This window comes from Schistocerca gregaria, chromosome 2 (genome assembly GCF_023897955.1).
Source record: "Schistocerca gregaria isolate iqSchGreg1 chromosome 2, iqSchGreg1.2, whole genome shotgun sequence".
Classification (NCBI taxonomy): Eukaryota; Metazoa; Arthropoda; class Insecta; order Orthoptera; family Acrididae; genus Schistocerca; species Schistocerca gregaria.
Window position 1 is genome coordinate 657811656 of NC_064921.1, and position 141278 is coordinate 657952933.

General features: G+C 42.0%; 1 protein-coding gene across 1 annotated transcript; it reads right to left on the reverse strand.

Moving 5' to 3' along the window:
- Nucleotides 1–40574: 40574 nt before the first annotated feature.
- Nucleotides 40575–112116, reverse strand: LOC126334702 (macrophage mannose receptor 1-like). Its single transcript, XM_049997207.1, has 6 exons — nt 112099–112116; nt 85506–85664; nt 72705–72735; nt 63950–64201; nt 52636–53028; nt 40575–40914 (listed from the first exon to the last, which is right to left on the reverse strand). The coding sequence occupies exons 2-6, from the start codon at nt 85641–85643 to the stop codon at nt 40748–40750; spliced, it is 981 nt and encodes a 326-aa protein (XP_049853164.1). The 5' UTR covers nt 85644–85664; nt 112099–112116; the 3' UTR covers nt 40575–40747.
- Nucleotides 112117–141278: the final 29162 nt, after the last annotated feature.

The window sequence follows — 141278 nt, forward strand, 5'->3', positions numbered from 1 at the left end:
AAATGCTTTGCGTATAGAGGTCGTAGTTACTTTGCTTACTGCCGTGATGAAGTAAATACTGTACTGTAACATATTGTTGTGCTACAGAAACGTCTGTCTCATTGTAGCTATACCACAAAGTTACTACTAAAACATGTTTTCCTTTTCAGAAGAATTCAGAAAAACTGTGCAGATATAAAACAGATACACCGCAAAAGCACAATGTAAATTGTGTCAAACATTAGTAGCGTCGCAATATAATCGTGTAGCTATCGAATAAACCAAATGCTAAGTCATCTTTAATCTCACAGAAAGTACTTCAAATGAAGAATGTCTTTTCAAGTAAACCAAAACGTACAATTAAAATCTCATTAACAGTATGTAAGCCGTATAGTCGTTACGTAATCATGCAACTAACAAGCAATAATGTACAAGTAACAACACTGTATCCAGTTTTACAAATTTCAAAACTCCGCCATCTCTCTCCCCACATCCACCACTGCTGGCGGCTCACCTCCAACTGCTCAACGCTACGCGCCGCTAACAGCCAACTGCCCAACGCTACAATGGCGAGTATTACAACAATGCCGACCAGCCACAGACTGCACACAGCACAGCCAGTGATTTTCATACAGAGGGCTACGTGGCGTTACCAATAAAAAATCCTAAACAGCCTACTTACACAGCAACTGTCAGAAAACGTTGTGGTACTCCATGTGCCTTTATAATGCTTTTCCATTTGAGAGAAGTCCTGGTAGAAACGTTCTGCATGTTTATTACTAACGGCGCAAGGTTTGCGGAAAGAAAGCTGAAGCATCATTCAAGAAAGGTAGTTCAAATGACATCTTACATTTCATAGGATAATATGACATAAGTTATTATTGTAGAGGAGTGTTAATGTGAACTTGTGCATGAACCTGTAAATGAACTAAGTTGAAGTTTTGTGCAACAAAAACACAATTTTTTTTACCAAATACATCTGAGTGTGCAGCAGTTGCAAGTATAAATGTTTGGGGAAATAAGAGGTTTATTCATCACAGTTGTCAGTCACTTCCAACTGCCAGAACTGTAAATACTGAAATAAATGTGGCTACAAACATAACGTTTTTGGATAAATATTTCTGAACTGAGGGTCTTGTGTAGTAAATCCTGGCACTGTTCAGTTATTTTTCTACAGTTATATCTGTTAAATATATAGGTTTAGCCAAAGAAGAGTAACCAATAGGCAGTGTTTTCTATGAATGCAATAGGCAGAGGATAGCGGTATGCAAGAAAGTAGAAAAGGCAAAGAAATTAAAGTTTTTCATTAGTTTATTTAGTACATCAACAGGCTGCACTAGGCAGAAGTAGTGGTATAGCTATGCAGCAAAATACTCAACACTGTAAGTTAGTAAGAGAGAGAGAGAGAGAGAGAGAGAGAGAGAGAGAGAGAGAGAGAGAGAAAGACAGACAGAGACAGAGACAGAGATATATTCTTTATCTCTTGTTATGTGAAGCAACAAGCTCTACCTCAGACACAATAACATATTTCAGAGACTTAATAGTGTATTTAAGAGCCTGTAACAAACTGTTAATCAAACACAGTGGAACAAGGACTACTGAATGCTAGTAAAGATGCAGGCCTCATTCTGTCACAATGAAGAAAGCTCTACATCATTAAATTTTCTGGTATCTATAAATGCTGCAGGTATCCATCTTTGAATATCATCAACATTGTGTAAAGGACATCTGTTTAGAAAATTTTTGCATCAATTTGAAGTGCTTCCAGAAGACAGCATTCACAGCATCCTGTGTAATTAGTACAACAGGACGTCATTTGATTTAAAAATGTCCCTTCAATGTTTCAATGCTTATTAAACAGAGCACTTCATGGGCTGAAACCAAAGATATGTATGGTATCTTTTGACAACATAATACTTTTGCAAAAAATGTAAAAGACCGTCACAACAGACACTTCTGAGAGCCAGGGCCTGTCTGTTCAGTGCGGCCAGGATCAGTAAACTACACAACTTACAATAGTGTGGCAGAAATGTTTAGCAGCCTCAGAACAGTATATCTTAAACTTAATATACATTATGTGTCATTTTGCTCAAATAAAGTTGATTACCTCAGGCATATTATCAGTGAAGAAGGAGTAAGAGTGGATAATCTTCTCATCTCAGTCATGCATGATTTTGCAACACCACAGACAACAAAACAGTTAGATAACTAACTTTGTAAAGAGGTTCGCTGAAAATGCATGAATGTTAACTTGGTTACTTCAGAAGGAAGTTAAGTTTCAGTGGACATCATAATGTCAGGGGCCATTTCATAATTTGAAAGATTTACTTATATCTGATCCTGTATTAGTATTTCCTAATTTCGAGAAAGAATTTCATACTTTCCTGTGATGCAAGTAACAGTGTGTTAGGCTGTAACCAGAGTTGAAATTAGAGTAGAAAGGAACACCCAGTGGCATACACATCTAGAAAGTTGAACAAGGCTGAACGGAATTACTCAAGAACTGAAAAAGAGATGTTAGCATTAATTTATGGAATTTCTTATTTCGTTGTTATTTTTATCGTAAGAAATCTATAGTGGTAACAAAAGGTAGTCAAACAATATGTAACATTTCACTTTGTGACTAGATGAAAATCCGTGTGTAGTTTTGAGACAAGTACTCACCTCAAGTCGATCCCTTCATGTATTTCAGAATGTGATTTTCAGATAATTAATAGATTTTTGTCACATCTAAGCTTCCCTCACGGATCATATTAAAAAATTGCTGTACGCTGCTATTCCACTGCCACTGGATTAAGATATCTTGAGTGCCAGTTTGCCAACGAGTTACAGAGTGATGAAGGTTCTCCACATTCCAACCCTGAAGTTAATTTGAAATACTCCTAACATCCCAATCGCAACCGACCTGCACTTTGTGTCCTGTTTGCTTGCGACCTTTGTTGCTAAATGCAGCTACGTTGAGGTCTTGTGTTTCTTTCATGATGAACTGCGACTCCTAACTAGCTACAAGCAAAAGCAGAAAGAAAATTTCTAGCATCAGAAATTTTAATAATGAAAACTGAATGAAACTCATGCACATATTGGGAACAGAGTGGGAAATGCCATTGAAGGAATTTTTTAAATGTGACTATTGGAGTAATCAAAAAAAGTTTCCACAGAATGTACTTGATGGTTGAAAGGTAATATCTGTAAGGTTCTACGATACAATTGGCAGTTTTATTAAGAGGTATGACTGTTTACACGAGAGGGGTGGGAAAGATAAAATAAAAATATCGTTGCCTCAGATGCTTCGAACTGAATTACCATTATTTTTAAACGCAGAACATTGATTTTCAAGGTACTGCACCATACTTTTTATTCTAATTTATCAGTTCTCCTACTGCACGACTTAGATGAAACATTGGAAACCCATCTACAAAATGGCTGTGTGGCAGTGATATACAGGCAATGCATGTGGTGGTAACATTGTGCCTGCAACACCATCAGGTGTGTTTATAACCTATTAACTACAACAACAAACCAGGAAGTATCCTCTGAGAGAAGCCTGAAATGAACGACGGTGAGTGACAACCTTTCTGTGCCAAAGTGCAGAGTACCTGAGGGCACAACAAATGTGTTAGTGGGGATTCTACATTGCCTCTACGGCAGTCGTAGAGGAACCTTTCAACTTAAAATTCCATAAGACCGGAGACCCATTAAGAAATTAAATAAGAGAAAACGTCAAATAAACTCAGATTTCTAGAAGACCCGCGGTGGATGAAGGAATTTTATTTGTCCGACGTTACAGTTTTCGAAACGAAAGGAGTGGCATTTATAGTGATGAAGGAAGTGACTGACAATCTGTAATGATGGGCTATCACTCGCCGAGGCGTATGAGTGGTTTCTTCGAAACTCAATTTTCATGGATCCTAAGTGTCTGTAGAGGACAATTCAGGAGTTGCATATTTTCGCACAATTGTTGACACATGTCTGTTATGGTGGGGACTGTCTGCGTAGCATTATTTACCTTCAGGAGTTCCCGTTGTTTCCTAGCATTGCGCACATGTTACTGTTTTCCGCCTCAGCGCTAAATTCCTACTCACATTTTGCGATACTATACTGGAAGATTAATTGCAGTAATTTCCCAGTAACCAAATTCAGTCCGACAGCTTTTCATTTTGTCCTTTAATAAATCTTTGTATCTTTTCTGTTGTCTTACTAATTTTCTTTGACCACCCCTCAACTGGGAATACATAATTTGTTTTGGTTGATGGGATTCAGGTATGTGAACTATTTGGGCCTTGCAACGGAGCTGCTGCTTCGTGCTCATGGTTTAATGCTAGCTGTTTGCTTCTTCCAGAACACTGATGTCACTGCGCCGATCTTGCCGTTTCACCCTTAGAATCCTTCTCTTGCAGCATTGATGGAATCTTTCCAGATATGGTTTGTGCCTTCAGTAAGTAGTCCAAGCTTCACACCCATATAGCTGTAGCTTGGTATACTTAGACGTTATGCTGACGCTATCGTTATTAAAGAACCGTACCTGAAGTCTTACTAGAACATTTGAGGTAATGTATTTCAACATCAATATTTGCATTTGCTATAAGATGGCTGCCAAGGTGTGGGTGGACTTTGCCATGGGCTGTGATTCTTGGGGGTATGGCGATGGTACGTTGATACAGTATCCGCATCTTCTATAAGTTAAGGCTTAGTCCATTACTCGAATATGCTTCATTAAATTCATTTAGAATTGCTTGCACATCTTCTTCTGAGTTGGCAAGAACGATCTTATGACCTGCGTTTTGAAATTCAATGATGGTGGTAGTAGGAACATCATTCTTGGCCAGCAGCGTAGTGAAGTTGAAAAAAACCACCATCAATCCTGTATCCTATTTCTACACGCTTTGGCAGCTTCCTCCCGACAAGATGAAGTATACTTCTCGCGAATATTGAAAAAAAAGTAGGAGCTATCAGAAAACCTTGCTTTCCTCCTGTTCTGATTTCGAAATTCTCTCCAGGGCTATTGCTGGGAAGAACCATACCATTAATGTTATCGTGCAGCTGTCTATTAATGTTAATGTACTTCACAGGACAGCCTATTTTAGCTGAGATCTTCCACAAGGCGTCTCTCTTGACTGAGTCGAAGGCCTTGATAAGATCTGTGATTGCCATGTACAGAGCATGTTGTCGTTCTTTGCACCTTTTCTTGCATTTGGCCCGGACAATAATATCTTTGGTACTGTGATTAGGTCGATTTCCACACTATGTACAATATGTACTTAGGGTGAAATCATTCAAAGCACAGCCCCAAGTTACCATAGCTGTGTCTCGAAAAGAGATAAATGTAAAACTTCCTGGCAGATTAAAACTGTGTGCCCGACCGAGACTCGAACTCGGGACCTTTGCCTTTCGCGGGCAAGTGCTCTACCAACAGAGCTACCGAAGCACGACTCACGGTCGGTACACACAGCTTTACTTCTGCCACTACCTCGTCTCCTACCTTCCAAACTTTATAGAAGCTCTCCTGCGAGACATGCAGAACTAGCACTCCTGAAAGAAAGGATATTGCGGAGACATGGCTTAGCCACAGCCTGGGGGATGTTTCCAGAACGAGATTTTCACTCTGCAGCGGAGTGTGCGCTGATATGAAACTTCCTGGCAGATTAAAACTGTGTGCCCGACCGAGACTCGAACTCGGGACCTTTGCCTTTCGCGGGCGAGTTCGAGTCTCGGTCGGGCACACAGTTTTAATCTGCCAGGAAGTTTCATATCAGCGCACACTCCGCTGCAGAGTAAAAATCTCATTCTGGAGATAAATGTAGTTCGCTGAAACTGAACTGCTACAAAGTTTGAAGTTCATATGGTTCTAAGCACTATGGGACTTAACATTTGAGGCCATCAGTCCCCTAGACTTACAACTACTTAAACCTAACTAACCTAAGGTCGTCACACACATCCATGCCCGCGGCAGGATTCGAACTTGTGACCGTAGCAGCCACGTGGTTCAGGACTGAAGCGCCTGGAACCCCTTGGTTACAATGGAGTTTTCACCACTAAAGGAAATATGCTGGCGAAGTTTAAAAACATGGGAGTGCATTGTAACACTACAAACTTTCGTAATATTTTTTTGAATATTGTTTTGATTACAAACGAAAAGCAATTTATGAATGTGCTACGGTATTAATTTATTTTGTTAACCATTTTCCGGCCTATAATATTCGAAAGCAGCACTGGAAAAGATGTTATCCGGCCGAGGTGGCCGAGCGGTTCTGCGTCCTTACTAATTGCACTCTGTGCCAAGCAATTAATAGAGGTACAGGTGTGGAATGACGGTTTCTTTACCGTGGACTGCGTACGTTGTTCTAGGTGATATGGTTGTTAATCAGTTGTCGTTCATCTTTAAATTCTCGAGTATGTCACTGCACTTTGTATGTCAATTCGCTGCTCCCACTGTCGTAGTCAATGGTACCAACTACTATCAAAAAGTTATTGTATACCAGAGTTGACTTTGATTAGGACTGGTTGAGATATTTTCGGAACTTTCTTAGATTGGTCAGTCATTTAATTATTTTTCCGTATGTAGCGCACCGACCATATTTGGTAATAAAGCCGCGGAACTGGAGGTACAATGCTGCAGCGTCAACCGCAGGCACGCACGGGCGTTCTGTCTCAGAAAATACAACCCAGCCATCGCAACATTCTGAGGTGATCTGGCATAGTAGTACCTTAGCAAAAGAAGGTGGAAGCTTCTCCCCACAGGCAGCCATGGAACTGTTGGGCTTATGAGCTACAAGGCTCAGCAAAGACCTCAGCAAGCTTAGTCTGAAAGCATATAAATCCTACCTAAAGTGATCTGTTGTAGTTTTGCAACTCTACCCCCACAGATTTGCGGCGCTTGGAGGCACCATCCAGAATGATGTTTGTGGACAGTATTTCGATTCTGCGACACGACAGTCCACCTTGAAATCCATGGGAAGTGAGGCTGCCGTCACATTGGGCGTGCACCGGACATGGGAAGCAGTTTGCTGGCCATCAACCCATGCCAATGAGTCTCGGTCGTTACAGCACTTGTCCAGTGCCTGCTCGACAGCGCTGGGGGCGAGCCGTGTATTGCAGCACTCACGGGTAGCTGTTTCCCTCGAGTGCTGCAATACTCGGCTCGCTACAGCTGCCAGCCAGCGGGGCCGACGTCGTCACTGCCAGAGGCATGCGCGTCATGCGCCACCACTCAGCTGACGCCGCACTCTGGCAGCATTGCCGGATGACAGACAGGGAGCGGATCGACATCTCAGCCACGCTGCTATCGAACCATGGCAGTGAACGGTCATGAAGATCCTTGGGAGCGTCTGACTGTTTTCAAGGCATCACATGGTATCCTCTTGCTCCCCAAATCCGTCAGTCTCCTTCAACTGGTGTCAGAGGATTGACGTCGCCTTTTCAGTGGAACATCTTGATCTACAGCCTGCGGTAAGGTGAGTCAAGTATTTTAATTGTTGTTAACAATGTGACTTGATCATGAAAAAAGGCTTGACTGTCATGCTCTCTGAAAGGTGAATATAGTTATAAGTAACAAACCAGTGGATTTATTGCAAATTTAGAGGTAATGGGGGACATGGTTGTCTGTGTACCTGCCAGAAGTACTAGATAACTTTGGAGGTCATTCACTATCACGTACAGAATCAGCAGCATTACTGTGTATCATGTGCATTATGAGCATACAGCTAGACGGTATCGACAATGGAAATTGTTAATGATTAGGCATAAGAATTAAGTTAATGTACAGTCTAGATACACCCTTATAAAAATAGAAATGGTGTGAGGAATCATAATGGCGTCTAGGATGCGCTGTCTGTAGTTGGGGGCGCAACTTATTGGAGCTATGGCGACAGCAGCAGCCATCTTTAAATCCGCCATCTTCGATTTAGGTTGAGTGTATGAAAGGGGAAGGGGGTCATGTTATACATAATTTTGAACTGCCTCTTTCTTAGGATTACACATGTGAAACCTGTTTAAAGATATCTTTGTTTGCGTAGGAGTTATGATCTGTTAAAGTTTAGGACACTTGTCAGAGTTATGACTTCCATTGCACTGCACACTTAGTCGGAGTCTTTGTCTTTTGTCTTTTTTTGCCTGGCCTGCTGAACATGTCGCAAATCTGTGGGTCAATAGAGGTACACGCCTCCTCAAACGCCGCTAAAGATTAGCTACAATGTTGATTTTTACCTCACACACAGTTGATTTCAAATGCCCCACATATAAAAGTCAAGAGGTGTAAGATCAGGAGTAGTGGCCATCCGATAGGACCTCTCCTACCGGTGCAGTGAACTCCAGAATGTTCATCGAGAAACTGTCTGACTTAAGCTGCTTAGTGGAGAGATGCACCGTCTTGTTATAAGAAGGTTGGGAAATCACTCTGAGGATTCAACAGCGTTGGAAGCACACAATAACGGAGTGTGTAGAAAACCTCTCCCCATTCAAGATCCCATCGAGAGACACGGGCCCACGATTCTTGTGGCCCAAATCCCACACCAAACCATCACTTTTCTCACTACCAGCATCCTTACAGGGATGCACTCACGAAGAGTTTGCGTCTGACAAATAACGATAATTCTCTTTGTTCTTTGCTCATTGCACATAAAAATTAGCTTCGTCACTGAAACCTACTTGTCATATGAAGTATGGATTCTTGTTGCACTGATTCAGAGTCCATACTGCCAACTGCACTCGCCGATGAGGGTCATCCTCCGAGAGATGATATTGCAACTGTAACTTGTATGGGTGCTGTTGTGTGCGCCACACACAAAGAACAGGACGCTGACGGACACCCAATATTACTGATAACCGGCGCGTACTGCCACAATTGCCGTTGCGGTAGCTGTCCTTGGACGTCTACTGCTTGGCTTGTCCACAACAGAACCTGTTGAACGGAATTTGTCTAATTAACTTGGGTACTGTCATATGTGAAACGTCATTTCTCTCAGCAGCAACCACGCTGGTACTGAGTCCACCACTGATTAACACAATTTTAATCCATTCCTGCTGTGTAAGTGCCATTGTTGATCACCTGCAACAACAAAGAGAACTGATCACGTCTTTGCGATTTCAAATTTTAACGGGTCATAACTCCAACACAACTAACGATATCTTAAAACAGATTTCACATCTGTATTCCTGAGAAAGAGACAGTTCAAAATGATATGCCACATGAACCTCTTCTCAATTGAAACACGTAACCCAAATCCAAGATGAGAGATTTTAAGACAGCTGCCGCCGACGCTATAGCTCCTGTAAGTTGCGCCCCCACTTACAGACACCCGTACCATACGCCATTAAGATTCCTCACACTGTTCGACTTTTATAGAGGAGTATTGAGACTTTTTCGTCACCCCGTATTCTACTTCGTGTGTATTTTAATTGTTGGTGTTTCAAAATGGGTCTCAAGAACCTTAGGGCGAATTAAGAACACCCAGAGATAACAACCAGATGCACTTCGTTTAATATTCTAAAAATTAGCGTGTCTGACGGTGGATGATACGGTCTTGCGTAGTCTGGCAGAATCGCAGTCACCACAACGATATATAGACACGCCGAAGCAAGCTTTCTTGTTTCTATCTCTGGTTAATCAAATGAGTATGTGCCAGCTTTTGTGGAGGACCTCAGGCAAGGGGCATAAATGATTCGGTGGGCTCCCGTGGAAGTCTGGAAACTAGCAAATTTAAGAGAACTAAAATCTTATGTAGTTCATTAGGAGGCTCTCATGCAATTGAGAAAGAGGCTACTTCAATGATACGCAAAGCAAAACTGTATATTAAGGGAAAATTGGGCATGGTAATGAATAGGCAGATAAAATAGGAGAGAGTATTTGTCGTACATGCAAGCTGGGACAGAACATTATGGTGAATGAAGTAATTTTAGAGAAGGCTGAGCAGAAGGTGCTTGATGCATTTTTAAAAGGTTTGCCTTCGCTAAAGTCAAGGAGAGTATCTACAAGGGCTCCGGTCAGTTTATGCACAGCGGTTTGGCTGGCACAATTCGAGGAAAGTGATATGTCAACTGGATTTCATGCTAGACGGACAGTGCTCTCAGCCAATATAAGGTGTTATAGACGTGGACAGGCGTAGCATATGCGGAAGTAATGTCACCAACCACGAGATGGTAACGTAGAGGCAGAGTTCAACATAATGGCAACTGGAAAGAGACAGATGATTAACGCCAACGGGAACCAGAAGTACACCTACGAACATTATTAGTAAAATTAGACACTACTATGTCGGATGAAAAGGTGGATTGTGTGGTCACAGGAATAGCAGGGCACATGAATTGCAGAATATTGTTGGACGCAGGGGTGATTCTGTCGTTTACCAGTCGAGATCAGATGGAACATAAACAATGGGACCTAAAACGCTATAGATGCGTGTGTGTCGTGATTGTTTTCCGGAACGAACAAGCAGATGGATTGAAGAGAAACCTTAGCAGAAAGAGCTATTGTCTGCTGACTGTAGAAACATTTGAGACGGGAAGCCTCGAGTCATTGAAATCTGTGGGACACCGCTGAATGTGCAGCTGTTACACAAAAACTTTGTTCAAGAATATAAGGACAGACAGTGGTTCACAAGGAGCTTTTCCCCAGAGTGACTGCTAGCACGGCAATGCCGAAAGGAAGAAGAAGGAAGAGCGAGAAACTAAACTTTCTGAAGAAACTGTTAAGGAAATATTTCCCTCGTAAACCAACTTAAACATAGTCCAGGGGAACTGTACTCTTAGAGACGCCTTTTTATCGGTCGGAGCTTGCAAGAAATAGAATCCAGGCAGTCAAGGCAAGCTCCTAAGGAAATATGATTTAAAGCGAGGCTTCCTTGACGGACGCGCAGGACAAAGACAGTTCATCTGACACATCTTGTTTCCTGGCCGCCTTGCAGAGCTTCTCTGCAGTTTTTCAGCTTATGACACCAGCTCAGAAAGAACGATTCTGGCGCAACCACAGAATGAAGTCGGAGCACTTACTTCCTCAACAACTTCAATGTGGTGAGATGTGTTGGCATGATATGTGGGGAGAGGCATATCGGTTCACAACTTCAACGTCCTAGATCTTCTGTCTAGCGTTGTATCTCTTGCAAGTCGTGCAAATTCCACAACAGGTGCGGGGTGCTATCTTTCATACAGGTAATTCTACGTGTTGCCTACAGCAACTCTATCCTTTACTAACCAATTTCAAGACGGTCACTCACTAGTTACGCGAATTATTTTCAGTATTTTCAGTGGCCCTTACGTCAGATTAAGAGATCTGCATTTCCACAGGTTGCCTTATATGTAATGACGACACAGGATGCCTTTATGAAATATTATTAAGAAGTAAGCATTTTTAACATACTTATGAACGCACGCTGAGGTGACAAAATCCACGGGATAGCGATAAACACATATACAGATAGCGGGAGTATCGCGTACACAAGATATAAGTTCATTGACAGAGCTGTCATTGTAGTCGGCTGCTTTATGTGAAAAGGTGTCCGACGTGATTATGGCCGAACAACGAACAGATTATGAACGCAGAATGGTAGTTGGAGCTGGACGCATGGGACATTTCATTTCGAAGATCGTTGGGGAATTCAATATTCCGAGATCCACAGAGTCAAGAATGTGCCGAGAATACCAAATTTCGGGCATTACCTCTCACCACTGACAACACAGTGGCCGACGGCCTTCACTTAACGATCGAGAGCACGGCGTCGGCGTAAGTCTCAATGCTAACAGACAAGCAGCGCTGGGTGAAATAACAGCAGAAATCAACGTTGGACGTACGATAAACCTATTTGTTAGGAAAGTACAGCATAATTTGGCGTCAATGGGCTATGGTAGCAGACGATCGACGTGAATGCCTTGGGTAACATCGCGACGTCGCTTCCACCCCTTCTCCTGGTCTCGTAACCAAATCAGTTGGACCCCCTCTGACTGGAAAACCGTGGCCTGGTTGGATGAGTTCCGATTTCAGTTGGTGAGAGCTGATGGCAGAGTCTGAGTATGGCGCAGACCCGACGAAGCCATGGACCCAGGTTGTCGACAAGGCACCATGAAAGCTGGTGGTGGTACCGTAGTGGTGAGGGCTGTGTTTTACGTGCAATGGAAAGTATCCTCTGGTCCAACTGAAGCGGTCACTGACTGGAGTTGGTTATGTTTGGATACTTAGAGACCATTTGCAGCCTACAACGGTGGACGTTTTAGGGATGACAGTGCGCACGTCACTAGGCCACAGTGCGCTGAGCAAGAGGAGGACTTTCCAGACGACCTTTGACACTGCTGCACCCTCAGATGTTTAAACCGTCTGCAAGGTTAATGTGGGGCGGCTACACCACTGGACATGATCACGCCACTTTGCAATGCAGTGCAAACACAAGTTTTGCTGTCGTGTGCAGGCTGGAACCTATAGGGAGCGTTCAAAGCCATTTGACAAAATCTGAACGTGAACTGAAACAGCAAGAGGTCCTTATGCTTATTCTGTGTTCCTTTCACGCCCTTCTTTGGCGTGATCATCGAGGGCTGCGACACTGATAAATGGTTCAAATGGTTCTGAGCACTATGCGACTTAACCTCTGAGGTCATCAGTCGCGTAGAACTTGGAACTAATTAAACCTAACTAACCTAAGGACATCACACACATCCATGCCCGACGCAGGATTCGAACCTGTGACGGTAGCGCTCACTCGGTTCCAGACTGCAGCACCTAGAACCGCACGGCCACTCCGGCCGGCCGCGGCACTGACACATGTAGAAATAAAACAGCAAAAGGCCGTCTAAAACCCACTAGTTTATTAAAACCCTCGGTGGCACCCGCCCACATTTAGTGGGAATTTCAAAAATATACCTCTACAGCTATAACCGTTCAGTAGCTCAAGGCACCAGCAATAGCCGACAGCTTTAACACACCTCTGAGGCCAGCTGCCTCATGCAGATGTCTAGGAGGACTTGCAAGTTCTGTAAAGGTTCTTTCTGTAGAGGCACATTTTTAAAAGGTTCAGTAAGTATGGGGCGGTTGCCACTGAGGGTTTCGTCCCCGGGGGAGGTGGGGGGGTCCCTTTGCCCTCTGTGATCAAGCGACTTGTGGGTGTAAAACAGGAGCACTGAGGAAAGCATAAGAACCCTTTGCAAATTCAGATAACTTTCAAATTTCTTCGAACGGTGGTCTAGGGGTAGCGCCTTTCACCAGGAATCAAAACGTCCTGGGTCGCGATTTCGAACCTCGCCGTTGATTAATGTGGATGAAAATGGTCAGCAAAGTCACCATCGTTCTGCAAACGGTCTTGTCAATTAGGGCAGAAAGCAGACAAGGTTTCAGGGCAATCTGTAGCCCTTGTAACGGGAAACTGGCTCTAAAACGCGGAAGAATCAGTATTGATCAACGGTATGAGAACCCGAAAAGAAATGGAAACCACTACATAAAGGACACAAATTTGTATATCAATATGACGTGCAACCAGCAATTGAAAAAGTGCCATGATGAACTCGATCTCTCCGTTGGCAATAAATTCGCGAATAGTCCCCATTCCGGATCTCCAGGAAGGGACTACCAAGGGGGATGTGACCATGAGAAAAAGACTGAATATCGAACAAAGAGTAACGTTTTGCGAATCGTGGCGTCATAAGTTTGAACATCGTAGCGAAGTTATAATATACGAAAGGGAAATTCGAAGTATCAATCTAGATATAGTAGGAGTCAGTGAAGTGAAATAGTAAGAAGGCAAAGCTTTCTGGTCAGACGAGTATTGGGTAACATCAGCAGCACCAGAACATAATATAACGGGAGAAACGGGAGAAGAATTCTTTATGAGTAGGAAGGTAGGGCAGAGAGAGAGAGTACTGTGAACAGTTCAGTGATAGATTTGTTGTCATCAGAATCGACAGCATACCAACACCGGCAACGATGGTTCAGGTGTACGTGCCCACGTCACAAGCAGATGATGAAGAGACAGAGTAAGTACATGAAGATGTTGAACGTGTAATTCCGTACGTGCAGTGTAATGAAAATTTAAGAGCCTTGGGGGACTGGAATGCAGTTTTAGGGGAAGGAGTGGAAGAAACTGTTCCAGGAGAATATGGGCTTAGTATCAGGAGTGAGAGAGGAGAAAGACTAAATGAGGTCTGCAATAAATTTCACTTCTAATAGCGAATAGTATCTTCAAGAGTCACAAGAGAAGGACATATACTTGGCAAGATCGGGAGATACGGGAAGAGTACATCAGTGTCAGGCAGAGTTACCAAAATCAGATATTAGATTGTTAGGTGTATCAAGGTGCAGGCATATAATCAGAGCAGAATTTAGTAACGTGAAGAGTTTGCTGAAGTTTGACTAGTCAGGAAAAATCTGTGCTCAAAGCAATGTTATGCTGAAGAACTAAAGACTGAAGAGATACGTGGTTATAGCTACTACCATAATGAATATCTCAGTAAGCTGTTCAGTTGAAGAGAAACCGACATCTCAATAAAAGGCGATCACAGAAGTTTCAAAAATGTAGGTACAAGAAAGTTAACTGCAAAAACCATCGATAACGGAAGAAATGATTCAGTTGATCGACGAAAAAACTAAGTACAGAAACGTTCAGGAAAATTGAGTAATACAGAAATACAACTCACTTATGAAAGAAATAAATTGGAAGTGTAGGGAAGCTAAGGCGAAACGGCTTCACGATAAATGTGAAGAAATCGAAAAAGAAATGATTGTCGAAAGGACTGACTCTGAATAAGAAAAGGCCAGAACTACCTTCTTTGAAATTAAAAGCAAGGGGGATAATATAAAGAGTGGAATGAAACTTCCACTCTTAAATGCAGAGAAAGGACACATAAGTGGCCCAAAAAAAAAAAAATACCGCTTCTATGAGGGGGACGATTTGGCTGATGTAATAGATGAAACCTGAGTCAACAGGTAAGAAATACGGTATCCAGAGGAAGGAGCATAGGTGGCAAAAAAAGAAAATTGAAGGCTTGTATGAGGGGGAGGATTTGACTGATGTAATAGATGAAACATGAGTCAACGGGGAAGACATACGGTATCCAGAATTAATCAGAACTTAAAATAGCTTTTGACGGCCTGAGATTAAATAAGGCAGAAGAGATAGACAACAATAAATCGGAATTTCTAAACTCATTCAGGGGAGTGGCAACAAAATAAGAATTGAGGTTGGTATGTAGAATGCATGACACTAACGATATACCGTCAAACTTTCTGAAAAATATCACACACACAATTCCAAAGATAGCAAGAGCCAACATGGGTGATTATTATCGCACAAACAGCTTAACAGCTCATTCACCCAAGTTGCTGAGAATAATAATACTCAAAAGAATGGAAAAGAAAATTGAGAGACTGTTAGATGACCATCACTTTGGCTACAGGCATGGTAAAGGCGCACAAGAGGTACTTCTGACGTGACAATTGATAATGGAAGCAAGACGGAGAGAATATTAAGAAACGTTCATAGGATATTTCGACCCGCAAAATGTCGTTGGACAACGTAAAAATGTGGAAGATGCTCGAAATTCTGGGGAGAATAGAGGTAAGAGGAAGAGACGGGAAATATACAACATGGACAGGAACCAAGATGAAAACATCAGATTGGAAGACCAAGAGCGAAGTCCTCTGATTAGAAAGATAGTAAGACAAAGATGTAGTCAGTCGCCCATACTGTTCAATTTATACATCGAAGAAGCAATGACGGAAGCAAAAGAAAGTTTCAAGAGTGAAAATAAAATTCAAGGTGAAAGGATATCAATGATAAGATTCGCTGATGACGTTGCTTTCCTCAGTGAAAGTTAATAATAATTAGAGGATCAGCTGAATGGAATGAACAATCCAATGAGCACAGAATATGGACTGACTAAATCGAATAAAGACTGAAGTAATGAGAAGAATGGAATAAACTGTCTAATGAGTTCTGAATATGGACTGCGAGTCAATCGAAGAAAGAAGAAAGTAATGAGAAGTGGCAGAAATGAGAAGAGAGAGAAACTTAACATCGGAATTGGAAATCACATAGTAGACGAAGTCAAGGGACTCTGCTACGTGGTAGCAAAATAAGCCATGATGGAGAGAGCAAGGCGGACATAAAAAGAAAACCAGATCTGTCAAAAAGGGCATTCCTGACTAAGAGAAGTCCACTATAATGAAATATAGGCCTCATTGGAGGACGATATTCCTGAAAATGTATACGTTTGGAGCACAGCATTATATAGTAGTAAAGCACGGATTGTGGAGAAACTGGAAGAGAAGAATCGAAGCATTTGAGACGTGGTGCTAGAGGCAATTTTGAAAATTATGTGGATTGATATGTGAGGAATGAGGAGGTTCTCCGGAGAATCGGCAAGGAAAGAGATACGAGGAAACACTGTAATGGAAAAGGGACAGGATGGAAGGACGTCTGTCAAGACTTCAGGAAATAGCTCTCATAGTACAAAACGGAGCTGTAGGGAAAGACCGAGATTTAAAGACATGCAGCAAATAATTGAAGACGTAGGTTGCAATTGCTGCTCTGTGATGAAAAGGGCGGCATAGGCCTCACACGCCTCAAACTAGTCAGAAGACGGATGAATCAAAAAAAGTACTAATTACATCGAAAAGAAACTGCTAGTGAAAAATTTTACAACTCTTTTTTATCGTAAGTCTTGTGTCTCTTAATTAAAGACTATATTTCAGTAACCAACTCTATTCGTCTACAGTGGAATCAGGAAAAGGTAATGCAGATGTGTCCAGTCTGTAGATGTGTGTCTCTTGCGACGATGCCCCCAGAGACGGGCTTGCGTTTCGTCATCGTGCAACGAGGCCTGTTATCAAACCATAGCGCTGCTAGAATGAATCATATCCTTCCTTGTCGCAGGTGGACAGTCAGCAAAGACCCGTTTGTCCAAACATATTGAGCTGGTGCGTTTCTGGTGCCAGTTTCCACCGGTCGTCATTTTGGTCTTTGAGTCTTCTGCTCATGCTTGGCGGCTCGGATTTAACGGCAGCGCGTGCGCTCTGCTGGGGAGGTGTGTCGGGATCGGCGATGTGCGAGAGTCCCGTGGCACTGTGTACGTAGGCAGGACGGCAAGAGGACAAGTCGGACAACGAAGGAGCGGGGCCAGCAGCTACGGCGGGTTGAGCAGTGAGGGCAGATCCACCGCCCATGGTGATTTTCCTAGAGGTCGGAAGGACAAGTCCATTCGCGTCTGTTACAAGCTACGTCGGCCGATTGAATTGGAGTCGCCGAGTTGCTTCGGTGGGTTGCGTATGGCTTAATTGAATATGCCAGTGTACTAAAAATCCCTTGGAACTGTTTTCGTTGTTTATCACTTACTTCGGTGTCGTGACTAAGTATCTAGACGGCAGTTGAGAAAGTGTGGTTACGCCCGACCAACCGACATGAAGCGTGGTTAAAGACGTAGCTAGAAGTGCAACGAGTAGTAAGTCTTGCTCTGGCGTTTCAAGACACGCCGAGATACGTCCTCTATTCTACCTTGTAGCTCATTTGGTAGTTTGGAGTGTAAATGTGCGCCGATATAATTCTTGTCATCTTAACTTCAGGGGATGATTTAGCGAGTTTATTAATCAAAGCTTAAGGCCTGGCACTGGCCAAGTAACCCACGGAGGCTGTTTCTATTCGGTTGTATTGATCACCTGTTCTCTAGATAAGATTGTGTAGTTTTGGTCTCAGAATATTGTCTGCCGTTGATGTGTGTTGTGTTACAGTTAATTGGCAGCGATCGACAAGAGCATACTGGGAGCACAACACCACGAGGGCAGAGATATATTTAAGGCCCTGTCCTCTCCTTTACATCTTGGGTTATGTTGCCACTGTTGCGTGATTCCATCTTTCAGGTGGAGAATTATATTATCTGAAGTTCAATTTCAGGGCAAATCTGAGTACATTTCTGTGTCATTACCTGCCTCTTGGATCTCTCTTATTGATCTGAATCCTTGGTATGCTCGCGCCTATCGCTAATTAACACGCTGTATTGAAGCAACCGCATTTTAGGGGTATGGTCATATGGTCATGTTCTAGCCTAAATCATTCTAACAATATTGTTGATTAATCAACTGAGTAAGTAAATTTGAAGATTTGTTTCGTCAATTAAAGCACCTCCTTAATTATTTTGGTCATTTATATACAGTTTTGTTTAGGAAAGTTGGCTAGCCATACCTTAAAAGGTCTTTGTTCTTACCCTTAATCTGTTCCTCAGCTATTTGGAAGTAATGAGAGTTCTAATGGGAACTGTATGGGCATTTGTACTATTTAAGTAAAGCTTTACCTAAGTATATTTACGTAGTCGTATTCAAATTTCAAGTTTTATGGGTCTTGTTCCGTTTACAGAAATTTCTTTGTTGTTTGTCCAAGTGATCTGGCCTTGGAAGGCAGTCTCCTGTATTATTGTGATTGTGATTTTATAATGCTTTTGATTGTAATAAAATATGTAGCAACTACAAAGGATTACCGTTGTGATTTTGGTGTGTCACTACCATTACACATTTCACACATAGCTGTATTTGCACAACTACGAATGTCGTGTTGTGAAAGACTTCTGTGAAGAACTATCCTTCAGGACAGTCTCCTTTTGACAGTTAGTGACTGGATAGCGATTTATTTATGAATTGCTTTCACACCAACACTTTTAATATGTACGTGTCTAAGCAAAGTAAGCTCTTCAGATAGTTCTTGTAGTAAAAAAAATTCTGAGTAGTTTCATGCAGAGTATTTTATTTTTCGTCTGAGAGTTGCAGGAATGGCTGTACTTTGTGATAAGGAGTACGACACCATTGAGTACAACACCATTTCTAGCAGCAACTTAAATATCCAAATGTAGGGCATTCAGACAAAAACATATTAGTTTTTTTAGGTCTCCACATTCTCGTACGAACAAGTATCTCTAGCCTCGGAGGTAGCCGGTTCAATCCCTATGCAGAAAGAAATGTTCACCGCCGGATTTGGCCAGGAAGTGGAGGAATTGTGATCACATAAAGCTCCTGGTCACCATCACTATTAGTGATGATTCGTTGCTCATGTTTTTTGGTTAGGTTCGGCGGCCTCCGCGGTGCTATCCAGATGGAGATGGCTATGTGCTGACATCACGTAGACCCCTCTCAGTTCTTTCGTCATATAACACAGACACTACGCCATTTCGACGTACTCGCAAACACCATTATGAATGGGGTTATTTTGTGTGGAGGTGGAAAACACTTTCCAATTAAGGGAATATACCATTCAGCATATCCCAGCCAACAATGTCATATGACCATTGGCGTTTAACCCCTCCTTGATTCTGGGGCTATGGACTTTATTACAAACCGGCCTCGCAGTTCTGACAAACATTGTTTGATATCGTATAAAATCGCTGCAGTGGGAAGCAACTTTTTCATTTTATATTTATTTATTTATTTTTGAGAATTACATATTCAGCGTTTCGCTTTGTTACATTTTGTTGTTATCCATCAGGATTTTTCAGACGTTCTGATTTAGTTTCGATTTCAGATTTTTAATTTCCAGTGACAGACTAATTTCATTGGTACACGGATGAAAATATTACCCCTGAATAACTTGTTGAATACCCTGCAGTTAACTAAAGAATAATGTCATTTCAGATCGTTGAATGAAAATACTGGCATTCATATTCAAAATACTGATATATGTTATGTTTTACTGAAATAGAAGAAATTTTAAAATCTTTGCCCTCTTGGGTGCATTGCTGTGGATGCCCATGTATACAATAATTTCTTTCTTTATAAGTTGTTTCGGATGGATTGACACATTATGAATCGGTAACCCTGCGATTGTAGTTGTTTATGAGATACACAATATTTCAAAGAATACGAAAAAGTGGCAGATTGTACTTCCACATTTTATATATTGTAAACGATGCAATAAAGATTGGAATTTACCGAAAGTTTTATTGATAGTTACGAACTGCTGCGTTGTTTTCAGCTTATTTAAGGCAGCACGTTCAGCGAATTTTAGTGACAAATATTTCAGAACATGAGGTACATCTTGTCCTCTTCTACTTTCAGAACATGATAAACCTTTTGTTCACTGCCACGTTAGTTAATAAAACGCAGCACAAACGACAAAACTTCGGCATTGGATGTGGAACAATATAATGGTGGTGAAAGAATTCTGTTATCCACGGTTCAATACCTATCAAGAGAGTCATGTAATGATGACAAAATAAATTCCTAGGTGTCAAATTTGAAGAAGACATCCCACAGATCCAGTGTATGGAATAGAGTGCTAAACCGAACTGACAATATGTGCAGTACCGTGGCTACAAGCTTTGATGTCGTACAGCTATGTCAGGCTACATCTACGAATTTGATATCAACCACGGTAAAACGTCTGATAGCGACAAAGAAAAGTTCGCACTTGGTGGAAGCGTAGTGCAGAAACTGACAACCCGCCTTCACTACAATAATTATGTAGTTGTGACGGACAATTACTTTTCTTCTGTGGAGATTTTTGATTATCTAAAAACTCATGGTGTACATGCATGTGGAACTGTGCGTCCCCGTAGACTTCAGAAGAAGGAATTACATATTTCAAATGGAAAGACGTTAGGAGTTTATGTTTTTTATCTAATTTTCATAGAGTTGAAACAGTTAATATAAAACGGAAACAAAAAAATGGTACAAAAACTGATGTGACGGCCCCAGTTATAATTCACATACGGGTGGTTGATAAAGCAGATATGCACCGATCCATTTAAAGCTAAGCTAAGAATTGTAAAGCTAAGAATTGGTAGCACCGCCATCGATATAACACTTGTGAATACATACGTTAAATATTCAGATTTCAGTGGACGAATATCTATCCTTCATTTTAAGCTTATGTTAACTCAGGAACTTCTGACAAAGGTAAAACAGTTTTGAAGAAAAGAGGAAGACCAAAACAAGAAAATTCTGCCAGCTCTTTACTGAATAACACAAAGAAGAAAGGTTTTCCGCCTTCACGTGAAAGCCTGACAAAAAATTTTGGACCTCATTGGCCAAATTTCGTTGCAAATCGTAGTAGATAGCTATTCATAATATAGAATCAAGGCCTCGTTCTAAATATTGTCACTGTAAGGTATTTTTGTGTGTCAATGAAAGGAAAAACTGCTTTTATGAGTAATGTTTGTTACTCACTGTACCGTTCTGACCTGAAGGGACTCTCAAAAAATTTTAGAAAAAATTAATAAAATTTGCTTAACATTATTTGATTTGGTTTCTCTTTATTTCCTAACAACTAGAATAGCACAGAAATATTTCGAAATGTCAAAGCCAAAAAATAAAACATCAAGCCATAGCAGATTAGTGGAAACGCATGGTATTCAGGCATTTGAAGTATATACAATGAAATGTTTGCAGCATCACTGGGTGCTGCATTGCAACTTTCGGAATGTAACTTGCTATTGCTACGTTTCAGTACTCATTGGTATGAGATTACAAAGATGTAACTCTGTACTTAGTATCTATTGTGGGAGCTAAGTCCTCTTCGGGTTAGTCTGTGATGTACTGTTTAAGTTCTGGGTGAGCGGACAAAGGGTTACTGTCTGCCACGCGCAGAAGACTGGGGCGTAGGATTAACGTTGGCGCTGTTGTGTTCCACAGTGTTGAAGTTACGTTCGGTGTCGAACCCTGCGATCTGCAGACGATTGTTGGTGAGGTGGTGAGATGAAGCTACGCCGTGTGCAAGAAGCGCACACTTGCTATACGATTTTGTTAGTTATTTACGAGAAACGTGTGCTTCATTATTAACTGTTTCCTTGATTCGCATCGCAAATTTGCCATAACTTTCATGTGTTAGACCTGCGCCCCACAAGCCGACATCGGGTCTTTGTGTCTTTCGGAAGCGTTTTCGTTTCGAGTTTCAGTACGGAATCTGCCTGCTATTAATTCATCTGAATATTGGTATAGTCTGTTTATGCACTCGCCCTTTCAAGGAATCTTTGCGATCTGTATTGAACTTGATGTGTTTGATTTTTTTACATATTGGAACACTGTGTACATGCACCAGTAGTAAATTCCTTACTGTGAACTGCTTACTTTTATAACACCGTTTATGAGTTCATAATTCGATTTTCCTTAGATTCAATTTTCCTTGCCATTAATTTTTATATTTATACTGTTTAGACTGACTTTGCAGTCAGTATATGATTATACAATGCTAAACTTATAATTTGCCTACAGCAGTTGGTAGTATATGGTAGCTTCCTCACTGCAGTTTGCGAAAAATCGAACAGCAATCGCTAAGGATATTACACTCCATATTCTGGTGCATGATTTCCACCCGAACTGTAGGTCTCTATGATGATGCAGGTGTAGAGGCTGAGTGCTCTGTTCTACAGAAAGTGTGTTTGTTCGATACTTCCAGTTTGACTACCATTATAATAAATTACTTCCTAACTGTACAATGGCAGGATGTAAGATTTCTACTTGGAAAAGGACGGGAGGTAAGGGAAGATTCCAGTTAAATTACATTACGGGCATGCAGAGTTTCTAAAATCGAGTATTAGATTGTAAGGCTTACCCTGGAGCAAATATAGACTCAGAGCACAATTTAGGAATGATGAAGAGTTGGCTCAGGTTCAAGAGACTTGTCAGAAGGAATCAGTGTGCTAGGAAGCGGGATACAGCAATCCTAACGGATAAGAGAGAGAGAGAGAGATATGCTTCAAGTTTCGTGAGGGTACAGATACTGCGATAATGAATGCCTCAGTAGGCAAGTACTTTTAAGAGAAATAGGCATCTCTATAAAGGACGGTCACAAGGTTCCAAAGAAAAAACGTAGATAAAAGGAAATTAAATATGGAGAAACCATGTGTAACAGAAGAAATACTTCAGTTGATCGACGGAAGAAACAAGTACAAAAATATAAATCACTTAGGGATGAAACAAACAGCAGTTCACTGAAGCTAGGGCGAAACGCCTACATGGAAAAATATAAAGAAATCGACAAAGGAATCATTGTCGGAAGGACTGACTCAGCATGTAAAAAAGTCGAAACAACCTTCGGTGCAATTAAAACCAAGAGCGACAGTATTAAGAGTACAATGGAAATTACACTGTTAAATGCAGAGGAGAGAGAGTATATGTGAAAAGAGTGCACTGAAGGCCTTTGTGAAGGGGAGGACTTGTCTGATAACGTGATAGAGAAAGAAACAGGAGTCGACAGGGTAGAGATAGGGGATCCAGTTCTAGAGTCAGAATTTCATGTATGACCTAAGATCAGATAAGGCAGAACAAACAGATAACATTACCTCAGAAATTCTACAATCATTGGCAGAAGAGAAACAAATCAGTTATTCACGTTGGTGATTAGAATGTATGAGAATGGCGGTATACCATCAGTCTTTCGGAAAAATATCAGCCACTCAGTGCCGGAGATAGCGAGAGCCGACATGTGTGAGAATTATCGCACAATCATCTTAACAGCAGGTGCAGCCAAGTTGCTGACAACAATAATATACGGAAGAATGGAAAAGAAAATTGAGATTCTGTTAGATGATGATCAGTTTGGCCTTAGGGAAGGTAAAGCTACCAGAGAGACAGCTCTGACGTTGCGGATGATTTTGGAAGCATGACAATAACAGTAATAACCAAGTCACGTACATTGAATTTGTCTACGTGGGTAAACCGTCGGAAAATTTAAAATGAAATTGAAATTGTGAGAAAAGTAGGGATAAGCTATAGGGAAAGGCGGGTAATATATAATAAGTACTAGAGCCAAGAGGGAATTATAAGAATGGGAGACCAAGAACGAAGTGTCAGGATTAAAAGGATGTAAGACAGGGATGCAATCTTTTACCCCCTACTGATCAATCTATACATCGAAGAAGCAATGACGGAAATACAAGAAAGATTCAAGTGTGGGATGAAAGTTTATCGCAAAAGGATATTAGTGGTAACTGTAGGGCCCGGATTTTAATGACAAATTATATTTTTTCTGAACAATAGGGTGAATTGTAGAGCAATTTATACACAAATCTAGGTGTTTTAGTGTCAAAAAATGTATTTTGATTGTGCATGTAAATTCATATTTCAAGAAATTTTAGTAATAGGTCATATTGTGGATAACTTTTAATATAATAGGTCACCTTTCCGTCAACTTTTGCCAAAAATGCATATACCGTTTTTCTCGTATCTTACGGGACACACGAATAAGAAAATAAATATGTTGCTCACGAGACAATATTTAACGTGCTATTATGAAACACAAACAGATAAATTAGTACACAGCTTTGTTTCTCAAGACTGTAGCACATAATCGGTGTACCACAACAGTCGTTTCGCGAATTTAAAACATTGTTGTGCAGAGTCGACAACACGCTCTCAGAGCCAACAAAGGCGGTTTCTGCCGTAATAATCATCGCAGTCACACAGGTGTTCCCAGTAACCAGTTTGCCTTGTTCACCATCCCTAAAGCAAAGTTCTCCGACAGTGTGAAGTTTCGAGGATATGTTCGAGAAGTTGGAGAGAAGTTCTTTAGTACTGAAGGGAAAATATTATTTTGTAAACTGTGTGATTCTACAGTTAATGCAGAAAAGCGCTTTAATGTGCAACAACACTGTAATACCGCTAAACACAGCAGCTGTGTACACGAAGTGCTGAAAATAACAACAGGAAAACGCTGTTATTTGAACAGACAGGTCAATCGTCAACCGTGCAATCATTCTACAAGGATTTGTGTGAGATGATGGTGCCCTGCAACATCCCATTGGAAACGCTGAAGAATCCACACTTCAGACGGTTCTTGGAGAAGTACACAACACATCCAATTCCTGGTTAATCTACACTGAGAAAGAACTATTAATCCGTATGCTACAGTGATGTGCTCAACAAAATACGAATTACTATCGCCGAGCAAAATATCTATCTGTCGATAGATGAAACTGCGGATATTAGTGAGCGATATATTCCAAATGATGTTGTTGGTATTCTAAAAGTTCCTACTAAGGTGTGAAACTCTCCATAGAGTAAACAATTCGACGACTGCTGTTTGACAACTCTCTGAAGCTACTGTGGCCGGATGGTGTGAAAAGAAACAACGTTCTGCTGCATCTAACAGATGGTGCTTCATATATGGTAAAGCAGCCAAAGGGCTTCAGATTCTCTACCCCAGTATGGTGTACGCCACTTGTCTTGCACACAAGTTTCACAGAGTTGCCGAAGAGATGCGATAAAATTACCCTGACGTGGACAAAGTAATTTCCTGTGGCAAGAAAATCTATGTGAAGGCTCCGCTACGGGTGCAGAAATTCAAGGAACAAGCACCTTCAACGCCCCTCCCACCTAAACCTGTTCTTACACGATGGGGTTCTTGGCTTAATGATGCTGAGTATTAATGCACCAACTACACCCAAATAAAGACAGTCTTCTGTGAGCTTGATAGCGATGAATCAAGTACTATCGAAATTGTGAAAGAAGTTTTTACACATACATTGTCTCGAAACTTGGCATACATCAACGCCAATTTTTCAGTGAGATCAAAATCCATCAAAGGACTGGAAGCTGTTGGCACTGAGCTATGTGAGGCCCTGAGTACTGTGCAACATGTGCAGAGTGTGTTGGGTCGAGCTCGTGGTCATGTGGCTGACAAAGTCAAAAACAAACTGCAAAGTGTTCTCCAACGGAATCATGGATATACTACACTGTGCAAAATTAGTTACAGTCTTTCAGGGACTGCTGCAACATTTGAAGATACTGAAACAAAGCTGAACTCCAGTGACCTGGCTGCCTCCAAATACCATCCAGTGACGTCTTGTGAAGTGGAGAGGAGCTTTTCCAGGTACAAAACTATCCTCAGCGACAACCGTAGATCTTTGACAATGGAAAACCTGAAAAAGCACCTTATGATCCAGTGCAACTTTGCAGATACTGAAGATTGACATACGGTATTAAATTATGTGAAACACATTAAATACTATATAGAAATAAAAACATTGATTTACTGTTTCGATAGATTATCTTTTCACTGTACTTTGTGTTTAGAAAATAAAACATTCAGGCATTCAAAAAATAGGTGCAAATTAGCCCCAAACTCTATAGAAAGAAAGAACTATACTTACATTATTTTGAGAAGTGAGTTTTGTATTACCTTATGGCGAAAAAAAAATTAAATAAACAAACAAGAATGCTTAAATATACTTCTATTAAGTTATATTCTATTTTTTTAGCTCATATTTATGTAAGTTTTAGGTCATAAATGCTTGCATATTTCACTGTTTTTTAGGTAATTCAAATCTGAGCCCTAGTGATAAGATTTGTTGCTGACATGGCTCTCCTCAGTGAAAATGAGGAAGAATTAACAGATCCGCTGAATGAAATGAACTGTCTAATGTGTATAGAGCATGAATTGAGAAGAAATCTAAGAAAAACGAAAATCATGAGAAGTTGCAGAAATAACAATAGCGAGGAATTTAAACATCAGGACTACTGATCGAGAAGTTGGTGAAGGTAAGGAATTCTGGACCTAGGTAGCAAAATTACTCATGATGGATGGAGGAAGGAAGAGAGAAAAAGCAGACTAGCAGTGGTACGTTATTCAGTGGCGAAAATGTGGTAAATTAGAACACGTTTAGTGATATTTTGCATTTAGTGAGAGAACGTTATGTATCTGGATATGATTTCTTTATACCAAACTTAACCGACTTGGTCCCACTACAAGCCCTCAACGTCTGCAAAGTAAATTTAGTTATGTCTTGTGTAAGTCAGTACATATGGATAGCCGTCGACGAAAAGACGAAATTTTCTCGTGGTTTCAGTGGCGGTTTCGTAGCTGGCGAACTCAAAGGGGAAGAGCCGTCAAAACCAAAAGTTATTTCTGTCAAAGTGTTGAACCAACACAAATCATTTCATTGCAGTACATTTGAGAATCATTGTCTTTAGAGATTTGTTATCTGAAGAAATTAATTCATGTTTCGTGGTACTTTCAACTGTATACTAAGGTAATATAGTAGACTATGGTAGCTGATCTGAGTACATATTACTGTTTTGTGTGAAATGATCAGTAACATGTGTTCGTGACGTTACACAACATTTTCTTGAATATTTTACCTATTTTCCTTGCATAGGTATGTAAATAATTTGTATCTTCCATAAAAATCTTGGCTCTAGTTATGACAAACAAAACGACGAATGTAGGAGAACTCGCCAGTCAGAGTCCTGCTGCATTAGTATACATGTAAACGTCCTAACGTAAAATCAGTTACTTCTTGCTCATTGTTTTGTGCATTGCATGACTTGCCTTTAAGAGAAACAACATATTCTGATGCTGTTTTTTATGAGTTATTGGAGTTTATAGCACAAACAGATCAAATTTTGCCGAGATATATATTGATACTTATATTTCTCATAGAACCAAAAAATATTTGCGAGAGGCGTTCAATTCGTATTGCATCACATTTTTTCTCAGTTAATTTCGGTTAAAAAAATGCAGAATTTGTTGTGGGACATCATGGAATTTTCCCGCTTCAGTCCCTGTAGTTTCATGAAGTTCCTACAGGTGGTGAAGTAATAAGCAGCCTTCAAAACGGCCTCAGTAACTGAGGTGCGTTCCAAGAAGAGAGCTCTCTTTTGATAATACCAGATATTCATAGCGCTACAGAGACTTGGTAGTGAACAAAAACACGGTGAGTCGTTGGGTAGGCGCCTGGCAAGATCGTGCAACGTGCAAATCTGTCCTCATCCAGCCTACAGCCCGGATCTCAAACTTTCCGACTTTCATCTTCTTGGCCCATTCCTTAGGGACCAGTACGTGGATGGTGTGAAGGTTATTGATGCAGCAAGACGTTGACTTCACTGTTGACCAATATAATGGTACCCTGGGAGTATAAAGACCTCCCAGTAGGGTGGCATAAGGTCGTCGCACTGACCGGACATTATGATGAAAAACAGGATTTTATAGCCAAAAGAGTGAGAATAATATGGTGTATTGGAATGCTGAATAAAACCAACCTACTTTCAGAAAAAAAAAATATGTTGCGTTACTTACTGTACGCCGCTAGTAGTTGAACCGTGCTGCGAAGGACTAACTCTCCTTGCTCCATCAGCTGACTAATATGAAACAAACTGTACAGTTTTAGCCGCGCGGGATTAGCCGAGCGGTCTCAGGTGCTGATGTAATGAGCTGTGCGGCTGGTCCTGGCGGCGGGCATGTGTTTGTGTGTTTGTCCTTAGGATAATTTAGGTTAAGTAGTGTGTAAGCTTTGGGACTGATGACCTTATCAGTTAAATCCCATAAGATTTAACACAAATTTGAACATTTTTGTACAATTTTATGACATGTGTTATCCTAATTATCCTACAGGTTGTGCGTAAGCGAGTACACGATGTAATTACCACTCAGGTCGATTTGCAAAGTGATGTTTAAGCTTGTGGTAGTGGTTCGAAAGCACAAAATTTGGGAAATACTATCCATAACAAATTTTTAATGGCAGTAAAACATGTAATTGTTCAGATGGGTTTTCGATAGGACCAATAGAAAATAATGGAGATGGTAGAAAAACGTAAAATCTGGGAAAGAAAAACTCATTTTGCTACTACTATGCTGTTAGCACGTTTACGTTTATACGAGTGTCAGTCAAAAAGTAATGCCTCCTATTTCTTTTTCTACGTTTAATTGTCAGGAAATTTAAATGCAATTACATAGGTTGAAGACCACAACATTGAGGATCATTTTGTCATTTTTCAATGTAATCTCCGCCCATCTCTACAGTTTTGGTCCATCTTTGAACAAGGGCATGTATCCCAGCACGGTAAAAATCACAGCTCTGCTTCCTAAGCCATTGACGCACGGATGTTTTGACGGCCTCCTCATCTTCAAAATGAATCCCACGATGAGCTTCTTTTAGTGGCCCGAACAGATGGAAGTCTGATGGTGCCAGGTCAGGGCTGTATGGGGGATGAGGCAAAACTTCCCATCCAATTTTGACAATCTCGTCAGACGTGTGACGACTGGTGTGTGGTCTTGCATTGTCATGCAAAAGAAGAACATCTGCCATTGATTTTGTTGGGCGAACTCGCTGAAGACGTGCTTTAAGTTTTTTGTGGGTTGTGACGTATTGAACAGAATTTATTGTGCATCCCTGCTCCAAAAAATCAACCAGAATCACACCCTCTGTATCCCAGAAAACTGTTGCCATAACTTTCCCTGCCGATCGCACAGTTTTGAATTTTTTCCTCCTCGGCGAGCTTGTGTGACGCCACTCCATTGACTGCCTCTTTGATTCGGGTTCAAAAAAATGCACCCATGTTTCGTCCCCGGTCACAATTTTTTTCACAAACTCATCTCCCTCCAAACGGAAGCGCTGCAAGTGTTGGGAGGCTATTGTTTTCCTTGCCTCTTTATTCTGATCGGTTAACATTCTTGGAACCCACCGTGCACAAACTTTTGAGTACCCCAATTGTTTAATAATCGTGATCACACTGCCTTTACTAAGAGAAATAATGCGACACACTTCATCTGCAGTCACCCGACGTTCACCACGAATGATGTCATGAACTTGCTGAATGTTGTGTGGAGTCACTGCACTCGCCGGCCTGCCGCTCCGCTTTTCGTCAGTCAACGGTGTTTGCCCTTCAGCTTCCTTACAACGACGAACCCATCGTCTAACAGTGCTGACATCCACTGTCACAACACCAGACACCTTCTTCAGCCTTTCATGAATGCGTATGGGCGTTTCACCTTCTGCATTCAAGAATTCAATCACACAACGCTGTCTCAAACGAACATCGATGTCGGCCATCTTACAAACTTCTGCTGTGCTGCCACCTGTTGACACAGAAAGTTACTACTGCAGTGGATTGCAGAAGAAGGTTTGAGGAATGGCGCCAAATTCAAATTTTTCACTTAACTTAACTTTTTTAAGTAGAAAAAAAAATGGGAGACATTACTTTTTGACCGACCCTCGTAACACTGACCAGGCACTAAGAGTACAGTGTAGAAATTAATAGAGGAAAGGGAAGCAGACAGAATCACATGTATGGGGCAACACTTTGCTCTTTGTTTCCTACAGACATTTCTACTTGCGGGCGCCCATGATTGCGTTCATGCATATTTCAGTCGTGAAAAATGCTACACATACTCCACACATTCCATGGACAAACGATCAGACTCTGGAGTTCGTTTTGTTGGCAGTGTTTATCACTGTATGAAGCCTCTCTGAAATCTTGCATTTTGTTCATAATGAAATAGGACGAATAACCAGCAGCTAGTATCAAGGTCCATCAAGAAAATATAACGAACACGCAGATTGCAAAATTCACGAAGTAACTTGGAATAACTTATTTATTTTCCAAGGAATGAGCATGAAGTCTAAAAGACAATATGTGGAAAGCTCTAAGAAATAACAGGTAATTTAACTAAGTGCCACGACTGTTCGTAAGTGTGACGAGGAAACAGAGAAAATAGGGTTGTCGTTGGACCACATGCATCCAACTAAATACACATTACTGTCAACTACAGAACTTCGATATTGAAGGTAATTTACCAGAGTCTGTAATCAAATTCATGAGTCCTGTTACAGCGCGACTTTAGTGTAATCGTGAATGCTCTTTTGCAAAGTAACTGTGAGATAGCGATAAACATCACTACCATAGCGACTGCAACTTCGTCAAATCCGCTCATTTCCCATTGACCATGATGATTATCAAGAAAGTATCCTCTGTTGGTGTGTACCGCGAGGACTACAACCGTGGTTGACAGCATTTGTGTGTCTAAGTGAACAGTAGTTCAGTCCACATCCAAAAAATATTTTATTAGCAAAGCTATGTTGCCCTCCATGCTTCTATGGTAGTTATTGACCATGAGTTCTTCTACTGGAAATTCCGCGAGACTGGAGGCCCAGTAAGAAGATAAACTAGAAGGAAACCTCAATTAGCTGAGTGTTGAGTAAAGAAATTTTATTAACTCGTCAAGGGCTGTTGAAGAATTGTGAGGAAGCAAGCCGGCTCCAATGAAGCGGGGGAAGTATTGGTTTCTCTCCGAGTCGCTCAGCCAATCCCTGTCCAACAGAGTGCCTGACGTTTGTGTAAGCTGCTTACAAAGAGATTTCACTGTATACTTATATAAAATTAAATGTCTAAATTTTGTTTCAAAATCTGGTCATTTTATGTAAGACTGTGAAATGCTTACATATTGTGAATCCCCACATGGTTCACTAATTGTTCACTTCAAAAATCCACTTTCTGTAAAACTCTAAGAGGCGCGCAAATTAAGTCTAGAAAGCTCTACTTTTTGAATTAGATGCAGTTTGCCATAAAGGTTGCAGGAAACTACCTCTTTTACTTTTTAAATTGTTCCATTTTTCGAAATATTTGCATTGCATAATATTAAAGTTAGTTTCTGTTTACCATAAAAACATGTAGTAGAAGTTTCCATGAATACCTCATCTTCTTTTTGCATTATTAAACAAATTTCATACCTAAATTTCGTTAAACGAGTTGGATTCACTAGTGTTTTTTATTATTAAGGGGCGTTGGAAAGCCCTAACCCGACAATGTTAATGACATGGCTTCCCTGTATTTGCGGAACCACTGTGGCCATTGACATGATAGTTTTACAGGACATTAAACTGTATGTTCTGAGTCTACTGATCTACAATAATTGCATTTTAGCCACTCCTTTCGGGAATACAATTTTTTAATTACATGGTTAAGATTTTGTATACTATTTTTGCGCATTATCCTAAATGATTTAAAATATGCGTAAAATTATGTTCTTCTAGTTCAGTAGACGCAGGATATGTATTTTATCACTCCCCGAAAATTTGAATACCCTACTCGAAGTGCTTTTTGAGATTTAGGGAAAAATGCAATAGAAAATGCAAATTTTCAGGAACGGCTTCTAAAGTTTCAAAAGACTGTAACTCAATATAGGCTTTATTTTTAGTCCCTCAGAAACACCCGGCACCATACTGTATATCTTCATCTTGATCTTTTTCCATGTTTTTTCTTCTTTTGTTCTTTCTGGACTCCGTAGTGGCCAACTGAGCTGCATACTTCAACCAGTGTAGATGATATTTAAAAAGGAAAAGAAAATACTTACCACGTGAATTTATACGTGAAATATATATCATGTTATCCGGAAAATTGCAAATTTTATAATGAGATAAAAATCCGAAAATTTAAAAAAAAAATCGGTTCCAACTCCCCTTAAGCTGCAAAGACAAGATAACAGCACTATGTTCATTACTTGTAATAATCCGCCTAGAAGGTAAATGTTTACCAATAAAAGACCAGACCTTAGTACAACTTGAGATACAAGCACCACGAAATGATACTATCAGTGTGATAAACCTCGAAATTACAAAGAAAAAAAAAGCTACAATGACAACGAACTACTTCAATTCATTGCTCACAACAAACCACTCCTCAATGACAATCAAAGGAAATTTACGGTATCTCGGACGGGATCGACAAGAACACTAGCGGAATTATTTAATTGAACGCACCAAGCGGCACCTAGAAAACGTATCTACTATTGCTGCCGCAAATATGTGCTAAACAACAAAACACACATGCACTGGGATAACCCGGCACTGTAGCCACACTTATGGAAAGAGGACGAACTGCCCATTCAGCCGTAAAACTACCATTCAATATAGCCAAAGACCAATTCGCGGTATGTAAAACCTCAAGAGCATCTGGGCGGGTTGAATTTGTAAAGCAAGCTAAAATTACTTCTGGGACCAATGCGCTACGAACTTTAAAAATCAGTCGAAACCATGGACAGAACATTACAAAACTTTGCAGGAAGTGATGGGAGGAGTCCTACTCATACTGTCTAGAGATTTTCGACAAACATTTCCAGTTATCCCCAAGTCAACACCAGCAGACGAGATTAATCTATGCTTTAAAAAATCACATCTCTGGCCACACGCAAAAATACTGCGACTAATAAAATATGTTAGGGTTGAACTACCGTAAGACGAAACATTTACAAACAGGCGAAGGCACTTTTCCTACTGACTGGATCACCGTCCTCATTAAACTCAAAAGTGATTTCTGCCACTGCTGAAAACGAACTCATCGACCAAATTTATCCAAACATCGCTCACAACTGTAGCAATCCCGATTGGCTACTTGAAAGGGCAATTTTAGCAACTAAAGATAATATAGTCGACTGTATCACCTTTAATGCTCTAAATAAAATTCCCGTTGTATGGAGAACATATAAATCGATCAGCACGGTGGTAAATTTTGAAGAGAGTGCGAACCTCCCTATACAGTTTCTAAACTCATTGCAAGTACTAGGCATGCCATTACACTGCCCTAGACTTAAAATTGGGTCTCCAATCATACTACTCAGAAGTCTAAACCCGCCAAAACTATGTAATGGAGCAAGGATGATCGTCAAACAGCTATCGGATAACAACATCGAAGCTGAACTGATAATTGGAAAGTACAAACACACACCCTATTTACAACCTGAATACCACTGATCTCTACTGAACTTTCATTTCAATTTAAAACACTGCAATTTCCAATTAGAGTAGCCTACAATTAACAAAGCGCAAGGACAAACTTTAAAGTATTGCGGCATCAATCTCAGACAATCTCCGTTCTCTCAGGGTCACTATACTTAACTTGCTCTCAAATAGGAAATTATATATATATATGATAACAAAACTAAAAACCTTGTTTATAAACAATAATTGTAAATAGTTAGATTATGTTTAAAAAAAATTACCTTTTATACACTAACAAGTATAGTAAGTAGGTGGATTATGTTTTCGGTTAAGATTTTTTACTTCTTACGCTTCAAAATTTATCCTTTTATTCCAGCAATCTCATACTAACGCACAGAGCGATATACACTCCTGGAAATTGAAATAAGAACACCGTGAATTCATTGTCCCAGGAAGGGGAAACTTTATTGACACATTCCTGGGGTCAGATACATCACATGATCACACTGACAGAACCACAGGCACATAGACACAGGCAACAGAGCATGCACAATGTCGGCACTAGTACAGTGTATATCACCTTTCGCAGCAATGCAGGCTGCTATTCTCCCATGGAGACGATCGTAGAGATGCTGGATGTAGTCCTGTGGAACGGCTTGCCATGCCATTTCCACCTGGCGCCTCAGTTGGACCAGCGTTCGTGCTGGACGTGCAGACCGCGTGAGACGACGCTTCATCCAGTCCCAAACATGCTCAATGGGGGACAGATCCGGAGATCTTGCTGGCCACAGTAGTTGACTTACACCTTCTAGAGCACGTTGGGTGGCACGGGATACATGCGGACGTGCATTGTCCTGTTGGAACAGCAGGTTCCCTTGCCGGTCTAGGAATGGTAGAACGATGGGTTCAATGACGGTTTGGATGTACCGTGCACTATTCAGTGTCCCCTCGACGATCACCACAGGTGTACGGCCAGTGTAGGAGATCGCTCCCCACACCATGATGCCAGGTGTTGGCCCTGTGTGCCTCGGTCGTATGCAGTCCTGATTGTGGCGCTCACCTGCACGGCGCCAAACACGCATACGACCATCATTGGCACCAAGGCAGAAGCGACTCTCATCGCTGAAGACGACACGTCTCCATTCGTCCCTCCATTCACGCCTGTCGCGACACCACTGGAGGCGGGCTGCACGATGTTGGGGCGTGAGCGGAAGACGGCCTAACGGTGTGCGCGACCGTAGCCCAGCTTCATGGAGACGGTTGCGAATGGTCCTCGCCGATACCCCAGGAGCAAGAGTGTCCCTAATTTGCTGGGAAGTGGCGGTGCGGTCCCCTACGGAACTGCGTAGGATCCTACGCTCTTTGCGTGCATCCGTGCGTCGCTGCGGTCCGGTCCCAGGTCGACGGGCAGGTGCACCTTCCGCCGACCACTGGCGACAACATCGATGTACTGTGGAGACCTCACGCCCCACATGTTGAGCAATTCGGCGGTACGTCCACCCGTCCTCCCGCATGCCCACTATACGCCCTCGCTCAAAGTCCGTCAACTGCACATACGGTTCACGTCCACGCTGTCGCGGCATGCTACCAGTGTTAAAGACTGTGATGGAGCACCGTATGCCACGGCAAACTGGCTGACACTGACGGCGGCGGTGCACCAATGCTGCGCAGCTAGCGCCATTCGACGGCCAACACCGCGGTTCCTGGTGTGTCCGCTGTGCCGTGCGTGTGATCATTGCTTGTACAGCCCTCTCGCAGTGTCCGGAGCAAGTATGGTGTGTCTGACACACCGGTGTCAATGTGTTCTTTTTTCCATTTCCAGGAGTATATATATATATATATATATATATATATGTGTGTGTGTGTGTGTGTGTGTGCGCGCGCGCGCGCAAAAAAACAGGCACCCCGTATACACAAGTAAGACAAAGACGGCCAATGATCTATTTAGCGCGGATGCAAACCAGGCTCGAATCGGTGAAACGCCGCGACTAATGAGGATAATGCACAAGGGTCACAACATTAGTAGTATATGGATAAGTTGAGAATTTGTGTGTGGCGGGAGGTGTGCTTGGGAAGTTCGTGCAGTTGTAATGACCACCGTGCCCGGATGTTCAAATGTGTGTGTGAAATCCTATGGAACTGAAGTGCTAAGGTCATCAGTCCCTAAACGTAGACACTACATAACCTAAATTATCCTAAGGACAAACAACACACACACCCATGTCCGAGGGAGGGCTCGAACTTCCCCAGGGACCAACCTCACAGACCATGACTGCAGTGCCTTAGACCTCTCGGCTAATCCCGTGCGGCTGTGCCCGGATGGGTTAGTGGTCAGTGCATCTGCCTAGTAAGCAGAAGACCTGAGTTCGAATCGTGGTCCGGCACAAATATTTAACTTTCCCCATCCATTTAAATCAACGCCCACTCACAGCCATTGTCTGTCGTTTCTTTATGTTTTAAATCAAAATCGGCACAGACGGTAATTATGTCAGATGAAAATTTGATATGTGAATACATTCAGAAATCAATCTGTAGTACATGCTCCAGTCACGTTAGTGAGACCACCGCCTACGATCGACCTGACCATGGTGTAAATTCTCACAGACGGCCCGTGGCAGCACTACCACTGGAGGGTACAATCGTATAAAACGTGTCAGACAACACGGAAAATATTGCAGGCGTTGACGTAATGCACAAACTGAGAAATTTATCTGACGTCCAAAAGGGCACGGCCAAGGGAGGAAGCATTTCTGATATGGATAAGTTTGTAAACCGTTCGAGCGCTGCAGTGGCTGAAGAATACCGTACGTAGGAAAATGGCGCTATCAAAAAGTGGCGCTTCGTCAAATATTGTTGCACCGCGAGCACAGTGCCAGGGATGAACCACGGGTGCGGAGATGTGTACGGGCGAAGAGACGTTCAACTGACCGCCAAGATGAACCAACGGGCTATCAAGAGTGTCTACTCAACTATCGTTCAGCGAAAGTTGCTGTGTATGAACTTCATACAGCAAGCGCCTGATTTCTGCGCTAGTGCTCACTGTTGTTCATTAGTGAAGAAGAGTCGAATTCGCACGTCAGTACCGCAACTGGACGTCCATCGAGTTACCACGGCGGCCTTTTCAGATTAACCACGCTTTATGTTCGAACGGAGTGAAACTCTTGGAAGAAACATGCAACAATCGCCTGAAGAGTCCAGGAGAACAGTGGTCAGCACACTGAACTCGCATTCGGGAGGACGACTGTTCAATCCTGATTTAGGTTTTCGTGATTTCACTAAATCGCTCCAGATAAATGCCGGGATGGTTTCTCTGAAAGGGGACGGCCGAAATCCTTCCCCGTCCTTTCCTAATTCGACAAGACCGATGACCTCGCAGTTTGGCCTCTTCCCACAAACAACCCAACCCAATCCATGTTCAGGAGAAGGAGAGAGGGTTGTGGTCTAGTGGATGATTCTGTGGCAACCTCAGTGTGAGCTCGTCACCCAGAAAGGCACAATGGATCAACACAAATAGGGCCCATCTAAACTTGGGGATCTCGTCCACTGCCCCCACGTGCAGACTGTTATTGCTCAGCACGATGACGTCTACCAGCAAAATGTCACACAGCTCGCAGAGTACTTGCGGGTTCTAAGAGCACCACGGTCAGTTTAATGTGCTCCGCTGGCGACCAGACTGCCCGGATTCACACACAGTCGATAATCTACGCGACTACCTAGACGGGCTGTTCGCGCAATGGATCCTCTGCAAACAAACCTAGAGCTTGTGGCCACGTCATTGGAGCCCGCGTGGCTGCACAAACCTATTGGCACCGCTGCAAAAGCTGCCTGTTCAGGCTTTTGACAGGTAGTCACACTAACGTGACTGGACGGTGTATTATGTACAAGGTATCTATAATGCAGCCACCCTGGCCGCTCTTTCCGACGAGTAGTGTAGCCACGTTTTCCGATCGGACGCCATTTCGGCGTTAACGGTTCACAGATGCAACTATCAGGCTGAAAGAAACAACAACGAACGTCTTTTGAAATCCCTAATATGTGGTTTAAACACTGATATTGTAGAAAGTTATTACTCTGCGTTTCCATGAGGTAGTATGAGTAACGCATATGACTTTTGATAAGGACACACAACAGATTTCGTGGCCTAAGACATCATCAGGTGCAACAATGTTAGAAGGCCATATGTGTATCCATCGCTCCTGATCGAGTTACATTATTCAGTGAATATTGCCTATCTTATATTGGCGAACGAAGGATGGGATCAGTCTTAATCTCTTGTGCGGGCCGTTTCTGTGCTCCACATCACCAGGTTCTTCGTGAAGTTTCTCCGATGCAGGCTAATTTTAAAACAAGGGTCTGAACTCCATGATCCACCCACGAGCATCTCTTACGAAATTAATGTACCATGTCTTCGTCAGCCTTTGTTCGTCAGTATAAAATAGATAATATTGACTGAATTAATGACGAGGTGCGATTGGTACACCTGCGATCTTTTAACATTGGAGCACCTGATGATGCAGCTTGAGGCCGCGAAATCTTCTGTATCAATAAAACTAAAATTTTACCAGCTGTCTGCGGAATTCTTCTTAACACAAAGCCTTTCAACCCATGTGGATGACCAGAATATAAAATACTCTGTGGCACGTGACTTACCTTCCATCAACCAACTGAAAATCAGCAGAGCTTTTACTAAAAGATACGGAGAGCAAGCTTACCTGTCAGACTCACTCACGACAATGATGTGTATGTTAGAACTAATCTGTCCACTTCTCGGCATGCAGTAGCACCGCCCAAGACAAAAAAGTTGAATTGTCATTTTTTCCGACCTAGCCACTTTATCGCACATTCCGCTACTTATCGAGGCTGAAATACTATAGATAATACACGGAAGGAGAAAATATACATATATATGTACAAGTGACCAGGAGACTGATAATTTCCACCCTACCTGTTCTTTACTTTGGACTGACAGAATCGTGGAAACTAACGTTGTCCACTATACTACGTTTTTCAGCCATGTTTGTATTGTGACATTTCCTTCTGGCAGCACTGAGATGGTTTTTTTGTATTCTTTGGTTATGTGATTGTTACATTTAGACTTCTCTAGTGAAAAACAACGGTTCGCTTCAAAAATCTATATTTTTTATCGAATCGTTTGTTGTACTGGAGTAGCCTGTTAATGCGGTCATTTACGGAATCGCTAGCTATAGCTTATAACGCGCAGGCCTCAGCTGTGGCATTGGCAACAGAGCACGCGCCACAATTGTTGTCCCCTCTTCTGTTCCGCTTTCTAGCAGTAGAGTGGGGTGCTGAGGAAGCGGGAGATTGGAGAGCGGTATAGTACTGGGGTCCCACTGGTGATCTGAAACTTTTCTGGTCAAAGTCAGAAACAAAAACTTTGATGTAAAGAAGGAATAACAGTTACTGTTACCTAAATCATAAACAGCGTAGAAGTAGAAGCTGAGAAAAATTGAGTGAATAACAAAGTAACTAAATATTTCATTCTTTTAACATGATTACTCCAGTATTTATGAAGATAGGTTATACACGTTGTTTAATGCCGAATTGGAAGTTATTATTCCTATTAGAATTGAAGTTTTACAGATTTTGTGCAATTTCAGGGAACACCGGAAAGCACTTCGTACGAAAATTTCACAGCAACTAAAGATATCGGGTCCCTGGAGCTGAAGTGTCTGTGCTGAATGGGGAGATACCTGCGATTTGATAGCTCGGTAAAGGTCTCTTGAAGTCTATTCGAGTCAATCGGTATTGTCCTTGTTGTATTGTTTCTTTGTGTTATAGACTGTGGTTTTCCTGGTTGTTAGGAAGGTTGTGTAATTGGTCGTATTCTAATTACAGTTCCTTGCTTGCCTCTTCTTTGAAGTCACCTTGTAACCTGCTGTTGTCCACCTTAAATGTTCGTTCTTCCTACTCTCGGAGAAAGTCGTTGTTCTCGAATCTGTCACAGCCTTCTGTAGTTGAGGATAATACTTTTCGCCGCTGTTACCTGGTGGAACTGCTATCCTGTAGTCGAGCTGGACTGGAAAAATTCGAACTGAGCAGGATAATATCCAAAAGACTTTCTTGACTGGTGAAATCCTTTATCTTAGGTGCCGAGAACTGGTTGTATAGAAATTGAGTAATAAGGATTGGAGAAGTGAATGTCTTCCCACAAGCGTCTTCTGATTTGTTTTTAATTATATACATCGATGGTTCCAAGAAACGGTTACCATATCTTTTGTCAATGTTAAGTGCCGTTGCCGGCTACGAGTTAAGATTTGTAGACTTCCCCTATAAAGAATTTATGTTTTTCAGGTAAATATTTTCCTTTTTGTCACTTTTTAGACATTATCAAAAATCGATGTAGTGCATAAATAAATTTTCAGATTCCCTTATGGTAAACTCAGCTCACCAAAATAATTAAAATCGACTGAAATAACTAAATAATGGAAATGAGTACTGCAACACATGCCTTTATAGGAACAATAAATACACTCTCAGGAATTAATAGTTTGGTAGCACGCCGCACTTTTTCATTATGAAAAAAAAAAAAGATAAGAGAAAGCGTCGAGGACTCGTCACATTAACTCAACTACAATCGGCACTGCTGAACAGCGACAAGTGTGACTCTTAAATGGCTTCTCTAAATGTCTAAGTAAGTATTTCATCTAACGCTCAAGCACTTTTAATTGGCACACAACACAACTGTTAAACAGCAACGAACAATCGGTTTGGATATAGTCCGGCAAAAAAGAGAGAGTAATTTTATGAGATGCGATTAGTAGATCTTCAGACACGATTAAGAGAAGGCTATGATAATTTACGTATCTCCACCTAGTAAATATTAACATCATTGACAGAAATATGCTTAACATAACATCGGTGGTGACATGCAAGTTTTATAAGAAGGAAACTTAATAATGAAAAGGAAGCTGAAAGTGAATTTATTTAGTAGCCATTGTTTGTGGTAAATAGAGACTTTTATATATATTATAGCTGATATGAGTCAGAAAAGTCTGGATAATAGAACGTAGGTTGCATCTGACAGTTTACAATTCCATTTATTCTACGAATTTGTTAAAAAAGAAGAAAGCAAACAGGAATTAATAACGAGGTTCCATTGCTCATTCAATGGAAAACACTGGGGACCAACATCTTGTCAGATGGAATAAATAAAGGTCAGAAACACTAGGTTAAGAGGAAAATGATAACTACTGCTGTTTACAGTGAAATCTTTATTCAAATGTCACATACACGAGTACCTCTGTGTACCAACCCGTTTAGTTATATCTGAGATTAGGTCCGTGCCTTCCGAGTAACTTTCCTTTATTCGTTGTATGGAGGGAGAGCGGCGCTTTCGCCCTCAGACCTGTGTTCTGGGAACCTGAGTTCGTCATATGGGCACTATCTCGCAGATGAAGGGCAGTTCCGAATCACAGCGCACGTCATTTAATGCGCCTATACCTTGCAGAGACAGGCAGTTCTCGGGCCTCCCTTGGTCGTTGTTGTCCGGCTGGTTAACTCCCCACGGGTGGAATTCCATGTCTTTTATGTGCCTGCCTGTAAAAAGTAAACACTACATCACTCTCAGTAGAAACTACATACATCTAAGTGCCTCATGAACATCTTCTGAATGAAACGAGAAAGAGAAAGAGAGAGAGGAAAAGAGAATGGGCCTCTAGAGATATGACAGGATACGTGCCTTCTCACAGCACAAACAATTCTTAACGCATTATTAAATTAAACACGGGGTAACAACCAAGGGGGATGTAATATGTAACGTAAGAATAGAAAACTTATTTGTAGTTGTAGTTAACTCCGTTTTGACGTAACGTAAGAATAGAAAACATTTTTTTAGTTGTAGTTAACTCCGTTTTGACTTGTATGCGCTACGATGTTCTGTGGCAATAATGCGAGCTCTTCACTGGTGCTCTTACAACTGACACTCTTCATAATGATATCTGCAATAGTGGCAGTCTAGTGTCAACAATGCATGTACTATGGTAGTGGCTGGAAATGATCAAAAGTGTGATTAAGGAGACTTGGAACGTAAAAATATGAACTCGCAGCCGTGATTATGCTTGAAAGTGGTCGTAAAGCTAATTTTCTCCGATACGAAAAGAACATATAGAAGAAGTTATCCCATTACCAAAGTTAGCTTAAGTCACTGAAGCTTTTTTTATTATTCTATCTCAGTTCATACCCCTAAATCGATTTATGTGTAACAGCAGTTTCCTTGCCAACATGGCACCAGATTTCATTGTAGGTGGTAAGTGATGGTATAGAACCTGTGAAGTATTGTGACCAAGTACTTTTGGGAAAGTTTGTATGCGTAGGTACAAATGCATCCGCTACAAACATTAGGAATATATATATGTGTTCATAGATGAGTTTATATTTGCCTCGTACTTCCACGGATAGTAAAATCTTAAATCCGTCACTATGTAATGACGTAGTTGTTACCTTAAGCGTATTTACGAAACAGAAAACACTGGAGCAAGTAAGAAACAATATTACGGCCACGGTCGAATTTAAAAGGTAAAAGCAACGGCGCCGCAAGACAATTTCGATGTTCGTCGAAATTACATACATATTTAAGGTAAACGATACACTTCAACCTGAAGTACATCCTCACGTGTCCATCTTTGGCTGTATTCTAAGCAAGGACATAGTTGTTACACGAAGTTGCAACGAAAGTCTTTTACGAGAATTAATTCGGCTTTGTTCCAGTATAGACAAAATAAAAATTTGAATGTGTGTCTTAAGATGTAGAGGGTATAAATTCAGCATGTGGCGATTTTCCAAGAGAGAAACAATGTGTTGCGATTAAGTGTGTCTAACACACTACCACCTAAAACAGGGTATGACTCGAAATACGACTCTGCAAAATGCAGACATTGGATCACACCTGACAAATGGATGTCAAGAGTTGTCACTAAGACAGATGAGGAATCTACCCCCTCAAGAATTCTGGTTACTCCAGAATGGGAATCTGATGACCCCAACACAGCAACATCTAGCCTCGTAATGCAAAACAAACTACGGGTCCACAAACATAGCAGCTAACCCTAACAGGGTCCACTATAGACCATGGAAAATGAAAAGAAGACCAGAAACTATACAAAATAGAAAACAAGGACGGATTCCCGACTGTTTAGAAGCTAGCGATTAACACATCCACAAGGTGATAAAATTTGTTGCCTCACAACTGATCCAGCAGAATGTTATTATGAGCAATATATCTACATCACAGAACTATGTGCCCTAATGGGGAACACATATAAGGGTCGCTCGGAGGAAACAGAACTCGACAAAGTGTATGAAGATCTTCTAAGCGCACTTGAAAGTTCATTTCAGCCATACCAAGACAACGCCTCACTGCGATGTCTTTAGAAAATGACAGTGATGAAAAAGTGCACTTTATAAAAGTCTTAAGAAGTAGGCTAATAAGCGTAGAATTAACGAAAGTAGCGGGGGAACTCAAGTGTGGACGTAATTTCTCTCCAAGAAACGTAGGCTTACTCCAGAGATGTTCGACTCACATGGCTTCCTCCAAGAACAATATCCGTCAGCGGTGACCAAAACCAAGTGACTGCCGTAATAGGTATGGTCTAAAAACTTTGTAGTAAGTAAAATGAGGCAACACGGTACCAAGCAAATAGTAACAAAATCAAATAGTAACAATGGAACTTTATGGGGACTTACATTTGAGTCATAGCATTATATGTAGAAACGCGGGCACATTACATTAGGAAAGTTTGCACAATCTGCGAGGCACAGAAGCTTTTAGTGTGTGCATACATTAATGCAAAAAACGGTGTAATGGCTCTCTCAACACAACCGACGATAGAGGAAAAATAGTAAACGGTACACTACCTGAACAGAATCTACATACCCTGAAGAATCTACATACTCTGAACAGGGAGGGACGGACAGCCACTAACTTTTCAAGGGAACGCTTGACGGCGAAGTAATAGATATCTCTGTCGTAAATAATGAAGCCCTGACACGAATAGGAGATTTAGACATCTTACAAAGTTTGCACACTAAGTGACCACAATGGGGTCACAATAAAATCACAGACAGGCAACATAGTAGATGATGTATGCAACAAGAGACTCGTACTCCACAGACCGAGATAGCGAGAAATCGTATCAAATTATCGTCTGCAAAACGTAACAGAAAACGTGGACTACACAATCCGTAAACTGACCGAAATGATACAGCCAGCACAAAAGACAGCAATACCACGAACAATAAATCACAACTCTAAAAAATCCCATGGTCACACGAACACTCAAACCTAAGAAAAACAAGAAAAGCTGAAAAATACTACCAAAGAGCAAACAATTCCAGAGAATAAGAAGGCAGACTGGATGAAGACAGAGAAATATATATATATATATAAACAAGTGGAGATGCACTATAGAATATTTACTGCAAAAACACCTGATGACGATGAATAAATAGACCATCAGATACATTTCAACCTAAGACCAGTACACTATAGCTTGACTAGTGAATTGAAACAGTCACTTGCGCATTTACGTGAGAGGAGGTCGCGCAAGCTATACCAAGACTAAAGAGATACCGATGGCAACCACGTCGAATTCCTGCAGCAAATACAATAAAGTCACGGATTAAGAACCAGACGACCCAAAATCATACCGGCGAATTTTCTTACTGAATACCCTTCAGAAAGTCAGGGAACCCTTTATTTACGACCGACCATAGTCATCCGTGAGCTAATAGGGCTTAGCCCGCATCAGAATCAGTTTAGGAAGAAAAACAAATCCATTGATGGCGCAACAGATAAAACTCCGCCTAATGGAAAACAATGATCATTGAGGTGATCCACATGAGTTCCAAAAGTAATCCGTTGGAATTCGGTTACTCGATAAATAGTACAATTCTCAAGGCTGTCAATTCAACTAAGTACCTGGGTGTTAAAACTATGAATAACTTCAGTTGGAAAGACCACATAGATAATATTGTGGGGAAGTCGAGCCAAATGTTGCGTTTCATTGGCAGGACACTTAGAAGATGCAACAAGTCCACTAAAGAGACAGCTTACACTAGACTCGTTCGTCAGCTGTTAGAATATTGCTGCGCGGTGTGGCATCCTTACCAGGTGGGATTGACGGAGGACATCGCAAGGGTGCAAAAAATGGGAGCTCTTTTTGTATTATCACGTAATAGGGGAGAGAGTGTGGCAGATATGATACGCGAATTGTGATGGAAGTCATTACAGCACAGACGCTTTTCGTCGCGGCGAGATCTTTTTACGAAATTTCAGTCACCAACTTTCTTTTCCGCATGCGAAAATATTTTGTTGAGCCCAACCTACATAGGTAGGAATGATCATCAAAATAAAATACGAGAAATCAGAGCTCGAACAGAAATGTTTAGGCGTTCGTATTTCCCGCGCTCTGTTAGGGAGTGGAATGGTAGAGAGATAGTATGATTGTGGTTCGATGAACCCTCTGCCAAGCACTTAAATGTGAATTGCAGAGTAGTCATGTAAATGTAAATGAAATATGTAACTTATAACGACAAACATTGCAGCAGCATTGGACAACCCATGACGGCTTCAGAAATTTGCGCTTCTTAGGGAGCTGCTGATAGCGGCCACACTGTACCACAGCCCCCGGGATTACTGTAGGGACGACACTGTTGAGTGGCCAGAAGAGAAACGGAATGGGGTCAAAAGAATTACAAGGGCACACCCACATCTCAAGCCCATCTTCTGGGGTCTAGCAACGGCACCTCCAGTACATCTCGTGGGGAGCATTGACAGCGGTGACGGAATCCTGACATATGCCGACCACCTGCTGGCGGAAGTGTTGGCCAACTTCGAAGTACAACTTATGAAGAAAGCCAGTGACGTACTTCAATACAAATTAAACTGACGACCGTCCCGGACAAAACACTTCACACGTTACTTAAAGCTAAAACTTTTGACACGATTCCAGAGAATTGCGATCAACAAAGGTCTTTCCTTCGAGACCCACATACCAACAGTAGAAGACCACGCTGAAAAAATGCTACAGAAACTGGCAACTGCAGGTTACATACTTCCACTAACACACCACAAGAATATACCTCTATGCAACTTCTGATTCCTTTATATGCTTTGCGGTAAGAAAATTGACGCAGGAATTGCCGCTGGCGACAATCATGACTGCGGTGAGGTGCAGGCATAGAGGTGTGCTTCTGCAGCTATGAGGAGCCATTGTAACTATCTCTCTTTAGTCCTGTGCGTAGTTTTTGGCGCCTTTCCATTCAACATCGCCATATTGAACGGTGATGCGATTCAGAAACAAAATAAGAGCGCTCGCAGAAGAAAGTATCATCGATAAACCATTTCTTAAAATAGGGCGGTTGAATATATAGCAAAGGTGTGACATATACGAAAAGCGCCGGATAGTGTAGGATTTCGATCCGAACACAAGGAAAAGATAAGGAATAAAACAAGCCACCAGAAGCCGTAGAATGATACATTTCTTAACCGCACATGGAAAACATCCGACGCACTTAGATCGGATGAAAAACCGCCTGAACTTCGAACCTGCTTGTACGGAAACTGGCTCCCCGATGATGTAGGAGTACACAGCACTGCGCATACAAATGCCAGACGACAAAGTATGATACACGACAACTTGTACAGCTCTCTCATGAATCCAGACCAATGGGCAGACCTAGTCAGAACAATTGACACTATTTCAGTGATAATACAAGAAGAATACTCAAGAGATAGGATGTATAGACTTGCACCCAGACCGAACGTAACGATAACACTAAGTGGCAGCTTGATAATAGAGAAAATCGAAATAATACAGTATGAATATTAAATCGACGCCCTAGCTACAAACAGGCTTTGATATACATAATATATATAGTTAAAATATGGCTACCCGGCCACTGACCTTTTTGTGCGAACGCACACGCTATGCCCAACTGGTACGGGACTTGGTAGATTAATCTGCCACGACTAATGAGTGTGATGGGCAAACATCTATTAGGAGCACTACGAATGTAGTGGTATGGACATGCTGAGAAAGTGGGTCTCACGGGGAGCGTGCAAGAGAAAAGTCCCTGCAGGCGCACTATCCTCTGTGCACTCGGTGGCTCAGATTTGCAGCGTCGTGGCGCAGCGGTAAGCGCTCGGGTTCGTAACCCGAAGGTTCACCGATCGAATTTCGCGCCATGCCAGTTTTTTCGATCAGAGGGTTAGTGGCCCTCTGTAATAAAAAACTGAGTTAATCGATCAATAACGAACTTAAACGGATGTCTTACGACGTCCGCCCCGAGCAGATGCAACGAACAAAAGCGAACAAAATGAAATAAATAAAAAAAAAAAGAGATGGATAGAGTGTCTGCCCTGTAAGGAGGAGATCCCGGGTTCGAGCCCCGGTAGGGGCATACGTTTTCAACATGTCCCAAATGATGTATATCAACGCCTGTTTGCAGCTGGGTGTCGATTTAATTATCATTTCATACATAATATAGTAATACAAAAAGTAAAGATAAACCAAGTATGCGCACTAAGACAAGTTGATACACAACAAAAACGTAGCTAAGAAGCTATATAAACACATAAAATAATATTAGAGATTGAAATACATAGAAAAACAACTACAAAGACACTTGAAAATCAGGAAAATTCCGGTCAGAAACGAATAACTCCATGGCCCCTTGCCATAATCTCCTTTGCTGACGTGCTCCACGGTGTACTGACTAATAATTTCCATAATAAACTGCTAAAATAACAGTCTCTGAAGTGTATTTGACGCAGTGACCGGCTACTGTTGCATGTGGAAAAATGTAATTGTAAGAGAGAAACAAAAACATGATAATCCACTGTCCAAGATATAAAGGAATCGAAAAAGGGTCACTTTTTTCATCTTTAATCCAAGCTTCAACATCTGAAAGAATCTGTGTTGAGTTATTTGTGGATACACATTTATGCGCTCACACTTTTGAAACATCTACATCTACTCTTAAATCGATACTGCGCAAACCACCCTACTGTTCGTAGCGGACGGCACACCGTACCAGTACCAGTCATTTCCTTTCCTGTTCCACTAGCATATAAAACGAGGGAAAAAGTCTCTATACCTTCTGATGAAATGGAAATGAGCGTTTGGCGTCATTGGGCAGGAGGCATATTGCGGGGCAGGTCCGGCCGCCTTGGTGCAGGTCTTGTTACATTCAACGCCACATTGGGCGACCTGCGCGACGAATGGGGATGAAATGATGACGAAGACAGCACAACATCCAGTCTCTGACCAAGCCTGGAACCGAACCCGGGCAAACCGTCAAGCCGACCACTCAACTATAGGGGCAGACTATGCCTTCGAGTGAGCTCTAAATACTCGTATCTTACCTTCTTGGTCGTTATGTGCAGTGTATGTTGGAGACAGCAGAATCGTTCTGCTGTCAGCTTCGAATGTCGTTTCTCTAAATCTTCTCAGCAGAATCCCTCAAAAAGAATATCTCCTTTTCTCTAGGGATTCCCATTTGAGTTCACGAAGCCTAACCGTAACACTTGCTTGATGTTAGAACTTACCAGTAACAAATATATCAGACCATGTCTGAGCTGCTTCGAAGTCTTCCTTTCATACAACTTAGTACGCATCCCAAACACTTGATCAGTACTTAAGATAGGCTCGCACTGGCGTCCTACGTGCGCTCTCCTTTACAGATAAACCACTCCTTCCCAAAATTCTTCCTGCAGAACGAAGTCGACCATTCGACTTGTCTACCACAATCCTTACATGCTCGTTCCATTCCATATCGCTTTGCAACGTTACGCCGAGATATTGCAACGAAGTGACTGCATCAAGCAAGACACTAATAATGCCGTATCCGAAAATTACGGGTTTCTTTTTCCTACTCACCCGCATTGACTTACTTTCTTTTAGATTTAGGGTTAGCTGTCACGCATCACACCAACGAGAAACTGCGACACAGCATTATCAGCAAACAGCAACAGATTGCTGCCCACGCTGTCCTCCACATTATTTATGTATGTAGAGAGTAACAGCGGTCCGTGTAGCACTTCTCTAGGACACTCCTCACGATACCCTTGTCTGTGATGAACACTCACCATCGAGACCAACGTACTTGGTTCTATTATTTAAGAAATCTTTGAGCCTCTTACTTATCTGCGAAGCTACTCCATAAGCTCGTGCCTTCTTTAACAGCCTGCAATGGGGCACCGAGTCAAACGATTTCCAAAAATCTAGAAATATGGAATCTGTCTGTTGCATTTCAACGACAGTTCGCAGTATATCATGTGAGAAAAGAGCAAGCTGAGTTTCGGCTTTGTAAAACCATGCTCATTCATCCTCATAAACTTCTCTGTCTCACTAAATTTATTCTATTCGAATTGAAAATATGTCCTACTATTCTGCAGCAAACTGATGTTAGAGATGTTGGTCTGTAATTTTGCGGCTCAATTCTTTTGCTCTTCTTATACACAAGAGTCATCTGCTTCCTTTTCTAGTCGTTAGGGACATTGCGCTGGGCGAGAGATTCGCGATAAATGCAAGCTAAGTAAAGAGTCAATGCCGTAGTGTACTCTTTGAAAATTGATTTGGGATTTCATCCGTATCTGGTTACTTATTTGTTTTCAGCTCCTACAGTTGTTTCTCTACGCCAGGAACGCTTATTACAATGTCGTCCATGGCTGAGTCTGTTCGATGGTCGAACGACGGTATGTTTGTACGATTCTTCCGCATGAACTATTGACTGAATATGAAATTTAAAACTTTGGTTTTCGTTTTGCTATTTCAACTGCCACACCAGACTAATCAACCAGTCACAGTCACACTTAACGATTTTGCAAAGGACCAGAATTTTCTCGGGTTTTCTGTCACGTCGTTTGCTATAGTATGACGGTGATAGTAGAGGTATGCTTTGCGCATAGATCTGTTCACAAACACACGAATTTCTACTAACTTTTTCTTGTCGTATTCTGCGCGTTCTCTTTTGAACCAAGAGTGGAACAGCCTGTGATTCCTCAGTATTTTCCGAATCCCATTATTATACCATGGTGGAACTTTTCTGTCCTTAATCCACGCCGGCAGTGGTGGCTTTGCGGTTCTAGGCGCTATAGTCTGGAACTGCGCGACCGCTACGATCGCAGGTTCGAATCCTGCCTCGGGCCTTACACTTGTACTCCGCTCAGTATGAAAAATCTGATGATAGTTTCACCAAGGTTCACCGCCTGTCCCGTTTTACCAGTTTCAAATGTTCAAATGTGTGTGAAATCTTATGGGACTTAACTGCTAAGGTCATCAGTCCCTAAGCTTACACACTACTTAACCTAAATTATCCTAATGACAAACACACACACCCATGCTCGAGGGAGGACTCGAACCTCCTCCGGGATTTTACCAGTTCGTTCAGCCTACGACGTCCAACATCTGAAATGAGGGGTGGCTGCAAGACTCGACGACGTCTGGACGTGATTTCACATTGGTTTCGCCACGTGTTGAAAACACTCACAACAGCACTCCTTGAACACCCGATTAGTGGTGCAGTTTCCGGACCATCGCAGTCTGCCTTCCGTCAAATTCAGATCACGCGCCTTCCCGATTCTACAGCACTCTCACTGATACTATGTGCACCTTTCCACGTCTCGCTGCTACATCTACATTTACATCTACATGATTACTCTGCAAATTCACATTTAAGTTCTTGGCAGAGGGTTCATCGAACCACAATCATACTATCTCTCTACCATTCCACTCCCGCACAGCGCGTGGGAAAAAAGAACACCTAAACCTTTCTGTTCGAGCTCTGATTTCTCTTATTTTACTTTGATGATCATTCCTACCTATGTAGGTTGAGCTCAACAAAACACTTTCACATTCGGAAGAGCAAGTTGGTGACTGAAATTTCGTAAATAGATCCTGCTGCGACGAAAAACGTCTTTGCTTTAATGACTTCCATCCCCGCTCGCGTATCATATCTGCCACACTCTCTCCCTTATTACGTGATAATACAAAACGAGCTTCCCTTTTTTCACCCTTTCGATGTCCTCCGTCAATCGCACGTGGTAAGGATCCCACACCGCGCATTAATATTCTAACAGCTGACGAACGAGTGTAGTGTAAGCTGTCTCTTTAGTGGACTTGTTGCATCTTCTAAGTGTCCTGCCAATGAAACGCAACCTTTGGCTCGCCTTCCCCACAAAATTATCTATGTGGTCTCTCCAACTGAAGTTGTTCGTAATTTTAACACCCAGGTACTTAGTTGAATTGACAGCCTTGAGAATTGTACTATTTATCGAGTAATCGAATTCCAACGGATTTCTTTTCGAACTCATGTGGATCACCTCACACTTTTCGTTATTTAGCGTCAACTGCCACCTGCCACACCATACAGCAATCCTTTCTAAGTCACTTTGCAACTGATACTGGTCTTCGGACGACCTTACTAGACGGTAAATTACAGCATCATCTGCGAACATCCTAAGAGAACTGCTCAGATTGTCACCCTGGTTATTTATGTAGATCAGGAACAGCAGAGGTCCCAGGACGCTTCCCAGGGGGAACACCCGATATCACTACAGTTTTACTCGATGATTTGCCGTCTATTACTACGAACTGTGACCTTCCTGACAGGAAATCACGAATCCAGTCGCAGAACTGTGACGATACCCCATAGGCCCACAGAAGTCGCTTGTAAGGAACGGTGTCAAAAGCTTTCCGGAAATCTAGAAATACGGAATCAACTTGAGATCCCCTGTCGATAGCGGCCATTACTACGTGCGAATAAAGAGCTAGCTGCGTTGCACAAGAGCAATGTTTTCTGAAACCATGCTGATTACGTATCAATAGATCGTTCTCTTCGAGGTGATTCATAATGTTTGAATACAGTATATGCTCCAAAACCCTACTGCAAACCGACATCAATGATATATGTCTGTAGTTCGATGGATTACTCCTACTACCATTCTTACTGGTGCGATCTGCGCAATTTTCCAATCTGTAGGTACAGATCTATCGGTGAGCGAGCGGTTGTATATGAGTGCTGCGTAGGGAGCTATTGTATCAGCGTAATCTGAAAGGAAGCTAATCGGTATACAATGTGGACCTGATGGCTTGCCCGTATCAAGCGATTTGAGTTGCTTCGCAACCCCTAAGGTATCTACTTCTAAGAAACTCATGCTAACAGCTGTTCGTGTTTCAAATTCTGGAATATTCCATTCGTCTTTCGGAAAACTGCGTTCAATAACTCCGCTTTAGCGGCACAGTCGTCGGTAACAATGCCATCGGCACTGCGCAGCGAAGGTATTGACTGCGTCTTGCCGCTTGTGTACTTTACATACGTCCAGAATTTCTTCTGATTTTCTACCAGATTTCGAGACAATGTTTCGTTGTGGAACCTATTAAAGGCATCTCGCATTGAAGTCCGTGCCAAATTTCGCGCGTCTGTAAATTTTAGCCAATCTTCTGGATTTCGCGTTCCTCTGATCTTCGCTTGCTTTTTCCGTTGCCTCTGCAACAGCATTCGGACCTGTTTTGTGTACCATGGGGGGGGGGGGGGGGGTCAGTTCCATCTCTTACCAGTTTATGAGGTATGAATTTCTCAATTGCTGTTGCTACTATATCTTTGAATATGAGCCACATGTCATCTACATGTGCATAGTCAGTTCGGAAGGAATGGAGTTTGTTCAGTCTACGACGTCCAACATCTGTAATGAGGGGTGGCTGCAAAACTGGACGATTTCTGGACGTGGTTTCACATTGGTTTCGCCACGTGTTGAAAACACTCGCCACAGCCCTCCTCGAACACCCGATGAGTGGTGCAGGTTCCGGACCATCACAGTCTGCCTTCCGTCAAATTCAGATTCTACAGCACTCTCATTGATACTATGTGTACCGTGCGTGTTTCTGACTGGCAGTAACACCTTTCCACGTGACGCTGCTATCTCCTAGACAGGTTTATATCGATAGCGGATCGGTAGTCATAAATGTTCTGACTGGTTTCGTATTCTTGCTACTAATTGCAGCTGGTTGTTAATCATGCAGTTTGAGGACAACCACAGAAGATAATCCTAATATTTCATTCTCGAGACCCAAGAACAAAGGTAGTAGTGAGTTTTCTACTTCTCAGTGCAATGTCTAAAGTTTTCGAGTGCAAGAAATAACTAGTGCATTATTTATGTAGTATTTACTCTGATCCGACAGTATTACGCCCATTGTGAATGTTATGTTTTGCGGAGTAGTCAGGAGAAATACAAAAAAAAAACAAAGAATCGTTACCAACCTGTTTCAGTAACGAAGTCGCCTTCAACAGCCTCATCCTTGAAGCCCAAGAAGTAGCCATTGTAGGTCGGCTCCAAGAGACGCAACACAGTCAGACCTCGGCTCCAAGTGTCAGGTACAGCCAGCGTCGCGTTCTCGGAACGGCAAACTTGGGCGGCCGCCGCATACACTTTTTTCTCCTCGTGGACCTTGTAGAAGCGCCCTGCTTCCTCGGACCATGTGTAGGAATTGGGTACGCCCACCGTAAGACGGCGCTCGCAGAGGAATGGCTCCACACCGCCGCATTTACCGTCGTTCAGCAGTCCGTCATTGCGGACGTCCACGCAGTCCTCGCCATCGCCATTTCCGTTGCTAGGTTCATTAGGCATCCAAGGCAGGTACGACACTGGGTGACCTGGTGCAGAATAAGTGGGTCAATAAGAAACGGGATTTGGTTAACTATATACTTACGTCACGCTCGGAGTCCTGCGGCAGGTATTACAGCGGAACAAGACAAAAAAAATGGTTCAAAGGGCTCTGAGCACTATGGGACTCAACTGCTGTGGTCATTAGTCCCCTAGAACTCAGAACTACTTAAACATAACTAACCTAAGGACATCACACACATCCATGCCCGAGGCAGGATTCGAACCTGCGACCGTAGCAGTCGCACGGTTCCAGACTGCGCGCCTAGAACCGCGAGACCACCGCGGCCAGCGGAACAAGACAAAAGAAACTTCTCAACTGACTGGTCGTGGTCTGTTTCGTACAAAGCCGCGTGCACAAAAGTTTTCCATGGACCATGGCATTACATAACGGAAGACGAACCAGCAACTAAATCATACAGTTGTGGAAGTCTTCATTTTATGATAGACAAAGAAGAAAGTACAGTAGAGCATAAATAGTCTCAATACTTTTGAAAATAAATAATTTGTTGTGTACATATTTCCGCGTTGTCAGCGCGTACACAACTTTCCCAATAGAGCGCGCCCCGCTAAGCACAACAGCTCAGGCGCAGCGCTCGTCCGTCTCCGCACTACGAGATGGTGCTGTCTTAGAGACGGACCAAATTCTGCTTCCGCCGATCCGCGTATTAATATGTAACGCAGCCAATGAGATTGCTCCTAACGTAGAACCTTTTCTCCTCGCGGATCATACTCGCGCAGTGATACCTGAAGGCTCGAGATATTATAACGAGTGTACAGACCTCCGATTAGTCAATCTGCATTAGTCTGCACCAGTATATAGTCAAATTTCAGTCATCCCCTAATACGATTATCATATTCCCGTACATAGCCATGAAGATAAATGATTAGACACTTTGTCAAGTATCAGAGACATGTGAGAATAAGATTAACGTACCAAGACCAAAGGAACTTCAGATTCTCAATTGTAAACGGCATCCAGAATCAAGTTACGTAATGTCTATTATTTTTATTATTTTAATAAATGTGTGTGAAAATTAATCATGTTCTGTTTAAAATTGGTCATCGCCAATCAGTTACTCTAAGCGTGCAAGTGGCATTTCTATCGTCTGACCTAACAGCAGAAGATGAACACGCCACGATAAGACCACGACACATATTGCTGACACTCGCCTACTTCGTTAGAGCGACAAGTCAAATAATCTGATGGTGTGTGTACCGAAGGTCTTACAGTACGCACACCACATATTTTTTTGACCGATTACTTTCTTGTCGTCATGTTCAGATTTATAGGAGTCCATGCATAAGCTCTGCTGGCGATGAGCAGTTATGTGTATTCTGCGTTGACGTCTGAACCTATGTTTCTGGCCGGTAATGCTGTTTTTTGTGCAGTTAGCAATGGTAACGAAAACTGAACTCTTCGTTCTTAGTTTTTCCTGTAAACTTAAAGTAGTGGGCCAGGTAACCAATTGTTAGTGGATCAAGTTAACTCAGAATACGGAGTTGGAAATGTATCAAATTCAGACATGAAAAACAACATTGACCCCATTACCAAATTTGTGAGTCTAGTTGACAATGAAGGTGGAAGTTTGCACATGAAAGCAATGGAAATGTCAAGAAATCGTATTTAAGATACCACAGTTAACACAAGGTTAATACAGGCATATACTCAAGGACAAGAAATAAATCGATAATTTCTCACAATCGTCAGCGCATGGATTGAAGGGAACCAAATTACGCATCGCTGCTAAGCTATGGGGAAACGTTATTGGAACACACAGGCCACATTTGCGCATCAGAGAAGCTTACATATTCCCCCTGCAATAATGGAATAAAAATATTGCTTGTCACAGATAAAAACTAAAAGAATTCGTGGATGGAGACAAGAATTTCTATAGAATGGTAGGCACTGTACCTGTCCACGAACTAAAAAAGTATCATCTTGCAATCTCGAAATCATTCAAGACAGTCTGGAAGAAGGTGATGACTTGCAATCAAGTATTTACGGACATTGAAATAATTCCTTGTCGTCGGCTACCAAGACCAGTGCGAACGTCTGTGATAAAAAGGGATCATCCTGCGAGAAACCACTTCACAGCCACGAGAAAACTACGAAGTGCTCATAACAAAATGAGTAATAAGACTCACGCTGTCTTTGAAACGTTTTTCGACATTTAGCGCAAAAAGCGAATAATCTCAACTTTGAAACAAAAACATAATTTCGAATTATTTTCTTAAATTTTACCATAACAGCAGTATTGAACTTTTCAAGCTATGTTGTGCATTCAGATGTGTTAATAATAAAATGTGACACTCAATGTGTATTTATACACTCCTGGAAATGGAAAAAAGAACACATTGACACCGGTGTGTCAGACCCACCATTCTTGCTCCGGACACTGCGAGAGGGCTGTACAAGCAATGATCACACGCACGGCACAGCGGACACACCAGGAACCGCGGTGTTGGCCGTCGAATGGCGCTAGCTGCGCAGCATTTGTGCACCGCCGCCGTCAGTGTCAGCCAGTTTACTGTGGCATACGGAGCTCCATCGCAGTCTTTAAAACTGGTAGCATGACGCGACAGCGTGGACGTGAACCGTATGTGCAGTTGACGGACTTTGAGCAAGGGCGTATAGTGGGCATGCGGAAGGCCGGGTGGACGTACCGACGAATTGCTCAACACGTGGGGCATGAGGTCTCCACAGTACATCGATGTGGTCGCCAGTGGTCGGTGGAAGGTGCACGTGCCCGTCGACCTGGGACCGGACCGCAGCTACGCACGGATGCACGCCAAGACCGTAGGATCCTACGCAGTGCCGTAGGGGACCGCACCTCCACTTCCCAGCAAATTAGGGACACTGTTGCTCCTGAGGTATCGGCGAGGACCAATCGCAACCGTCTCCATGAAGCTGGCTACGGTCCCACACACCGTTAGGCCGTCTTCCGCTCACACCCCAACATCGTGCAGCCCGCCTCCAGTGGTGTCGCGACAGGCGTGAATGGAGGGACGAATGGAGACGTGTCGTCTTCAGCGATGAGAGTCGCTTCTGCCTTGGTGCCAATGATGAACGTATACGTGTTTGGCGCCGTGCAGGTGAGCGCCACAATCAGGACTGCATACGACCGAGGCACACAGGGCCAACACCCGGCATCATGGTGTGGGGAGCGATCACCTACACTGGCCATACACTTTAGGTGATCGTCGAGGGGACACTGAATAGTGCACGGTACATCCAAACCGTCATCGAACCCATCGTTCTACCATTCCTAGACCGGCAAGAGAACTTGCTGTTCCAACAGGACAATGCACGTCTGCATGTATCCCGTGCCACCCAACGTGCTCTAGAAGGTGTAATACAACTACCCTGGCCAGCAAGATCTCCGGATCTGTCCCCCATTGAGCATGTTTGGGAGTGGATGAAGCGTCGTCTCACGCGGTCTGCACGTCCAGCACGAACGCTGGTCCATCTGAGGCGCCAGGTGGAAATGGCATGGCAAGCCGTTCCACAGGACTACATCCAGCATCTCTACTATCGTCTCCATGGGAGAATAGCAGCCTGCATTGCTGCGAAAGGTGGATATACACTGTACTAGTGCCGACATTGTGCATGCTCTGTTGCCTGTGTCTATATGCCTATGGTTCTGTCAGTGTGATCACGTGATGTATCTGACCCCAGGAATGTGTCAATAAAGTTTCCCCTTCCTGGGACAATGAATTCACGGTGTTCTTATTTCAATTTCCAGGAGTGTACTTTTGTGTTTAACGTAGTATATCTGTTTCGTATCATTGGTACATGTTTCAGTAAACGATCGGTTATCCAAAATATCAGTTATCCGATAACCCGTGTCCAAAACTGTTTCTGATAACAGATGCTCTACTGTAACAAAAGGAAACTGGATACACACGAAAATAGTTCAGTAAATGAGTTACATACATATAATATTTCATGATGTTTATTTAACAATTAAAAATACTGTGACCAATGTACCGACCCATGCGTCTGGTGAAAATCTAAAAACCAACTTGAAAAGAACTTGACATCCTGTGATCGTAACAAAAGGAAAACAGCGTGTCCGACGTCATTGTTAGTGCTATAATGGTGTCCAGATAAATTTTACTTGAAGTTGGAAATACGTCAGTGAAACCGAATTTATTTTCACGTTTTCTTTCTTGGTGGGATTTGTCCAACAGCTACAAAATTTGCAACAGAATAAAATCACGTAGCGGCAATCTAAGATAGAAGCTCAAGCTTAGTACACAGTCTCAGCAATGCTCGTAATACTAACATCTGAGGAAGACTCTTTGTAGAACTGCCAGCTATGAGTAACTGCACAGCCTGACAAACCGAAGCAGTCAAAAGGGGAGCAGGAAATGAAACGAAACTTTGCAGGTTGAGATGATATGTGATCACAACGTCGAGTCAAATTTATAAAAGACTTGGCAGTATGATCTCACTTATCAATATGACGTTGCAATCAGTCTAGTGCATGCACTGATTCGGTTGGACCAAGCTGTTCTGGTTGTTGTTGTTGTGGTTGTTGTGGTCCTCAGTCCTTAGACTGGTTTGATGCAGCTCTCCATGCTACTCTATCCTGTGCAAGCTTCTTCATCTCCCAGTACTTACTGCAACCTACATCCTCCTGAATCTGCTTAGTGTATTAATCTCTTGGTCTCCCTCTACGATTTTTACCCTCAACGCTGCCCTCCAATGATAAATATGTGATCCCTTGATGCCCCAGAACATGTCCTACTAACAGGTCCCTTCTTCTTGTCAAGTTGTGCCACAAACTCCTCTTCTCCCCAATACCGATAGCGACAATGGACATAATAGATATACTGTGACACGTGTTAATCCCGGCACCAAGCTATTCCACCAATATTTTAAATTGTCTTTGGCATCCTTCATTCTCCCACTGGCACGGAGTTGATGTCCAAGCTGGCTCCACACACGTTCTATCGAGGAGACATTTGCGGATCTTCCTGGCCAAAGGAGTACCCCAACATCAAGACAGCTCGTAGAGGCGCGTGCTATGTGCGTGGAAAATGTCAAAAGACACGCTGTCGCATGTCAGGCAACACAAGGACCTCTACGTTATTTGACAGCATACTCGCTGACGAGTGTCGTTCAGGATGGTTAGAACCGAGCTTCGTCACTGAACGCAATGTGAGAGCATATACTAGCAGTCAGTATTCCCAGGTCACGACCACTCCCCTACTCCCGTTTGTTTGGTGGTGTTAACCCTAGGCTACGCATGGGACTGTATTTTTTTTTTTCTTTTATAGCCCAGATGTTGCTAGTCTCCAACCAATGCTGCGGTATGACGCAGAATTTTGCGTTTTCTTGGTTCGTAGGCGCAAATGTCATGGTGCACAATACGGCGATACTGCCTTACGTTGGTGAAACACGATCGACCAGAATCTTGATGGAGAGTATGGCTGCCGTCACGTTTCGATGCAGTTCCACATCAAATCACTCACACACATCAAGCTCCTACAAATCCGGATACTGCGCTTTTCGACTGGCGGGCCAAACAGAGATCCACGAGGACGCTCCCTTCAGCCTGCCTTCCGGTGCTGATAATGCTGACTCACACGCCTATGTGGAATCTCAGTGGTATTAGAAGTGATCGCTGAACATCTTTAGCTGTTCATACTCCTCATATACCCTGTCAGCGTGATAACAACATTAAAGAGGAACAACATTAATTCACTCAGGTAGCTGCACACCTTTCAGAGAGACTTGCAAATCTACTTATTCACACACTCGCTGATGGTGAGTACGTGGACGAAGTTACACTGGTCATATCTCCTAGATGCTTCACGTTTTTTTTCAGGTAGACTTGTTAAGCTCAGTACGTCAGACTTAAGACTACTGCAGAACACGAGACGTGGCCCACGTAACGACGCAGTCTGCAGAGAAGTACCGCCAATGTTTATTTCTCCACGTCGTCGGATTGGGAGGCCGCTATTAGTGAAGCGGTGAAGTACTGAGTGAGTCAGAAAGTTCACACGCCGTAGCTCCTTTATCAGTCTACTTATGTGTGGATTTAAGTGAACTTTGTAGAGTCTTAACGAAATTATATTCCATCGATATTCTCAAACCAGTGGGAAGAACGTTCCTAACAGACAAGCCATGCTACGCACTCTCTGAAGAATTTCTTGGAAGGTACCAAGAGTGTGGCTGCGTTTGTAAACAATTCGATGCATATGAGTAAGATGTTAGGAGTGCATAATTTTCAACTGCTGTTGGGAAAGGAATATCCTACGCTTAACAAAGCACCTTTGTCAGCCACATTTTCAGAGCTGACGTTTCTGCTACGGACAGATTTGCGAATTCAAAAATAAATTCGTTGGCCTATGTTCCGTCAGTTTTTGAGAATAATACGTACATGGAGAATGATTTCACAATATTCATTCAGTGGTAGGAGTTATTTGTATTGTTGGTTCTACAGCGTGTTCAATAGACTCTACAGAAAGCTTAACAATGGTGCCGGGATTAACACGTGTCACAGTATATCTATTATGTCCATTGTCTTTATCAGTACCCCTCGTATTTCAAAAGGGAATCTGGAGCGATAGATTATTAGTTGTTATCGCTAGTCACCTACGGTTTCGACAGAGCTATTATTTATTATACATACGCAGTGAGCAGTAGTTGTGTCTGGCTCTTCGAAAAGGGCGCTAGGCGGAGTGCTTTCCCTTTGTGTCTAGTGTTTGCGGTGGCGCTTTCGGTTTGACGCGTTTTGGATCGCTACCGCCATCTGGCGGGAGGTGGATCAAGTGTACGGTTGCGTGACGATTTAGGCAGTGTGTACTGGGTGGTGATCGAGAGAGGTGGCGGTGCGATCGGGGCCCTGTTGTTGGTCGTCAACTGCTCGCCATGTGATTCGCCGACCTCTTGGCTGTCAGGGGCTACGTCTGCCTTACCCGCATGTACGTGGCTTGTGAAGCTTAGAAGCCGTGGTGCAGGAGATCAGCGCGTGCGACCTTATGTCTTCTTATCGGCCGTTGAAACCACTGGCAGCGGTTGGCTCTGACGAGCATTTGGAAGTGCAACGTGTTCCCTGTGCTGGAGTGTGACAAGTTAAGTTCTATTGTTATGTAACAGAGTGAGAGAAGGTTTTCAAGTTCTACTGAAGTGTACGAGTTTCTTCACCAGTGATTTTGTTGGGGTCGTCCCACCACAGTTTACGTTTGCCTGTCCGCGAGAATGTGGGAATTGCTTCTTGGTCGGGCCGTTTCATTCACACCTAGATTGGGTAATTTAGGGTCGGTGTCGCGTGTCTCTGTGGTTCAGAGTCTGTGCAGGCACCGCCCTTGCTACAACTTCTGGTTTTGGGTAACTCCGTGAGCGTTGGCTTGTAATGGAAGTTTTGAGACTGATCTGCTGTGGCCCTGTAGATCACCAATAAATATTCTGCCTATTATGATTTTGGCCCTTTTACACGTGTCACTCCCTCACCGAGCAAAGGAATTTTTTTTGTTTGGAAACTGTCTTTAATGTGAAGGTTTGTGTGCTGGCTTATTCACATTTATCATATAACAACTGATAGGTGTAACATAAGTTATGTAACTGGCGAGAGACAACTATTTAAGCTATAGTACAAACTAGCTACTTAAAGGTGCTTCTTTGAAGGAATTGCTCTCTCATAGATACAACAAGTTTAAAATCTTATTATTGGGAATTTGTTAACGTCATGCAATATCCTTTACATAGGGAAAATTTGCCAGCTACTTAAAAGAGCTTTTTTTAGCTATTATAAAATGGTTTTCAAATGGTTTCTTTTAATGCCAGACTTAAAAATTTATTACTGAGAAAGCCTTTTAAAATAAAAAGATAATCTTAGCAGTGTATGTTATTTCACCAGCACCTCCTGGCCCGTACTTCCACGATAACGTTTTTGGAATAACATGTGTACTTGAGTTGTTTGTGAATCGCCCTAATTGACGGTTCATCCAGGTCAGAAATTCAGCCATGTCTATTTCATTGGTATCAGCCCAGCATTTCTCTCGAATGATTACTAGAAAGACTAGAGCCTACATCTGGGAAGTCTTACTAGAATCTGAACGCAACTCCTCCCAAATGCGAAATTTTCAAATGTGTGCAAATTCCTAAGGGACAAACTGCTGAGGCCATCGGTCCCTAGATCTACACACTACTTTAACTTATGCTAAGAACAACATACACACCCGTGCCCGAGGGAGGGCGCGAACCTCTGGCAGGAGGGACCGTGCAGTCCATGACATGGCGCCTCAAACCGCGCTTCCAAATACGAGTCCAGTGTATTAACCACAAGACCGCCCACACACGCAAGGAGAAGATGAAAGGGATGTGCCTATTAAAAAGAAAACATTGGCTACTGCCGGAAGCCGTGATAATCGAGCCATGATATTATGGCATGCAAAACGTGTGCGTCTAATACCCCAGAGTAACAATTTGGAAACGCTATCTGACTCGTTACTTTAAACAGAAACAGAGTCTCTCTCTCTCTCTCTCTCTCTCTCTCTCTCTCACACACACACACACACACACACACACTCAAATTCAACGTGGAGGAAGAAACTGGTCTGCTTATCTAGTACTTTCACACTGCACAGATTATATTGGTTAGTGAAGGCAATGGACTGGATTGAACAAGCGTCGGCGTTGTTTTTACAGCGTCCATCGGCGGCGAGGTGGCGGGGGTCTACTAAAACTTGCAATCCTAGGTCTGTTATAGAAAACTGGTTGAATCATTCGGGTGTGTATTTAAATCCTAACTGACATTCAACATTATACGTATCACCGCAATACTAACAGAGGTTACGTAGGATAGTGTTTGGCAAAAAGCATTCAGCTTAACAGCATGCGTTCTCGTAGCTGTATTAACATTTCAAAATTAATGGCAAAGAAACAGCACTCGTTATCACTGACTTATTGGAGTTCATTAACTGATTCTGGGTGACTCTGCACTGTGAAAAGAGATGGAGCCTAGCACACGCAAGCGGCTCAATACTAATAATGGTGACATAATTTCTAATAACTCTGACAGACTTAGGATAAGCAATTATACTGTAACAATATAAGGAAACGACATTTCAACCTCGTAGGGTCACTCAAACCAGCAGGTACATGATTTAGGTACACAACAATCATAAGTAACATGATATTCCCATCCCAAAGTTCTTGAGTAGCGGAAAACTATTTTGTACTTAAGGAGAGGAAAGTATCTTTGATTTTACTGTATGATGAAATTAAAAAGCTTCATACCAAACTATAACCAGCTTCAATTCAATTAAGTATTTGAAACCTATGAACTCCCATTTTATCTCACGGAAGCACACAATTTGATTCCCACATGCGGAGTGACTACGACTTAGCAGTACTAATCTAACCTTGGTACTGAGTAACTATAGAGGTAAAAATGAATGCTGCGTATTTATTTCTTGTCAATACTGGACATAACAGGAAGGAAAACTGGTTTTTCAGTCAAGTACAGTCATAAGAAAACGAAAATGGAGAAGATAAACACATTCCCACTTGTTAAACACACACAAAAGGAATAAAACCTTACAAAAGATTCCACTGCAAAAGTCTGTAGGATATCGTCTCATTCGTCCGCAGCATCCTTTAAAAGGCCCTGCAAGGTCTTGGGTTGTACAAGATGACTGCAAACCGTTTATTTTAGCATGACCCATGCATTCTCAGTGAAGTTAAGATCTGGAGCATACGGAGGCCACTCCATCAGAATGATTTTGTGCTCCATTACGAGGCTGTTCACAAGATTGTGCCGATGGGGGCGCGCATTGGCGTCAATTAGGGTGAACCACTCTATAATATATATTCATCAAATGGCGCCACAATGCGTCCAAGGTGTTCGCCCGATACTTCACGCCAATCATCATCTCGTGTATTGGCACAAGGGGTGTCCTGTGGCCGTGCATGATTCCACCGAAAACGTATCTGAACTATCTTGATAAGGCTGGGTTTCTGCGACACAGTTAGAGTGTAAATGTTGTCCTTGTTGCCTCCACACACGAACATCAGTATTTTCAAGGTGGAGACTTATACGGGTCTCATCAGCAAAGAGAGTTCTATACCACTGTTGCCAATTCTACAATCAGTGATTTCGTGCCTATGCGACACGAGCTTGTCTCCAAGCCAGTTGTAGAGGGGGAGCCTTGAGAAATGTTCCGGCATTCAATTCTTGCTCGTAGAGCCTATTTCGCATCGTTTGTGTTGACACACTCCTGTAGCTCTTTGGAACTGCTGCCGTTAACGTGTAGGATTGTGTCGTGGGGGTTTCTGCTTGCTCTTATACACAGACATCTGTCCAGTTTGCCTGTTCCTTTGGCTTCCGCGGTCACTGTACATGCCTATAGGTAGGTAAATTTATTGTAGAATCTGCATCGCAATGCAATTTTCCCTCCAAACACGACTCCACCTAACAAGTATCCAACCGATCCAGAACAACACAGAAGCGAATGAGGACACCAACACCCTGTAAGTCACCTTATGTTCTGAGATGCAGGGTAATTCGTGTACCACATTCACTCTCTTTCAATGAAGGAAGACCAATGGGCAAAAAATCGCAAATGATTTCCGTTGGTCGAAAGTCAACTGACTAACGAAGGACGTAAAACTGCTTCAGTGAGTGAGTGAAAACAGCAGATCCCCGCGAAAGATGCCAAAGATCTGCTACTTAATCGAAATGAAAATGTTGAGTTAACAACCATCATTCAGAATGTGGGATATTATTTTTATTTGTGTCGTTAAGGACTAATAAGAATAATTTAAGGGTTCAATTTCAGATATGTATGCATACAAATAATCAGAAATCTGCACGCTTCTTTCCACATTTGATGTAAATAGCGTTTGTAAACTCCACAGAAACAAAAATATACCGACTAAGATCGTAGGCATGTTACCATCCAGCCCAACGAATACTCCTTCGCTGGCTTGATCGGTGATTCCGAGGAAGGCGTACCATATGCCCTTCTCTTTGGGGAAGATCTGCTTCAGGCCGTCATAGGCGTAGCGGTCCGGTGGCACTGCCAGCTGAGCTCCCTCGTCCTCGCAGGTCTTCTTGGCTTCCAGCCACTTCTTGTACGTGCGGTGAAGTTTGATTAGAGCGTAGCCTGGTACATAATGGTAGCCTCGTGGTATGTCCGGCACCTCGGCTGCAACAACACAGGTCAAAAACACAGTGGATCTTATGTATCACAGTGAAAAGACGTTAAAAGATAAGCCGAATTATTGTTCTGCTGCATAGACAAACGCGTGGTTCCTGAGAACGTGCATTTAAGGTGTGGACGATTCAGCAAGTCCACCTTCCCTCTCGGTTTCCTTCTCATCTGCTACAAAGGACTTCACAAACTCAACATATGCTCTGTAATCTTGTTCTGAGACTGAGTGGGCTTCTATTAAGAATTGTAAATTTTAAATGTGACTTTGTTATTGAAGCTCCTAGCTTATTTTTTTTAAAAGAGGGTCACAGAGATACTGCTTTACGCCTTGTGCAAAATGCGTTTATCGTTAGACTCAACGTTCAGATGGATAAACTATATTAAACATTTATTAATTGTGCAAGCTGACCCTTCTGCACAAAGTTGTAAAAAACCAGCAAATAATGTTCAGGAACTCAAAGGCCAGAAAATTTGCAGACACTATTTTTATGTGCCATGTGTCAACTAAGAACTTACCCTACTACCCTACTGGAAGGAAAAATATCACTATTTCACATTCACGGTGGCATCAAGGTCATCAGAGCCGGATATTAAAATCTCTCTAACAGTAATGAGGACACCAACACTCCGTAAGTCACCTTATGGTCTGAGATGCAGGTTACTTTGTGTACCACTTTCACTGCCCTCCTTTCCTTTTGCAGTCGCGTATAGTCTGCGGAAAGAAGAACGGATGATGAGCCACCCTGTGGGCTGTTATCTCTCTAATTATATATTCTCGGTCTTTTTGCTACGTATACGCAGAAGGAAGCAACATATTGGATGACTTCTAGGAACTTACGCTGTGGGAATTTTAACAGCACAGCATATTGTGATGCAGAATGACTCTTTTGCAAAGCTTGCCATTGCAGTTGACAGCATGTCTATGATATTGCGCTTCCTAAGTGAACCCTTAACAAAACGTGCTACTCTTCTTTGGATCTTTTCTACTCCCTCTGTCTGTCCTATCTAGGAAGGATCCCTAACCGTATGCAATCGTTATAGTTTATATTCTCTTTTTGGTAAGAGTGAATTGCTACTCCCTGCACCAAGCATCGACCCTTTGGAGGTCCTCTTTCATTTCGCTACAAATTTCTAGCGTTGCGATTTCTCTATATGCAGGATCATCAGCGAGAAGCTTCATGGAACTACAACGTTATTGATAAGGTCTTTCATATAACGGTAAAAGTGATGGTCTTATAACACTTATTTACATCTAAAGAGTTTTCTCCGTTGAGAATGACACACTGTTTTGGTCTTATGTTCCGTACGCTCGATTTTATTCATCAGGTGACAGTGAGGAACTATATGGGACATCTTCTGGAAGCCAAGCTTGGTGCCCGTATCTTCTACTTTCGGAGTGTCGTGGACGTAGAGAGCGCGCTGGGTTTCACACAATCTGTTACGAATATCATTCGCAGTAGACATATTCACTAGAACACTTCTGAATTGTTCCGACAGAGCAGCGGCGAAGCCGGTTATGGGCAAGAAGCCATGTCTCAATGTTTGACAATGACAACAACCAGAGCCGGACTTGTGGTGCCATGTGACAAACAGATTTACAGACAAGGCTACGTAACAGCCCGCCAGCGAGCAAAATCTTGGGGGATCCAGGGACGAAGTTTCTAGATGGAGTCTAATATAATAATGAAAACGTACTGCATACGTGACTTGCCCCAGTTAGTCGGTCACATATTGTTCTATTAACATCCCTGTGGTGGTCCACGAGCCATATAAATAAAGGCACTTCAGTGTACAGGACAAAGCAGGGAACAGCAGTATCTAGACGACATTTATCTGTGTCACACGTCGCCGGATGTCGAACTATGGCCGATTTGCTAAGCTCGACACCCACGGTCGCTACAGAGGTACACACAGAGCAGTAGATGAAAAACTGATGGGAAGTCAGGCTTAGTGGTAGTGTCGGAGGATCCTTTCATGTTGGTTAACAGGGTACTTAGATTTTCTACCCAGCTTCCTTTAACTATCCTCACCGTGTTCCATACTCTGCACCACTTGAAGCTTGTTTCCAGCAGCCCCCCCCCCCCCCCCCCCCCCGGGTTCTAAATGGGGCGAAATCTTATGGGACTTAACTGCTAAGGTAATCAGTCCCTAAGCCTACACACTACTTAACCTAAATTATCCTAAACACAAACAAGGCCTCGCACAGTCCATTCTAATGGTGTGCTGGGACAATTATTGTCTTTGCTTCTCCTATAAAGGGACTGGGAGACGTTAATGCACGAATCCACTCTGCGACTGAAGTACTGAACGCGCAACCGTCTTAGTTAAACATTTTCATCATTCCTACATTACCGCTTAACTCTCTCAAGTTGGAGATCACAAATCTCGAACATATTTTGTAAAGTGTTGCACAGTATGGCACTCTAATTTGGTTTCTCAGCAATATGTGGAACACCGACACACACAATATATTCTCTAACTTTGAAACAACCCAGTGCCGAAACAGTGTTTCTCCGGACGTGGATTTCGTCCATGTTATCCTGCTGCACAAAGTAGTAACCATTCCGCTGGCGATTCTGTGCATCAACTTTACTCTGATGGCTGATACACTGCGAGACTGATAAGAACACCGAATAAAATCGGAATAAGATTTGTCGCCACAGTTCTCAAACTTCGACGCCCAGAGCGATGAGACTATTAATTCCCGAACATAGGGCTTTTCAGGGAAAACTATGTTGCATTAGTTATTCAACGACTCTCTTGTGTCCTTCATACGGGAGGTCTGTGCCTCTGTCATACAACAATGTGTTTCTACATTCCTTCTGCTTAAGTGATTTCTTAAACGCGAAATATAAAACTTCAACTCCCTTTTTATCGGCTTCTGTTGCCATACCAGATGGTCAGCGGTGGCTGGATAGAAACTTTCGACTCGCTTAGTGATTTTACGTAGAAACAGAATTTTCTCCGTTTCCCAGAAAAGATCTTTTCTTACGATATGCAGGTGGAAGTATCAATCTGCAGTAGACATCCGAATTTGTAACTTTCTCGTGTCATTGGTGCGTTTTTATTTTTTTTACTTTTAATTTTTTATCGGTAATGCAACAATTTCTGCTTCCTCAGCTTTTCTCGAAGTTAGCTAATCCACTTTCTCGGCACATACACTGTGCCTGCACGCTCAATTGCCGCAGGCAGGGCCTCCTCCACATCTCTGCTGAGGCTTCCCAGCAGACATGCCGAATGCTCTGGACGCTATTCCCCTGAGGCACACCAGAATGCCCCAATGATTGGAGCAGCCGGTAACTAGTAAACACGTTATCCCTGAGTGCTTGGTCGGACCACGCTAGGGAGTGTCCACCTGTCCACTCTCTTGGTGAACAGGTGAGACCAGACAGCCAGCTTCCGCATTGAGTCTCCACCTCCAGCCACGCGTTACCACCCTGCGGAGAGGGCTGATCCCCGCTTCGGTTACGCTAGAAAGTGTCACGACAGCAGAACCCGTGGCTGACACAAGCGACACCTAAAGTATCCCATGCGACGCGCCGGACTTTCCTCTAACGTTACACTTCGTGGCGGCAGCCTGCAGACAGCTGACCGCGTCTGCAGCTTTTCTCGAACTGAGGCCAGATCCTCCAGTTTCCGCACAGAGCATACACACGCCCTTCCCATCCTATTACTGCTAACTCGAGGCGGGCGCCTTACGGAGGCACCTGCGGATTACAGTCCATGTGTACGAAATTTTGGATGTAAAGATGAAAATTATATTTAAGGGCTCAAGAGTTCCTAGTTTACTGAAAATTACTGGGGATGAAACATTTAGATTCGTGTCCTTGTCCTACACTGTCGTTAAGCACGAGGTCTCTCTTGGAGTAAAGTTCCGAGAGTTTCGACGTACAGTGCAGTTTTCCTCCTGCCACTGCGTAAAAACTCAGTATTTCTAGAGATGGTGTTAGTAACAGGAAGCTTCATGTGTAATCATATCAGCACTCTGATGTCCCAGTGCTTAAGTACGCTGTAAATTACGTAAAACAACGTCCCTTAAGAAATAAGGGCATTAAAATGGAAAATAAAGCCGTACATTAGAAATGCAATGTTCTTAAACAACACTCATGATACATGCACATTCGCGTTACATTATGTTTGTCGATAATTTGTAGCAATTATGTTCTCCTTGCTATTATTAAAATTACCTGATAGCATATTTTAAGACAAAATGTCTTAGACAGTGCTGAGAAGGGCTAAGAAAAATACTGCATGTGATCACTCACATTAATATTGCAGTGCCCCGAAAATGATGCGGTATATAGTAGCTGTAGTCGTGGGTCTCTACATCTACATCTACATGACTACTCTGCAATTCACATTTAAGTGCTTGGCAGAGGGTTCATCGAACCACAATCATACTATCTCTCTACTATTCCACTCCCGAACAGCGAGCGGGAAAAACGAACACCTAAACCTTTCTGTTCGAGCTCTGATTTCTCTTATTTTATTTTGATGATCATTCCTACCTATGTAGGTTGGGCTCAACAAAATATTTTCGCATTCGGAAGAGAAAGTTGGTGACTGAAATTTCGTAAAAAGGTCTCGCCGCGACGAAAAATGTCTATGCTGTAATGACTTCCATCCCAACTCGTGTATCATATCTGCCACACTCTCTCCCCTATAACGCGATAATACAAAACGAGCTGCCCTTCTTTGCACCCTCTCGATGTCCTCCGTCAATCCCACCTGGTAAGGATCCCACAACGCGCAGCAATATTCTAACAGAGGACGAACGAGTGTAGTGTAAGCTGTCTCTTTAGTGGACTTGTTGCATCTTCTAAGTGTCCTGCCAATGAAACGCAACCTTTGGCTCGCCTTCCCGACAATATTATCTATGTGGTCCTTCCAACTGAAGTTGTTTGTAATTTTAACACCCAGGTACTTAGTTGAATTGACAGCCTTGAGAATTGTACTATTTATCGAGTAATCGAATTCCAACGGATTTCTTTTGGAACTCATGTGGATCATCTCACACTTTTCGTTATTTAGCGTCAACTGCCACCTGACACACCATACAGCAATCTTTTCTAAATCGCTTTGCAGCTGATACTGGTCTTCGGATGACCTTACTAGACGGTAAATTACAGCATCATCTGCGAACAACCTAAGAGAACTGCTCAGATTGTCACCCAGGTCATTTATATAGATCAGGAACAGTAGAGGTCCCAGGACGCTTCCCTGGGGAACACCTGATATCACTTCAGTTTTACTCGATGATTTGCCGTCTATTACTACGAACTGCGACCTTCCTGACAGGAAATCACGAATCCAGTCGCACAACTGAGACGATACCCCATAGCTCCGCAGCTTGATTAGAAGTCGCTTGTGAGGAACGGTGTCAAAAGCTTTCCGGAAATCTAGAAATACGGAATCAACTTGAGATCCCCTGTCGATAGCGGCCATTACTTCGTGCGAATAAAGAGCTAGCTGCGTTGCACAAGAGCGATGTTTTCTGAAGCCATGCTGATTACGTGTCAATAGATCGTTCCCTTCGAGGTGATTCATAATGTTTGAATACAGTATATGCTCCAAAACCCTACTGCAAACCGACGTCAATGATATAGGTCTGTAGTTAAATGGATTACTCCTACTACCCCTCTTGAACACTGGTGCGACCTGCGCAATTTTCCAATCTGTAGGTACAGATCTATCGGTGAGCGAGCGGTTGTATATGAGTGCTAAGTAGGGAGCTATAGTATCAGCGTAATCTGAAAGGAACCTAATCGGTATACAATCTGGACCTGAAGACTTGCCCGTATCAAGCGATTTGAGTTGCTTCGCAACCCCTAAGGTATCTACTTCTAAGAAACTCATGCTAGCAGATGTTCGTGTTTCAAATTCTGGAATATTCCATTCGTCTTCCCTGGTGAAGGAATTTCGGAAAACTGCGTTCAATAACTCCGCTTTAGCGGCGCAGTCGTCGATAACAGTACCATCGGCACTGCGCAGCGAAGGTATTGACTGCGTCTTGCCGCTTGTGTACTTTACATACGACCAGAATTTCTTCGGATTTTCTACCAAATTTCGAGACAATGTTTCGTTGTGGAACCTATTAAAGGCATCTCGCATCGAAGTACGTGCCAAATTTCGCGCGTCTGTAAATTTTAGCCCATCTTCAGGATTTCGCGTTCTTCTGAACTTCGCATGCTTTTTCCGTTGCCTCTGCAACAGCGTTCGGACCTTTTTTGTGTACCACGGGGGATCCGTTCCATCTCTTACCAATTTATGAGGTATGAATATCTCAATTGCTGTTGCTACTATATCTTTGAATTTGAGCCACATCTCGTCTACATTCGCATAGTCAGTTCGGAAGGAATGGAAATTGTCTTTTAGGAAGGCTTCTAGTGGTACTTTATCCGCTTTTTTAAATAAAATTATTTTGCGTTTGTTTCTGATGGATTTGGAAGATATGGTATTGAGCCTAGCTACAATGACCTTGTGATCACTAATCCCTGTATCAGTCATGATGCTCTCTATCAGCTCTGGATTGTTTGTGGCCAAGAGGTCAAGTGTGTTTTCGCAACCATTTACAATTCGCGTGGGTTCGTGGACTAACTGCTCTAAATAATTTTCGGAGAATGCATTTAGGACAATCTCGGAAGACGTTTTGTGCCTACCACCGGTTTTGAACAAGTATTTTTGCCAACATACCGAGGGTAGGTTGAAGTCCCCACCAACTATAACCGTATGAGCGGGGTATTTATTTGTTACGAGACTCAAACTTTCTCTGAACTGTTCCGCAACTGTATCATCGGAGTCTGGGGGTCGGTAGAAGGAGCCAATTATTAACTTAATTCGGCTGTTAAGTATAACCTCCACCCACACCAATTCGCACAGAGTATCTACTTCGACTTCACTACAAGATAAACCACTACTGACAGACACCAACACTCCACCACCAATTCTGCCTGATCTATCTTTCCTGAACACCGTCTGAGACTTCGTAAAAATTTCTGCAGAACTTATTTCAGGCTTTAGCCAGCTTTCTGTACCTATAACGATATCCGCTTCTGTGCTTTCTATTAGCGCTTGAAGCTCAGGGACTTTTCCAGCGCAACTACAACAGTTTACAACTATAGTTCCGACTGTTCCTTGATCCAAGCACGTCCTGTAATTGCCAAGCACCCTTTGACATTGCAGCCCATCCCGCACTTTCCCGAGGCCTTCTAACCTAAAAAACCGCCCAGTCCACGCCACACAGCCTCCGCTACCCGTGTAGCCGCCAGCTGAGTGTAGTGAACTCCTGACCTATTCAGCGGAACCCGAAACCCCACCACCCTATGGCGCAAGTCAAGGAATCTGCAGCCAATACGGTCGCAAAACCGTCTGAGCCTCTGATTCAGACCCTCCACCCGGCTCTGCACCAAAGGTCCGCAGTCGGTTCTGTCAACGATGCTGCAGATGGTGAGCTCTGCCTTCATCTCATAAGCAAGACCGGCAGCCTTCACCAAATCAGATAGCCGCTGGAATCCAGAGAGAATTTCCTCAGATCCAAAGCGACACACGTCATTAGTGCCGACATGTGCCACCACCTGCAGCTGGCTGCACCCTGTGCTCTTCATGGCATCCGGAAGGACCCTTTCCACATCAGGAATGACTCCTCCCGGAATGCACACGGAGTGCACACTGGATTTCTTCCCCTCCTTAGCCGCCATATCCCTAAGGGGCCCCATTACGCGCCTAACATTGGAGCTCCCAACTACCAGTAAGCCCAACCTCTGCGATTGCCCGGACCTTGAAGGCTGAGAATGATCCTCTGAAACAGGGCAGGCAGCTGCATCTGGCTCAGCCAGAGACAGTGCCTGAAACCGGTTTGTCAGACGCACCGGGGAGGCTTTCTGATCAGCCTCCGGGGACGCCTTTCGCTGCCTGCCACGCCTTGGAACGACCTCCCAATCAACCACAGGCGAGGGCTCAGCTCCACTGCGGGCAGCAACCGGGGCAACCACAGCGGCAGACCGATCTGGGGACAGACGGGATGAGGTTGACATCCCCGTGATACCCGAGTCCGGCTCCCCACAGTGGTGCCCATTGGCAACAGCCTCAAGCTGCGCGACCGAAGTCAGCGCCGATTGCAGCTGTGAGCGAAGGGATGCCAAGTCAGCCCTCATCCGAACACAGCAATCGCAGTCCCTGTCCATTCTAATCGATGTTTAACAACAGTTACTGAAACACGAGTCGGTGCCTAGATAACGCAAGCGGAACACGCAAAGAATGTATCAACTAACCTGTACAAATGCCTAACGACTGCGCTACAATCTGCTGAATTTACGATTACAGTAACTAAAACTCGAAACTGCACCTCCTATACGAAACTCACACGCAATTTAAATAAGAATCTACGAAGTAAACACTAAAGCGCGATGCTACAACTGTCAAATACTATAATACGCCCGAAATACACGAATTAAACAATGCAAGTACCCAACACTTATTGGTTCTATGAAGTACTCACCTTTCTCGCAAGAAATCCCACCGCTACCATCCTGCAATATTACAAATAGACATTAGTGATACAGTTCATTTGAAAGTAAATGGGTTTACATAGCTCAGTGCAGCAAAAGACATTGGATGTTTAAAATTTATATCATACTACATTACTATCTATGGATCAAAATAAACTGAAGAACATGAAGAAAATTTCTCACAATAACATAACCACGAAAGCCGATAAAAGTAATACTTTGTTTATTATGGGCAAAAGTGATTAGGCTGAGGAAGTGAAACAACTCATCACACTCAATTTCTGCTATATCCTCACCAAAGATCCCACCAAACCTTTAACGGAGAAAGTATAAAATTAACCAAGACCTAATTCTAAGTAGGTCTCTCTGATCAACATTAACCCAACAGCTCCTAAACTGTGTGGGATCCCTAAACTGCACAAGAAAGGCCAATGTTTACGACCTCTTGTGCCGACTTACACCTCATCAAACCACGAAAATACGAAATAATTACATTTCCATATCAAAATCAACATAAAATTTCAGACTAAGTTTGGAATTGTAAATTTAGTGGACCTTGTTAAGAAAATTAAATACAATTTCGAAAAAAATTAACCTACTACATAATGAAGTTCTCAGTGATCTGGAATACTAGGTGAAAAATCCGTCAACTTCTTAAACCTCAACATAAATGTCACTACGAACACAAAGTCTCAGAATTTACAAAACATCCACCACAACAGACACAGTAACACTCTCATGTTTACAACAGATGTTTGCAATTGTTGGACACTTGGCAAAACTTCCGTTCTCTCCTATAATTAATGGAAGTTTGTGATTCGTCTGCCGCAAGACCAAACTAAAATTTTATTCTACTTTTCAAAAAGGTATCTGGGTATAACTTGTATGGCAAAAAAGTGCGGTTTATTCAAGTGAAGAAATTAAGGTTCAACGATGAAGTTGTCATATGTAGGAGGAGGGAAATGGATTCGGCTGCATCTTTTCAAACAGGAACGAACATGAGATCTGCCTTAAGCGATTCAGGGTAAACACGGGAAACCTAAACGTTGATGGTTACGGGAATTTTAACGCCTTTCGTCTAGAATGCGAGAGCAGTGACAACAGTCATGCCATCAGACTCCTTGGATAGAAGTGGTTTTGTACAATGGAATAAAGTAAAAATATGATAGTCATTCACTTCACATACGATGGTGTATGAAGTAGCTTCAGCATATTAAATGAATTAAATGTAATCTCATCATTCTTAAGTGTGAATTTACAACATCTGAGGAAATTCTGAATCCTTCAGGGGCACTAGATATAACAGCAGAAGAAATCGGTCTGATGAGAGATGCTGGAAGACATAATGCAGAGGTGTTTTGAAACGAGAATAAAGGTTGGCTGAATCAAAGATTGAAACATGTAATAGGTACATCGCTTACGATTTTGTGAAAATCTGGTATAACTGCTTGTAATATTATAGTCATGGTACTAACAGATTCATAAAAATTCTCTAGTCTAATTTTACAATCTCCAGTGGATATAGATCTTTCCACTTAATCTGTTCATAACACACAGGGTGTTTGAAAAAGAACTCCCTAGTTTTAAGCATAAATGTATGGGAGAAATTAATGAAAAATTACATCAGTGAGTACATATTATGAAAGAATTTCCTTCAAGTTTTGTTTAATGTTAGTAGACATCAACGTAGGATCTATTTGTTGCCCTATACATGTCCAGACGATATTCCACTTTTCGCCACATATTCACCAACATATCAGGTGTAACTGTCCCAACCACTGCGACGATTCTTTCCCGTAAATGGTTTATGTCCCTGAGCTTTCCATTGTACACAACATTTTTTATGTGGCCCCAAAAGAGAAATGCCAATGTGGTTAAGTCTGGGCTTCGTGGTGGCCAGGGTACTGGGCCTGCCCTGCCTATCCACCTTCCTGGAAAGCCAGAGTCAAGAGCCACACGCGCGTAGTTACTGTAATGAGGTGGAAAAACACAAGCCCCTTTTTCCGCCTCAATATCGTCCATTTGAGGAAAGACGTACTCTGTCAACATGTTACAGTAAACTTCCCCGTTTATTGTTTTTCCTACAAAAATGAAAGGACCAATCACGCGATCTTCCATCAAATTGTACGAGACATTATCCTTGGAAAAGTCACGTTGATACTGAAAACTTCACGTGGGTGCTTTGCCCTCCAATTAACTATTCCACTGACATGAAATGTAGCCTTATCAGAAAAGAGAATCTTTTTAAAAAATTGACATCATCATCAATTCTGTGTAGAAAGTCAACAGCAAACTCATGCCTTTCGATTTTATCAGTAGGTTTTATTACATTTAACAGTTGCCGTTCGTAGGCACTCCTAAATGTAGACTACGTCTAGCAGTGACTTATTCGGGCTCCGCATATACGAAACACGAATCTGTCCAACAGTATCTTCAGAAGTTCTCGGTCTACCTGGTGATTTTGCTTTTAAAACGCCACCAGTTTCCTAGAAAGATTTTAGCCAATAACGGATAGTTTTTGCTGTACATGGTTCAGCACCATACTACTACTACTACTACTAAACTCCGTCTGAACAGGTCCTGGAAGGCCCAACGGTACCGACCGGCCGCCGTGTCATCCTCAACACACAGGAGTCACTGGATGCGGATATGGAGGGACATGTGGTCAGCACACCGCTCTCCTGGCCATTTGTCAGTTTACGAGACTGTCACCACCATACTGGCGTCTAAAATTACGTTGCACTGTTATAACTGACTTAGTTTTCACAAGCCAAGTAAACACTGCGCTTTCTGTTGCGGAGTACACATTGTTGGTGAGCTGCTCTGCACTGTACTGCACTGCACGCACGCCTGGACTGAACTGAGGGAACAGAGGAAAAAACCAGTACTGCTGCCGTTCCAAGGTGAAGCACACCTGTCAACTGCACGGGACCCAGACTTGGTGAGTTGATGAATCAAACACCACAAACTAGAATATTTAATGTCAGTTTGTACAGATTTTAGGACACATTACAACTAGGGTCTTCTTTGCCAAACACACTGTATTTTGGTGGATAACTTCGGTAGGCACATCATAAGGACTATGTTGAAGAAATATATTATCTGTTCAATAAGATTTTGCCGATTATCGAACATTTTCATCATTCTAGGCTTACAACCAAATTTACAAACAGGCTGTTACCCAGAAAAGATCAATTATGAAACAGACTAAAAAAACATATTACATACAGCCATCAACAAAGGAGGTGGATTACAAAACACTCGTTCGACCTATACTTGAGTATTGCTCATCGGTGTGGGATCCGTACCAGATAGGGTTGACGGAGGAGACAGAGAAGATCCAAAGAAGAGCGGCGCGTTTCGTCACAGGGTTATTTGGTAACCGTGATAGCGTTACGGAGATGTTTAGCAAACTCAAGTGGCAGACTCTGCAAGAGAGGCGCTCTGCATCGCGGAATAGCTTGCTCGACAGGTTTCAAGAGTGTGCGTTTCTTTTGAGGTATCGAATATATCTCCCGAGGAGACCACGAATGTAAAATCAGAGAGATTCGAGCGCGCACGGAGGCTTTCAGACAGTCGTTCTTCCCGCGAACCATTCGCGACTGGAACAGAAAAGTAAAGTAATGACAGTGGCACGTAAAGTGCCCTCCTCCACATACCTTTGGATGGCTTGCGGAGTATAAATGTAGATGTAGATGTAGATTGCCCAGTCTTAACAACATGGAAATAGCCATTTTACTTCCAGCAACAAATTACGGAACTTACGAATCGTGCAATAGTGTTTAATTATAAATTAAATTCTATTTTGGTAGTTTATATGACACCCCAAAGCTTAGGAGACAGCCACTGGAAAACTGTCCATTTTTCGTCAAATATATACAAAAAACTTCAGTCTTCGGAAATTCCTTTCACAAGCTTGTAGGTTCTATAGTGAGGAGTGACTACACAATATTTTGAATGGGAACTCATGTCCGGAATCATGCCGTTTCCATGCTAAAAGCATTTGAAAACATGTTGCTAACGCGACTACATTTACAAATACTTGTTTAGGCGTGACCCTTTACATCATTTGTTTTACAGTCCCACTCAATAATAGCTAAAGAAATTACTCGTGTACTCGTTGATGGGTTACTTGTTGACGAGTTGTCTTCAACGTGATGCCGTAAGGCCTCTTCCAATGGAAAGTGAGGCGGAAAGGGTATGCGACGGAGCCTGAAGTTGTGGAAAACGGTTTTTATAAAGGCGACGAGCAGCTCTTTCACTGCCGTTAGCTTCGCCTTAGTAACTTACATGAAACAAATATATGCCTATGTTCGTCTGTGAAAATAAACTCGATAAGCAACCTGAGCTATTAGTAATCGGAATCTAACCTGCATAACACTGTGTGCGTGTTGTGGTTTCAGTGCCATTAAAGCCCTCAACAGATCGTTAAATGGAAAATTTAAAACTAACATTTGGATAAGCTATCTGACTGCGTATATGAATATGAAAAACTACAGGTACAAATGAACCTGTGACGATGAATACCTAAGCTATCGACTGCGTTTCTGAATAAGAATTTGCAAGTGGTAGAGAATATGGCTTGTGCAACGGAATTTACTGGATTAGAGTCATGCCATTTTGTCGTGTGTCAGTGTCTCTGTTCTTGGCCTAAGTCTGCACTCACCGCTTTAGATGACTGCCTTTTTCCATGCGGCTTGCAGCAATTCGCAGCAGCAGCTAAAGCATATTGTTACTAAGGATGAATTTAATAAAAAGAAGTTTTCTTGGGTCCCGTTAACTACTGAATAGCTTGTGAGAAGGGATTTCATACATTAGTTCTATTTAAAACTTCAGAAATCATCATGTCCAATAACAGAAAATGGTAATGACAATGAAATAGGAATCAATAATGGCTGAGTGCCAGATTAACAAATGATTTCAATTTCAAAGTTACATTAATATTTAATAACCACAGCAAATTTATTAATTAGATGTGGAGATTAATTATAAACATCTGGTGAATAAGGAGGCTTCTTTAACTGACAAGCAAAACGTGGGACTAACAATCACGAGCCTGGCCTTGCACAATTGTGCTTTACGCGATGCTTGCTAATTTTACCTTGAATTTCATCATCAAGTGTAGTTAAGTCTTCTAAATCTCTCCTGAAATCAGGCTGTGAATCTGGTAAGATCTGCCATCACCGACGTGAGGGCAGCGTGACACGTCCTCTGCCTCCGAGTTCTCGACCGACATTACTACTTCCACTCTCCCAAACAGCCCTCGTCTCACAACAATGCTTAAAATCGCACTCCGGTGTTTCGTCCTCAGATTGTTACTATCGCTATCTGTGTGCTTATTGATTTGGAATTTTACTCAATGCAAAGAATATCGTTAAGTTGGCTATATTGTTTCCAATGTAATAGAGATTTCTGACACATTCCTTACGCCTTTCAGGAGGATCATGACGGTGTATTCTGCGAACGCGCGCTCAACCATGTTGCTCTAACTGTCACAGGCACGTGAATGAGGCTCGAATCAGGTCAGAGAGCTAGGATAGACAGTCGAAAGCAACCACCCCCATCGTGACTACCCTGTTGCATATCTACCTAGCAAACATGTTTTCCAACGGCTGAAGCAGGAAAACGGTACGCTTACAGACATAGGTTCCTATCAAAATATCATGTACTCACTCTCCTCCACAAGTCCTAGAAGTTTAAAAGGAAATTTCCGAACGTCGTTCACACAAAATGAATTGTGAAGAACTGCATCCAAAACTTATTTGGTTCATCAACACTTTTTTTTCTTTACAGTTTATTATTCCCGATGCTCTACAAAGAACTTAATACGACTTATCTGAGCCGTGGCGCTCGGTTGGAGGTATCGCTCGTCTGCTTGTTCGCGATTATTGGCGGAGTTCGGCTGGGAAGGAGTGAGCTGTAGCTCGGGAGGAGCGACAGGTACGAGAAGTGGCGAAGCAAGTGAGGCCGCTGCAGACAGTGGGGAGGTCCTCTCTTATTAGGAGGGGGGGCGAGGGGGGGGGGGCAGAGGCGCTGTGCAGCTGTCGGTCAGTTGCGACCTCCGTGTTGGAGTGTGTTGCATTTGTAAGCCGCTATCACCACTTTACAGGAGGGAAGCTCGGCGGCCTTCACGTTCCGCCTTTTCATTCTAGACTTCCCCGGATCACAAGTGGCCAATTCTGGCTTCTGAATCTGGTGAGGTGTTCGTCCGATAAGAGACTGTTTTGTGTCTGTACAAGAGATCTTACGGATACTGCTTTTGAAGTCCTAGTGGAACTTTGAGGACACTGATTTGCTTAGTGACGTAATGAGCCTGCCCTTGATACGGGCAATCCTTTCGAGACCGGACTATAATTTTGTGGAGGAAACGCTATATGATATACTGTTAGGGTGCTTCCAATCTCTGTAGAAGCGTGATAATCCATCGCTAAGTTTCGTAGTTACTGTTAATATTCGAAAACTAATCTACTCACATGATCTTGTTGTTTAAAAATTCTCATTGCCTGTAGTATAATGTTAATTTTGATGATTGTTAAGTATTGGAAAGGTCCTGCTCGCACAAACTAGTCCAGGAAAGTAATTATGGTTCTCTTCGAGCTGAACTGGTCTTTAATACCTCAGCTTGAAATTGTTGAATCTTGTAATTTAAAAATTATTAATTTGTAATTGGAACCTGTTGTAGCTGAGTACGATCTATTGGTCTGTGTCATCCCGGAGTTAACGGGAAAAACGTTTTCTGAAATTTTCCACTGTCGTGATTGACGGCGAATCTAACGGTCGCTATCTCAGCGGCCAAGCGACCTCCTGTCGATATGCTACGATTTTAAGACTGAAGGTGTAACACTGCACCTAATAATTTTATTCTGTGTTGCGTCTCATTTCTTAAACGTACTTGATTTTATTTGTACGGCTGTTAAGGTTAAAACTCTGGGCAGTTTTCGCGTGTGGCAATTTACGCTTATTAAATAGTAAATCGAATCAGCACTGTACTACATTCTTATTAAATACACAATTTGTATTTAAATTGTTTTTGATGATTTCTGTTGTTGGTTAAGTTTACGCTTAACAATAATTCATTTTAAAGAGCACCGACGAGTACGTTTGTTAAATACAAAACTTTTATTTAAACTGTTGTGGGCAAATTTCCTTGTTGGCCAAAGTACGTTTAGAAATTAATACTTCGAACGAGATCTGTGGCGTATTATTCTTAAATACAAAATGTTTATTTAAATAGTTCTGGACAAATTTTCTTGAAGTGGAAGTTGCGCTTGGTAACACATAATTCTAGTGGGTGCGATGGCGCATTCCTCTTAAAGACATAATTTCATTTAAATGCCTGGAAGATTATCATCAAGACTTCGACTTCATCAATTTAAGAACGCCCATCTATTCCTTCACGGCCTTCACATTTAGATATTTAAAGGTGGACAACAAGTTCAACTTTTTTCTTCAGACCTTAAAGTAATAAGACAGATGAGCGAAGTGAGCTTCGATGCTAAACAGAAATATACTGCCAGTTAACTATACAGAGACGCTACGACTGAAAATTTAATAGTTTTCTTTTGTAGTAAAACTTATGACTTAATTCAACACTGTGTATCCAACTCTCAATAGTCTATAGTGTTACTGGAAAACCGTGCTGTAGACGTGTTAAATGATTCAAATGGCTTAAGCACTGTGCGACTTAACATTTGAGGTCATTAGTCCCCGAGACTTGGAACTACTTAAACCTAAATAACCTAACGACATCACACACATCCATGCCCGAGGCAGGAATCAAACCTGCCACCGTAGTACCAGCGCGGTTCCTGACTGAAGCGCCTAGAGCCGCTCGGCCATAGCGGCCGGCACAGACGTGTCCAACTCTCATTTGTCTGTACGTCTGTGGACACTACAACCAATCCTCTGAGACTACAATGCGTTTCGTCATTGTGCAACGAGGCTTACTATCAACCATGTCCCTGCAAGTATGATGCACATGCTACCTTGTAACCAGTGAGCATTCAAGGGAAGCCAGAGAACACCCATTTATACAAACACTTAGCCATATTTGCAGAACTATATGTATCTCGCTTTGACAGAGGTTGGTGAACAAATGGTTCAAATGGCTCTGAGAACTATGGGGCTTAACTTCTGAGGTCATCAGTCCCCTAGACTTAGAACTACTTAAACGTCACTAACCTAAGGACAACACACACCCATGCCCGAGGAGTGATTAGAACCTGCGACCGCAGCGGTCGTGCGGTTCCAGACTGTAGCGCCTAAAACCCCTCGGCCGCAACGGCCGGCGATGGTGAACACCTGCCCTTTGCAGACATCAGTCCTGCCGCAGTTGGTGACTGGTCACTGATATATTTATCAGCTGTTTTCACACCAGTACTGCAAGCAAAGGATGCTTTTATGATACTGTTTGTAGTAGAAAAAAATCATGAGTAGTTTTTTGCACAGTACTCGTTTGTAACAAAGCTTCTAAGGTACCTGAAATATGAGAGTTACAGTAATTGTTTTTAGGCTACGATATGGAGTACGATACCATTTCTCGGAGTATCATAAATTTATATACATAGGAATCCAGTCGAATGCCGTTACGGTTCCTTCCATGACCACCAGCGGCGCACGTCGGCTCCACATAATGCCACCCCTAAATAGCAGGGAACCTCCACCTTGCTGCACTCGCTGGACAACATGTCTAAGGCATTCGGCCTGCCCGGTTTGCCTACAAACACGTCTAAGACGATCGTCTGGTTGAAGGCATATGCGACACTAATCGGTGAAGAGAAGGTGATGGGAGTCATGAGCGGTCCATTGGGCATGTTGTTGGGCCCTTCTGCACCGCGCTGCATGGTGTCGTGGTTGCAAAGATGGACCTTGCCATGGACGTGGGGAGTGAAATTGCGCATCATGCAGCCTTTTGCGCACAGCTTAAGTCGTAAAACGACGTCCTGTGGCTGCACGAAAAGCATCATCCAACATGGTGGCGTTGCTGTCAGGGTTCCTCCGAGACATAAGCGGTAGGCAGTGGTCATCCACTGCAGTAGTAGCCCTTGGGCCCCTGAGCGAGGCATGTCATCTTTAGTTCCTGTCTCTCTGTATCTCCTCCATGTCCGAACAACATCGCTTTGGTTCAGCCCGAGTCGCCTGGACACTTCCCTGGTTGGCCGACCATGGTGGCCGAGCGGTTCTAGGCGCTTCATTCCGGAACTGCACGACCGCTACGGTCGCAGGTTGGAATCCAGCCTCTGGCATGGATGTGTGTGTTGTCCTCAGGTTAGTTAGGTTTAAGTAGTTCTAGGGGACTGATGACCTCAGATGTTGAGTCCCATAGTGTTCAGAACCATTGTAACCTTCTCTTGTTGAGAGCCCTTCCTGGCACAACGTAACAAAGTGAACGATATCAAACCGCGGTATTGACCGTCTAGGCATGGTTGAACTACAGACAAGACGAGCCGTGTACCTCCTTCCTGGTGGAATGACTGGAAATAATGTGCTGTCGGACCTCCTCCGTCTAATAGGCGATGCTCATGCATGGTTGTTCACATCTTTGATGGGTCGACAGTGATAGAAATTTAGTGTGATACTACACAGTGTTTTAAACCCAGTTCCTGAAAGAGACAGCGACGAAGAAGAAAAGTCTGCAGTTCACATCTCTTGAGGTGAAGCTTCAGAAACCTTGAATACTTGTGAAATTCGTAGAGAGAACCTACAATACAACGCTTCTTAAGTTATGAGTCTGTACACTAAACAAAATAATTTGTGTCAAAAATTAGTTCAATCCAGAAAAGAATTTAGTAGTCCTGCGGCAGAAGAAAGTTTCACTAAACCATTAGTAACGGATACCAGTCCGACATATTCAACCCTCGACAGCGTTAGATATCTGGGTTCCAGTTAAACTGCACCAAATTCATGCTAACGTTTTTTATTGGTTAGCTTTTTCTTGATCTTTGCACGTCACTGCTGGTTATTTCGTAACTGGCGTTTAAAAAAGTTAGTTATGTATATTGATCTTTTTTAAAACTTTGACCCTACAACAGATTTCACAGAGCAGTATTGTACCCGGTTTTTAATTAAATTTAGTTTTTACAGGTAAGTAATACAGACGGTAAGTCACTTAAGACGCATTTTATTTCCTGAACGGTGGAAGTTTGGCGAGGAGTTCCTAATATTTTGTATGTCCAACGCTCTGAAATCTGGTATCAACCTATATATTGAAGCAAGTATGGTTTTTCAAAATGCAACCGTATACTTTCCATACTGCGTTTGTTAGCTCTTGGAACGGCAGTTACAGTGATATAGCGCTTGTTAGCATTTACGTTAAAAGCTTTCTCAAAAGAGTCTGAGATACGCGTTACACATGGAAGCAAGGCTCTGTACTTATATGCAGCACGACGGGCCTACGCTGATAAAACTCATTTTCTATATGTCATAGACAAAGGATGAGCTACAGTTTTTGTGTATGAGATTCTGGCATATGATAGCTTCTGAAGCAACAGGTGGTGCTTAGGAAAACTATTTCTAATGTGTGTACTTTTCTAGGTTTTTGTGGAGACAACTACAGTTTCGTCAGGCACTTTACCATTACCATTTCCACAGCATTCGCTGCATGAAAGTATCATGTCTAATATCTCCATATTGGTGTACATGTTTGCATGAAAGAGATGTTGAAGCAGGAATGACCTGCCGATAGCTAACACCGTTCCTGCTAGTTCTGCAGTGTAAAGAGGTAAACAGTCAAAAGGCTTCATACAACGACGTAGGCTGACATGAGCGTGTTAACAACACAATAGACGATTTCGTGCTATTAGCTTTTCAGTTTGAGAATATTTCCTGGATTCTTCCTGGAGTTCCAACTTCAAAACTAACACGCATTATACCACTGTACTCGTTTTTTCAAGCGCTTTCGGATGCCGTTAAAAATATATCATTCTATTTAAAACTTTGTCCTCACTGTAATATACTTATCGATACAAAAATGAGATACTTTCTTGCATATCAAAGTATGTTTTGAGGCGTTGCGCCATATAACGATCCTGCCTTGGAGGCGGTTAAGTGGGAAATGTGTCTCAGAGCTGGATAGTGACAGATGGTGACGGCGAGACTGGATGCACACGTAGTTTAGTATCAGCCGATAGAGGACAGTATTGGATAGGGGACTGATTTAGTTACGATTGTGCCCAGTAGAGTGCACTAAAGTAATACAATGTTTTTCATAAACTGTTTTAGTATTTTCATAAAGTGTTATTACGTCTTTTGTGTATATAAAATGTTATAAATGTGTTTTAGCAGTATTAATGCGTGAGTGTGGATTAATGATAACATGAAGAAAATTTTTTAACGAGTTATGTAGTAGGATTTAATGTGGGAACATTTCGAAGAAGTATGGATATGAACAAAGGGGACTTTTGGAGAATAGATTTGTAAAGTAAGTTTATGGTGAAGGGAAAGTTAATTGAGGTAAACAAAACTTCAGAATATTAGATAATTACGTCGGTAAAAGGTGCAGTCGTTAGGTTTACTATTTTGCCATTGGTTATTGATGAAAAGCGCGGACTGACGCGGGAGAATGTTGTTTTGCTATTGGCTGTTGAGAAAACTGACCAATGGTAAAGTAATATCCTTCGCACGCTTTTCTCAGCTGGTAGAGAAGACAGAGTATTCTAGGGAGGAGTCGAAGCCTAGCCATGAAAGAGATCGCACGTGTGCAGTAGTAGTTCCGATGGAAATGATAAGTTGCCGGATCTAGCAGTGTTCCATGCATCAAAAGTGTTGGAAAGTGACGGCAGAATTATTCCGATGTGTGTGTTGAAATTTCGGAATTTTTAAGTGAATTTTCCGACGAGATAAGACATATATATAGTATTGAGCAGGTCGGTGGTTAAAAACTGTGACTGCATTTGGTACCGCCAGACTTAATATTTGGCGAGCATTATCAGACAAAAACAATCAGAATTTTTGTACTTATTACGTTTTCTGGAAATGCAAAATCATAAACTTGTTAACATGAGTGAAAGGGAGTGTGAGTGACCGTGTTAAGACTAGCACGGGCTTGGCAGTGATACTTGTTCACCTAAGTTTCAGAATATATTAATTGAGGACAAAATTTCCAAACTTTCATTTCATATGAAAACTTTCTCCCGAAACTTAGAAAAGTGACTTTATTTGCAACCTGGTTCACATCGAAGTAGAGTAGGTTTCACTCGGCTTCCCTACTGATGATCTGCTGAGACGATGTTCACAGGTAGGTGCAGGTCCGTCGTAAGGGGACGGAAAGAACCGCGCCGCCACGGTTCCCCTTAGCGAACTACTCCTTGCCGGTAACCTCGTTGCAATATCTGGAACCGTTCACGATATAAGAAGGGTGTTACGTCCTACGTGACTCGCGCTGCACACTTTTAATTTTTTTTATACTGTTATCCCTACTATTCTGTTTAATAACTAACAGTTACTCGTTTTTGTAGGTTAAAACTATACACTTCGCTTACATTCCTTTTTTTTAATGAGGTTTTTAAAAAATGAATTTCACAATCGTGCATATTTGATAATCCTTCGTTGACAGATTTCCGGGCGTCACGTTTTTAATTCGGAGTAGAAACTATAAATCCTCCTAGCCTCATGTAGATTTATGCCCCCTTATGTATATCCCTGAACATGTGAGACTGTCAGTTTTTGATAGCTATGGATATACTTTTAAGATTTCAAACGATAAACGTGAGACGCGCACAGTACATAACTGATGCGTGAGCCCCTCACTTACTTACTGTTATCTATGAGGATATTGCTGTACAATACAGTACCTGCTCCCTGGTGCAGTGGAGGGCGTACCTCCAGTCCTGGTGGTGCTGCACTCGGCAGCCGCAGAACAGGTCCACGGCGGCCAGGCCACCCGGCACTGCAGCTGCCACCAGCACCGCACACAGCGCCACCAGCTGCATCTCACCCACTAATTCCTGCCGCTGCAACAGCACACGTACTCTTTGCCATCTCATCTGTAATTCTACTAAACTAACAACCAAAACCATCAACGACTGCAAAACGCTAATTTTATTTACTTATTTAAGTTACAGCACATGGTACCGCACGAACACAGGTCGTATTTGTTTATATTTATAATGGGATCTAGTACCAGGAGGAAGGGAAGAGGAGTTGCCCAAGGCGCTATTGTATTGGTTCGTAGACTACAGACATCATATTCTCCTCAAAATTTGGATCGCTTATTTTTTTATTCTTGTAGATCCAATTCGCTTGCGTAACAATTGCAATCACAGGGTGAAGAGTGCCAAAGATGTTGCTGCCATAGGAGCAAGGCAAATATCAGTGGAAGTAAACCTGCACCTGCAGTCAGGAAACCGAGCGTCCTATTTCCCCTTTGCCTTAAAAGCAAACAATTCTGTAGGGAATTTTTCTTCACTTGTGGGCTCAAACCTTTCTATTAAGTTTGATATGACATCAAGTGCTAGTTACCATGTCAAATTCTTCCATTTGCACTTCAAAAATACATCACGAAAGCTGATAAAAATAGTTCTCCTGCTCTCTTAAGGTAATAATCTGACGGTGTTCATTATACTTGGTTCCATATGAAATACGATATGATACTTTACAATCCATCTTCATTCACTGTCAACCATTGGGTGGTTTGTGCTACCCGCATTTTACTGTCTGAACTGTGGTTTAATATTATGTTCACCTCTAGCCACGTTGGATACATTTTTCAGGTTCTGTGCTCTTCCCGACATATGTCTTTAACAGGGCTTCATCTCTCAGCACGTAAGTGCAGTGCGTTTCTTAGTCCCCAAAGGTAACTGCTACAATTTTCCATATCTGAAAATATGGTGAGCACTTGAAAAGAAGCTTAATGATTTCTGGAATATATGTTGAGTATATCTTTGGATTCAACATTTTCGTACTATGGCATATTATTGTATGGAATCTATTTCAGATTGATTGCTTACGAATCCTTAACAATGTGCAGTTTTAAGAGAAATCGAATTTAATAAGTGACTAATTACACAAATGCTGCAAATGGCTCTCAGCCCTATGATACTTTACTTCTGAGGTCATCAGTCCCCTTGAACTTTTTTTTTTTTTGTTCATCAGTCTACTGACTGGTTTGATGCGGCCCCCCACGAATTCCTTTCCTGTGCTAACCTCTTCATCTCAGAGTAGCACTTGCAACCTACGTCCTCAATTATTTGCTTGACGTATTCCAATCTCTGTCTTCCTCTACAGTTTTTGCCCTCTACAGCTCCCTCTAGTACCATGGAAGTCATTCCCTCATGTCTTAGCAGATGTCCTATCATCCTGTCCCTTCTCCTTATCAGTGTTTTCCACATATTCCTTTCCTCTCCGACTCTGCGTAGAACCTCCTCATTCCTTACCTTATCAGTCCACCTAATTTTCAACATTCGTCTATAGCACCACATCTCAAATGCTTCGATTCTCTTCTGTTCCGGTTTTCCCACAGTCCATGTTTCACTACCATACATGTTTCACTCCAGACTTACATCATCAGAAATTTCTTCCTCAAATTAAGACCGGTATTTGATATTAGTATACTTCTCTTGGCCAGAAATGCCTTTTTTGCCATAGCGAGTCTGCTTTTGATGTCCTCTTTGCTTCGTCCGTCATTGGTTATTTTACTGCCTAGGTAGCAGAATTCCTTAACTTCATTGACTTCGTTACCATCAATCCTGATGATAAGTTTCTCGCTGTTCTCATTTCTACTACTTCTCATTACGTTCGTCTTTCTCCGATTTACACTCAAACCATACTGTGTACTCATTAGTCTGTTCATTCCGTTCAGCAGATCATTTAATTCTTCTTCACTTTCACTCAGGATAGCAATGTCATCAGCGAATCGTATCATTGATATCCTTTCACCATGTATTTTAATTCCACTCCTGAACCTTTCTTTTATTTCCATCATTGCTTCCTCGATGTACAGATTGAAGAGTAGGGGCGAAAGGCTACAGCCTTGTCTTACTCCCTTCTTAATACGAGCACTTCGTTCTTGATCGTCCACTCTTATTATTCCCTCTTGGTTGTTGTACATATTGTATATGACCCGTCTTTAGCCTTGCTTCCATTATTAGCCGTAACGTCACAATTGCCTCTCTCGTGCCTTTACTTTTCCTAAAGCCGTGCTGATCGTCACCTACCGCATTCTCAATTTTCTTTTCCATTCTTTTGTATATTATTCTTGTAAGCAGTTTCGATGCATGAGCTGTTAAGCTGATTGTGCGATAATTCTCGCACTTGTCAGCTCTTGCCGTCTTCGGAATTGTGTGGATGATGCTTTTCCGAAAGTCAGATGGTATGTCGCCAGACTCATATATTCTACACACCAACGTGAATAGTCGTTTTGTTGCCACTTCCCCTAATGATTTTAGAAATTCTGATGAAATGTTACCTATCCCTTCTGTCTTATTTGACCGTAAGTCCTCCAAAGCTCTTCTAAATTCTGATTCTAATACTGGATCCCCTATCTCTTCTAAGTCGACTCCTATTTCTTCTTCTATCACATCAGACAAATCTTCACCCTCATAGAGGCTTTCAATGTATTCTTTCCACCTATCTACTCTCTCCTCTGCATTTAACAGTGGAATTCCCGTTGCACTCTTAATGTTACCACCGTTGCTTTTAATGTCACCAAATGTTGTTTTGACTTTCCTGTATGCTGAGTCTGTCCTTCCGACAATCATATCTTTTCCGATGTCTTCACATTTTTCCTGCAGCCATTTCGTCTTAGCTTCCCTGCACTTCCTATTTATTTCATTCCTCAGCGACTTGTATTTCTGTATTCCTGATTTTCCCGGAACATGTTTGTACTTCCTCCTTTCGTCAATCAACTGAAGTATTTCCTCTGTTACCCATGGTTTCTTCGCAGCTACCTTCTTTGTATCTATGTTTTCCTTTCCAACTTCTGTGATGGCATTTTTAGAGTCGTCCATTCCTCTTCAATTGTGTTGCCTACTACGCTATTCCTTATTGCGGTATTTATAGCGTTAGAGAACTTCAAACGTATCTCGTCATTCCTTACAACTTCCGTATCCCACTTCTTAGCGTATTGATTCTTCCTGCCTAATGTCTTGAACTTCAGCCTACTCTTCATCACTACTCCTGGGTACGCCTTAAAATCCAGTATATGATTTCGGAATCTCTGTCTGACCATGATGTAATCTAATTGAAATCTTCCCGTATCTCTCGGCCTTTTCCAAGTATACCTCCTCCTCTTGTGATTCTTGAACAGGGTATTCGCTATTACTAGCTGAAACTTGTTACGGAACTCAATTAGTCTTTCTCCTCTTTTATTCCTTATCCCAAGCCCATATTCTCCTGTAACCTTTTCTTCTACTCCTTCCCTTACAACTGCATTCCAGTCGCCCATGACTATTAGATTTTTGTCTCCCTTCACATACTGCATTACCCTTTCAATATCCTCATACACTATCTCTATCTGTTCATCTTCAGCTTGCGATGTCGGCATGTATACCTGAACTATCGTTGTTGGTGTTGGTGTGCTGTAGATTCTGATTAGAACAATCCGGTCACTGAACTGTTCACAGTAACAGACCCTCTTCCCTACCTTCCTATTCATAACGAATCCTACACCTGTTATACCATTTTCTGCTGCTGTTGATATTATCCGACACTCATCTGACCAGAAATCCTTGTCTTCCTTCCACTTCACTGCACTGACCCCTACTGTATCTAGATTGAGCCTTTGCATTTCCCTTTTCAGATTTTCTAGTTTCCCTAATACGTTCAAGCTTCTGTCATTCCACCCCCCGACTCGTAGAACATTATCCTTTCGTTGATTATTCAATCTTTTTCTAATGGTAACTTCCCCGTTGGCAGTCCCCTCCCGGAGATGCGAATAGGGGACTATTCCGGAATCTTTTGCCAATGGAGAGATCATCATGACACTTCTTCAACTACAGGCCACATGTCCTGTGGATACACGTTACGTGTCTTTAATGCAGTGGTTTCCATTGCCTTCTGCATCCTCATGTCGTTGATCATTGCTGATTCTTCCGCCTTTAGGGGCAATTTCCCACCCCTAGGACAAGAGAGTGCCCTGAACCTCTATCCGCTCCTCCGCCCTCTTTGACAAGACCGTTGGTTGAATGAGGCTGACTTCTTATGCCGGAAATCTTCGGCCGCCAATGCTGATTATTTATCAAAATTTAGGCAGTGGCGGGGATCGAACCCGGGACCGAAGACGTTTTGATTATGAATCAAAGACGCTACCCCTAGAACTTAGAACTACTTAAACCCAACTAACCTAAGGACATCACACACATCCGTGCCCAAGGCAGGATTCGAACCTGCGACCGTAGCGGTCGCGCGGTTCCAGACTGTAGCGCCTAGAACCGCTCTGCCACTCTGACCGGTGGCTAATTACAGAGCATTCACCTTTTTACCATTAGTTAGAACTAGCTCACAACATATAATAACATTTCTTCCAAGTGAAGCAATACTTCTGTATTCTGCTGGTTCCAGGTCTGTAAGTTGCAATTACTCATTAAGTCACCTCTGGAAGCATTTCTTCTTGGATACATTGTACCTTTCACCATCCCATTAGTAGAATTTAACTCTATCTGCTACTGCTTTTGTATCGTTTCCAGACGTTATACTAATGTCTGGAAGGTAGAATACAAAAAATATTTTATAAATTATAGTAGTAGGCAAATTAATTAAATTGATCAATTAATCATCCTCTCCTCCGCTCACCCTGCACCTGACCACGCCCACCCCTAGCCCCGGCTGACGTCTCTTGTTTTCTCAGCTGCACCTGTGCCCCAGCCCCACTCCTCCCTCCCTCCCCTCTCCCCCTCCCCCCAACCTACCCTACTGGAGGAAATTTCGAATTTGGGCGGAAAATTTCTTTGTCCCAGGACTGTGCTGACATCCCACCCCACCCCTCACCCGGGAATTGATGGGGAATTAAAAATGGCGGTGCCCTTCAAGGGCTCGAACCCTGGGCTTCCTGGATGGAGAGCCCAAGTTTACCCCCTTAACACAATTAAACCACCAGAAACACTTGGAATCGATGGTAAATTAATAATGACAGTGCTCTTTCTGGGATATGAACTCAGGTGCTCCTGGATGGCAAGCCCAAGTACACCCCCTAACACATGGAAGCTGTCCAGATGTGGGAGAGTAAGGTTAAATTAGTGTACTTCATTTATATTGGTCGGGAAACTGATGCAAAGATCGATCCTAAATACGTAATTAATCACAAAGATTACACAACTATATGGATAGCGCTACACAAGGATGGTATGAAAGCGCAATACGCCACAAAAACTAATGATACTATACAACTGGTGTTATGCTGCTGGGAAAAATGTTTCGCAATACCACTTGAAACTGGCGACAGATGCACACAAACTCTACCCTACACCTGCAAGCTGGTGGGAAAAACGCTAGGGTGTAAGGTACTATCTCTATACTTTTTGGTGGAAAATAACGTCCAACTGACGAGATGCTGGTATTGGACAGAGAGGGGTTTGAAACGTGTTTTGCCTGTAAGTACACAGTGTCGATCACTTTTTGACGTCAGAAGTTGGTACAGATTCCTGCCCAAAAACCACCCTGCAGCACAGGTAATCGAAGCCAGTACACACTACCACAACTGATGGAAAAAAATTGTGTCAAAGTTCTAATTAAACCTCGAATTTGCCCTGAAGAAACCAGCACTCGTAATGAACGGGTCATAATGCAGCACATGTACTGGGGGAAAAGCGTCGTCCTAAAAGACTGCAGAGGAGGTGGTAGTTGAATCTGCGTTCACCTCGATAAGCGTCCACAAACTGCCAAAATCCTCCATTCCTCCACCCCTCCCTCCCTTCATCCACCTACGGTGGGAGGACACATGCTTCTTCAAACGGCCAGCTGTTCTGCTGACCATATCACAGTGCAGGCACGCCACTATCCACCCTTTGCTGCCACACACTGTGCGTGCTGGCCACACTCGGCCTTCCACCATGTGGCCGCCACCTTACGGCGATGGTCCTAGCCAACACAAAAGCGAAATTAAGTAGCATAACTCTGCCCATCCAAAGGACGCCCCAGTTGGATATTTCAAAAGTTGGCTGTTTGCGAAACAGAAAGCCCCTTCCGCAGAGCCTTCAGTACAAAACACGAAGCGAGCATCACTCAGAAGCATGATAAATGACCTCTATACCGACCAAGGGAGAGCGACGGCAGTGTAGGGAAGTCGCCCGCCATTCTGCGCTTAACATCAGCTCGACTCCTATAGTAAAGCAACCATTAAGAAAGGAAAAAAAAAAAAACATGCATGACGATAGTAAATTTCCTCTTTCTATGAACATAGGCAAAGTCCATTTGCTTTTAGTTTTATGAGCAAAATCTGAATAGTTTTTACCTTCGACCGCAGTTGCATGTCATTATTTTATGACGTCCAGTTAAGTGTACCACTACCGATCACAAATGATCAATAGCGACATGCCCATCCTGCGTAGAATCGGAAAGAACTTGGACTATTTTGATACGAAAACTACCGATCACTGCCGAATGTCTTGGTTATCTCGAAATCATCATCAGAGTAAAGAAAAAGCAGGAATTTAAACACCAAAGAAAAAATCTATGTTAAACAATTTTTTCCATCTTGTTGAACAAATTACACGATCTTAGAGCATTTCTCGCATTCAGTGTCTGCAAATAAACTCTCATTCACTTGTGTATTACAAACATTTGAGACAATCTTTCACATCACTGGCACACATGTCGGCCCATTCATTTAACGTTTGACAACAAGAAGCTATAATTCAAGAGGACATAGCTGTTTTGCACACTATGACAGGTACACTTTTACCAATGCGATGCTATATCGTACTAGCATTTACGAAACAAATCTTGAGAGCCCATCTCGCGCTGTGTAGGTGTGAGACTGAAATTTCATTAAAAGATACTTGGCAAGAATCATTCCATGGTGTCCTAGCCATCTCTTCCACCCACCAGGCGGCACGTCATTGATATCAGTTTGATAGGCTAATTAATTAAATTGGTCATGAGAATGACTTTGCATGCCGAGTAATTTTTTTTCAGCAGTCTCATTACACTCACAAAATAGGACAACTGGGAATCCATGGAGAGGATACTATGTTATTTTAGAGGAACACTATTGATAAGTGACATTTGAAGCTGACCAAAGAGGGATTCTACAACCCACAATATACATTTCGCGTAAGGACCACGGTTTAAAAAGCACGATCATAACGCCTATATTACCATCACCCTGCATAAAAAGCTGTCTTGAGTCTACAGGCACACATGGTCGCTGATATTGTTACACTTTCAGGTAGCAATGCCCTCCCCAATTTAGAATCAAGTCTATCCAGTCAACCACATATTTGCATTGGATCCTATAGAGATGTCTTTTAATGATTACAGGCACTGGTGAATCATATCCGTGCCACTCTCGTATCTCTAAACGGGTCACCTTTTTCTTTTTTAGAACCTGTCTGCTAAGGATTCCATACACCAAGAACTCTAGCGCTGTTTTTAGTCCCCCTGCATCTTGCAACTGCTCCTATGTCTCTGCCCTGCCGCCCCTGCAGCTAAGACCATGTGATCGTCCAAATTTATGTCTGATCTGTGCGGAAGTCGGAGAGCGCTATATCTAACAGCTTCTGCATCCTGTGGGGAAACAGAACGAGCTGAGTTAATCCGACAGCAGCGCACTTCGACCACTCGGTGGAAATCGTAACATGGTGACATAGCTCCACCAACTGTGTACAGTGTGTAAGATCAACGCCAAACGAAGCTTTCCCCTGCAACACGAGGTAGTACAAGAGATAGTATGAGCAGTTACGGTGGTGTTTCTTGTTGGGAAAATTGGGAAGACTACACATCATACATGGCATCGAGGAGGGACGAAGATTTTGCAACACACCTCCTAACTACATACAGGTAATCCAATGGAGATGTGTGTCTCTCAGGGTGCATTCACGTCTATCACCCAAACATATATGGCGATCCTATTAAATACACAGGTACTGGGTTCATTGGAGCAGGTGGTTTGTGACTGAAGTCGCTTCCACAGACTGGTGTAAAGTTTATCACCTGTAATATAGGATGACCATCTCCAACTGACTATCAGTCACAAGAGAGGGTTCCCGTATTGCTCCTTCATAAGCAATTTCACAATTTGTTTTCAGTTGTAACACTCTCAATTAGTGTACACCGCCATACACTTTGTTTTTTGTACCATACCTTTGTCAGCTTCTGCTAAACCGACATTAAGACGTTTCAATCCTCTGGCTCTCACAGAAAACTGAACCTCGCATGGCATAAACTATACAGCAACCACACCACAGGCTGGTAGAAATAAAACACAAACGCATTGTTTCACATCGACAGAAATGTGGAAGACATCGCAACATTTGGAAACTGGAAGTGTGTGTGGTATTGTAGAGCGTTTCCAACCACTATTCGAAGGTCATTACCTGTGCAGTTAATCTCATCTTCCCATCGAAAGGGGAAGCGGATGTCTCGGTACGCCGTTTCGAAAAGCATTGTTCCTTCATTTTGCAGTCATGTACATGATTTCTGTTACAATGTTGACCATTGTCAGAAGGTATTGTTCACAACACGCGAGATGAAGCACAAATAAAAATATGTACTGTCATCGTATTAGTGAAAAACAAAATAAGTAGAATGATTTGTGGGCTATCACAGTATATGGAAACAGGATGAGTCTGTAGCAATGAGGAACACTTCAAAACAACTGTATTAAGGTGATGACCTCCACATTTAATCCCATGTTCATCAGCGACAAGTAGCAGATATCCAGCGTTCCGTCAAAGTTGCATCTATCACAACGGAGTAGTGTCAGTCAGTCATTATGTGGTAATCAACAGCGTACCCAGCGGATAGTCAGAACTGGAAAGACAGCACTGATGTGGAGCGATGTACTTTAATACACACCGCAGTTGATAGCGAGATCAGTTTTAGCAATTTTACCCAGAAGTCGGATACAGCAATATTCACCACATTCTGCAACCTGTGTAGAAACAGAGTGAGCTGAGCTAATGCTGTAGGGGCATGTTTTGACCATTCGGTGGAAGTGGGAACATGTTGTCGTAGCTGTGCCACCAGTGTAAGATGTGTAAGGTCAACGTCAAACGAAGCCTGCTGCTGCAACACAACGACAGTAAGAACAGTTACGATGGTGTTTCTTGCTGGAAAATTTAGGAAGACTGAGCATCGAAGCAGATCCGTGTCCCTCAGGATGCATTCTCGTCTATCACCCAATCATTTGATCATCGTTATTCAGTGCTATCCAGCAGAGAAAAATTGCGAACTATAACAGCTTCTTTAATTTCATACAAAAGATCTTTTACCGCATCTCTGTCTTCCGATATATCGAAAATGAACACCGTCTACATGTCGGCATCGAGCATATGCGGTGATCCTATTAAACATACAGGTATTTATCCATTGGAGAAGGTGGCCAATGATTGATATCGCATGCACACACCTGTGTAAAGCTTCATCCCCTGTACTGTACAAGAACCTTCTCCCACACGTTATTAGTCACAGTTGAGGGACTCTGTTTCATTGTTTGATACACCGCCTATTCTGCTGTAACACGCCTTGTTCACTGGCATTTTTTTTCCCCCTAAACTACTTCGATGCTTGTGTCAGATTCTTAACTGACATTAACACGTTTGGCCCATTGACTCCCCCAGGAAACTAGGCATTGCACAATGTAAATCACATTATTTGATAATTAACATTGTACCAGTGGACTCTTGGGATGGGAAAAACACTGTCGCTGTACTGTGATAGTAAGCATCGTAGTTGATAGCGCGATCAATTTTAGCAGTTTTATCGTAATTTCAACACCGACAATGAAAGCATGCTTACCAATTTCTCTATCATCACTAAACAGCCCCTCCACTACTTTGCGAGTGCCATCGCGAATGTAAGTAGATGATTGTGCAGTATGTTCATTCGTTATTAATTCTCGAACATATATACCAAAGTATACCAGACAGCGACGTACATACCTCTAGCACTTCGATCATAGTGCGTAACTTACGATGGGAGTCAGAGGGCACTCTCGCATTCTTAGGATGAAGTTAGAGACCGAAAGAGCTCTTCGCATTGCCTTTGACCAACGCTCCCTGCAGCTGAGCAGAAGCAGATGGCTACATTACACGTTTTGTGTAGGAACAGTGCGAACAGAGGATGTAACTACTGTGCCATGCTCATCCAAGGGCACAAGATTTCTCCAGATGCGCGAATGTCGAGGAGCTTAGCTCACCTTAGCGGTGTACAGTAGATATGAAACTGTTTTGATGATAAACAGACTGTTAAGAACAAGAAACGGCTTTTATGCATGATGGATCTCCAGATGGAGGGATTTTGCTGTGTTTTATGTAAATCAACTTCGCTAGCAATTTTGAAATATTGTTCTAGTGTCTGGGGTCATTACCAAGAAGGTATTGGTAAGAGAGAACATAAAGGCATGCACTCCTAAGGCTTCAATGTTGTGTTCTTAACATACGCTATAATGTTAGATCGTTGCCTTTTCCTAACGCTGTTACTATCCCAATGTAAGGAACATATTTCTAGCGCAAGTTTCTCTATCATAACATATGATGATAAACTACTTCCTTAAAACATCAGTTCCTCGTGATACACTTACAATATAGCTTTACAGAGGTATATAGCCTCCACTATTCACATGCGATCACGGTTCAGAAATTATTCTATGCTCGCATCAGTCCCATATAAAATGATCGTTAGTAACGGCGAATGCCTCTTACGAAGAAAGGGACAAACACATGGCAGTGCGATTGACATGTGAAATGACACGTCATGCCGCCACTAACTCCGTAAATCTGTCACGCAGATGAATATACCAAGGCTGTAGTACCTCACAGACGCATGTCGCTTAGAATCACCGTACTTATGAAATACTGCGTGAAGAGTTTGACAGAGCACTGAAAGACCAGAGTCGAAACAAGGCCCAGGGAGTAGATAACATTCCATTAGAACTACTGACGGCCTTGGGAGAGCCAGTCCTGACAAAACTCTTCCATCTGGTGAGCAAAATGTACGAGACAGGCGAAGTACCCTCAGACTTCAAGAAGAATAGAATAATTCCAATCCCAAAGAAGGCAGGTGTTGACAGATGTGAAAATTACCGAACTATCAGTTTAATAAGTCACAGCTGCAAAATACTAACACAAATTCCTTACAGAGGAATGGAAAAGCTGGTACAAGCCGACCTCGCTGAAGATCAGTTTGGATTCCGTAGAAATGTTGGAACACGTGAGCCAACACTAACCTTACGACTTATCTTTGAAGAAAGATGAATAAAAGGGAAACCTACGTTTCTAGCATTTGTAGACTTAGAGAAAGCTTTTGACAATGTTAACTGGAATACTCTCTTTCAAATTCTGAAGGTGGCAGGGGGAAAATACACGGAGCGAAAGGCTATTTATGATTTGTACAGAAACCAGATGGCAGTTATAAGAGTCAAGGAGCATGAAAGGGAGGGAATGGTTGGAAAGGGAGTGAGACAGTGTAATTCAATCTGTATATTGAGCAAGCAGTGAAAGAAACAAAAGAAAAATTCGAAGTAGGTATTAAAATCCATGGAGAAGAAATAAAAACTTTAAGGTTCGCCGATGACACTGTAATTCTGTCAGAAACACAAAGTACTTTGAAGAGCACTATTTTTCTGGTCGGGCGGCGTAGTATAGTGCTGTATTCGAATGCAACCAGTCACCTTCAACCGAACATTCTACAGTTGCAGGACGTTGGATCTGTTTTCTGTATGTCTGGGAGCCATCAGGGGCACTAGCACATATACATACTTACAGAAAACAGAGCAAATGCACTGAAAATGAGGAATATATTGGTTAATAATTACATTTATAATTACAATAATTACAAAAATAGAATTTCATCTTTAATATTATAATGCTTAAACCGCAGGGAACTGCACAGCATATGAAGCAAACTTGCCATCAATAGTAGCTCCTTGACGACGGTAGTTAAATTCTACGTTTATCGTATCAGCAAACTGTGTACGCCACCGACACATTTTCCCAAAGACATACACGATCGGCTGCGATACCATCGTCTCCTCCTGCGAAAAAGACGACACTTCATCTGACGAGATCTCCTACAATGGCGCTCCGGACTACACGGGGTCAGTGAGGTATCCATCTCCTCTTTCATAGACAAACAATGACCGATGTGACAATTAGCGTGAACAACGTTCAATCGCGACAAAAGAGCCTCGTCACCAATAGCCATTTCATTCGCCACAAGTATTACAAGTCCGATATGTATAACTGATAGGTCTGTTTTTTTTTAACGTTTAAGGTTACAGGCGTACCTTCAACAATTTTTTTTAATGTACCAGCGTTTTAGATACCAAGGATTTGATTCTACTGGTGTACCTTGGAGGAGGTATACTGATAACACTTCGTATCGCTTTGTCACGTATAGTAGGCAAGAGAACTCAGTACCTTTGGATAAAGTAACGGACTGAACTAGTACTGAGAAACAATGTGGTGTTCGTAATACTGTATTTCAGACTAATCCATTATATGTTGGAGTACTGGTTAGTGGTAGTGACTCATTAACTGCATACACTCCGTGACAATTCACGCACGAGCAGGTCCCGGGTTTCATTACCGGACGGCTTGCATTCCTGGTACCTGACCCGGAAGCACGTAATGATATCGTCTCTAAGACCTTTTATAGAAACAAAGTAAATGCGTCGGCTGCAGTTATTGTATTAGAAGAAATGTGACACTACAAATCTGATTTTGAACAATTGTAAAGACAGTTTAGGGACGCCTACATAGAATATGTATTTATGCCTAATTGTATAAGATGTGCTAATGGTTGTTATCGACCTCTGTGGTATACATATTAGAACCGCAATAAGTTAAAACCTCACAAGTCATATTTCAGACGCACAGCCGTAGGCCACCCTAGAAATCTGCCTCGTGGTTAAGGTGGTTTCCTATATTATAGGGCCTCAGTAAGTTAAAAGCTTCTAGGGCGGGGGTGGGCGTGGTCGAAGGCGAGCGTGGGCGGGGGAGGGGGTGATTAATTGATCAATTGAATTAATTTGCATATGTTTGATATCAAAATTGTATGGAGCACCCTACTACCCTACTGCTAGTTATATACATAACACATACAATAGGAACATTATGTTTAGGGCATGTATTACGTCAAAAGATGACCGCTACTATTACCCCACATGGGAAAGGGAAACATCTTTCACACCAATGAGTGCCGTGACTGTCTCTGTAACGCCCCATGTCACACAATAATAGAAACAGAAACCTGTGTCAGAGGACTAACAAACTGTTCACATACGCTCGTTCGCCCACATTCGATTCCTTTTCTTCTTGTGGACACCACAGTTTCAAAACGCATCATGTGAATGGCTTATTTCAATAGTGGTACAAGTCGATTTTTGTTCATTCTGAGATACAGAGTTCTAAAGTTAAATGAGGGCTGAAAAATCTGCAGTTGAGATACCAGAAATATTCAAGCTTATGGCTTCTTGCTGGAGATGAATTTCAGAAGCATTATAGGCAGAAAAGTGGAGATAATGGACTTCTACCACTATTGAAATAAGCCCTTCATATAGTACCTGTTCAGCTAGCGCAAATCATGCGTTATATCAATGTCTACGGCACATAAAATTGGACACGACCGGGTCCTTATGGCTCTTTATGAGCACTTATTTATCAATGATGTTTTCACTCATTCGAATTCAAAATACACCCGCGAGGGATACGGGAACATATTTAGTTCAGTGCTATTGGTCTGATTATTATGAAGGGCGATTTCGAAAGCAGAATAAGATATGTTCCAGTAACGAATATTACAGAGAATTTTGAAGAGCCTCTATGCAGTGAAATTTGAAAAATTCTAAAATATTTTGCCGCTTAAGGTTATCTAAAAATAACAAACTCTCTTTTTAAGGAAAGAAATATACATAAGTATACTTGGTCCACTAGAGTTATTAGGTCACCAGCTGACTACGTCTTAGCAATTGATAAGCTATCAGGGTAAAAGGAACACATTTTATAGAGGACAAGCTATAGGATTATTTAATTTTTAGTTATTTCCAGAATACATATGTTTTCGGAATGAAAGAAAATGATAAACAAATGAATAAGCAACAAAATCAAAGTCTTTATAAAATGTATTTGCCTAAAGAGAACAGCCTCAAACCTTTTTTTTTTTTTTTTACCAAATCAGATTAAATAAAGAGGCACACCATCAAACTAAAGATACAGAAGACGAAAGGCCAAATCTAAAGTCTGTGGTATAGAGTAGCAGGACAAAGTCTCAGAAACCAAAATTAAAAGGAAAGTCATAAAATTTGGAATGAGTATATACTGAAAGGTGTTAAAGAAAACTAGGATGCATACAAGGAAGCGTGCTGAAAAGTAAGGTCTCCGAATTTTTTATTCTGGTCTTAGTATCGGTTGATTCATTACATGTCGTAGATATTACATAGTCGCATTTGCCGATTCGCTGGCGTAAGTTGCTGCCCTCTGTCGTTAGAGGGCTCCTAGGTTTAGCATGCAACATGGTGGTGTGTAACGTAAGTATGTCGGTGCGTCAGAAACAGCATGCTGTGACTGAGTTTCAGCAGCTAGCAATACACGCTAAGGAAGGCGTCTCATCAATAGTCGCCGAAGCGTCGGAATTGTATGGTTGACAGCGGCCTTAAACCAAGAAGAATTTTATTGACTGAGTTTCTTACCGTCTACAAATGGAACACCTCCTTCAGCATAATAATGCCACACTACACACGAGTGCTGCGACATCCGCAACAGTTCGACACCTCGGGATCACTCTCATCGATCATCCTGTATACAGTCCCGACATGGCCCCATCCGATTTTCGTCTGTTTCCAAAACGTAAAGAACTCCTACGAGTACTTCACGAGGACTTCGGTTCGATAGCGATGAAGCGGTGCAAGTACTTGTTAGGTTGTAGTTCCGTCAACAAACAGCCTACAGTGACAGTCTTCAAACTGGTCTCTCGTTGGCACAAATGTGTTAGTCGCCAGGGTGACTATTGAGAAATAAATATGTATACATGAAGAATAAAGATGTGCAATGTTGATAAAAATTGTTTTATTACCAAAGAATTTAGAGTTTATACGTGTAAAAATGTCAGCCATTACATTCCCACATGCCGTCGTATAAATATGAATCGCTTTTCCTTCGATATACTTTCTACGATTGGTCGTAGGTTCAGTATTGCCTCCTGAGTCCCTGTATCTCTCCAGAAACCAGATTTCCTGTAAAATATCAGTTGGGCAAACCGTTCTGTATCTAGTTGAAGCATAAACTGGTGCAGTACTGTTTCGCACAGCATCTTAACTGGCTACTTGCACCGGTAGCGCCTTTCATTGACTCTGTGAAGTTTTCCAAGAGAAAGTAAGGGAAGCAGGCGATATGTCAACAAATCCCTGCATGCCTCAGCGCCGGTGAGAGATAATTTGTTGATGACTCACTGCACTATGGTTCCTTCCTAATGGAACATTGTGAAACCTTACCACGTACCATGGTTCCAGAGATCCGATCTGCAATCCTCTCTCTATCTCTCTCTCTCTCTCTCTCTCTCTCTCTCTCTCTCTCTCTCTCTCTCTCTCTGTGTGTGTGTGTGTGTGTGTGTGTGTGTGTGTGTGTGTTTTTCTACCCATATAGTCATAACATTAGCTGCTTAAACTACAAAATCTCATTGCTTGGTTGTACCCATTATTAATTTGCATTAGTTTCCTTTAGTCTTATTTGTAGTTGATTTTCATACAAAGAAATTTTACTAACAATGGTCTTACATTGCTTGATGAATTCTCAAATAGACATTAAAAGTAATATGAAATCTGGAAAACTGATGTGGATCATACGCGTTCAATTAAAGTAATTTCGGTCTTCGTTCCTGCAGAAATAAATATGCAGACATGAAAGGTGTAGAACGTTAGCAAAATTTCTTTCAGTTAAAAAGCTTTAACAGTTTTAACATTAAAAAATCCGGAGCATCACGTTTCAGCACGCCCTTGTATATAAACTTAAACAACCCCACAGATGAGATGAAGCAATACTGTAAGTAGAGAAGAAATATCGCTATATATACAGCAAAAAAGGACACCAGACTTATTGGGATAGATTTCTTGCTAATATCGAGAATGATATTCACGGGAGACGAAAAGATATGAAGTTCTATCAGTGGCGAAGCGTGGCATTTTTTGTAGGGTATATTTCAAACCACGAATTTCGGAAGAAGAAAAAAAAATCTTAAAGCAAAATCTTGTAAAACAGAATCACTGCAAAAGTAACTTAGTTAAATATTTCTGCTAAGAATGGAACTACTACAGAATTACATTAATGAAGATGTGACACATAGTTACTCAGTGTTAAATCTTTTTGTAGATTGCTCTATCCTCCTGTTCTTTTTCTGCGCGTAAACATCCAAAACACGAGATATGAACTCCTGCCGTGTGTTTGGAGATTTCATAGTTACCTCCTCTATAGTCAAAAGCGTCACGTTTGACAATCTGCCATTTGTCTTGTGTTGCGAAGGTAGGTTTTAACGCTTTTTAATGTACTCAGGCTTCTTTCGCAATATGCGGTGGTTGCTGGCATAGCAAGAATGGACGACATTAATTTCACACATTCACAGAACACATTTTTAAATCCGTTGTTTATAATGGATTGAAGGAGGTCTAGAGGCAATAGACGTTTATACATAAACTTCACTTCTCATTTCAGATTTTCACTGTCAAAAAATGATAGATTTTAAATAGTTTTCCAACTGCACATATCGGGAAATTGTTTGGCGAACTTTAACCTGAGAAATTTTCTCATCTACAAGTTGTATAAAATCTGTTTCGTGAATGTCCTAGAATCTAGTTTCCGTGTTTACTACTACTGTGTCAATTATTTCTAATGTTAGTCTTCTTTCTTTCTGAATACTTGCTTCTGTTAAGTTAAAATTAATTTCAGATACTACTACTTAATTTTTAAGACTCTTAGCTTCCACTATGCGTTTCAGAATAATATCCTCACACCTTAGTCTTTCAGCAGCCTTAATGCAGTTTTCAATTTGAAGCTTACAGCGTGTTATGCCCAGAGTTTTACATTGCAAGATGCGGAACCAAATATTAGTATTCAGAAAAATCTGAAGCAGCACAAGAAACGTTTGATCATCCACCATACTTAAGGCAGTTGTATCAAATTGCTTTATGTAAATAATTATCATCCCATTCTTCATTGTATATCACATCATTAACTGATGCTTTCAGGTATGAATAGTGAAGAATAACGGTTTGTACAGTGCATGAATGAAAATTCCACGTCGTTTCACAAGGCCTCTGTAGTTCCCTTTCCCTCAGAAGTTGACTTCTTATACAGGAAGGGCTGAAAATGTGTGAAATCCTGGTAGATTTGCCACAAAAATTTTCAGTTGCGTAATTCTTTAATAAGCATAAATCAGGGCTAGATTCAACTGACGTGCATGGCAGTGGATAAAGAGAGCCTGAGGATATGCTTATTTCACAATAGAATGAACACTGTAATTTTTCCCTGGCATTGCACTGCAGACGCCGAATGTTTACGATACCAATTTGTTTTTATCAATATTCCACCTGCTTAGCACTTGCAACAAAACTGTGGCTATGCCTTTTGCACACTAGTCTCTGGATATGTCTTAAAACCCTACGAATCTCTCTTATAATCCTCCTGATTCCTTGTTTGAAAAATGAAAAATTACACTGATTTGACTTCGAGTTGTTTCGTCGGCTTGTACTGAAATAAATGGACTATTATTAGCGTCACTTGAAATTTGTTGATGAATAACAGTCGTAATACAAGCTATCAATTCATTCTGTGTGTCAGAGAAAGTGTCTAAATACTCCATCGGATGCTAAATGATTTTTTAAAGTATGGTTCTTCTTCTGCCAATATATCCAAAAATGCTAAATAATTTTCTTTGTTTACTGACATCTCAAATTCGTCATGAACTCGAACTCTTGCCGTGCTAACATGCAGATAGGCTAAATAAGTCTCTTCATTACATTTCTGTGTCAATCAACCTTTCCGTTCTGTTTCAAAGCTTCCAGGTGAGTTTGCCCCTGAAAAATCATGGTTAATTCTTACTATACATAGTTGGTTGTATTTAACAGCTGTAGTGGTATGTGAAATGGAAAATTCTTGTATTTTAGTTTTCTAAAGGAAATTTTGAAGACTCTCGTTGCCTACTCCCCGCTTACAGCATTCAAAACCGTCATTACCCATTCCTAATAGTACACAGTAAACACAAAACAGTTTTTTCGTACAACGCTGTCAATTAATCACCGTTCTGAATTGTTCTATTGTGTTTGGAAATGTCTTACAAATTTTCCAAAATATTTCGTTCTTTCACCAGGAGTTTATCTCCCAAAGAAATACGAGAGAAAACCGTGGGGTTTTCAATCAAAAAATTCAGTCGAGCTTTTGATGAAATAAACGCGTCCATGGCAGTTAGTGGTAGTCAGCAATCCATTTCGCTATAAGATGATTTAATTACACAGTTTTCCTTTCGATAACGCAATCACAAGACGAATTGACACCTCACACGTGACAGGGCACACCGGAATATGCTTCACTTATCATTTAATCGCTATCACTACTTACTACATTTTAAATACAAAATTTTTCTTGCATGTTTCACCATAAGTACGTCTAGCACTGTTGATATGAAAACATACAGACACGCTACTGAACTACCAACGTTTAAAATAAGTAGGTCTACTATACATTAATCTGAAGAACAATGAAAATACATAAGCTATTTCCTATCATCCTGCAACAACATCCAGAGACGCATTCAAATTTATTTTCTATGAATAATCGATTACTTCTTGCTCTTTGTGTTTTAAATAAACACTTAAATTAAGACTTAATGGTTTCACATTCTAGCCGGGTTGCTGTTGGCGTGCTAGACGACGCGAAGTACGGCTATATGTTAGGAAACTGCTGAATAACTTTTCACTTTACTTATGCGTGTATCCACCTGCTGGAGAGAAGTAGAAAGAAATCAAACTCCAGCTTTTAAAAACCGTATCCACGCCATAGAAACCCCAGTTCGCCACATGAAAGAAAAGAGGCTTACAGACCATGCTGGTAACAAGCACGGGATTCCGAGCTGCTATTGGTCGAAAAGCAAGAGGTGTGATGCATTACACTGGGGGGTGCATATACCAACTTCAAACGTAAAATATTTGAAAAAATTTGTCAGAGTACGTGATTACGTCGGATTAAATCCAGTTTTGACCCAATATTTTGGATTTTTTTGGGTAGACTCAGCCTTAGAGCCCTAATAGACGCTTCGCCACTGGGTTTTTTAAACTAAAATACAACAGAAAAAGAAAAGATATAACTAAACAATGCTTAGAACAATGTGTAAGCTATTAGGATTATGGTATGATAATTTAGGACAAGAAACTGAAATTGAAACAGTAAATGCGAAGGGATCAAAAGAAATGTGTCACACGAAATAACATGTGCCTTAACAGCACTTAAGAACATAAAAGCGACAGGAAGAGATTGTGCAACTGATGAATTGTTAAACTAAGGAAGAATGGCGCTACATCAATGACTGTCGGCTTTTAAACGAATTTTGGAAGAACAGGAATATGCCCAAAGATTTAAAGTTTGCTAGAGTAATTTCAAATAAAAAAAATGGAGATAAAAGCCTATCTAGCAACTACGGAGGAATAATGTTTGATGTACTCGGCATAAAAGGTATGCTATGATTTTAAACACAAGACTTGAAAACATAACGGAAGAAAATAGTGCATGAGGAAGAAGTAGGTTTTAGGAAAGGACACTCTACGATAGATGCAGTTTTTATTTTACAGTTAATAATACAAGAACGCAGAGAATATAATGAAGAAACACACATTGCTTTTAACGACATTAGGAGCATTTTTGACAGTGCCAATAAACGAATTATGAAGATAATGACAAACCGCAGGTATCCGAAACGTCTAATAAATGCAATAAAACGTTTATATCTGAAGACAGTCACTATAAATCTCAACGGAAAAATGAAACATCAACAAAGAAGTACGTCAAGGTAAGCTGTAACTCCCCAAATTTGTTCAACATTTCGGTACGTGGAATAACGCTTAACTGAGAAACATAATTTGTAAAAGATATATATCTAGACAGGAAAATCTTAAATAACCTACTGTATGTTGACGACGCAGTGAGGCTAGCAGATACAAGGACCGTCAGAAAGGAATTTACTTCCTGAAACAAATAAATGCAAAATTTGACTTGGAGATCTCTACAAAAAAAACATAAGGAGAGATAACACAGTAGAACCAAAACAGTGAGAGATATGAATATTTCAGAACAAGTAAACCAATGCATTTACCTGGGATGTAATGCGACATGTGGGTACAGCAAAGTTACACGCAAGAAACAGAGTAAATTCTGGCGGGTATGTGTAAATATTAGCAGTAACCTTAAAAACAAAACGAGGAAAGATACTAAAATTAAGTTCTACAAAACTGTGTCAGCCACCAAACTGTTCATGGAAGCGAGACCTGGGTGATTACTAAAAAACTAGAAGGCCGTCTTCATGCACAAGACATGAAATTCCTGAGAAGTGTTAAAGGTTGCACAATAGAACACAGCCAAAATACTAGAAAATAACTACAAATTATAGTTACACGATAAAATTCTAGATTACGGAATAAACTGAAACGAATACAGAGAAAGAATGAAGAGTGACAGATTGCACATAAAGGCTAGAAACTGTGTGTCAAAAAGGGAACGGTAGTCGAGGAAGATCCCAGCAAAGATGGCTACTGTATCAGACAATTTAACTAATACCTGAAGAGAAGAGCAAGACTTGTCCGTCTTCTCCTTCTACAGCTGACATACTAGCGGGCACTCGGAATCTCAGAAGCAACTGTTCTTCTCACACGTCAAACAGTGGAAAGCCATTTGGTGCTGATTGCGCACGGGCGAGGTTGCCACAGCTTTCACCGTACGGTGAAGCGTGAGATGACGTCTGCATTAGGAGGAAGTTCCGTGACGATGTTGGCCTGCCATAGCCAAACGGTCGGTCAGTCTGGTTATGTGATCTGTGTATCACTGTGTTTGCATTAACTACATCATTCCACTACAATTGTCAACATCTTCAAAAGTGTAGCAGCCTTTTTTGTGGTCGTAGATATCCTTCTCATATAAACTGCTTACTCAAACTTTTAATCCGTTAGCAAACAATACGCACACTGTCAAGTTTAGTCTTTGGGGTTATCCATTGGTGAACTATAGTGTTACCAGTCTTCATGATTACGTGAATGAAGTTAGAAAGTTCTTATTATGTTTTAAACAAACATAAAAAATGCTATATCGTAGGAAATAATGCCATCTGTATAGAATTTAATACTTTGATATAGAAAAATTTTAGTCGTAAACTGGTGTTTTTAAGACAGTGTTACCCACAGAACGTAATATTACCTTCTCTCCGTCGCTTCTCCCTGTAACCACCGCTCACTGAAGAAAACTGCAATACAGCAAAAAAAATAAAAAAAAATAAAATAAAATAAAATAAAATAAAATAAAATTAAAAAAAATAAAAAAACTAAAAAAATAAAATTCCCACAATCCGCTTGCAGCTGGTACCTGTGAACCAGATAGTCGAGATGTTGGTTCCCGGATAATGACGTTATTTGCTGTCTCTATTATATTCTAAGTATTTCTTTTTGCCGCCATCTTGGCCAGCCGCACATATAAGTTAGTTTCTGAGCTTTGGCCTCTATAATTTTATTTCTTTTTAACTGATATTTTAAATGTTTTTTAATATTTACTACTTTTTGTCAATAGTTTAACTTTCGCTTGTAAGAAACGCATTAAGACGGCCGGTAGTTGTTAGCGACTTGCATCGATAATGACAATGTGAGGTACTAATGAGTGAGAAGCCCAGTGAAACTGTCCAGTTTGTTCGTCTAGAGAACGTAATAACCGACTAGAGCTTAGTCCATAACATTGTTTTGTATGACTTGATCTGACTTTCAGGTCTACAGTTTTTCCCTCGTATGCGTGATATTCGACCGTAGATTCATTTGTAATGGAAAAGAAGAAACACGAAACGAAACACATTTATGAAAACATGCTGTATTTTCTCCTGGGGGTTCGTAATCTGTTGGCAATATCAGGCCATTATAAGAGCTTTGCAGGATTTGAGATCAAATAAGGCAGAAGGGATAGATAACATTCCAGCAGAATTTCTAAAACCACAGGGGGAAGTGGCAACAAAACGACTATTCATGTTGGCATATAGAACCTATGAATCTAGCGACATACCATCTGACTTTCGGAAAAATTTCATCCATACAATTATGAAGACTGCAAGAGCTGACAAGGGCGAGAATCATCGCACGATTAGCCGAACAGCTCACGCATCCAAGTTGCTGACAAGAATTATATACATAGAAATGGAAAAGAAAACTGAGGATGTGTTAAATGACGAACAGTTTGGCTTTAGGAAAGGTAAAGGCACCAGAGAGGCAATTCTGAAGTTGTGGTTGATAATGGAAGTAAGACTAAAGAAAAATCAAAACAAGCTCATAGGATTTGTCGACTTTGAAAAACCGTTCGACAATGTAAAATGGTGCAAGATGTTCGAAATTCTGAGAAAAATAGGGATAAGCTATGGGGAGAGGCGGATAATATGTACAAAAGCCAAGACATAATAATCTAGCAAGAACGAAATGCTCGGATTAAGGAGGCTGTTAAAGACAGGGACATAGTCTTTCACCCCTACTGTTCAATCTGTATATCTAAGAAGCAATGATGGAAATAAAAGATTCAGGAATGGAATTAAAATTCAAGATGAAAGGATATCAATGATACGATTCGCTGATGACATTGCTATCTTCTGTGAAAGTAAAGAAGAATTACAGGATCCGCTGACTGGAACGAACAGTCTAATGAGTACAGAATATGAATTGAGAGTAAATCGAAGAAAGACGAAAGAAATGACAAGCAACAGAGATGAGAACAGCGAGAAACTTAACATCAGGTTGATGGTCACGAAGTAGATGAAGTTAAGGAATTCTGCTACATAGGCAACAAAATAACCAATGACGGACGGAGCAAGGAGGATATCGAAAGCAGGCTCAAACTGTCAAAAAGGGCACTCCTGGCCCAGTGAAGTCTACTAGTATCAAACATAGGCCTTAGTTAGAAGCATAAATTCTGAAAAAGTGCGTTTGGAGTACAACATTGTATGGTAGGAAAACAGAAACAGAAAAGAATCTAAGCATATGTGATGTGGTGCTACAGACAAATGTCGAAAATTAGGTAGACTGGTAACGTATGGAATGAGGAGGTTCTGCGTGGAATCGGAGAGAGATGGAATATGTGCAAAAACACTGACAAGAAGGGAGAGGATGATAGGACATATGTTAAGACATCAGGTAATAGCTCCCATGCACTAGAGGGAACTGTAGAGGGCAAAAGCTGTAGAAGAAGACAGAGACTGGAATACATCCAGCAAATAACTGAGGACGTAGGTTGCAACTGCTACTCTGAGATAAAGAGGTTGGCAGAGCAATGGAATTGGTGGCGGGCCGCATTAAACTGATGACTCAAGACGGGTGACTCAAGAAAAAAACATAAGACTGGAATTCAGAACTTTTTTATCATCAAAGTAAGCTAATGAAGCCTTGGGGTAGCTTCATTACTGAGTGAAGAATTTTTTCTTCATTCTTTTAAATTTTATAAATCCTCACTCCGTAACTGCGTTACAACGAGCAGTGCGCTGACACACACTGAGGTGACGCGTGAGGATACATTTTCATAATGCGTCCACAAGCTTACCATCCTTCGTTATTCACTGAAAAATTTTGTAAGAAAAATAACAGCGTAGCCGCTCTTGCTGGGAAACGAACATATCTTGCATCAACAACTGCGAGGAAACCACATAAAGCAATTCATATGTTTCTGTAATTCAACTTACCTTCAACCCATTGTTCATGAACGAAATACGATTCGCTGAAATAGGCATTGCTTCTATCTTGTTAAAAGACGGAGAAGAGTTTGAGGCGGTTGTGTGGAAACTTCGGCTGGTATACGACTATATTTGTAGATTGCGCAACAATTGTTACAAATATTGGTAATGCGCGAAAACTTCATTCTGAGCATGCCTATCTACCGACGCGTGTTGAGCAAAAAGACTCGACAACCGAGTTGGACATGTAATGCGTCGTTGGCATTTTTCATTGCTCGGGTCGAGAGCGGTGCATCTCTTAAAGGATAGCAGCTTACAAAGCAAAGCGCCGACATTAACTCGCAGCGTTTATTTGTGTATTCGTCTCTATTATACGGTTATCCCTCAGTCTGAAGAAAGGCACTGAGCGTTGACGGAGGTAGACCAAGGCCGTAACACGAACCTCTTCTTCTGCCGATGACATAGCCATTCACAAAATTCATGCTACGTAAATTATTGACGAAAAGTCAGTAACCCTTTCTTGTTGTATTTGATTTCAGTGAGGTATGACAACATACCAGGTTTAGTCTGTGAAACCTGGCAGCCAGCGATAAAACTACAAGGTGATACACGTCGATGAACCAAAATCCGTACTCTAGCTTCCATTACCAATTTCGACCCAGTTATTGTCATTCAGCATAACAAGAACAGAAGCATATCCCATTATGAAATGTGCCGATGACGGGCTCAAACTGTTAGTTGGACCGGAAGCGAAATCCGAGTTCAAGAGTTGGCTAAAATGGTTCAAATGGCTCTGAGCACTATGGGACTTAACATCTGTGATCATCAGTCCCCTAGAACTTAGAACTACTTAAACGTAACTAACCTAAGGACATCACACACATCCATGCCCGAGGCAGGATTTGAACCTGCGACCGTAGCGGTCACGCGGTTCCAGACTGAAGCGCCTAGAACCGCACGGCCACACCAGTTCCAGAGTTCCTGTCTTCCTTTATCCGTTAGACGAGTTGTGAGCCGAAACTGGATAGCTCAGATATTAGCGATAGTGACCTCGTATAGGTCTGGTACGCGGCCAGGGAGCTTCACAGCAGCGCACGTTCCATTATGGAACGAAGGCTTCATTACAGAAATAAGTCATTGTTACTTGGACGAAGAATAAAAAGTTCGTTGAAAATTATAATTATTGTGCAGAAATATCGGACACTGTGGTTCTTCCGACACAGTTTCACTGTGGTAACATGTGAATCCCCACTCATCAAAATAAACAGTGAGCCAGTCTGATCCTGACTCCGATTTCTGCTGTAGACACCAATTTTGGAACTACGTTGTGCCGTTCTCAACAGGCCACTCGTCGGTTCTAGAACACTTTAGTACAACATTTCTGTTCTTAGATTGCAGTTGTGTATGACCGAAATTGTTTCAGTTTTTCCAAAGATGAGTTTTAATGTTGATAATGATGCGTTTTTCTATATCTGATAAGACAAATTGAGTTCATATGATAGCACATCTCATAAGCACGTATTATACGTTACGAAGCCACTGACAATGAGTACAGAAACTATTTTCGGATGAAAATCACCACATGAAAACTAATTATTCATGGCGGTACATTAAAGCATGTCTCATCTTCTCATCAAAGAGTCAATACTCAACATTACACAATGACATAGTCATGTAACCCTTTGTGCATCACCTGAAGAAAACCAGTTTATGGAATGAACAAGTATTTCAAAATAGTGGCTAGGTCCAGTTTCCCCTATTTATATTGAAAAAACAGTTCTTAATTATCCGTAATGGGTATGCTTAATACAGTATATAGCACGTATTTAGTTTGCAAGAACTTCCGGTATCTATAAACTGGTCATCGATTTGAGTTTCGCTCTATACAATCCTCTGAAAACGTGAACGAACAGCGCGATTTCTCCCTGAAGTAACAGTGGCACAGGAGGTAGCAACGTTGATTACTTCTATGTCAGGAAAGGAAACGCAGTGGCTCTACTTCGTGTGATTTGGTTGGGAAAGTGTTGCTTTTCCCCGTTGCAAGACATATATTCTCAGATGCATTCTCTCTGAATAATCCTTAAATTTGAGTGATTAATGGCTTCAAGTCCAGCAATCGATTTCATCTTCTGAAAAAAAACTATTTACTGCATTAGTCCGATTCTAGCAGACGCAGCAAGTCCTATATGCACAATCATACGAATACACTCAAGAGATTTCAATGAGGAGACCATAAATATCCTGCAGCCGCTACGTGATACCTGTAAGCGACGATAGCATAAGATCAGTAGGAGAGTGTGGAAGCCACAAGGCTTTTCGACGGCTAATGTACGCTACAGAGGCTGTACTCACGTTCCAATACTGACTGCAGGCGTCTCGTCACCTTCGTCGGATAGAATTCCTCGACGCTGAGCCGCTCTGGCGCACTGAGTTTTTCCCCGCCGTTTCGAAAGCGCTATCTCGCTACCTTTATCTCGTACTACGTACGTTTGGACTGTGGTCAGAGAGCTTCCTCTGCGTGTCACAGAACTGGCGTTATTGGGAATTCGCAGTAGTGAACATTTTTCTTTAAGCAGCCGAACCTCTTCGCAATGTTCTTACTCATGCTATTTCTGTTTAGTAGACTGGTCACCTGTAGCGTTAGTCGTCAACACCAAATTAATTTTTCCGTCTTGTCGGATTCCAGCGTTCGAGATCCGAAAAGCCGTATTTGGCAATTTTCGTAATACACTTTGCGAACTAAGAATATGCCATATGTGGATACATTGACCTCGTAGGGTCCCATCGATAGATCATTTTTAATTTCTTTTTAATTTGACAGAGTTAAAATTTGTAAACTCGACGTTGAGATACCGTGTGATCAAAAAGTCAGTATAAATTTGAAAACTGAATAAATCACGGAATATTGTAGATAGAGAGGTACAAATTGACATGCTTGGAATGACATGGGGTTTTATTAGAACCAAAGAAAAAAATACAAAAGTTCACAAAATGTCCGACAGATGGCTTTTCATCTGATCAGAATAGCAATAATTAGAATAACAAAGTAAGACAAAGCAAAGATGATATTGTTGGCAGGAAATGCTCAATATGTCCACCATCATTCCCCAACAATAGCTGCAGTCAAGGAATAATGTTGTGAACAGCACTGTAAAGCATGCCCGGAGTTATGGTGAGGCATTGGCGTCGGATGTTGTCTTTCAGCATCCCTAGAGATGGATCACGATACACGTGCGACTTCAGGTAACCCCAAACCCTATAATCGCACGGACTGAGGTCTGGGACCTGGGAGGCCAAGCATGACGAAAGTCGCTGCTGAACACACGATCATCACCAAACGAAGCGCACTAGAGATCTTTCACGCGTCTATCAATTTTTTTTGTTCTAACAAAACCCTATGTCATTCCAAGCATGTGTGTCAATTTCTACCTCTCTATCTATATTATTGCGTGGTTTATTAAGTTTTCAAATTTATACTGACTTTTTGATCGCCCGGTATATCTTCAGTCTGTGGTTTTTTGTAGTTCGACTCAAACTGTATTGTCCTTTAATCTCGTACACCAAGAATCCTGCTCTGTCTCTTACATGACAATCATAAAATACCTCCAGGAATCGCTTGCAATATGTAGAACAAGTATTCTGTTCAAGCGGAGCGCAACGATGTTCCTTCTTATTGTTTTTCTTTCAGCTGTCCAAACCTTTTTCAGAGGAGCTACGCTTATCCAGGTGTTTTATGATGTGATAGATGTGACAGATGGCACTCGCATAATATGTTACAGATTGTATGTCTACAGTTGACTGAAAATTAATGCTAACAGAAACAGCCACAATTATGTTTGGTGATATCAGACAATAAGAGGTTCCAATTTTACATCCCTAATCCCTCTTTCACATTTCAATCCCCTCCCACTCCACATCCTCCACCACTGTGTCACCCTCACTCTCTTTCGAAGGTTTCACGTTTTGCTTATTTCTCTTACTCTAACCTTGTTGACGACTTATGTAATTGACCTAATACGTAAAAAAAAAAAATTAAAACCACTTATCTAACATACCTTTCAAATTCTCGCTAAACAACGAAAACACTTTGTTATATGTTGGCAAATATTATAATGTAATTCCTTGGCAAAAAAGGGCTCTTTTCTATAAAGGAAGGTGTCTGTTATAAGAACGTAGGGATTCATTTTATGTATTGTACTTCGAGCGCGAGCATTCATTTTTTTGCTGTTACTTCCAACAGACTTGGTTATTCTCAGTACTCGTAGGGATTGTCAATATTTGAAATAGGAGAATACTAGTATTTTGTTCTACATGCATCTGTTGACATTGTACTGTTCACTGCGCTTTTCCGATTGAGAACATATGAGCTAAATGGAGAGAGAGCGTTCACTACATGTTAAACAAAACAGTGTCAACTGTCTCTGATGACGTGCTGTGTTATGTACTGTATTACTCTTAATGTTTGTTCTAAGTTATTAAAGTTCAGCGAAGTACCTCTACATAGTTTCAAATTGTAATTAATCTGCTGCCTCATTAAAATTTCAGCACCCCAGTACAATGTCAGTCGGTTATGCAGAACAGCAGCAGCAGCGAAACAACTCTTAGTATATGTGGTCCTTGGAAACGGTACAGGCACGGCAGGTGAAATGAGAGAGAAGCATACCCTGCCGACACTGCATCTTAATGGTCGCCGTCGGCTACTGCGACCGAGCAGTTCTTAAATTCAAAGCCTATTACCTACTGGCCTCATGAGAATCGCCAGGGATGCCATTAAACTACTGCAGTAAGAAAGTAGTTTACTCTTTACACTTTCAATGAGCAGAATACAATTCATCAAACACGCACAGTCGATAAAGGGGAAACATTTGGTTATCCTCCTTTCACAACCTCCCGCAGTGGAAAAATGTGCAGTATACGAGACCCGGTCCAGAAGACACAGGGTGAATGAAGACTTTTCCGTTCATTTAAAGAAGACCTCAGATGACAAGGAGTCACCAAGTGTCTGCCACCTGTATATACTTTACATACATTAAACATATGTTTCTGCGTGGCCTGGTATTGGCGATTACTGAAGGGAAATTGCTAGTTTAGTTTCTAATTCAGGGGTAGTCAAACTTTTTTACCTATCACCCACTTTTTTACATTAGGTAACAGTTAATCGTTCTAACCGTCCATCGGTTCCACTGTTATGGTGACTTATACAATAAGGTAGACGCTATAATTTACAAAGTATGTAAAGCAGAGTTACATCAAGTTTAAGGACGTAATTATTTAATATATACTTTATGTCAAAATTTTATGAAAACCAAATGAAAATATTTTTAAAACCTCTGCTTTATTATGATTCCAACCTTGGATCACAATGTTAATTTGAAATCAGGTTATTTATTTTGGTTGGTAATGACTATCCTCAGACGAAGAAAATTTAGGCGTGTAGAGGTAGCGCAATTTCAAAACACACCTAACTATGCGAATGTAAAGCACAAAACAACTATAAACAACTGTATAATATGTCCATAACTAAGTAAAAACGTGTTACGTTACACATCTCACGCTATTACATGTGGTGGTGTATTCAGAAGCGTTAGCCATTTCGACATCGTCAAACAAATAAAATTAGATTGTGTAAAGAGCACCACTGAAGCCAACCTACTTCACATGAAGAGAGAATAAGTTACACGGCCGTGCAGCGGCAGGCAAACGTGCCCCCATCCGATCCGTCTTGTAAAGTCATGAGATGATCAAAACCAATTGTAAAGTGCGAACTTCCAGCATGCTCGAGAAACTGTTAGTCAGCAACTTGTGTTAATCAGTAGAAAGAAAAACCAGTCCAAAGTTGCTAATTTTAGTTTTTTTATTCGCTCGATGACTAGCTTTGGGCCGAGACCCATTTTGACATCATCGCCAATGATGTCAATGCCATGTCAAAAACGTGCACATACAGATTCTACTATTTGTAAAACGAATTTGACCAGATATCTCTATGGTGCGAAAAATGGCAATTGACTCTAAATAACGAAAAGTGAGTGCCGATAGGTATCCACTGAATGTCGGTTGCGCGATATGTCACACGAATCTAAACGCTGGGATTCAACTATTCGTAAATAATTCCAGATTACAATTACAAATATTCTGCAAACAATCTAACAGCTCAGACTGTTCGCTAAATATACTAAAGAGATCAGGAACTGCAGAGCCTTTTAAAACTTCCTTGGGGAACTCCAGATATTACATATGTTTCAGTCGTTGCCTTTCTGTCAATTACAACGAAATGTGACCTTTCTGACAGGAAATCACAAATCCATACGCACAGCTGACACGATACTCCATAGGCAAGCAATTTGATAAGAACTCGCTTCTGATGAACGATGTTAAAAGCCCTCTGGATATCTAAAAATAAGGAATCGGTTTAACATCCCCTGTGTTAGTGATAGGAAGGGATTTTCGTTTGTAACAGAGCATTGTATAGCAGTGAATGATGGAAGGTGGGAAAAGGGGAACAGAAGAGAATCGAAACGTTTGAGATGAGGTACTACAGTACAATGTTGAAAATAAGGTGGACTGATAAAGAATCGCTGAAGAAAGGGACGTTTTTTGGCAAGGAAAAAGGACAGGATGATAGGACACACGTGACGGCATCTGTGATTAACCTCTGTGGTACTAATGTGAACTGAAGACGGTAAAAAGCGCAGGAGAAGACAAACATTGGAATGCAGTCAGCAAATAATTTAGGACATATCTGTGAAAGTGTACACGGAAATGAAGTGATTGGAGCAGGAGACGAATTTGTGGAGGGAGGCACCAAACCAATCATGACACAAAAAAATATTCTAAATCTTCACAACTGTGCAGCTACAGTTAGCTATCTCACACTGATTCTCACGGAATTACTTTCTCATGCAATCTCTCAAATCTATCTTTTTCTCTCTCTCTCTGTTTCTGTCTCTCTCTCTCTCTCTCTCTCTCTCTCTCTCTCTCTCTCTCTCTTTCTCTCTCTCTCTCTCTGTGTGTGTGTGTGTGTGTGTGTGTGTGTGTGTGTGTGTGTGTGTGTGAGAGAGAGAGAGAGAGAGAGAGAGAGAGAGAGAGAGAGAGAGAGAGAGAGAGGTGCGATTTGCGATTTCAAAATTATTGTACCGGATCGTTTTGTTGAGTTTTTGACATTGAACTGCAAGCAATATGTAAGCAGGAAGTGGAGCTGCAGTCTCTTAAAATTTACGTCCACAGAATAGCAAGTGGGACTGCCCTGTCTTCCGAAACTCTGTTACAGTTAACAGATTCCATAATATCTCATCCAAAGGCTAAATACACTGCCTGAAAAAAAACTGAAGCATGCAGAAGGTCAGGAGAGACGAGAATCAAACTTCCGTTCTTGAGAGTGTACCTGATATTATATCATTCATTACAACTTAAAGTCAAAATTACAAATAACTTGGCATATGAGCCCAATATTATCAGTATGACATCGCACCCTTTGTGGCCTGGATGCAAGCAATGGTTCGGTAGGTAAAGCTGTCAAAAAGTTATTGAATCCTCTCCTGAGGCAAGCCACCCACAACTATGGTAACTGGTGTTTCATATGCTGGGTATTGGCACATGAAAGAAGTTGACGTCCGAGCAGGTTACACTCATACTCTATAGGGGACAGAACTGTTGATCGTTCTGGCAGCGGGAGTACCTAAGACAATTCACAGACAAGCAGTTCATGTGTGGACGACCACTGAAAAATAACTGCACGACACTATCAAATGAGAGGTAACCCATGACGACGCAGGATGTCCACAAAGTACCATTGTGCCCTCACAGTTCCCTCAGTCATTACAGCCATGTCATTTATAAGTCTCCATCACAACTAATCAGCATCAAAAGAACAGGTACTTCTACTCATGAGGTGGAGTGTTTTCATATCCAACATCCAATCTCATGAACATGGATTCCTGTATCCGCTTTTGAAGGTCAGCCGTTCTGTTGGGGCTGTACCACTTAAATTATCTTACTGATACCATCACATTATATGTAGACAATATATGAACTTGTATACAATGATGATGGCTATGAAACTAAACTGGCAGTAGGTCAAGAGGTACATTACTGGCATTCGAATTCAACCGATGCCGGTACTCTCATCAGGAATTTTTCCGACAGTCTTCTTAAATTGTGCGTGTACTATACTTATATGCAGGTGACTTGCTACGTAAAAATATCCGAATTTCTTTTTGTCGAAATTATTGTCTTAAGCCCATTTACAGTTCTAGTCTACTTATGACCTCATAAATTAAGTCGCATAGTGCTCAGAGCGATATGAACCATTTTTGATGTAATACAATGAGCAATATCTCTCATGCAAACTGCTAAACGTTGAAACTTTATATCTGTGATCCTAAAGATATGTAAATACCGGTAGGTCAGACTTCGTCCTGAACATGCTTGAGATTGCAGATTTTTATCGGCGTGTTCCACGGATTTCTTGGAAGAATCTGGAACTTAAATGTCACTCAGGACAACCGGAAACCGTAGCCTCATTAATTGACCTGACCACAAAAATCTTTGGACATGGTCAGTATTTCCCCGTACTTGACGTTTAAAGCCATATTTAAACCGCGCTTGCACACCTGTAATTGAAACTTCTTTTTACAGCCACACCGTATATGCTAGTTCGTGTTTCATGAGTTCTATGTCATGTAGCTTTAGTTTTCTTTTTCATGCACGTAGCACCTCAACTGCACTTAGAGGAGGAATTTCTTTATTAGATTAGTTTAAGTCTGTTCGACACATTGGTTTCTCTCGTTAATACTTGCAGGAACAAACACTGTTTGCTCTGATTCGGTAATATCTACATTCGAAGGCATGGTGGAGAACATTGTCTTGGGATTGGCGGAAATATATATCACCTGTTTTAATATACCCTTGTATATTGTTGTAGCCTGCGTTATGAATCCCAAAGTCGGAGGTGGAGAATTAAAACTGAATACAGACAGAGCATAATTTATAATCTTTTCTCGGTCTCGAGTGTCTGGAAGGTTGACGTTGTATCAAAAAGCTACCAAATAACATGAATATGTCTATAAAAATACATCCAAACTGCAGTAAACTGTTTCCATCATCACAACTCTCAGCTTTTCCACCACTACAAGAAACCCCGATACTGAATTGGTTTTTCTCCGGTACAGGTAACAAAACTTAACACAGCTCTTCGATACATCTACGAAAACGACTGTGTCAGAGACCCATACGTGCAGCATTTTAGGTAAAATCCCAAGCAGTTATTCTGTGAGCTGACATATGTCCAGTGCAAAGCACCGTTGGGCTATTTTGTTTGTTGGATCCCCAAGCAGGGACCTGCTACACCCCTCTCCTTCACTCCACTGACACCTGAGGTGTCTTCATCGTCGTCATTTGCAGCTCGCAGATGAGTACCGAAATGAATCCGCCAGTGTTATGCATAATGGATATTATCTGATGGATATTATCTTATGGATCCGTGGATCCACTCGAGTGTAATCTAGGGTAACAACTGGGGTAGGTACATCTGTTCAATGATTCACAGATAATGTTTAGTATTGGCCCATACCACATACGATCTGCGGCGTTGCCAGAGAAGTGGCACCACCAGTGTTACGTGTTCGGAAATATATAGCGAGGAAGATCCATCTGCGTATACTCCGGGGTGATGATTGGGATGAATCCATCTGCACGATAATTTGCGGATAATGTTTAGTCTGAATCCACCCCACGTATGATTCAAGGTACTGACGAAAGTTCTGATGACTCAAGAACCACCACCGACAGCCCCAATGATGTCTACAGAACAGTAATACGCGCATGTAGTTCTATATTCATCGAATGTGGGATGTTATCAGGTAATCGAATTACTTCTTTGAGTTGCGTAATTTTTAAATCTTCCAAACTTATCGTTTTTATCATGCCCGCTCATGTCATAAGTTTACCGCTTTTTTACCCAGTATATAATGTACGAGGGTCAGTCCAAAAGAAATACACACAATTTTCTTTAAAATCCATCTTTTATTCCACGTGTTTGAAAGATTTACAATGTGTAGATACATCCTTTAGGAACAATATTTTCTTTTATCCACATAATTTCCATGTCTCAACTGCCTTACGCCATCTTGGAACCAGCACCTGTATACTCTCACAGTAAAATTCTGGACCAACCTGTTGGAACCACTGTTTGGCAGCTTGCACAAGGGAGTCATCATCTACAAACCTTGTTCCAAGAAGAGAGTCTTTCAGTTTCCCAAAGACATGATAGTCACATGGAGCCAGGTCAGTACTGTAAGGCGAGGGTTTCAGTGTTGTCCATCCGAGTTTTGTGACCGCTTCCACCTTTATTTGACTGACATGTGGCAGTGCATTGTCGCGAACAGCAAAACATCCTGCTTTTGCCGATGTGGTCGAACACGACTCAGTCGAGCTTGAAGTTTCTTCAGTGTCGTCACATATGCATCAGAATTTATGGTAATTCCACTTGGCATGATGTTCACAAGCAGGAGTCCTTCGGAATCGAAAAACACCGTAGCCATAACTTTTAGAGCAGAAGGTGTGGTTTTGAATCTTTTTTTTCCTTGCGTGAATTTGCATGATGCCACTCCATTGATTGCTTCTTGGTCTCTGGTGAAAAATGATGGAGCCATGTTTCATCACCAGTCACAGTTCTTCCATCTCCATCATTCTCGTACTATTCCAAAAGTTTGCTGCATGTCATTTTTCTTCTTTCTTTGTGAGCCACTGTGAACGTCCTGGGAACCCACCTGGCACAAACCTTTTTTAACGCCAACACTTTCAGTATTATACAAACCCTTCCCCTAGCGTAGCGTGACAACACGTTCACTGTGATGCGTCTCTCACCAGTCACCAATTCGTTATCTCTCTGCACATTGTCTGGAGTGTGTGCAGTATGAGGTCTGCCGCTGAGAGGACAATCCTCAATATTGCCCTGCCCGCTTTCATCACGTAACCTGCTTGCCCACCGACTAACTGTACTTCGATCGACAGCAGCATCTCCATACACCTTTTTCAACCTCTTGTGGATGTTTCCCACTGTCTCGTTTTCACAGCACTGGAATTCTGACAGCACGTTGCTTCTAAGAACGTCATGTGTAGCAGCCATCTTGAAGACATTCTGTGACAGCACCACTTACGGGAACATGTTGACCTAAGTTTGAAAACAAGCGGGAAGGATGTATCTACACACAGTAAAACTTTCACACATGCAGAATGAAAACTTTATTTTTACAAAAATAGTGTGATTTTTTTTTGGAGTGACCCTCACATGTATTTTTTTACTTACTGTAATATAAAATGGCATTCGAACTTCCATCAGGCAAATTAATATAAAGGTAAAATTAAAACAAAAAACAATTTGAAATTGTTGTATTAGAAAAACAGGAAATGCATAACAGTTATTTTGAAAATAAATGTATCTTAATAAGGAACATCAATTAGGTACAATTTAAGGAACACAATTTACAAAAACATAGAATCATAAGTGGACTTACATAATATAGAAATAGTTTTCCCTGAAAAAAGGGATTCAGTATGAATTTTCTTTACAGCAGATTCTTTTTTTTTTATTTTTTGTACGCTGCAATGCAATAAATTTCGTAATATTAAAACAGTGTAGGTCTGAAGAACGGTGTAATGTAACGTAAGACACTGTATAAACACAGACATAATTAGAATCAGTGATATTACAAATTACATTCAATGTATCTTATAAACGTAAAGTTTCACAACTCAGAATATGCCACTCTTCTTGAACGACCCATGCACACCTGACAGTTGCAACGCTGAAGTGTCCCTGTTCTTGAAGCAGCCCTACAGTAAAACTGACACATCTGTCCTGAACTGGACAAACTGCGACATAAAGACGTGGTTTTTCTTGCACGTTGAACCACTTAACATTCATTTTTCATGCGAAAAATTAAAAACTGCCTGTATTTTATTGTGTCACTTTTGTTGTAGTGATGCGGTGTCGAAACGTGAACCTTTGTAAGATTGTCTGATTACTTTGCTTTGGACACCTTTTATAAATTGTACTACTCACACTTCTGACTTCAATAAGGTTGACGAACACAATGAGGCACTTGACTGCAGTCCACTCTCCACAACAGCTTAAGCAACTACCTGCTCATAGAGAGAAAATAGACGACACAACGTAATTATTCTGGAATGGTTAAGTTCATTTTGTGAATTCAAACCATATAGGGGAAGAAGGTAGATATTTCTCATTTCCTAAGAAGGGAAATGGGTGCACAATACTGAGAAGTGTAACGTGGAAGGAAGAGTTTACAACAGAAAATTATTTTACTTCTTGCAAGAGTGAAAAATATAACGGATGTTACTCACTAAAATGTTATCTGTCAGAGAGAAATTCCCGTATTTGCGTAAATAACTTCACAAATGGCAATTAATATTATTGTTCCTAACAATAATTTATATGTATTTTTAAGGAAAACCGTATGCACTATCATAAAAATCGTAACCGTAATAATGAGAGGGTCAGTGATGTTTGTTGCTGGGTTCTGCCGCTTGTGCCATTCAACCTGCATAGTTGCTAGGTGCGATGTACGTTTGCTTACAGTGTGATTCACTGTTACTTGAGTGCATTAGGTCGTGAGTGGACGATGCGACTTACCAATGCAGAAAAAGCTTACATGCTCAGGGTGCATAGCGAGTGTAGGAAGAATGCAGTTGATTCTCGTTCTGTGTATGCCGCGAGATATCCCAACAGATTTCAACCATGTAGGGAATATTATATATCAACCTCTTCAACCACTTACGTTAAAGTGGTAATGTAACACCTAGACAAAGTAACAGAAGAAAACAAATAACGACGGAAGAGGGGGAAATTAATGTTCTTACTGCTGTTGCAGTTGATCTGCACGTTAGCTCCCGTGCGGTCGCACGGTACGAGTCATGCAAGTGTCTCACTCATTCTCCATCGACTTAGGTTCCATCCCTATCACGCCGCCGGCCAGAGTGGACGAGCGGTTGTAGGCACTACAGTCTGGAACTGCGCGACCGCTACGGTCACAGGTTCGAACCCTGCCTCGGGCATGGATGTGAGTGATGTCCTTAGGTTAGTTAGGTTTAAGTAGTTCTAAGTTCTAGGGGACTGATGACCTGAGATGTTGAGTCCCATAGTGCTCAGAGCCATTTGAACCTATCACGCCTCTCTCAAACGACTGCTGCTTGGAAACTATTATGTGGTAAATGCTGTACATCCCCATCAAAATAGAACACTCCAGACGTATCACGTATCTTGTTTAGTGATGAAGGAGATTTGCCAATCATGGCCAGGTAAACCGCCGAAACATGTATTATTGGTCTGTTGACATTCCCCCTTGGATTCCTCAGGTGGAACGTCAGCGTCCATAGAGTGTAAGCGTGTGGTATGGGATAGTGAACTATCAACTCTTGGGCTCTTGCTTCATAGACAGAACACCGTGGGCGCACAAATATTGCAGCCTCTTAACATACCGACTTCCTGGGATGATAGAAAACGTTCCTATGCAGTCGAGGAGGAACCTGAGCTGTCAACGTGATGGCAGCGCAGCCAATAGTGCACTAAGTACTACAGCGTGTCTTCACGAACTGGAAGAAGAAGACCTGTTCCTTGAGCGGCCCATTCCCTGATTTGACACCTGTAGACATTTTTGTGGAACAAGCTGAAGGACGCTTTCTACAAGGACATATTCACTACACGCGATGAGACGCAACGACGTATTACTGCAGCCTGCTCGGACATCTCTGTAGAAATACTAGCACGTGTGCAGCAGTCTTCCCATGCCGGACTAGTAGTTTTTATTGCTGCTGCCGGTGGTTAATTTGAACACAGACAATGATGGCCGATTGTCTCGTTATCAGGGTGTATATTTGTGTTGTTGTGTGTGCTATCACTGTTCGTATTACAACTTGGACTTTAAGGTTCTAAAAAACTTAAATTAGGTGCCTAAAATACGTTCTATCACTTACAAAAATGGCTTATAAAAATCATAAAATATGTGACCAAAATCTGACATCTTATTGTCTAGAAAGATAAACATATAGACAAAAATCCACATTATATTATTGTGCATGACCATAGTCACTGTAAATAACTACCACTTTCTCCTGTTTTTCCGTTGAGAAACAGCATCTCTTGTCTGTTAATAGCACCTTATATGCCCAGAATGAGCGTTCCACGTCAACAATGTCACCCGAGCGTATTTAAATGACAGTATTAGGCACAATTAGACCGCACATTCATGTTCTGTTGATTTACCTGATAATATGTCAGCCACTGTGCAGAGGGTGGTCAGTCATGAGATTTTTTTGTAGCACTGTCTTTAGTTTCTCAATAACTTTCATACCAAGTTGATTTTTTTCTGCCGCGCGGGATTAGCCGAGTGGTCTTGGGTGCTGCACTCATGGACTTTGAGGCTGGTCCCGGCGGAGGTTCGAGTGCTCCCTAGGGCATGGGTGTGTATGTTTGTCCTTAGGATAATTTAGGTTAAGTAGTGTGTAAGCTTAGGGACTGAGCACCTTAGCAATTAAGTCCCATAAGATTTCACACACATTTGAACATTTGATTTCTTCTGTCACCTCTTCTATCAATATCATTAGCTTGTAGACTGGTGTCCCTGAACACTCTAGAGCTTTAACAGTAGAGACTAAACATTCATAATGAGATTTTATGTATGCAATGTCGATGGAAATTGTTGGACCCTTTAGAAGATCTTTAGCTGAATTATTGCTCACTGCTTCCTCCCGCAATTGAAGTACAATGTTCTTAATGTCTTCCAAATCCTTCCTGTAATATTCCACGGCCTCTAGCCATGTTCCCCAGCGAGTAAGTATGGGTTGTGGCGGAAGTGGTACGCTAGGAAGTTCCTCTCGAAATAACTGGATTCCTGTAGGTGCTTTAATAAAAACCTTTTTCATGGTTGAAACTAGCTTATACACATGTGGAAGTTCGAGACGTATGGCGTCAGCTACACGATTCATGGCATGGGCAAGACATGTGGTATGGAGCAAAACTGGGTAAAATACTTTCAACAATTTAACAGCGGCAGTCATGTATGCAGCTGCATCAATGTAGACTGCAAGTACTTTATTTTCATATAGACTGATGGAGCAAGTATTTTCAGGGATTTATTAGTAAACTGAGCAATTGTGGAAACAATTAGTCTTTAACTCCTAGCTGCAGATCAGATGAGGTACAAAGCGAGTGTCAGGATCTAACTTTCCAACAAGCAAGTCAGCCACATATCGACCTTGTCTGTCAGTTCTCTCATCGACAGAGATTCACATGTATGATTCTCCTATATCGTCTCTAATCCTGCTCAATGTATTTTCGTATAAAGTATCCAAATAGTTCTTTCTCAGTGTGGATTCTGATGAAATGGCTTGTTCAAATGGCTCTGAGCACTATGGGACTTAAATTCTGAGGTCATCATTCCCCTAGAACTTAAAACTACTTAAACCAAACTAACCTAAGGACATTACACACATCCGTACCCGAGGCAGGATTCGAACCTGCGACCGTAGCTTCAATTCCGCCAGTACCTCGTTCTGTAAAGTTTGGAAGGTAGGAGACGAGGTACTGGCGGAATTGAAGCTGTGAGCACGGGGCGTGAGTCGTGCTTGGGTAGCTCACTTAGTAGAGCACTTGCCCGCGAAAGGCAAAGGTCCCGAGTTCGAGTCTCGGTCCTGCACACAGTTTAAATCTGCCAGGAAGTTTCATATCAGCGAACACTCCGCTGTAGAGTGAAAATTTCATTCTAGAAACAACCCCCAGGCTGTGGCTAAGCCATGTCTCCGCATTATCCTTTCTTTCAGGAGTGCTAGTTCTGCAAGGTTCGCAGGAGAGCTTCTGTAAAGTTTGGAAGGTGGGAGACGAGGTACTGGCGGACTGGAAGCTGTGAGGACGGGACGTGAGTCGTGTTTGGGTAGCTCAGGTGGTAGTCGGCACGGTAGCTCAGCGTGTTCGGTCAGAGGATTAGCTGCTCTCTGTGATAAAAAAACTGAGCTAATCGAACAACAACAAACCTAAACGGATGTATTACGACGTCCGCCCCGAGTAGATGCAACGAACAAAAGCGAACAAAATGAGATTAAAAAAAGATGGAAAAAACATTAATAAAAAAGTTTGTAGAGCACTTGCCCGAGAAAGGCAAAGGTCCCGAGTTCGAGTCTCGGTCCGGCACACAGTTTTAATCTGCCAGGAAGTTTCATATAAGCGAACACTCCGCTGTAGAGTGAAAATTTCACTCTAGATACAAAACTTTATTTTTCTGTATTTTTAAACATCAAATACAGTCAGGTTCTAACATGAAATTAAGTATTTTTACGATTTTAAAAAATAAGGTACAATCAGATTCTAACATGAAATTACGTATTTTAGGTACTATAAAATTACAACTTTGTATGAAGTATTTGCGAAATTCTTAACTGGGAAGACGACGAGAGAAAGTTAGCCATAAAAATTTTATTTAATTGGATTTTTAAAGTTTATGTACAATCAGGTACTAACCTGATATTAGGTGTTTTTATGTGCTATAAAACTAGCGTTTTCGACAGTAAACTGGCGTAATTGGCGTATGTACAGTTTTATTGTCTTTACTTAATGAGGGCCATCCGTGGTGGCAGAGCGGTTCTACACGCTACAGTCTGGAACCGCACGAACCCTACGGTCGCAGGTTCGAATCCTGCTTCGGGCATGGGAGTGTGTGATGTCCTTAGGTTAGTTAGGTGTAGGTGGTTCTAAGTTCTAGAGGACAGATGACCTCAGAAGCTAAGTCCAATAGTGCTCAGAGCCATTTGAACCATTTGTTTACTTAATGAGAAATAAAATAGGTTTTTACCTTAAATCCGATGTCTAGTTATTATTAATGTGTCGGTGTGCAATTTTTCAAAATACGGTATCTCGTAAAAGGCTTACACGCGAATCCTGCAATAAACTCTGATATTATTATTCACCCTACTTTTAGTTTGTCAACGTCAACAGTCATTGCACCATTTAAAATACTGTATGTTTACACAAGAAATGCACTTTCTAAGTATTACTAAAGCCTGATGATTGGCTAACAATAAGAGCCCCTGACCACCAGTCATTCTGTGGAAACTGCACATCAATAGCACTTTTCATTTCTGTAATACCTGTGCAGTAAGTTATAGGTGATTTACCCTGTGGTTTCCATTGTTTCGGACTTGTCCATGCTCGAAATCTTTCAAGAATCGGCGAGATTTCCCTAAACAAGGTTAATGAAGAGGGGCAGTACATCAATAGTGTGTCGTATAAACTGAGAATTTGGGTCTGATTGGAGGCGTGCTAGGGTAGTCCATGCGGTTGTGGTGACTGCGGTGTCCAGATGGTGTAGTGTTCAGAACATCTGTCTAGTAAGCAGGAGAACCAGTTTCACGTCCTGATCCGCCACAAATTTTCAACTTTGCCCATTTTATAAAACAATGCCCACTAGCCGCTGGCCGCTAATGTCTTTAATTGCCTTGCATCTTTATACTTTTTCATTCGTGTTTAGCTTCAAACTATTTTTTCGTAGCTCCGATTGCAAACAATTTGCAAAAACTGATCGTTAAATGTAATCCGTGGATAAAAATTCCAATTATAATAATGGTTTATAAATTCTACGAACCTAGAACAGTACTTCTGTTGTATCCGTTTCATTTTAATAAACTTTACTTCAACGGGAAATTTTAATGCTTTTATTTATGTTAATATTCGTGCTATAATATAGACAGAAATACCGTAAATCCTCCTTTATAATAGCGTGTATGTCGATGTCTTGTAATATCAGATTTTTTCTAATAGTTGATAAATTGAACTCATTGTTTTAATTTTTTTCGTATTCTGTTTCTCGTCTATCTGTCGTTATCTTCATAAACACGCGACCAACTGTAACAATCCTTGCACTATAGTCTCCCGATTTCCCCTAGGTGATTTCACATATGCGTGCTCACTATGTGTTCCAGACGCATCTCTAAGCGCATTACCATTGCCTGTTGCAGACTGCATCGGAGATAGGACTAATCATAATGTCAGCTGTCCTGACATATAGCGCTTTTCCCTGTGATCACGTTTCTTACTGGAACATGCTAACTCCGCCCAGTGTGGGCGAGCGGTTCTAGGCGCTTCAGTCTGGAGCACTGGTCGCAGGTTGGAATCCTGCTCCGGGCATGGATGTGTGTGGTGTCCTAAGATTAGTTACGTTTCAGTAGTTCTAAGCCCTGGTCTAGGGGTAGTGCGGCTCTCGCAGCCGAGCGAAGCAGACGTGCGGTGTGTGCTCTCCGCTGACAGAGAGGGCTCGCGCGCCTTGTTTACTTTCTTCGGCCGACACTAACGTGACGCCGTAGCGCTACAAGACCATGGCAAACCAATACAGAAGATCAACCTTGAAATTCACATTTCGGAACGACTTTACCCGACCAAAGGCGCTCGAAGTCGAACGTGTTTTGAAAGAGGAAGCCAAGACCCCGGCTGCCGACATTGCCGGCATTCACTTTTCGATCGTCAGTAGCACGGTCTATGTAAAGCTCATAAACGAAACTACTTGTGACAAGGTGCTTCGAGAGATTAAACTAGAACTCCGCTTCTGCCACGCAGATGGCAATGTTGGCAACGTCGAGGTCGGCCATGCCGCAATGGGACTGCGGACTATACGCATTTTAGAACTTCCATTTGAACTCCCGACGGCAGAAGCTGTAGCGGTGCTCCGCCCCTACGGCACGGTGCACGAACACGTGGCTGAAAAATGGATCCATTTTAAGACGTATCCAGTATTCAATGGAGTACGCCAAGTGCGCATAGATCTCCAACGACACGTACCATCCTATCTACAGATAGGTGGATGCCGGGCCATAGTTATTTATGACGGCCAACCGAAGACGTGTTCCGGATGCGGTATGGAAGGTCACCTTCGTTCCACATGCCTTCAGCGTCGGATCACACAACTCCCACCGAAGGACGTTGCACTACCAGCGGCGAAGCCTATTCTACCCGTGACTTACGCAACGGCGCTCACGACGTTCTCCACACAACAGACACGGCCGACCGCTTCAGCGGTACATGAATCACTTTCCACGGACAAAACCCTGGATGATCCGCCGACCTGGCCAGTGGTGGAAAATAGTACTACGACTCTGGAGCTACCGAACGCGACAGACATTGACGCCAGTAAGATAGCAATTGATTCCCTTATTGTACCGACCGAAGCGCTTGTTCCGGCGGAGCGTGAGTCAGTGCCGTCTTCTGACAATGAAGGCCACGTACGGAAACAGCGATCACCGAAACGCCGAAAGCGGCGTCGTCGGACCGTGTCGGAACACAGCGTTTCGCATTCGGCCGGGGAAGAACAACAGACCACTCAAGAAGCCAGCCGCGAAGCTGAGGCTGTTTCCACTGACTCCAACCTTGCAGAACAGACAGACAAACATGCAGCTTTCGACCATCAGCCCATTGACAGAAACAGTGAGCAGCGGGAAGGTACCAGTGCAGGCAGCGCAGTCGCCCGGTCCCTTACTATCAAACATTCCGAGGCTACGGACCATGAACAGACATCCGCGCCCGCTTCGTGGGCCGAGGACGTCGAGACACAAGATCCCGACCCGCGGCCAGCTGAGGCGCCGCCGGATCATGCAGCATAAGCAGCACAAGGAGGACCCCGTTCGGCGGGGGGTGACATCACTTCCGATGTTTGCTTCTCTCCACCTTCACCATGGATAACCTCGCCCAAACAACTCGTTGCCAGGCTTACCGCCTGGCGACAATGAATATCAACATGATCAGTTCTCCTGTCAAGATCCAATTTTTGAATGAAACCATACGAGCTATGGGGGTTGACTTTGCTTTCCTACAAGAAGTGAAAACGGCTGCACTCCCGCACTTTTACGGGTACTCCACACATGTGACGCCCGGTAGCCTTGCAGATATCGGAGTGGAAATATTAGTGCGTAAAGGTATTGAAGTTACCGACGTCACGTTTCTTCCCTCCGCGCGAGGAATAGCATTTACGGCACTCAACACCCGATTTATTAATGTTTACGCGCCTTCGGGTACCACAAGACGTCACGACCGCGCCAGATTCTACTCCACAGATGTCGCTCCCCTTTTCCTTGGACGATACGACCACAGCGTCTTCGCCGGCGATTTTAATTGCGTACATCACCCCAAGGACCAAATCCCACATTACATGCCTTGTCCGGAACTGGGTGCGATGATCCAAGAACTTCACTTGTGCGACACGTGGGAAAAAGTCCACGGTAACCGCTCTGGCCACACTCATCTTACCAGTCATTCGCCCAGCCGACTCGACCGCATATATGTGTCACAAGATCTCACACAAGGTGTGGTGGACGCCGAACTACGCCTCAAGCCTATTCTGATCACAGTGCCTATATCTGCACTGGTGCAGCAATGGCTTTTGGAAGCTCAACATATCTCCAGGACCTGGATCGGCAAGTTGCAGCAACGTGGAGTGACTGTGAACGCCGCCACCCTCGATACACGTCGACCCTGGAGTGGTGGCTCCTCTGTGCCAAAACAGCAATCCGTAGGACACTTATGCAATATGGCAAGGACTTGACTGCGTGGCATCGACAGACCCTCGATTTTTACTACGCGGCACTCAGGGACCTCGACGCCTTACCCCCTTCCCCGGAGAGACAACATGATCAAAGCAGAATCAACGCTCACATACTATCATTGACGAAGCGCCGACTAGAAGCTGCAGTCGTCCGCTCGCGACGGCACGACGGAACGTTTGCAGAGGAACCCACTATGCACCACGTTGTGGCGGATAAGCGCCGACAACGCCAACATTTAATCATAGAACTTAGGACACACGAGGGTCGCCTATGTACGACCCAAGAAACCATAGTAAAGGCGGCGGAGGATCATTTTCGTCATCTTTACAAGGAAAGAATCGTCGATGACGAGGCCACTACTGAAGTGTTACAGCAGGTAACGCGTACTATCGACGAGGCTACCGTGAATGCACTGAGGAACTCTCACTCGAAGAAGTCGAAGACGCCGTGGACAAAGGTGCGGCCAATAAGTCTCCTGGACCTGATGGATTGCCCATCGAATTCTACCGGACTTTCCGTGACATAATGATGCCTCGCTGGATTATGATGTTTCGCGAACTTATGTCACCTGACTGTGTTGTGCCGCCAGCGTTTGTAGAAGGTCTTCTCATACCGGTACACAAGCCAGATGGAGGGCTATCGGTTAACGACTATCGGCCGCTTACAATGCTGAACGCCGATTACAAGATTTTCACCAGGATTATGCCGAGCCGTATTAAGACGACTTTGCCAATGATCCTCGCTCCAGAGCAGACGTCGCAGGGGGGAGAAGCCAACATACACATGGCCACCGGTGACTGCAGGGAATTAATAGCGATCGCTTCTGCGTGCCGTGTGAGAGCGGCGATCGTCTCCGTAGATTTCAACCGCGCCTTTGATAGAGTGCCCCACAACTTCCTCCTACGAGTGATGGACTGTATGGGATTTCCCCCGGGGCTCATCGACACCCTACGGCGTCTTTGGACCGCAGCCAGCTCACACGTCCAGGTCAATGGAAGGACGGTAGGACCAGTACCCATTAAGTCTCTACGACAGGGCTGTCCCCTTTCTACCTACCTTTATGCCATCGCACTCGAGCCACTCCTAGGGGGCCTTAACCACCGCCTATCTGGCATCACGCTGCGGGACGTCACCTTTCACTATAGGACATACGCTGACGACCTGCTACTGCTGGTTCGTTCCAATGACGAAGTTAAAAGCGTCCTAACCTGGTTTGTGCGATACGGACAGGCCGCAGGCAGTCTTCTGAACATCAACAAGTTGACGGCGTTAGATATTGGGCGTGGTCTCGGACTGGAAGCCCTCGCTCCCCTCCCGCCAGTTTCTGATTTGGGAATCACTTCAAGAAAGATGTACGTAAAACAGCTGCAGCAAACTACCGACGGTTATTACAGATCATACGCGCAATGGTGCGACAGAACCTGCTCCGGGACTTGAATCAGCTACAGCGTGTTGAATTCCTGAACCTCTACGTGGCATCAAAACTCAACCACGTGGCACAACTCCTCCCACTACCGATGCAGATAGGTCGCCGGCTACAGGCGGCCTTGAGTTACTACGTCTCCGCAGGTCATATCTTTAAAGTATGATACGACACTCTTACCCTCCCAATGCACAAAGGAGGGCTGGGATTGGTCAACGTCAGGGCGAGAGCAGCTAGCCTTTACATGAGCAACATGAGGAAACGATGGAAAAGTCAATATACCTCTCTCACGGGTCGTTTACTACAGGTTCTGATGTCAGTCTCTAACGTCCCGCCGGTGTCGGTTGCGCACGTCGCACCACAGCTCTCCCATGTGTCGACCTTCATTCTTGCTTACAGCTATGTCAGCTCGAACCTCTCCGCCACGCGTCCACCAAAGGCGAAAGATTTTTATACCAACCTTCTGCGTGCTGTTCCCCATAACGTGGTGGAAAACAAGTACCGTACGGTTCACTGTCCAAGAGTGTGGAAAACGATAAACCACAACTTTCTGTCATCCACGGTGCGTTCGAAGTGGTATCAGATCGCCAACAAAAAATATGCCACACTACAGCGACTTCACACTATTGGAGTGGCAGACTCCCCTTATTGCCCAGATTGTCACCTTTTGGATACGGCTGAACATAGTTTTACTTGCGCATCATCGTCCGGAGTTTGGCGACTAACACAGAACATATTGGCTTGTTACCTCCGGGTCACACCTGATATGATTGACCCTCAGACCCTACTCTGTCCCGATGGAACTTACTTTCCGGCTGCAAAATATCATGCACTTACATAGTTCAAAGGACTTGCCGTCGCCTACATCTTTAGCGACGGAGAGAAAGAGCAGCTTGATTACTGGTGGTTCCTGCAAAATGCTCACAATGCCCTCGAACGCACACCGAAATACCGTACGCTCTTCGCAAATTATTTACGCAGCGTTTTCGTTAACCCCCCACTCAGCTGCGGAGTGCCGAGCTGCGGTTAATGTTCTGTGCCGCATCACACAAACGGCTGAACGTTCTGCCTTGTCAGCCATGAGCGAAGGAAGAGACAAGCTGCTGCAAGGATGCTGGTTTCCTTGAGGCACTAGCTAAGCTGAATACCTCCGTTGCAGATGCCCTTCAAAGGCGCAATTGGAGATATCATATAACGATGACGACGCTCCACAAGTATAACCAGTTACATTATTGAAGAACCTTTTAGTTGGAATTACATCAGTGATTTATGTTTTTATTTCTGGATTACTCTTTTATGCCACCTTTGTTGTTGTAACACTTACTTGTAACACTTAGTCACTAGAATTCTCTGATCTGTACACGTTCCCTAAATGTAATCAAGTAACAAAAAAAAAAGTGACAAAGGATAGCCCTAACCTTGATTTTCCATATTTCCCCTGATATATAGGCAGCTCTCTGGGGTGGCTTTACTCAGGAGCCAACGCCTGAAGTGGATCAGATTTTTTGTTATAGGATGAAAAGTGGCGGTGGCACTCTGGGTTTTTTTAGTTCCATTTTCACAAGGGGCTTTTTAAGGAAAATTTTAAAAAAAGTGGTTAAGGCGTTATGATTTCTAAATATAAGACAAAAAAAGGGGTAGCGTCTTACAAAAAGAAAAAGAAACAAAGAAAAAAGAAAGAACTAAAAAAATAAAAATAAAAAGTGCTAATTAATAAGGGGTAGCGAAAAAATAAAAAATTAAAGAATAATAAACGTAAAAAACAAAAAAAGGGCAGCGAAAAAAAGAAAAAAAGAAGAAAAGAAAAAAATCAAAAAAGGGGTAGCGTCTTTTATTCATAATCAAAACGTCTTCGGTCCGGGTTCAATTCCCACCACTGCCGAAATTTTGATAAATAATCAGCATTGGCGGCCGAAGATTTCCGCCATAAGAAGTCAGCCTCATTCTGCCAACGGCCTTGTCAAAGAGGGCGGAGGAGCGGTTAGAGGTTCAGGGCACTCTCATGTCCTAAGGGTGGAAAATTGCCCCTAAAGACGGAAAAATCAGCAATGATCAACGACATGAGGATGCAGAAGGCAATGGAAACCACTGCATTAAAGACACGTAACGTGTATCCACAGGACATGTGGCCTGTAGTTGAAGAAGTGTCATGATGATCTCTCCATTGGCAAAAGATTCCGGAATAGTCCCCCATTCGGATCTCTGGGAGGGGACTGCTAAGGCGGAGGTACCATGAGAAAAAGATTGAATAATCAACGAAAGGGTAACGTTCTACGAGTCGGGGCGTGGAATGTCAGAAGGTTGAACGTAGTAGGGAAACTAGAAAATCTTAAAAGGGAAATGCAAAGGCTAAATCTAGATACAGTAGGGGTCAGTGAAGTGAAGTGGAAGGAAGAGAAGGATTTCTGGTCAGATGAGTATCGGGTAATATCAACAGCAGCAGAAAGTGGTATAACAGGTGTAGGATTCGTTATGAATAGGAAGGTAGGGCAGAGGGTCTGTTACTGTGAACAGTTCAGTGACCGGGTTGTTCTAATCAGAATCGACAGCTGACCAACACCGGCAACGATAGTTCAGGTATACATGCCGACGTCACAAGCTGAAGATGAACAGATAGAGAAAGTGTATGAGTATGTTGAAAGGGTAATGCAGTATGTAAAGGGGGATGAAAATCTAATAGTCATGGGCGACTGGAATGCAGTTGTAGGGGAAGGAGTAGAAGAAAAGGTTACAGGAGAATATGGGCTTGGGATAAGGAATGAAAGAGGAGAAAGACTAATTGAGTTCTGTAACAAGTTTTAGCTAGTAATAGCGAATATCCTGTTCAAGAATCACAAGAGGAGGAGGTATACTTGGAAAAGGCTGGGAGATACGGGAAGATTTCAATTAGATTACATCATGGTCAGACAGAGATTCCGAAATCAGATATTGGATTGTGTGTCGTACCCAGGAGCAGATATAGACTCAGATCACAATATAGTAGTGATGAAGAGTAGGCTGAAGTTCAAGACATTAGTCAGGAAGAATCAATATGCTAAGAAGTGGTATACGGAAGTTGTAAGAAATGACGAGATACGTTTGAAGTTCTCTAACGCTATAGATACGGCAATAAGGAATAGCGCAGTAGGCAGCACAGTTGAAGAGGAATGAACATCTCTAAAAAGGGCCATCACAGAAGTTGGGAAGGAAGACATAGATACAAAGAAGGTAGCTGAAAAGAAACCATAGGCAACAAAAGAAATAATTCAATTGATTGATGAAAGGAGGAAGTACAAACATGTTCCGGGAAAATCATGAATACAGAAATACAAGTCGCTGAGGAATGAAATAAATAGGAAGTGCAGGGAAGCTAAGACGAAATGGCTGCAGGAAAAATGTGAAGACATCGAAAAAGATATGATTGTCGGAAGGACAGACTCAGCTCACAGGAATGTCAAAACAACCATTGGCGACATTAAAAGCAACGGTAGTAACATTAAGAGTGCAACGGGAATTCCACTGTTAAATGCAGAGGAGAGAGCAGTTAGGTGGAAAGAATACATTTAAAGCCTCTATGAGGGTGAAGATTTGTCTGATGTGATAGAAGAAGAAACAGGAGTCGATTTAGAAGAGATAGGGGATCCAGTATTAGAATCGGAATTTAGAAGAGCTTTGTAGGACTTACGGTCAAATAAGGCAGAAGGGATAGATAACATTCCATCAGAATTTCTAAAATCATTAGGGGAAGTGGCAACCAAACGACTATTCACGTTGGTGTGTAGAATATATGAGTCTGGCGACAGACCATCTGACTTTCGGAAAAGCATCATCCACACAATTCCGAAGACGACAAGAGCTGACAAGTGCGAGAATTATCGCACAATCAGCTTAACAGCTCATGCATCGAAGCTGCTTACAAGAATAATATACAAAAATAATGGAAAAGAAAATTGAGTATGCGCTAGGTGACGATCAGTACGGCTTTAGGAGAGGTAAAGGCACGAGAGAGGCAATTCTGACGTTACGGCTAATAATGGAAGCAAGGCTAAAGAAAAATCAAGACACGTTCATAGGATTTGTCGACCTGGAAAAAGTGTCGACAATATAAAATGGTGCAAGCTGTTCAAGATTCTGAAAAAAGTAGGGGTAAGCTATAGCGAGAGACGGGTCATATACAATATGTACAACAACCAAGAGGGAATAATAAGAGTGGACGATCAAGAACGAAGTGCTCGTATTAAGAAGGGAGTAAGACAAGGCTGTAGCCTTTCGCCCCTACTCTTCAGTGTGTACATCGAAGAAGCAATGATGGAAATAAAAGAAAGGTTGAGGAGTGGAGTTAAAATACAAGGTGGAAGGATATCAATCGATTCGCTGATGACATTGCTATCCTAGGTGAAAGTGAAGAAGAATTAAATGATCTGCTGAACGGAATGAACAGTCTAATGAGTACACAGTATGGTTTGAGAGTAAATCGGAGAAAGACGAAGGTAATGAGAAGTAGTAGAACTGAGACAGCGAGAAACTTAACATCAGGATTGATGGTAACGAAGTCAATGAAGTTAAGGAATTCTGCTACCTAGGCAGTAAAATAACCAATGACGGACGGAGCAAGGAGGACATCAAAAGCAGACTCGCTATGGCAAAAAAGGCATTTCTGGCCAAGAGAAGTCTACTAATATCAAATACCGGCCTTAATTTGAGGAAGAAATTTCTGAGGATGTACGTCTGGAGTACAGCATTGTATGGTAGTGAAACACTGACTTTGGGAAAACCGGAACAGAAGAGAATCGAAGGATTTGAGATGTGGAGCTATAGACGAATGTTGAAAATTTGGTGGACAGATAAGGTAAGGAACGAGGAGGTTCTACGCAGATTCGGAGAGGAAAGGAATATGTGGAAAACACTGATAAGGAGAAGGGACAGGATGATAGGACATCTGCTAAGACATGAGGGAATGACTTCCATGGTACTAGAGGGAGCTGTAGAGGGCAAAAACTGTAGAGGAAGACAGAGATTGGAATACGTCAAGCAAATAATTGAGAACGTAGGTTGCAAGTGCTACTCTGAGATGAAGAGGTTAGCACAGCAAACCAGTCAGTAGACTGATGACAAAAAAAAAGTTCTATGTTATAGGGGACTGATGACCTCAGATGTTAAGTCCCATAGTGCTCAGTGACATTTGAACAATTTTTTTTAACATGCTAACACAGCCAATATCAATTAAAGACATTCAGGTCACGTTAAATGCGAAGGAGGAAAAGGTCTCCTTCCACAGTTGAAAGTAGCAAGTGTTATATCAAACATAATGCTATCTATTGTTAGAATAAAGCTGTGCGTGTGCCTTGTGTGATGAAAGATGTACAACGTGTAGGGGAGGTGCTGTCGATTCCTACCCCAGAATAAAAGGACACGAAGTTTGACAGTGCAGGAGGCATACATATTTCCTGCTGCACCACCATTTCACCATTTTTTCACAAGCGTCAGGCTGAGCCCTTGGAAGTATATATAATGTCGCGATCCACTTCTTTGGACCACGCCACACAGTAATAAGTCGACACGGGCAGAGGAGCAGAACATTTCCGTTAAACATTACATTATGAATGACATCGCTGATTAAGTGCGTTGAAATATAGCCTACAAACATACTATGAAAGCACTTTGTGTCATAACATTTGCAAAATATAAGTGAAACAGGACCACAAAAATAACACTGAGTAAACAAGATTATCACTACCCTTAATTTAAACGTTTAGCGGTTTACGTCCATTGGTTCAGTGGAACATCAATAACCCGTTTTCGGTGAACTTTGTTGGGAATGTGAACCCTACTATGGCACTAGTTCTTAACGCATCGTGGCGGTGTTCAACTGATTTAACATTATTAGTGCAGTGGGGTTGGAATAATCCAAATTCTTTTATGTTGCAAATAAAAACGATTTTTCGCAAATACTGGTTGAAATTATTAATTATATTTGGGACATATATCAATTACAAAACTGTTATTTTTCCAGAACAGCATTAGTTTTATAAAACAATAATTTTTGTTCAAATGGTTCAAAAGGATCTGAACACTATGGAACTTAACTTCTGAGGTCTTCAGCCCCCGAGAACTTAGAACTACTTAAACCTAACTAACCTATGGACAACACACACATCCATGCCCGTGGCAGGATCTGAACCTGCGACCGTAGCGGTCGCGCGGTTCCAGACTGTGGCCCTTAGAACAGCTGAGCCACCTCGGTCGGCTAATTTTTGTTTAAATAATTTTCTATCATAATGCTCGCATTGTCAAAAATAAGATAAATGACAAGTACACTTATAATGTTTTAATTTTAGTTTTAATGCATACTGTGCTTAAATGCTATTAGACCACACAATGTCCATTCGAAGCCTCCTTCGTTACCGAAGCACATTTCACCAAATGGAACAATGTGTTCTAAGCACAAGAATTTACTGCACGTCTGGTACCGAGTTTTGTTTTTATATCAACGGGTCTAGGACATGTTACATACATGCTTCGTTCTGTTCTGTAGAGGAAGTTTCATTGGAATATGGAAAATTAAAATATGAATTTGTAAAATTAGGGGAAACAAATTTAGATAGAAATTCCATAAGCTATATAAATTTTCTCGGTCAACTTTTTAGGGAAGTTAGCGTTCAAAACTACTTACTGAACGACGGACTTACAAATAACCAACTCACAGGCTACATACAACACAATTTATGTTACAATTTCAACTCATCATATTTGTGAAAACAGAGATATTCCACTACTACGGTGTGGTTTGATAAACCCCAGCAACTAAACACGTCCTTTCTTGGTCCACAAATGAAGCTACTGGCATTAACTACAATAACGCAATCTAGAGGCTGCTAAAGTAAGATGCCGAACTGTGAAAGTACGAAAAATTACCTTTTCATGACAACGTTGAGAAATACATGGACTGGGGCTATGTGGAAGCCAGCACAGTGACTATGTGTTCACAATGAACAGCACACCACAAGCAGACTACATTCCAGAAAAAGATGTAAATGCAACACTCTTTACAAATTTGATATGTGAAATATTACTGAGGAAGTAGCATTACAACGAATTTATTCTTCGAACTTTCGTAAACGGCAACTATAATGCAACGATGGCGGTTATCGCTGAAACATCGCGTTTTCGTTACATCGGTTTTCTATCCACCCAAATTTAACTCGACAGCACAAAATAACCGGTTTCTGAAATAAACGATTTTCGCTTTTCTATTGCTAGAATTTGTCGTAATAAACACAGAAACCTAACAAGCGTTGGAAAATTTTGACTCTGTTTCACGATACATAGAATTAAAATACTAAATTGAATAGGCTAATAAAAGAGAACTTAGTGCGTCTACCGTTCGCTGCTTTTCACGAGAGGTGATAAGTGACTGATTACTATAAAAAATCATCGTTATTCTCGTATTGACTCTAACCTCTTGAAACTCCGGTTAAAAATCATGATCTAATCGGCTCTCCTAACACTATCGGGGCATTATCTACATTGACTGTTAAGGAGTGAAACCTGAAATTCAAGAACTCCGTTTTTCTTGTTACTTCGTTCTCCTTTTTCAAAGGCAACAAACAGATAAAGGAATATTATGTAGACACAAGAAGAAAATCAGCTGCTTTCTATTTTTATTGTGCACTATTAATGAACTGTTTTTTTAGTTTTTGTTTTATTAAAGTTATGATAATTTCCTCTCCCTTTCATTATTTCATAGAACTGGCATACAAATCTTTAAGCTTCTAAAGCAACTGAAGCATAGCACTTGATTGCAACGCTACTTTGTGCAGTATTTCCAGGCTAGTGTTGGCCTCAACCTGCAATACAACGGATGTGCAACGACGATAACGATGAAGTACCGTACAGACTGGGCGGGGCAAGTCTTCCACACTGCATTAACACTAGAACGCCCATTTTAGATTCATCTTAGATCCATCCACTAGAATGCCCAATGGAGGTCAATCGACTTCTAAACCTTTTGTCACATTTTAAAAAGCTTCATTTTGAAACATGGAACAAAATTTCGTATTTTTTCATTAATAATGATTTTACTATTTTTTCATGTAAAATTATAATGTGGTCACATTCTCATCTGAACCCAATAAATTTTGTTTTATGTTGCACCATAGAAAAATAAGTGAAACCATATTAGAGTTAGGTAAATTTGCTTAAATTTCTAATGCTAGAACTCGGTATAACAATGGTGACAAATGTTATTATCGTAGGATAAGTTGGCTATTCACTAATTATACTTTTATTCTGTAACAGTGCTAGACAACTCAAGTGCACGTTTTGCTTATCCTTTCACTTGGACATGAACCACACGCAATTTTTTTAGATATAAAACAACTATCTCCAGTTTTCTAATTGTTGCACAATCCAGCCTGGTAAGTTTTGCATGTAGTTCTCTTAGATGTTCCTTCCTGTCAACAGTGAAGTCTGGCTTTGCTAAGGACGACAATTTCTGACTTACCACTAATTCTTCTGCAACTTTCATTACAAAAGACTATCTAGAGATGCCAGAACCAGTTATCAACTCGTACAACGTGTGCGCGTTGGTCACAATCACGTCCAGAATGTTACTGGCCAGCGCCTCGTCATTATACTTGCGTGACATTTGATCTATCGTTTGTCTGTCGAATTTGTCATTGTTCCAAAAAATAGTTTCTGGAGTGTTCGTTTCTGCAGCCTCATTGGCTGCTGCAATGGAGTGCATGGAACTAAGAGCAAGTATGTTTTCCTGCTCTTCCCTTGGTAAGTTGTTAGGGCAATGTCGTCACATTTATAAACAATACTTGAGTGAAGTACATCTTGTCCTTTCCTCACACATGGTGGCACTTCCCTTCTGTTCCTGTTACAGGTGCCAACAATGCCCTTGTACCTCTTTTTCAGCTCTTTTTCCGGCTTGACAGAAGTGAGAAGGCCGATTGTTGTAACGTTTCTCCCCTTTCGTAAAAAAGGTTCCCTGAGACGTAACGTTGTATGTTCACCCTGGCTAGTGCCCGCAGGTACCGTTTAATTTTTCCACAAGTAAGGAAAACCCTTTAGAACATATCTAACCTTGGCGCCGTGGACACCAATACTTAATGCTGTTGTTACCAGGTTAGCCACTCATGTAGTGAGAAAACGGACATCGGCGTTTCTTCGTATATAACTTCTAATTCACAATTAGGAATTCAGCTGGTTTGTAACATGCAATACAGTTATCTATAAACATGCGCCAAATTTCACACGCTCAACAAAATTTGTCTGCTTCTTTACGTTGCAGACAGGTAGCTTTGATGTCACATGATTCCTAAAAATCTATTTCTTAACACGTTTGAGCAAAACAAGTAGGGCCCATTCACGACTCCCCAAACCTCTAAGACTCTGTGCACCATATGCCCCTCAATCAAATAATAAAGCTTCCACCTACTCCAAAACAATTACCACAAATTGTCATTGAATTCAATGCGTGCATTTGTTTCGGTGCACTTTTTCAACAAATGACGAATTTTTGGTA

What these genes read in the sequence shown, in the direction of transcription:
- LOC126334702 (XM_049997207.1), bottom strand. Translation starts at nt 85,643, where the DNA reads ATGCAGCTGGTGGCGCTGTGTGCGGTGCTGGTGGCAGCTGCAGTGCCG. An exon ending in TGGGATTTCTTGCGAGAAAG is followed by an intron (nt 64,202 to 72,704) that starts GTGAGTACTTCA and finishes GTGTTGTTGCAG; the next exon opens with CCGAGGTGCCGGACATACCA. An exon ending in AGTATTCGTTGGGCTGGATG is followed by an intron (nt 53,029 to 63,949) that starts GTAACATGCCTA and finishes ATTCTGCACCAG; the next exon opens with GTCACCCAGTGTCGTACCTG.